We start from the raw sequence: 144179 nt of genomic DNA on the forward strand, positions 1-144179 counted from the left end.
CTGCAAATAAATTAGCTGTGGCTTTGCCTGTGCTCGGCCGTTGCCCATAAAGTTGACCGAATGTCTTTTTTTTACGCCTCCCATTCATTCTCTCGTTGACTGAACTTTAACGCAACTTTATTTGAGGCTGAAAGTCGAAGAGATTGCGCAGCTCTTGGCTGCATATTTAATGGCTTCATTGCTGCCCCTTTTTTTTTGGTGTAACCATAAACAAAATTTGTTAAATAGCTTATGGATATCATCGGCGAGATCTTAATTCTGATTTATGCTCATGCTGATGACAACGAGATATAATTTAGTTGCTGTATTTTTACAACATTTTAAATTCTGTGTGCATCTTTAAAAACAACACGCAACTTGTCAACTATTTGGCTAAATTGCTCGAAATGCGCCGAAAAATTGCTCAATTATTCTAACGAATTTAACGCATTTAATTGTGTAAATTTAGCCAGGCATGACATGAACGCCGTCTGGTCACCCTCCAAAATGGGCAGTTTACTCACTCACTCCTGATCTGGTTCAGAATCAGATTCAGATTCAGTTGCCGAACGATGTTGCGCTGGCCTGCTGGCTGGCTGGCTGGCTAACGGAACGTAACGTCATAATCACCCCGAAGCGCACGTAATTGGCCAATCAATTGTGTCATTGTTCGCATTTATAACGCGGCCTCCGCTTGGGCCAGCCGTGATTTATGCGCCTGTTGTGGGCGGATTGCAACAGCATGGATGTGTCTATGTGTATGTGCGAGTGTGTATGTGTAGTAGGCCTAACTGTGTGAAAAATAAAAATAAAAATGAAATAAGAATGCATGTCGCTTTAGATGCTTGTACAACACAGAAGTTTTTATGCAGTTGTGGGTTTGTTTCTTTCTTTCTTTCGACTGTAACTTTCAACAAATGCACAAAACGAATGACAACTTCCGTTTCCGCTGCGGTGAGAATGAGGGGCATGGGCAAAAGGGGGAAGCATCACTGCCTGCTGTCACAGCGAAAAATTACATGCCTTGCGCAAAAGTTTTGCCTCTTCATTATTCTAACATCAAGTCGAGCTGGAAGCGGCAAGTCGACACGAGTTGCGGCTTGCAATTTTTCTTCGGTTTCTCTTGACGCTGCACCCCGCACCCCTCTCTCTCTCTCTCCCCTTCTACTTTTCGCACAGTCAGACAAAAGAGTGTGAAACGAGGCAAAAAGTTCTTGGGACGCACATGCTGCCAGACTCAGTCTCAGTCTCATTCCCAGTCTTCGTCTCCAACTTCGACTCCAGTCAAAGTCTCAGGCTGACTGCCAAGGCGTGCCAAAAAATTATACGCTGCATTTTAATCACAATTCAAATTCTTCAGAATCATCGTCATTATTCCAACAGCCGTCGCGTGCGAATTGCGTCTCCTGCATGTGCAAAATGGAAAAATGCCACTTGAGCAAAACTTTTCCATTTCCCACTCTCGCTCCAAACCCACAAACGAATCCAATGTTGCTCTTGCTCCTCATTAACTTGGCGAGCTACAGTTGTTGGCAACAACAAATATAGAGTTTCTTTAGCTTTGCCATTGTCAGTATACCATTTTTTATACAGATCCACAGAGGATTACAAACACAGAGATCTAATTTTTAATTAAAGGTTTCCATTTTATACGATATTAAAAGTAGAAACATTAAATATAATACTCAAATTGAAATCAAACAAACTATAGATGTAAATTTATTTTAATCTATATATTTGAAGTAGTTCAATATACAAAAAATGTGCATAGGACTAACATAGCTTAGTATAATATATAAAAATATGATGTGGGCGAGACTTTCATAGATTGTTGCAGAACAAGTTTGTTCTTGATTTTTAACACTTCCGACCCCACAAATAAAAAAAGTAAATATTATTTTAGTATTTTGGTTTTTTATTTGGTATATTATTAATTAATAATACCGCACTGTTATTCCAGAACTAAATTATATTTCAGTATTTTGTTGGTATTTTATTTTGGTATATTTTCAATGAATAATACCGTACTATTACTATATGTAAAAATAGAACTAAATATAAATTTAGTATTTTTGCTATTTATATATACTGTTAATGAATAACATAACACCGCACTAATCATATAACTAAATATCATTTTTTGTTTTTTATTAATTTGGTATATTTTTAATGAAAAATACCACATTATTAGTATAACTATATACATAAAACTAACTTATGCTTACTTTCATATAAAGCTAAAAAATCGAGTCAATTAATATTACTTATACTACGAATACAAACCATATTCAATCCATTTTTTTCGGTAAACAATGAATTGCATCAATAGTAAAGCAATAAAGCCAGTTTTAACAATATTATTTCATTCACAATATTCCATGTGTAAAAGTTACGAATGAAATTGAGCAGACAATTGCGCGATTGTTCACGACTGGAGCAGCGCAAACATTTTTAATAGGCGTAAAATTACAACAGCAACATAAATGTGATGGAATACCATAAAATTTCAATTGGAACTGGGGATAAAAAGAAAAAACTGTTTTTTTTTTGTTGTGTTGCCACGATAATTACATGCTGCAATGTGAATTGCACTTGACCAATTTGATTCTTGAATTTGTATGATTTATTGAGGTGTGGCAAATGAGATTTTGTATAGTTTGACACATTGCCAATGCGATAAGCAGGGCCAATTCTCAAAAGTGGGAAAGGAAAAGTGGAAAATGAAACTGTCAAAAGTAAGCAAAATTCATTGACAGCTGCAATTGGAAAAAGTTTTAGTCCAGCCAAAGCAAAGGAAACCAAACCGAAACGAAAAGAAAGAAAAGTAAAAAAGCTGAGTGAGAGAGAGAGAGAGTGGGAGAGAAAGAGATGTGTTTCGATCGTATCGTGTGGCAATTAGCATTTTGTGGCAATTTCGCACAATAATTTAACGAGGCAGTCTGAACGGGGGACACAGCGGGACGAAGAAGCCACAAAAAAAGGAAGAGAGATGCCAGCAATTGTGTAAAAAGCAGGCAGGCGGCAGGCGGCAGGCAGCAAGACACGACGATGAGGAAAAAATTATTTGATTATCCTGCGGCCATGCGCTGTCACAATTTCGCAGACTGCCCGCCGAGCGTGGCCATGTCCTGTGTCCGTGTCCAGGTCCGTGTCTGCAGCTCTAGTCGCAAGTTGCACAGCAGCTCCTCCTCGTTGTAGCGGCAGCTACACGAAAACTGCCACATCAGCGAAAGTCTGTTAACTTCCGGTTTATGGTTGCAGCAGCTTATAGAGTCATTTCCGCTGCTTGCCCGTCTTGCCCATTCATTCGGCTCAGCCAACCAGCTGGCGGTGCCCGCAGACCATTCTATTAAATCATCATTTCATTTTGTGTTCACTTCTTCTTTTCGTTTTTTTTCCTGCTCGTTGCTAGCAAGGACCCAGGACAGAGAAGGACAGGGCAGTGCACTGCGCTTGCGGTAATTTTTTCCAAGTGCTTCCTTAGATTTATAATTAAGATTTGGTTAGCAGCAATAGCGGCTCTTTTTGAATTTATGTGCCAGCAAATGCCGTCTGACTGCCGTTGCCCCTGCCTCTACCGCTGATGCTGCGGCTACTGCAGCTGCCTCTTGAAAGGGGCAATTTATCATATTTCCAGCGAAGGTCCCCGCCACGTTGGCAACTGCGGCTGCAGTGAACAATCTGTTGGGCTAACTGTGAGGCGCTGCAATTTAATTACGCTGATAGATTTTTACCTGAAGAGGCTGCAGCACAACATTGCAGAAAACGTTATCTAAGTTTTTTTCAGGACTTGGGCTTCACAGCTTTATAAGAGGAGTGCTTTATAAGCACGACATGTTATACAGTAGATTCCGGTTATAGCGACTTTCAAGGGACCGACGATTTTACGTCGTTATACCCGGAAGACGCACTAACCGAAAGGAGCAAAACAAATTTTTGTTTTTTTTTATGGTTGTTCGTAATAGAGTCTTAAGATAAAATAAATTAATTTTTAAACAAAACAAAAAAAAAATTATAAATTTTATTTAATATCATCGTTTTTCCATAATAAATCGTATACTTGCATGTTTCTTAGCATAAGCTAAGGCGTCAGCTAAAACTAACAGAGAGTAGTGAGAATATAAGAACCTTCCTGTCGAACACAAGCAAGAGTGCCAATCACTGTTAAATACATACATTTCTAACAGAATCGTTTGATGCTTACATTTTTTTGCATTATTTCGCTGATTTTTTTTTTCGTCGCAATATCCGGTTGAATTCTGAAAAATTTCGTCGGTATAAGCGGTTAGTCGCTAAAAGCGGAGACGTTCTAAGCGGAGGCCCTTTCATATAAGTTTGTATGGGGACCAACCAAGCCATCGAGTTTTCGTAATAACCGGTCGGACACTATAAGCGGAGTCGTTATAACCGGATTCTACTGTATATGAATATGGTCAAAAATGTTTCATTGTTTCTTTTTTAAATAGTTTGATTATCATTTCCTATTATTTACGTGGCGGATCAGATCTTATTATTGGTTCAACTTAAAAGAAGATTCAACAAATACATACATGCATACTTCAAGTCATGTTTCTTTACTTCAAATTTTTAAATATGTTTTCATTAATTAAAAATGTTTTTTTTTTATATATATGTACTTACACTAATTCAAACAAAATTCAATGGTGTTAATAATAAAATGATCACTCAAATAGCTATGATGTACTTGAAATTATTTGTTAAAGTAAAAACGTTAACTTGATTCACTGCAAATCTTCTTTAACAATTCAGTGCCTGTTTTTTGCAAACTCTATATGCGGTTCAGGCTGCCAACTTATGTTTTTTAAATATACAAAATTTTATAGCTTTTTTGTGTTTTGCAACACTAAATTAATCGATAAGCATTTTCCATATTTTTAAAATAATAACTTACATTCTTTTGAAACAAAGTATAATTTCTGAAGTCTTTATAAATATTTATGTGTCTTGCGTAACTTTTATTCACTATGCTTTGTTTTCACAAATATGACAACTTATCTGTTAATTAAAATAAATTACCATTTAGTAGTATTTTTGGTGGCTTGCAACACCAAATTAATCGATAAGCATTTTCGATGTTTTCAAACTGATAACTGGTTGATAACTAAACTGATATTCTCTAGTCAGAAATATAGTACTATTTACCATTCCACACTTTTAATTGTATTACAATATTAAATTTTTATAGAGTATTTACTATTTAATCCAACAATGATATAACTTAATGAACTATTTTAAGGTCACGAATAATAGCAATATAATTATTTTACTTGATTTGCTGATTGTTGACAAAATTCACTCGTAATTCAGCGTTCAGTGTAAACAAGTTATGCGTCGGATTGTGACCGTATTACTAATTACAATAATGCTGTTCAATAATATACCAAGAGGCACCAGCCGTAGAGTGAGATTCATGAACCAAACATATAATTTAAATTTAGTTTAAATGAATTCTTTCGCAGGCTTTCAATACGTTACACTTTCGTAAAGTTTCAACCGACTTTGGACGCAAATATGCCTCGAATTATGCAGCGCGTATTAGCGAAGATAACAAGGCCATAAACATGACACTTGATTTGATAAGAGATTTAACTGTGGATCTCTGGCTTAAAGTGAATATTACACAGCGAGAAACAAAGAATCGTTACAAAAATATCTTTGCATATAATATGAACTTGTGCCAACTGATTGGCAAAGCTAAAGGCATAAATGTGTTTACAATTTGGTTGCAGAACATTTATAGATACACCAACATGCCCATGAGTTGCCCCATAGAAGAGGTGAGTCACAAAGTATTTAATTAGAATAATTCCTAATAGTATTCTCGTTTTGAAAGGGTCAATATTACTGGAGGGATCTGAGACCAGATAAGGATAGCATACCGGCTTTCATACTCACAGGACACTTTCGGATTGATGCGTTGTTCTACATGAAGGATTGGGACAACGATATGCTGACCAATACCACAATGTTTGTGTATATTAAAATGAAGTAAATGCTGATAAATGTTCAATTTGTCGCACATTAGATATTGAATGATTCAGAGAGCCCACAAATGTATCTATTTGATCGCCAACACAATTTTTCACTTCCAATTGAGAAAACCGTGGCACGTGCACTTCACATAAATAAATTAATGAGCTTCAAACCTGGCCATGGTTGAATTTGTTGCGCACGCGACGCACGCTCGTTACTCGGGACTGGGGATTGGGGATATTGACAAGAGTGCAGCATAAAAAACGTGGGACACGGACGAGTTGGACGGACAAGGACATGGACATGAACGTGGACACGCAACGGCGGACAAGTGCAGCTGTTCAGCTGTTGGCTGCGATTTATGCGAGTGGCAAACTAAGCGCAAAATAATTTAAACACTGACAATAACAGTTGGCCAAAGTATTTCCCTCGACAACTCGACAAGTTTGTCCGGCTCCCCTCTTCCCAATCTCCACCCCATCACCCCGTCATCACACTCGACACGTTCGCACGCGCTGCAAAGTATGCAACGTCTTCTCAGTGTTTTCTTCTAGTCTTTTTCTTTTCATCTCCTTTTCCTATTGCTATCATTGCACTTCCGCTGAAATCAAGGCAAAACCAAAGCGCAATTTCTTGTATTTTGTCGCCATCGACGAGCACAGTAGCACAGTGGACGGGGGAAGGGAATGAGGGGGGAAGACATGGAGCAGAGAGTCATTGAAAACAAACGCAGTGCATTACGGCGTTTTCGGGGGCGTCTCTTTGAGAGACAATACAACGTAATGCGGGGGGCGTGAGCGTCGTGTACTCAAGGAAATTGCCATCATTATAGTTGTCGTGCTTTGCGTTAAATAACGTTTAACGTTTGTTTGCCGTGAAATTGATTTACAATGGGAAAAGCAAGTGCTTTGGTTTCGCGCAAGTCAAACAACTTTGAAATATCTTTCTGTCAAGAATGGGCTGATTAACTTTTGCTTAAATTTTGAGTAACTCATAAATTTACCTAAATGTTAATATTAAAGTCATACATCCTAAATTATTTATATATTTTATTTTGTCGAATTGAAATACTCTCAAACAGTTTCGAAATTCGGTCAAGAATGGGCTGATTAGCCTTAGCTCAAATTCTGAGGAAATCATTAATTTACCTTAATTTACTAAATTTTCTTTGATAATAGCTTTTAAAGCTCCCAATATTAAATTTCTTTTGAAATAGTCAAAAATGCTTTTCTGTCAAGAATGAGGTGATAAACTTTTGCTTACATTTCGTGGAAATCATAAGTCTACTTAAATTTTAATATTGAAGTCTGGATGTACGATTTTTCTCCAATAATTTTTGCGTAGTAACCAAAATGAAATTTCTCTTGACGAATTGACAACTTTGATATACATTTTGTCAAGAATGGGATTTTTAACTTTAGCTTAATTTTTAATTTAAATCATAAATTAACCTTAATTTTAGTGTTGAAGTCTGGAACTACGACTTTGTAGGAGCCAATATTACATTTCTTTTGAAGAATCAAAATACTCTCAAACTGTTTTGAGATACATTTTTATCAAGAAAAGGCTGATTAACTTTTGACAAATGTTGAAGAAATTGTAAATTTAACTATAGTAAATTTAAACATTGAAGTCGTACATCCATGTATATATGTACATGTACGTAAACTCTGACATGGAAGTCGTACATCTCAAATACTTTGTATTGCCCAATATTGAATTGCCTTATTGGCGAATTGAATTACTCGTAAATTCCACATAAATCAAATTTTGATTCCATATCCGAGCATGGGCCAATTAAATGGCTCGGTAGGCATTGAACTAATTAAACAAAGCTTACCTGTCTTTCAGTCATTAGCACAAGTCAAGCGGGCAGCTCAAATGGCTTCAGGCGCTGCCAGGCGCAGGACTTGAGAGACTATAATTATACCAGCGGGAATCGAGGCAAATTGGCGAGCCCAGACAACCACATGCACACGCATAGCCTGGAGCAAAATCATTGGGAAAAATGTGTGAAAATTATGCCAGGACCTCCCGGGACGAGCAAAACAGGTGGAGGGCGGCAATTAGGAAGCGATAACGATAAAGAGCATACACAGACACAGCTGAGACACAAGTTGGAGGGCGGCAGACGGAAGTCGGCAGGCAGCAGTCGGAAGCAGAGACGACGACAGGTCAAATGCAGTTAAAGAAAGCGTCATTTGCTGCATGCGACAGCTGCCTTGCGTTAAAGGACATCGATGAGGATGCGACGACGATGAAGATGAAGATGATGATGATGACATCGAGGACATTGTAGCTAAATTGAATGTTCCATTTTCGATTTCATTGTACGCTTTTTCTCTCTTGACTGCAGCGCAGAATGTGCGCCATCGATAATCAACAGCATGCCACATGTTGCAAGCCATGTACAGGATATTATTATATCTCAAGAAGCTGCAAGCTTCATCCGTTTGCTCTGCCCTCTGCCCGAGTACGGCATAATATAAAATGTGCGCTATAATGAATATGTTGCACACTTGAAGGAAATGTCAACATCATCGCATCGATTATGCTTGAGCCGTTCGCTGATATGAACCTTTATTAAGTTTACAAAAGGTGAAGCAGAAGAAGTTGTTATTATTCTTCACCTGCTGTCTCAGTTTGATATAAGCGATTCCATTACAATAGAGAGCACACGGTCTTCGGTCTTGGTCTTATATTTGCCATAGAAGAAGTTGACGCGACTGCGATACTCCCCCGGGTAGAGAAACTGATGCATCATCGACGATCCCATGCGCCAGTTGTGCAGATAGTAATGACCCACCTCAACTGGACAGTTGGCCATGAAGTTGCCGTGGCTGGCCATGCTCTTGAACCAGCTCTTGAGCAGACCATCCTTCACAGTACTGACCATGGCACAGACATCGACGTGGCGACTAAAGATCGACTGATAGCTCTTGGCATTGGCCATGCGCAGCTGATAGTCGATGTGCACCTTGAAGCCACGCAGAATGGGCTTCAGCAATACCATGTCCATGCTTATGGATTTATTCACAATTGTGATAGAAAAACTCGTAAAGTAAGCCGGATTAAAAGTGTAGTTGCTGCCCACAAAGTCAACGCGTCGTTCCTGAAATGTATCTCATGGATTATGAATTCTTTGTTAAGACTCAAACAAACTTACTCCTTTACTAGGATTTATTCCAATTAATAGCAAAGTGAGAATAAATATAGCAAAAATCGAAACACTACGCAACTGCAACATTTTCACGCTTTAAGTGTCAAAATTAGAATGATCTCAGCTTGCCCAAATATGGTAATTTAGCTGAGCTCATTAATAACAAATCAATCCCACACACGTGGTTTGAGTCATAGTAATAATCATTTATTTCACTAAACTATACATTTGGTCAATCATTTATGGTGGCATCGGCACTACAGCTCATTATGAAGACCTCGTCTTTGGCCCTGTACCTGCCATAGAAATTGTAGGTCTCCAAGCGATACGCCCCAGTCGTTATGAATGGTGGCAGCAGATTATTGCCAAATTGCCAGTTGCGTATATAGTAATGGCTTGCATTTAACGGGCATTGTCGCAGAAAGTTGCCGTATTTGAGCAGATTACTATACCACTTCTTGAAGAGATTATTCTTGTAGACATTCACAATGTTGCACACATCAACTGTGGTGGAGAAAATACTCTGAAAACTCTTCGCATTGCTCACTCGCAATTGAAAGTCCAGACGAGCTCGCCAGCCCTTGAGCAGGGGTTTCTTCAGATACATGTCCAGAAAGACTTTGCCACTTTTGATTTGAAATGTAAAGTTGGTGAAGTAATCGCGATTAAAGTTACTCTCGCCTACTGTCATCACAATGCTTCGTTTCTGAATAACCGCAAACCGAACATTTGAAAGTCATTCAGCATTTTCATTTAAAGATAACTTACTGACTTCACTTTGTTGCCGGAGATGATCAGCAAAAAAACACAGAGCTGTAGTAAGCTCCACATTGAATCTCCCTTAAATAACTAACCTTAAAGTCTACGATGCGCTTGTTGATATATTCATAAATCATATTTTTATACAGCCAGACCGATTACATTAATCAAATATCGCATTCGGGCCTGACGATCATCTATCTAAATACGCAATTGAAAATGGTTTGTTTTTGTTATATTTATTCGCACAGTGTTCGATAAATTGGATTCAGTTAAAAATAAAATAAATTAAATATATCAAGTTATTAGAAATCGATCCAGTCTGATTTTATTTCTTATATAGCTATTTTAAGACTACAGTCTAGTTTTATTATCTTTCCTTAGTTGTGCAGTATGGCTTCCAAGGTGCATTCTAACAGAGGATTTTCGGATTTTCTTCTGTACTTTCCGTAGTAAAAACTGCCGCCAACGCGATAGTCACCCAAGTACAAAAATGAGGGCACAATATCACCATTAAATGTCCAGCCCTTTAAATAGTAATATCCGGGTTGAATGGGACAACTTCGGGCAAAGTTTCCCACCTTAAGCATGCTTAAAAACAAACGACGATAAAGTGTTTGCTGATTACCCTTGAGCATATTACAATAGTTCAGATCGTGCTGAAATAAGCTCTGGTACGTCTTGGATTTTGAGACACGAAATTCAAAGCTGAGATGTGCTTTTAGACCCATGACAAGTTGTCTCTCAAGAATCATATCCATTTGCAGTTGGTCATTGTTAACAAGCAGTGTAAAGTTGGAAAAGAATTCACGATTGTATCTGCAGTCTCCGTTCTTGAATATCATTTTATTTGCCTGTTAAAAAGAAATTAAAATTGATAAATGCATTTTTTAAGAAGCGAGGACATACCAAAATATCTGCTGCCAAATATAATATAACAAATGTTACCATTAGTTTGAGGTTGTTTGAAAACATTTGTGATGCTATTGGCGTCAACTTTTGAAGCAAATAATTTTAACAGTTTATCCTATTTTTCTAATATTCTAATTCAATTCAGTTGAATTATCTTTCGCGCTCAACGATGCGTTATGATAATTATTTTACAATTACGTTATTTTTAGGTTGTTTACAGTCTAATTGACCATTTAAAAAGTTCTGTAACATTAATAATTTGATGGAAATTATAAAAATGTAGTTAAAATTTGATAGATATCAATTCAGATACTCAAATTAGAAGTATTTATATTTTTGCGTTGTACTTTTAAACCTAACTTAATTGGTTTTTAACAATGCAAATATAGTTAGATCTAAAACAAAATCCTCATGTTTCGATTTGAGTTTGCCGAAGAAGAAGTGACCCTTCACACGGTAATCTCCAGCATACAAATAGTGAGGTACCAATTCTCCATCCAACTTCCAATTGCGTAGAAAATATTGACCCACAACAACTGGGCAATTGTACATGAAATTACCATGTTCTAGCATTGATTGAAACCAGGACTTAAATATATTGTTTTTCACTGCAGATACAACTCCGCAAGTATCAATGATGTGTGAGAAGACACTTTGATAATGCTTTGTTTTGCCCAGACTGATCGAGAAGTCGAGATGAACCTTAAAGCCACGTGTAAAGGGCTTTATGGTGGTCATTTCCAGGTTGAGCGTGTTGTTGATGATGTCAATGGTAAAGTTTTGAAAGTACTTGGGACTGAACTTACTTTCGCCAGATTGTATCAGTAGGCTGGACTTTTTTTTTGAGAATTAATATTTAAATAAGAATTTAACTGTAAATAATACTCACTGCTTCCGTTAGTGCCAGATTAGAGATGCAAAGCAGTGCTGCGATTTCCAGGCAGAACATTGACTTACAAATTATGAACAGTTTCATCTCGATGATTGTACTCAAGTGAACTTTACTGTAATAGTGGTGGATGATCGAGCTAGCGGGATGAACGAGATACTTGCAACTAATCGATTTTTAATTGATGTTCACAATAATATTTATGTGGTACTTATGTTATTTGTATATAAAGAGTAATTAAAACTTAATCCTTTTTGGGTGTCCAGTCAAATATGTGGGTCTCTATAAATATCTTCTTATCCATACGGAAATGAAAGAAACACTTTTGAATGAGCGAGAACGCCTTCTTACTAGGGGTCTTAGTTGCTTGGGTTGACAATCTGGTATATTTTGCACTTTATGTAGTAGAATGTAGTACTGTATCACACATACATAAAAAACCATTGGTATATTTTTAGTATTTTTACGGTATGTCAATTTAATGTACTTTAAAATTAATACCGCACGATTTTGCTCTTTTAAAAATGACTTGCGGATATCTCGCATTTGCAGTTTATTCTCATCTTAGTTTTTATTTAATTTTTCTCAAAATATGTAATATAAATACATATGTAATACAATATTCTATACAATTATGTTATATAAGAAATATTGAAACTATGTTTTATTTCGTGGTAGTTTTTTGCCCTATTCATTTATCTTGAAATATTGTATTATATCATCGCTTACTTAATATCCATGTCGAAAGCGCAAGCAATTAGCGTTTCTTGAATTTTGTTCTTATTCTTTATGTGAAGTATTTTGATAACCATGCGATATGAACCAATGAAGAAGATCGATGGAAGTTTGAGTTCACTACTCTTGTAATCTCTTAGATAATAATGATTTTCTAGAATGGGACACTTAGCTGCAAAATTGCCATATTTCCTGAGCGATGACATCCACTCCTTGAATATGTTAATCTTAAGACTGCCCAGAATGTGGCACATGTCAAGTGAATAATTATAAAAACTTTGATAGGATTTTGAATTATGCTTGCGTGAAAGGAATTCCATGTTAACAAAAATTCCAGAATATATCGAAGTATTGAGATCTACATCAAGATTAATATGCATCTTGTTCACAACGATGGAGAAGCTACGAATATATTTCGGATTGGGTGTTCCGCAAGTTGGTGGCTTGGAGATGAACGCTTTGTTCACCTGAATAAAAAAGATAATGAATTGACTAATATAATAATTAATATAATTTTTGAAATTTACCGTTGTAATAAAGTGAATCAGACACAAAATGATTAGCGCTTGTAATAAAGGTTTCATAATTCAAACTTTTAGCAGAGAATTTTATACACAAATGAAAAAGTCAAAAAAGTTTGTGAACCAACAAGACAATCCATATTTAAGTGACATAGTCCCTAATTACTCTCCAAATGTTTAGAGTAATTACATTAGCTCCCAATTTATAGATTATCTAAGTAATTATTTTCGTCTGTTGATATTCAGCATCTGCTGATGTTCAAAATTATTCACACGTGGTTACATAAATATATATAAACATAGATCAAGCTACTGCGGCACATAAAAATATAAATATATTTAATGAATTTTTCATACTTAAATGTAAAGTCACCATGTAATTATTTTAATCAATGAAGTATATATAAACAAGTTAGAAAGTTACAGTCGAGTGCTCCGAAGATATACTGCAAAATTACAAAAATATACCATCTGCTGTAATTGGTATATAAATAAAAATTTAAAACTTCTACCCCATGTGTAGCGGGTATAAAAAGTTGTTTCCTCATTTTATTTGTACCTCCACTTTACAGGCAAGAATCAAGTCTTTACCCTGATCTCGATGCTTATGCTGAACCATATTGATAAATATACGATAGAAGCCGGAGAACAAAAATGAAGGAATTGCAAGCTGGTTAATTTCATAGTCCTTCATGTAGTAATAGCTTGGCGGAACTGGGCAAGTTTTTCTAAAATTTCCATAAAACTGAAAAGTTGAAAACCATCTCTTGAACAAATTGTTCTTTTGATATGACAATAGATTACAGATGTCCAAAGAGTAATGATAATAGTTGCGATAGGTCGTTGAGCTGGGCATTCGAGAGTGAAAAATCATATTGATCCGTAGTCCCGCATGTAGAGGACTTATAAGATTCATTTCCAAATTCAATTTGGTTGTTTTCACATTCAAAGAGAAGTTATACAAGTAGTTGCGATTATATTCATCACAGGATGGCGTATTCAAAATGAGAACACTGGACATCTACAAAGAAATATCGATTATTTTAATTAACACTCGTTAATTGTTAATTATTTTTAATATTCGATAAATACCACGCTCGTAAGATGCAAGACAATTACATGAAATATTGCAAGATTCATTTGTAAATGTTTTGTGTTACTATTCAATAAGACAATCAATATTCTACTAAATAAAACTAACGTGTGCGAGTGGTTGAACATTTTGTTGGGCATTTGAAAAAATAATAATATATAATTACATATTTATGTCATTATTTTATAGATCATAAATGATTCTCTAACAAAGAATGTACAAATATTACTTAAATAAAACAATTGATAGTAAAAGCGTATTACAATTTGATTACATGCATTTTAAAATCTAGAAGGTTTCATTGAGGCTAAGATAAGTATCCAATATATTCATTTTTATGCAAATATATAATTATTTTAATAGTATTGCTTTTATCAGATAAGCCATCAAAGTATTTAAGTTGTTCAACGAAATGCAGTAATTAAATTCAACTGTGACAGCTCATTACAGATTGTGGCCTTTTTAGCTAAGTTGACTCAATATTGAAATCAGTGTTTCAAAGTTCGTCGCAATTCAAAATGAATATTGAGCAGTCAAATATTCAACTTTTTGCAATAATATTTGTATTGGCATTTCGTGAACTTTTAGCAGTAATATTTCAGTTATTTAAACGCCAAAGACATTAAGTTAATGAAAGATCACTTGTTTCAGAAAAATATGGAGATATTGAGCGATGAGTGTAACCATAATCCAAAACACTTTAATAAATTCAATTTATCGATAGTCGACAGCAGAGTTTATGCCGAGATGGACACCAAAAGCAAAATAATGCAGGGATTTAAGATCTATTTTGACGTTGAGCTGCGCTTACAAAATGCTAAGAAATACAACAGTATCTTCAGCTATAATATGGATATATGTCGATCGCTTTTATCACTTCGAAATACGGTTTACAAAAGATGGGTTGCTAGTATTTTGAGTTATGGAAACTTTTCGGACAAGTGTCCAGTTCTTCCTGGATATTACTATCTAAAGGAATTTCGACTGGAGGACGACCTAATTCCCGGCTTCATGTTTTCCGGTGATTATCGCATTCAGTTGAAAGGTTTCTATGGTCGCTTCAAGATAAATTCCGCTGACATGTTTATGCACTGCATATTTATTGTAAGACTTGGTTAATAAAGTAATTATTTTATATGTATGTATATATGGCTGGAAATATAAGAAATTTGTTTCTATAAATAAATATAGATCAATTATTTTTTCTGCTAATATTCCTAATATAGTTTTCTTTTTGAAACGTAATTGCCTCCGAATTATCTAAAAATAGCTTGGACAAATTTACCAGTGACGAGGCAAATATTTTAAAAATTGCATTGATATATCCACTTAAAATGTAATTATCAAACAAAGACTATAAAGCTACCAGTTTCACATTATTATTCAATTTGATCTAAGCCGCTAGCTAAGTCATGAGGTTCAAGCTGAGTTTCGCATTTATATTATTATTGGCCTTAAGAGCAATTAGCAAAAAGGTAGTTGACATTGCAAATTTTACTACAATATAATTGTTATCCGTATGACTTACAGACCACAATCCGCTTTTTGGGAGTGAATGTAACTGTGAATCCTGCCTACATTGATCAATGTACTATGGTTATTCTACCTGATGAACAAAGTCTGGCTATTGACCTTATTTTGGGTCGTAATCTAGATCCGAATATTCGAAGTTATATCAGCTTCAGTGGCAATCGTCAGAGTCGCAAGAATGTAACACCAAACTTGGAATTTGATTTGCCCATTTGCGAAATTATTAACAATGGAATGAATTCCAAAAGCCAAATGATAACCAATACCTTCAAGAACCTCTTCAAACAGGGCAACCTTCCACCCAAGTGTCCCTTTCTAGCGGTGAGCTCAAATGAACAATTCAGTAAAGAGTTTAAGATTAAATATTTTCTTTTTAAGGGTAACTATACATGGCAAAGCTTTAGACCCCGCAGGGAGCATATGCCTAACTTTTTGATGGGAGGCGTCTTTCGCATTGTGGTTCGATTTTACTCAAACCATGATATGCCCAATGTCCATTCGCGAAATGACTTTGTGGAAAAGGGAGGCAAAGTTCATATACACACGACGAACATGTTGTTTACACTGAAATAAGTGCAGGTGTATTTAAAAGTCAAAACCTGTTACCAATGCAATAAAATTTAATCGGATTTTCGCCACGCCCTCTTCTGACCCCGAAAATGCATGGAAATCGAATAACAAGTTTCGAATAAAATATTTGGTTGCGATAGAATTAAAATTGAAGAAATTATATAAGAAATATTTTTCTTACTACGGGTCTTAGTTGCTTTGGCTGACAATCTGGTATATTATGCACTCTATACTACTCTTACTATTCAGCCATTCCAAATACTGCTTATGATAAATTTGCAGTATTATGCTGTATATTAATTTGGTATATTTTTGAATTAATACCATACTGTAAGTTTCCTAATTATTTTTAATTTACTTTCCATAAAACAATAGAAATCACACATCAGAGTGCAAATCAATTGATTTCGAGCATGTTAAGTATACGACAAATAGGTAGCAAGCATTAATGAATAAAATATCGATTCTAACCATTTCTGTACAACTAATTACGTTATTGTAATAACACTAAAGCTTGAAAAATATTCTTTCAAAGAGTGAGTCCAAAGTTTCAAAGTACCATATGATAAAGTCTGCCGAAGGCATTTTCATATTATCTTTCTTAAATATACTCCTTCTTTGAACAAATATATGATCATTAATTTATCTCACATGAATTGGATTAAACAACGCTGCGGAAAATTTTACGTGAAAAACTGATTTAATGTGGCAAAAATTATTTCGAACTCAAAATTGAGATATTTATATTGATTCATCCACTTAAATTGTAATTATCAACAAAGTCTATATATGTAGGTACACTTCCCCATTAATATTCAATTTCGTTTAGAACGTTAAATATACTGGCGAAGCCATGAGGTGCAAGTTAAGTTTTACATTAATATTAGTATTTGCCTTAAGAGTAATTTGCAAAAAAGGTAGTTGTAAATATAAATTTCCCAAAAGGGAAGAATAATTTGATATCCATTTATCTTACAGATGACTATTCGATTTTTGCAAATAAATGTAACCGCAAATCCAGTCTACATTGGGCATTGTTCCACGGTCATTAATCCAGATAGAGAAAGTTTGAATATAGACCTTATAGTGACTCGTGATCTAGACAAGAATATGCGAGGTGTGATCAGCTTCAGCGGTAATTTTCTGAGTCAAAAAAATGCAACACCTGATTTTCAATTCGATTTACCTATCTGCGATATAATTAACAATGGAATGAAGGCCAAAAGCCAAGTAATAACTAATTCGATTAAGAACATTTTCAAGCAAGGCAACCTACCAGCCAAGTGTCCCATTCAAGCGGTGAGCTCAATAAAACAATTTAGTTAATCAATTTAACTTCAATACTTTTTTTATTTAAGGGTAATTATACATGGCCTAGCTTGAGACCCCGTAAGGAACATATGCCTACTTTTACGCTGGGAGGCGTCATTCGTATATTAGTTCGATTATACACAAATCATGAAATGCCAGAAGTCTATTCGCGAAATGATTTTGTGGATAAAGCAGGCAAAGTTACTATACAAAAGACATTTCTTTCATTTACTCTGGTATAGGTACAAAAAGAAGAAAAAAGAAAATTGGGAATAAGTATTGAGAGGGAATTCAAATATTTGTTATTGCACATTTGAAAATAAATTGTGACTTAGAATTGGAATTTAATTAGGGTAATTGTGGACCTTTCAGCTGATTTCACTCGATAACAAAAGTGGTATTACAAAGACCATCTCAATTAAAAATAAATATTACGCAGTACACAAAAATGTTGTTTACAAAACTATTTTAAAATTTTGCTAGCTGTAGCTTTCTTACTTGTTATTGTTTTTGTTACAAAATCTTCTGAGTTATTGTACAAATTGTGCAGACAGATCTCTTAAAGTTATTAAAAAAAGGAAGCAAAACTCATTACTAAAATTTATATTTTTCGTATTTTTAATAAACCAAATATTGACATTATTATAAAAAATTAAAAGTCCAAGTGCTTCTATTCTTATTACCAAGAAAAATGTATCTTATTTTGAGTAGGTTTAGGAAAATATTTAAAAAAAAAAATTGTATTTAGAGCATGATTTAATAGCAAATGTTTTTGCATATTAATTTAATTTTAATTCTCATTAAAACAATAAATATTACACAAATTTAAACGCAAGTAAGCCCTCTTCAAACTTAAGACCAGCTGTGTAAATATCAATAGACAGCATGCACGTCAAGCTCAACAACTGCAATGCGAAATGCGGGCTTACGAATAATGGCTCTTGGCAGCGTGTTTGTTGTTGTCCATCACGAATTTCTCGCAAATATGCAGTAACAGCAGATCATGGGTAGAAAGCTCGCGAGAAAGCTTTTGAATGTAAGCTCTCTCAGAGCAGCGCCCTGCACCAAGAAAGCATTTGACATTATTAGCGTAACAACAGAAAAGAAGGCAAATTTGTATGGAAATATCGAAATTGAAAGAGCGAGATAGAGCGAGTGAGGTGAGCGAGCGAGCGATATGCTGAGAGCTTGCACAGTGAGCGAAAGCGCCGAACATGCCTCCAATTTTGGTCGTTTTGCGTGCAAATCGGGTTTTGCACCAAAGTGCAGTACTGCCATTTGACTGCCAGTGCTGCCATTTAGTTTAGCTGACGCCGCTAATAAGTGAGGCAAATGAGAACATTTTTTCTTAGTTGTTACAAGCATACATTCATACGATGGCACGTACGCAAGTGTACATATATGGAAAGTATTTTGTTAAATGCTCATTAGAGCTGCAGATATAAAAAGAAATAAACAGTATTAATATGTATTATTTGTAAAATTGATTACCTGAAACATTTTTAAGCCATTAATTTTACTGACGAAATAATTGAAAGTCAGGTCGAAACATTTGTGGAACATTCAAAATTGTGGGCACAATAAAAATACGCTATTAATCATTGTATTATTATTGCCTGTAGCATTTTGATATTGATCTAAGATTTTACGTTTTTGTTTCCATTTTGTCATTATTGAAGATTTTAGTCTCGATTTAATGGATTTTATTTGTGTACAACTAATTGGAATACAGGCTTTTGAGTGACGGGGCAGCAGGAAATGTACGTAACACGCATAAGGAGGCAGCTTCGACCCTAAAAAGTGTTTATATGTTATCATTGGTCAGCATCAACAGCCGAGACAATCTAGCCATGTCCGTCTGATTGAATGAGCACCTAGATCTCAGAGACTATAAGAGGTAGAGCTATACATTTTTTCGACATCACTTGTTATGTGTAGCTTTCTTAACATACTTGTAAAGTTGTTATTTATTCTCTAGGCTTTATGGACTATAACTTGTTCGTTCCAGCAATTTGCATTATATTTGAAAATTAACAAATCAATATAAGATCTCTGTGCACTTTCATAATGTTTCTGATACGTGAGATCGAACATCGATGAGCAACCAAATCATATTCGAGAATGCGAGTCGTTTCAATAGTTTGTTGTTTGTAGTATATATTCATAAATTTAAATATCTATATGACTAAGCACATTTTCCATGGAAAATTCACCAATTAAAAAAATTATTTCCAATTTCTTCATCTACTTAAATTGTAATTATCACCGCAGTCTATATATGTAGGTGCCAGTTTACTATTTTAATTCAATTTCGTTTCGTTTCGTGGTTAAGCCATGAGGTTCAAGTTAACTTTCACTATAATATTACTATTTGCTTTGAGAGCAATCAGCAAAAAGGTAATTGGCATTGCATTTTTACTACTGTAAGCTCTATTTTTAATTCAAGTATTCTATAGACCACAATTCAATTCTTGGGAGTGAATGTCACTGTAAATCCTGCCTACATTGATCAATGTACTATGGTTATTCAACCTGATAAAGAAAGCTTGGCTATTGACCTAATTTTGGGTCGTAATCTAGATCCGAATATTCGAAGTTACATCAGCTTCAGTGGAAATCTTCAAAGTCGCAAAGATTCAGCACCTGAGTTTAAATTTGACTTGCCCATTTGTCAAATCATCAACAACGGAATGAAGGCTAAAAGCCACATCATAACCAATTCGTTTAAGAACATCTTCAAACAGGGAAACTTACCAGCCAAGTGTCCTTTTCTAGCGGTAAGCTAAAGACGATAAGTAATCCAGTTTACAATTTTAGTTTAACTATTATCTTTTTAAGGGTAACTATACATGGCGTAACTTTAGACCCCGCCAGGAGCATATGCCTAATTTTGCGCTAGGAGGCGTCTTCCGCCTCGTAGTTCGATTTTACTCAAATCGAGATATGCCTAATATCCATTCGAGTGATGCCTTTGTGGAGAAGGGAGGCAAAGTTTATATACACACTACTAGCTTATCGTTTACACTGAAATAGGAACAGTTGTATTTAAAAATCAAATCTTGTTATAAAATACAATAAAATGTATAAATTTCCAGCAGCAGAAGATATTTAAAATTAACTTTTAATAAGACTATAAAACGTCAACCACGATTAAACATAATTGAACTATCCAATCTATCTCGATCATGTTAAGTATACAACCCAGTAGAAATCAAGAAATAATGATTGATTTAAATTATTTTCTTAACTATCGTTAACAATTAATAAAATTTAAAGTGATGTGGCTTAACTTTGGAATATTTTCTTTTATAAATTTATAACGATTTCAGCCGAAGTCTTTTCAACAACTTTTATTTTTATTCTAATTTTAATATATCCATTATATAAATAGACCTGCGGAAAATTCGCCAATCATATGAACAATCGATATAATCACAAATAAATGATTTCCACACAATATTTAGAATTTTTAGTTTATTCATCCAATTAAATTGCAATTATCAATTGAGTCTATATATGTAGGAACCAGTTAACTATTATAATTCAATTTCGTTTCTGGCGTTAAATATACTGGTTAAGTCATGAAGTGGAGATTGAGTTTCACACTAATATTATTATTTGCCTTGAGAGTCATTTGCAAAAAGGTAGTTGCCATTGAAGTTATTACTAGAGCGAATTTTAATTTTCCATTTACTATATATGTATATCTTACAGATGACAATTCGATTTTTGTCAATGAATTCATCTGCTAATCCAGAATACATGAAGTATTGTTCCATGGCTATTAAGCCCGATAGGGAAAGCGTGGATATGGATCTGATGGTGACTCGTGTCTTAGATAAGAATTTGCGAAGTTTTGTCAGCGTCAGCGGTCATCTCCGAAGTCAAAAAAATTCAACACCCGAGTTTCAATTCGATTTACCTATCTGCGACATAATCAACAACGGAATGAAGGCCAAAAATCGGATAATAACCAATTCGATTAGAAACCTCTTCAAGCAGGGAAACGTCCCAGCCAAGTGTCCCATTCAAGCGGTGAGCTCAATAAAACAATTCAGTAAATAATTTAAATTCAATACTTTTGTATTTTAGGGAAATTATTCATGGCGTGGCTTGAGACCACGCAAGGAACACATGCCTACTTTTACGCTGGGAGGCGTTTTCCGTATGCTAGTTCGATTTTACACAAAGCGTGATATCCACGATGTCCATTCGCGAAAAGAGTTTGTGGATAAAGCAGGCAAAGTTACCATACAAACTTCTGTTGTTTCATTTACCCTCGTATAAACCTATTAATAAATAGATATGAAACCATAGGATATCAGAGATTGTTATTAATGTATTGGATTAAAGCTTTCCAACGTTGTATAGTAGCACTTATCTATAAAAAAAAATATTTACAAGAAAAATGATGGATGAAATAAGTTAAAATAATATAATTAACATAATTACGGTTGGTTAGATAGTTTACGATATAAATTTATTCTAAATGACAGGGTTATAAAACCATATTTGAAATGTGAATTCAAGTCTCGATGTTTCACGCTTTTATTTAAACCAGCTACACATAGGGTAGAAGGAGACATCTCTTACCATATAAAGTACACATTGTTATATTTTTAGTATTTTGCGTTATATGAATTTGGTATATTTTAAATAAAATACCGTACTTTTTTGGTTTTATTTAAGATGTGTTCCCGGTATCTCAAGGTCGAGTACTCTCGACTGTAGTATTCTTGTTTTGTTTACTTGTGCACATGTATGTAATCAAGCATAGTCTGCACGTGAAATGATTTCAAAAGAGATAAGGATTGACATGGAAAACTTATTTGGTCTAAAATCAGACAATATTTAGAAATTTACATTGATTCATCCACTTAAATATCGATTATGACCAGAGACTATATATGTAGGTGCCACTTCGAGATTATTATTCAATTTTGTGTACGCCGCTAGATAAACTGGTTAAGCCATGAGTTGGAAGTTCAGTTTCACATTAATGTTATTATTTGCATTGAAAGCCATTTGCAAAAAGGTAATTGTGATTAAAGTTTTTACTAGAGCAAATTTAATTTGCGATTTATATATCTTACAGATGACCATTCGATTTTCGTCAATAAATTCAACTGCTAATCCAGAATACATGAAGTATTGTTCCATGGTTATTAAGCCCGATAGGGAAAGCGTAGATGTGGATCTGATGGTGACTCGTCTCTTAGATAAGAATATTCGAGGTTTTGCCAGCCTCAACGGTCATCTCCCAAATCAAAACAATTCCACACCTAAATTTCAATTCGATTTACCAATCTGCGATATAATTAACAATGGCATCAAGGCCAAAAATCAGATAATAACCAATTCGATAAGAAGTTTCTTCAAACAGGGCACACTTCCTGCCAAGTGTCCCATTCAAGCGGTGAGCTCAGAAAAATAATTTAGTAAATCATTTCAAATTAAATATTTTTATATTTAAGGGTAATTATACATGGCGTAGCTTCAGACCTCGCCAGGAACATATGCCTGATTTTACGTTGGGAGGCGTTTTCCGTATATTGATTAAATTTTATATAAAGCATGATATGCCTGATGTCCATTCACGAAAAGAGTTTGTGGATAAGGCAGGCAAAGTTACCATGCAAAAGGCAGTTATTTCATTTACACTCGTATAAGCCTATTATTAAATAGTCTTCAGAGATTGTTATTAATATAATGGATTGCAGCTTTCATACGTTGTATAGTAAAACTTATCTATAAAAATAAGTATTTAAAAAAAAAAAGATTTATGAAAAAAGTTAAAATGATATGATATGTAATATGTAAAAATTATAAATGACAAAATCTTATTTGAAATGTGAATTCAAGACTCGATGTTTTCAACGCTTTTAATTAAACCAGCTACACAGAGGGTAGAAGGGTATTATAAATTTGTTCCTCCAGGAAATGTATGTAACAGTCTGAAGGAGACATCTCTTACCCTATAAAGTATAAACATACATATATTTTGGTATATTTTTAGTATTTTGTGGTATATTAATTGGGTACATTTTATAATTAATAGCGTACTTTTTTGTATTTATTTAAGATGTGTCCCCGGTATCTCAAAGTCGAGCACTCTCGACTGAAATATTCTTGTTTTGTTTACTTGTGCACATGTATGTAATCAAGCATATTTTGCACAAAAGAGATTTGGAAAAATTGCGAATGACATGCAAAATTTATTTGGTCTAAAATCAGACAATATTTAGAAATTCACATTGATTCATCCACTTAAATATCGATTATCACCAGAGACTATATATGTAGGTGCCACTTCGAGATTATTATTCAATTTTGTGTACGCCGCTAGATAAACTGGTTAAGCCATGAGTTGGAAGTTGAGTTTCTCATTAATATTATTATTTGCATTGAAAGCCATTTGCAAAAAGGTAATTGTGATTGAAGTTTTTAAAAGATCAAACTATAATTTATTATTCATATATCTTCCAGATGACAGTTCGATTTTTGACAATGAATGTAACTGTTAATCCAGAATACATGAAGTATTGTTCCATGGTTATTAAACCCGATAGGGAAAGCTTGGATATGAACCTCACAGTGACTCGTGATCTAGATCAGAACTTGCGAAGTTTTGTGAGCCTCAGCGGTCATTTTCGAAGTCAAAAAAATGCAACACCTGAGTTTCAATTCGATTTACCCCTCTGCGATATAATTAACAATGGAATGAAGGCCAAAAATCAGATAGTGACCAATTCGATTAGGAACTTCTTCAAACAGGGCACGCTTCCTGCCAAGTGTCCCTTTAAAGCGGTGAGGTCAAGAAAATAATTTAGTATATCATTTAAAATGAAATATTTTTTTATTTAAGGGTAATTATACATGGCGAAGCTTGAGACCTCGTAAGGAGCAAATGCCTGATTTTACGTTGGGAGGCGTTTTCCGTATTTTAGTTCAATTTTACACAAAGCATGATATGCCTGATGTCCATTCACGAAAAGAGTTTGTGGATAAGACAGGCAAAGTTACCATGCAAAAGGGAGTTATGTCATTTACACTCGTATAGATTGAAGTGTAAATAAATATTTGTGAAAAAGAAATATAAAGAGAGGCCTTGGATGTCGGAGGCAGTTTAATAAATTATCGCAAAGAAAAGACAAAAAACATACATAACTATTAAATGGGAGTCGGAATATTTACTAGTGAATTGCGCATTGTGATTATGCTAAAATTGAAATAAACATTGCACATTTGTCATCGATTTTAGTACTTTAATTGTGCGACAACCTAATCTGACATGGCAAGTAAGTAAAGTGACAGCATTTATTTGCACAAACTGGTTGACTTGGCTCACAACAACTCAGCGCATCGCATCGCATCGCATCGCTCATCCAAAATGCAGTCAATGTGCCTTTTGTTTATTTGGCGCAGAACGTGGAGCGCGGAACGTGGATTTCGCATCTCGTATTTATGTACACGAACTGCACTGCGGAGAACAATTGCACGTAATTCTGCTTACGCCGTAACATTGCAACAATGCGCGCGGACCTCGCTTTCGTCGTATTTGTTTGAATGCTTCTCTTTTTGCATTTGTTTTTCTTTCTTTTTATTCTCCACTGTGGTTGCGGTAGTCTAATGGCCAGACAGACTGACAGTCAGACGTAACTAGTGAGGCAGTTGGGCAGACTGTCTGTGGCATGACAAGCGACCTCTGCCCTTAATCAGAATCACAATCGTTGCCGTAAAACTAAGGCGCAATTTTCAATTGTTCCCACTGAGTTGCATCGACATTGACGTAGACGCTTTTGCCTCGCCGATGACTCGCTCTCGGTCTCGGTCTCTAACCAAAAAAAAAGCGAGGAAAAGAAAATGTCTTTGCTTGGTTTTTTTTTTTTGCTGTCTCTCTGCTTTGCTTTCACTCTACTATGTCTGTGTGCCTATGTGAAATGCATTTATTTACATAGGCCCGGTGGTTGACTGTCTGCCTGACTTTTGATTTAAAGCTCTGAGCTCCTAACTCAATTCCCTTTCGACTTTGCAGCTGTCAGCTCGCCAGGTGCTTACTCGTGTGTGCACGTGTGTCTTATTTTGCCTTAGACATACTCATATATAGTAGATATATACGTATATTTGCAGATGCATTTACGTGCTCCTGCCGTCCATGGACTGTTCGTGTGTGTTTGTGCTGTGTAAATAGGCACACAGGTTGCAGTTTGCAGAGTCCGTGACCATCATTATAGTAGGCAGCAGTCCGGGCATAGACTGGGCTTATGTGACTTTTGTTTCTTGAAGCTGCAAATACATATAGTATGGTTTGGGAATGTGCTGCAAGAGAGAGTCAAAGTTGTAAGCTTTCTGCTCTAATAACGTGATTTAACTTAGAACCTTTTGGCTTTCAATGATTCAGGCTTAAAAATAAACAGAGAGTGTGTGCAAAGGCATTAAAGGATTCTAAATTTGTAGAAGTTCTAAAGTTCTTCCTCTTAAATTTCACTTCATTTATTATTGAAAAGACTTAAGTATATTCCGTATAAAATAAATAAGATTAAAATACATTTAACAATAATTTAGACAGTGAAGCGTTGAGAAAGTTTAACTCCATACATTTTTTTAAATGCTCATCCATTTATGGACAACTGTGGAATACAAAATGAAGTTGGTCTCGAAGTATACATTGATTGCCCTCTCGAATGCCGAGTCAACAATTTTAACCACATTTTTGATTTACACAGAATACTATAGATAGATTGTCATTTCTATGTGAAGGCAATACAATTTTTTTTGTGTTTGTGACTTTTTGTGGCACTCCAATTTAAACAGCAATCAAAAGTGCAACGGAGGAAAACGTTTTCACACTTGGCACTCTGGCAATGAAGAAATATTTTGCTGGCAAACATGCTGACCCCAAAATAAACAAGAGGAATGCAATCCCAGCCAGTCGGAGCACTCGTGCGCGCCAAAAGAAGACATCATCATAATGCCTCCAGAGTGTTGGCCATAGTGCGAGTCGTAGTTGTAGTAGAGAGTTTGTCGCCTCGTAATCAGAGCTGTGAGAGGCAGGCGCAGCAGATGCCTCAAAAAATATGCAATGCGAAAAATCAACACAGCAAAAGACGACAACAGCGACGAAGAAGAAGAAGATGACGATGATGACGATGAGGATGAAGACTATGACGATGTCGACCTCAATTACCCTCGTTTTGCAATGTGAAAAGAGCTGCAGGAGCACAAAACAAGAAAAAAGAATCAGTGCAAATTTACAGGCGTTGGCATGAAAATTTGTCACCTAGCCTGAGCAGGCAACAAAGCGAATGGCACAGAGCAAACACCTACTGTGTGTGTGTGTGTGTGTGTGCGTGTAATTGAGCCTACAGATATGCAACGATTGCAGTTTGCTGATGTTGCTGTTGCTGTAATCGACACTTGGGCGGCGCCCATCGGGGGCAAACACAGTTGCCTTTAATGCCAAAGCTGCGTTTGCGCGCTCTTCCTCGGCTCCTCGTCGGTTACCTTCGACACATTGAATGCATTTGTAGGGGCAAAGAATGCACAGAGCTCGTCGGCTGACTGGAAATATGCAAAGCTCTGATTGGACGACGCAACATGTGCTCATAAAGTTTGCATGAATATTGCTGATTGGCTGAGCTGGGCTTAAGGGCAGCTTCCAATGCGCATGCGGTGAGAGAGCGGCGAAATGAAAGAGAGCGAGTGCGAAACAGTAACAGAGAGGGAGAGAGAGAGAGCCAGAGCCAGAGCGAGAGCGAGAGTGTGTTGTTGTGATTTGCTCAGCAAATAGTAGGAGCTCTTTTACAGGCGCCCTGCGTTACGCTACATTTTGTTTGTCTTCTTTTTTTTGCTACTATTTGCACCCGTTGTCTGGCTGGCTGGCTGAATGGCTGTCTGAAGCTGTGCTTCTGTGTGTATGTGTGTGTGTGTGTGTGTGTCTGTCGGTGATTAAAGCTTAGCGCGTGGTGAAAAATGGTTGGGGAATCGATGCTCGATGCTAACGTGGTGGTGGTTATTACTGTCTTTATATTCATGAATGTGCTTGTGAGTGTGTGTACTAATTGCACTGGAATATCGTCGCACTCAGTTATGCAGGTGTCTGTGTTTGCATTTGCTGCTCAAATGTTGACATAGATGTCATTTCAATTTGTATCAATGGGACAAATTGTCCTACGACTTCAATTTTCTATTAATACAATTGTCTTTAAATACATAAGTAAATCAATAAGGCTAAAATTTGTATAATCTAGTCATTATCTTTTATGTGCATTTATTATATCTATATTTTATGGAGTTTAATCGTATTTACAATGAGGTTTTATATTCAATTATTGTTGCTCTACTCCAAGTATTCATATTCATCCTCGCATTTCATCCCCAAATTGTTTCTCTTGGCTTCAGATTTTTTTGGAGACTTTGCTATCTCGCTCTTCAGCTAAGAATTCGCTCTCTCAGCGTTACTGTAAAATGTCTACAAAAATACATGTTGACATCCAGAGCTTTCTACACTGTAAATATTTGTAAATACTCTGGAAAAAAGACAGAAATAAATATAATAATATATGAAATTCAAATTATATTATATTTGTTATTAAAAAAAATCTTGGTTCTTTTTCTGCAAACTAATTAAGGTGTCAAAGTTAATACAATTTCTCTAAAGAAATTAAAAATATAAAAATCATAATACTTTTCCTTTAATTTAATAAATGAGTCAAGGTTAACACAATTTTTATTAAGAAATATAACAATTTAGCAAACCAATTTAGACCAGCAAAAACTTTAAGCCATTTTGTTCAGTGCATTCAGTGCGGCATAGTGAAAGCTCTGAAGCAAACTGCTGATAGGTTACTGTGGAAGTAGAGAAAGTTTTGTAGGGATGTTTGTACTTGTTGCCGTTACTGGTTGAGAGTTTGTATTTGCGGCGAATTCCAACAGGCAACATGTTCGAGCTTGTCTCTTTAGGACAATAAAATAAAACTGAATTTGTATTTTTTACTGTTGTGAATCTTATGAACACAAATAAAACTTCGAATTCTAAGCATTTGAAAATATAATCAATTAATGAAATATGTATTTTATTTGAGAGTATAGAAATTTGGTTGTTTGCTACATGTTGCGTCTGCGAATGCAACACATCTTCATTATTGGTCCAGACGGAGTCGCCCGGTTGCAATCGTCGTGTCGTTAGCTCGTCGTTATTTGCCGAGATTTGCACTTGGCCAAAAATAGTAAGGACAAGCCCAAAGAGGTTGTTGCTGTTGTTGGTAACAAAAGTCGTTGTCTGCTCTGCTATCGTTCATTTGCCGGCAACTCGTGTTCGTTGTTGCTTCTCGTGGCATGTGGCTCGTGTCTCATTTCTCGTGTTTGTGGACCGACATCGACATCCTGTTCGTTGTGTAGCTTTCGTGTGACAAAGGCGACGAGCTCGTGCATTGTGCTAGGTTCGTGTTCGTTGCACATTCGACACAGGCAATGCCAAGCAGCAGATTTTTTCGGAATGCGTTAAGGATCAGTTTTACGCGAAATACGGTTACGAAAGGTTGCTAACGACAAAGAGCCGGCGTCTAAGCAAACATTTCCCTGTCTCTATCAGTGTATTCAGTGCATCAGTGTGTGTGAGTGTGTGTGCGTGAGTGTGTGTTTCGCGTTTCTTAAAACTTTAAATAAAATACTTCAACTTGCGTGCTATCTCTCATTAACTGATAGTGAGAAATTTCGAAGAGTAATGAGCAATTACTCGAATTGTATTTTGAAATGCTAATTGGACACAGAGAACTGACCTACGACAATGCACTTGGAACGGTATTGACAATGTAACTGACCTATGTCAAGTATATACTCTAGCTGCAAGGACCTGCAGGACAATACGCAATTGAATTAAGAAACATTTGCAAACATTTTTAGGCGTTTTTGAACAAACCATTTACAGAGAAGAGACAGTTTTGTGCGAAGTAATAATAATTGAAACGATAAAAGAGACTGGCTTTGAAAATTTTGGAAAATTTAGCATAATATTGAATAAAAACTAACCTTAAAGTAGCAAAGATATAAACTGTAGTCGGCAATAGGTAACCCAATAGAATTAGACGCCAATTATTAGTTTAAAGTACCATATCATTTGCATTTCAAGAACACGATTAAAACTCCTTTGACAAAGGCTATTTAAAGAAACGCTCAAATTCTCTCAAATCGCTCGCTTAAATATTAAGGTTGTGAATTAATACTAAATGGTAATAAGGAAAGTGGACATATAATACTACAAAGCTAAGATCACTCTGCACATATTCAATAATCAGTTATGCTTCCTCAATTAATTTAAGTAAAACTAGCCTATACCTTAGATCTAGACGTTTGACAACTACGACTACATTACAATATTTTCATATCAATACTTAAATATCGATATCGAAGTAACTTTAATAGCTCTTAAGGTTTTGGTCATATAAAGTGCGTTAGAAATACAAATTTAAATACATGTCTATCAAATAATCTGAAATCAAATAATTTAATCTCTAAGTGTTTACAAAGTGCAAAGATATTGAAAACAAATACTAAACGAGAGTCAACAAAAATATCAAAGATATTGTGCTGAATGGTAAGAATTATAAATTTAATAATAGTCTTAAGTATTTTTTCAATAATTATTGTATTATTTTACCACTAATTTTAAAGCTTATTTGAAGCTTTAAATACTAGTTGAAAAAATTCAAAATAAAGTAGAGCTTCAACAGTTCCGCGGCTCTTTTGTGCTATTGATTTTGTGGCAGACTCTTTGACACTTCAGTTTCAATTAAAATTTTTGGGCAATATTGTTGTTGCTCTGAAGTGCGACGTCAGCAAATTTTGCTGCCTTGCGACAGTTGCTAAACAAACGCCAATCTCAGCAATTTCAAAGCCGACTGCACTGCAACTACGTTGAGCATTCACTCAATACTCAGTCCTCTCAATGTAAGTGAAACAATTTTCCGGGCCATATAAGTGATTTTTGCATTGATCTGCCTAAATCGTGAACGTACTGCAAATGTCTATGCATCTATGTGTGTGTGTGTGTGAGTGTGTGAGTGTGTGTGTATGGGACTTTTCATTCAAGTGTGGCTGTTGTCTGTGTGAAATGAATTGCATAAATGTGCAAGCTGTTCAAGTGATTTCGAGTGAAACGGATGAGTCTCAGACTGAAACTGAATGAGATGCATTTTCCCTTGTCGTATTATGTTGCATACTTTGCTGCGTCATTAATTCAATTGATGGGCTTGAAGACGTTTATTAAACTGACAAAGCTTGGAGTAGTTTTCATTTGGAATCATTTGATCAACAAATCGAATAATTCTCAAAGTAATGCAGCCAATAAACAAGTGCTGAATTTCTTTTTAATTAGACTGCTGAACTCATAAATCGACAATAAATTTATGAGTATTCCGCACTTGAGCTGATCTTAAATAAATCAAATGAAAGATGTGAAGGCAATTATTAAGGCTAAAATGTTACAAGAGAATGAGAGAATACAAACTGGGGGAACTGAGTTGAGAAAATAATCAAAACATTTCATTAAAATCAACGTTGAAGAGGGAGACCCGAAACCAGATGAACGAGCAAACAAGGAAAGGAAAACAAAAGAGACGACGACTCAACGAAATGTTGACTAAAAGCGTAAAAATACATATAGCCCTCAATAGTGTATAAAATGAAAATTGTACAACATGCAGCAGCAGCAGCAACAACAACTTGACAACAATAACAACGAGAACAACGAGCGGCCAGATACAAATAAATATGCAGTCAAAGGCAATCAAAGTCTGTCCAGCTGCAGCTCAGTCCAGCCGCAGTTGTCGATATTTGATTTGAAAACATTTCAAAAAAAGCGACGAAAATGAATTTTTTTTTGTTCAGTTTTGAATGCTTGCAACATTGACTCAGCATCCCAACAAAATAAACAACGCTAGCAGAGGCTCACAATTACAATTCGTGTACACATTTTGACAATTTTTTTTTGTTTTCTGTTGTTTTGTTTTTTTTGGTTCGACCGAAACTCTATTATTTCCTTTTTGCGTTTCGCGTGGCAAAAAATTACAGACAGTTCGTCACTTGATGTTTTAATTTGAAGACTGCACTTTGTGATTTTGGGCATGCATTGTTCAACAACCCACCAAAAATCTCAGTTCGATACATGAAAACTAAAATCTAGTTTGTCTACAATTTAATTCAATACCGCTGTGAAAAATGTGGCTAGAAGAAATTAAATTTAGGAAAATCATTTAATATTAATGTATTGAAGATTTTATGAATATCGTTTATTTGGTTTAATTTGTCTACGTGAGATCTTTAAAAGAAAGCAATAGCAAAAAAGTGTGCTTAAATATGATAATACGTATACGCAACAAGATCCCTTCAATATATTACGTATACGAGATAAGCTTCGTACGATGTGACAATAGATATACGCAACAAGACAGTTTAAGAATAATATTACGAATACGCAACTTTACCCCTTTAATATTATATTACGTATACGCAAAAAACGCTTAAAGTTGATATTAAGAATACGCAAAAAAGTGCTTCAATTTGATATTAAGTATATGCAACAAGAGCGCTTAAAAATAACATTGCGTATACGCAATGAGACCCCGTCAATATAATATTACGTATACTAGATAAGTTCTCTACAATATACGCAACAAAAGAGCGTATGAATGATATTACGAATACGCAAAAAACGTGATAAAGAATGATATTACGTATACGCACATGACCCTAATCGTAACGTACAGCAGTATCTTGCAATTGTTGATTGAATTAATAGAACATTACAAATTGTCATAAATTGCAAACACTTAGGATCTTTTTATTTATTGAAATTCATTTACTACCCGACTTTACATAGGGAAATCCATTTATTTTTTCAATTAAAATGTTTTTATGCGATAAAAACGAATACATAGGCTTGAATTTTACACCAATTAGCAGACCATATTTGAAAACCAGGATAAAGCATACGGCGATGAAACACAAAATTTTTATTTTAGTTATTTTGTAAACACTAACTTAACTCAAACATAACGTAAATAATGTCAACTTTGTAATTTAGTTCTTCAAGTAACTGGCTATATTTTGTTAATCTATTAAAGGTTATTAAGTTAAGCGCTAAAATAGCTTTATGTCGTTTTCTGTTACACTTTAAAATACTAACACATGAAAAAGAAGGGCATCAAATTTTATTTAAAGCTTTATAAAACGTAACTAACTGTTAGTTAGGGTCTGTCAAATTAAGAAAAAAATGGAGAATTGCTACATATTGTAAGTACAAAACGTTGTTGGATTTCAATGGTCTGGGTTTTCTCTGTCATTTCGGTTCGTTGGAGTTGTCGTCCCTCTTTAATGGGCGGGGTAAAGAAGGCTCTGTGCGGAAATCGTTTAAGCGTCTGCAGCCGTATAAAGTTTAATGAGCCGCAATTAATCGTACATGACAACACTATAAAAACGTTTACGAAAAATTATATTCTTTTTTCTTTCTCCGTTTGTCTTTTTTTTTTTTTGTTCGCTTGTGTTTTTGCCATTTGCAATTTGTGTGATGCTTCTCCCGGTATTTGGGATTGTTGTAATTGCTGGTGTCTTTGTGTGGCAAAGTCTGTTGGGTGCCACTGTTGTTGTAATTGAGTGTGACTGAATAGAGTAGAGAATTTGCCAGACCTTCTGACAGAAGGTGGGATATTATGCAGAAGGTCTTATATTAGGCTTGTCCAATGACAAGGGATGTAAGTAGTTATCTATAATCTATTGTTTCTGATCACAACATTTATTTAATTTGTCATCGGGCGAATGCAATTGCTTTTCCTAATTAACAATTTAAATAAATCGCGTAACGTTTGTAACGAAATGTTGCAAAGTGAATGCAATTTAATTGGAAATTTAATTGCTTTTGTGGTCGGAATGTGCAACGAGCAGCCTCTTCTATCTCTGTTCCCTTTTCACCTGAACAGGAAAATATATATATTTTTTCTCTTTTTTTTGCCATTCATTTATGTTTGTCGGGCTCTTAATTTAGACGTGTCATCCATTGAAATTTGTCACTGGCCGCTGCAACGTTTGGCTTTGTTGTTTTAATTATTTGCGGTTATATTTATTTAAATATTTACCAATTCAATTAGGGTTCGAGGTTTTTTATGCATGTGTATAGACGGTCATGTCGTGTAATTTATTATTTAATTGACGGGCTATTGGCAACATTTTTGATGACTTTAATTGACTTTAATGACGGTGATCCCACTGCGCTGATGATATGATTTCATTTCAATCAATTTATTGTCATATCTAACGAAAAGTATCTGCAGACATCTCTGCAAGATCTAAGCAAGAGTTCAGACGACGAATAAGACGAGAGAGCAATAAGTTAACTGAAAAGCAAGCAGACAGTCAAGATATTTTTTGTTTTCTTCATTTTTATCATGAAGTTGCTTTTGGCTGGCTGCGTGCCAATTATAAAAGTGATTTTGCTGTAAGCTACACGTCCCAGGCAGACATAAGACCCCAACACACACACGCACACACACATTCGTAAGGCACACACTTCCGTCAACGGGAAGTCATAAGACGTATGAACTTGTCGACAGTGCCAAAGCCAAAGCCATCGACCATCGCCAACGCCAAAGTCGAAGTGAAAGACGAAGTCGCTGACGTTTTGTATGTTTGGTTTGGGCCAAAAAATGCGATAAATTGAATGACTGACGATTCCGTAAATACTTTTCAGACATCATAGAGAAAGAGACTCTTCTCCCTGCGTGTGTGTGTGTGTTTGTGTGTGTGTTTGGGGACTCTTCAGTATCGGCAAATCGCTTGGATCAATTTCAACGACAAATTGCGCGTGGTTAGATTTTTCTTTTTTGCTACTCGTTGACGTTGTCATGCAGTTGGAGTTGAATGTATTTTTCGCCCCACTGACAAGGTGAGAATGGAAGTCAGGCAAAAGTAAAGTTGCAAAATTCGTGACAGGATTATGTGAAGCTTAACGCTGCAATCGAGTTGCATTTGCAATTGTTTTTGGCCAGAAAGTCTGAAACTCTCATGAAACTCTCTTGAACTATTCCAACTAATTTTCGCCACACACATTTCAATTAAGGCAAATCCATTGCATTTATCCGCTTTTCGTGCATTATCCATGACGTAAGCAATACACTAATTTAAATGCATAAAAACTTGCTCAAGCGTTGATTGTGTTTGCCCAAAGTCTCGTTTCATAATTTTTGCGCAAATTGCGGTTTTTCAGTTTTTCGGTAACGCCAACAACAGCAACACCAACAACGGAAATCGAGAGCCGCCAAAAGCTTTGGCAACTAATAAAAATGAGCGCAATGCACATGTGTAAAAATTTACACCACGTCCAAACGGGCAGCAAGAGGCCTGTGGGAATGCTGTCCATGGGAGTTGATATAGAATGGATGGGGATTGGCTGGGGAATGGATAGGGAATGGATGAGTCTGGCCCCAAAGCGACGGGCAAATGTTGCGCCAATTCGTTAGCCTCAGACGGGATGATAGGAGGTGAAGAGAGAGACGGAGAAGGAGGCATTTTGGTGGCCATTTTGTTGCCAATTCGACATATTTCAATCACGTAAATTTATTACGTAAACATTTGCTTTGCTTTTTGCACACAATTACGACAGCCAACTGCAGGAGGCAGTGCCACAGAGTGAATGTCGGTGGAGGTGCAGCATAGGTTTCTCTACTTTCTCTCAAACTACCCGCTAGGAAGCAACATCGACAACAGCACAAATTTCAATTTCAATCTTTTTACTCGACACCCCCCCCTTTTTGCTATGGCTTTCACTGCATACACATGGACGGACGGACTGCGGGCTCATCGCTTGGCTTCGCCGAGCTGCTGCCTTTTACTCTCCCGTAATATTCATAATGGATTTACCAATATGGTGAGCAATTTTTATTAATGCAGCTCAGCATGAAGTTAGGGGCTGGGGGCGGGTTTAAAAAGCGAGTGGTCAGTCATTTTTCTGCCGATTCCATTCTGCTTTGCTACTTCTTTCCCTCCAGCATTTGTACGGAATGTGTGTGTGTGTGTGTTTGTTTGCCCTTTTTGACTATTTGGCCCAGCGGGTCATATGGGCTTTTGGCTTTTTGATCTTTAAATGTTTGTACAACGCTTTGATGTTCACATGCTGACCTGAAAAGTGCAGCAGCTGCCACTTCTTTTTTTCACATTGCTGAGGTTTCATTTTATGATTTTGTTCTTAAAAATACTTTGTAACAAAATCGTTGAAAATTATAACCGTAAATTAGAGACAGCTCCGTTTTATATTAATGTGTTCAGCAACATTTCATTGTTAATTAAAATATTCATCAAGTTTCATCAGCAATCATCATTTATGAGCTCTCTAATGATCAATTGATGGCGCTAAACTTTGCCTCTGGCAATTGATAAGATATTTTGTGGTGGTGTGAGTAAAGTGTTTTTGAAATTGAGTGGATTTCTCGCTTGTTGACAGGCGAACTTCATAATAATCATTGTTGAGGCAAAGACGACAGCGATAACGAGATAATAAGTCACTTCTGACGCGTCTGGAATAAACACCTGCCCAAGAAGGAAAACAGCTAGCGAGCTGTCTGTGAATATTTTTAAAGGGAAAACTGGTGAATGAAAATTCTTGGCTGGCCTTATGATTTGCATAATTATTTCGTTGACTTAAAGAATTTAATTAAAACACTCGCACAACATTGAGTGATGGAACTCCAAGTGCATCGCTCAAGCGAGGCGAAATATTTGTGAAAATAAAAAGTTTTTGGCACTTAAAGTTACTGCAAAATAAAACTATAAAAATAAGCAGGCTTTTACACACCATAGAAAACTTCGCGCAAAAGAGGAGCTAGAGTCAAGTGTAGTGGGAGTTGCCAGTCGACAGTCGAAAGTCGGGAGTCGGTAGTCGACAGTCGGCAGTCGAGAGTCAAGAGCGACGTCGCTGTTCGCAAGGCATATGAACATACAAAATATTCCCTACAAAGGAGTTGATTACACAAAGGAAAATTACGACGAATCATTTCCGCTGCTTGGCTGCTTACACGACCAGTGCTGCTCTGAGACCTGCCAGAAGAAGCAGGAGAAGTTGTGGGAGGCGAGGCGACTGGGCTTGGTAAACGGCTGAAAAAACAAAGCGCTACACACGAGACAGCAACAGGGGAAGGGAGGAACGAGGTGGGACGATTGTGGCGTTTGGCTAAAAATCACAAGTGAGATACCAGAAAAAAAGACCAGCCCAGATTCTTCCCATTTCGTTTTTGTTTTGTTTTTCTGCACGAAAACTACTAACGAGCAACAAACGACGCGGGCATTGCATACTTTTAGGCGTTAAATGTGCGAGCACCAAACAATTGTTGAAACTTTAAAGCCCACACACCGCACAGTGGCGCAACATTAAGTGTGACCAAATGGTAAAATAAGAATTTGGAAATTTGAGAAGTTATTTCTTTTTATGATAAAACAACATTCTTGACAAGTAATGAAAAATCGTAAATTATCCAAATTTATTGTGGCGTTCAAATTGTTTTTTATTTCTTAAATTATCAAAAAAACATTTATATAAATATAAAATAATTCATTTATAATTAAATATAATACACTTTTAAAATGCACATTAGGGAAATTTAAACTCTGCAAGGAATATTCAGAATAACAGAATTAATTATTTGTTATATAAATATATTGAGGTGATTATCGTTATAATTAGAAAGTATTAATCTTGTAACTCTATGATTATTAAAGTATATCAAGAAGTAAAGCAAATAATTAAATATGCTAGCTATGGCTTTATAAAAGTTGGTTTAAGTGCACTACTAATTATTGTAGGTTTTTTCCTCTTTGTATTATTTTTATTTATTATTTTGAAGTGATGACTCACAAGCTTTTCAAGCCTGACTTTTGGCATATATTTTTTGGATAAGTCAGCTCTGCAAGTTTGACAAATTTTGGGTCACATAAATTATATTTAATTGAAATTCTTTCGAGGCGCGCAACGAAAAAATTAGCAAGCATACGCCAAAACAGACAGCAACAGACACACACACACATACTATAGAATGAGAACTTTTGTAACGGGGGCTGCTCATAAATCGCTGGTGTCAGGACATTAGCATAGGCTAAAGCGACAAACCCGTGCCACACTCCGTTCGCAACTCAACAGGAGCAACAGCAGCAGGAGAAGAGAACGCGACGCGGACTTGTAAACGTCAACGATCGTCTAATGTTTCCATGCGTCATAAATTTCATTGAAAAGCGCTTCCGTTGCGCCATTTTGTGCCGGTGGGCAGGTTGAGGTCGTCTTCTGGGGGTCGGGTTGAGTTCACTCAGGTCTACAACTACGACTACAACGACGACTGCGAGTCTCGACTGCGGGTCTTAACTGTGGCTCTCTACCTGGCTGCCTTGGTGCTCGGTTAGCTGCTACAAAATGCATAAGGGAAATGAATTGCTTTACGGCCACCGCAGTCCCAGACGATGGGCTCCGTTTAAGAAATGTGCAACTGTAAATCAACACCCACACCCCTAACACTAATACTCACATACACACACGTAAACTGAGTGAAATAGTTGTGGGGGCGGCCATTTTGTAGGCGTTTATAAGCTGTCGAAAGTAGTTAAGCGTTTTTCATAATTTATTTATGGACGATGTTGAATCACATTTAAGCATGTTTCATTTTAAGTGCGCAGTTTATGGCCTCGGCCATAAAGAGGAATTAAGTAGTTGTATTAGCAGCAAGGCATGTGGGTGTCTATCTATATCTACTTTTTGCACTTTGTAGGTTATGCAAATTGGGATTGCCACAGTGGAGAGAGTTTACAGCTGGGTCAGGGATAATATAGCATAACAGAGCTTGAAGTGTGTTGAACTCCTTTGGGTCTCTCGACTCTCGCTGCTTAATTGCCACAATGGTAAACTTCATTTACAATTAGTGCCCATGTACGGAAGAAGCACTTACTCAGCCATTGGTAAACGTTTATCCGCAACTTTTTGGTTACTAACACGATTATAGCATTTACTAAAATAAAACTTCAATGCCGCAAAACTTATTTACTGCACTCGGGGAAAACTATGAGAAAGTGCAAAGCAGAGAAAACTTATTCCTCTTGTAATTGAGGTTGTTAATGAAATAATTTCTTATAACGGGCAAAAGTTTTCTTTTTGGGGGGAGAAACTAGGAAAGTGAAACTCGGCATTTCAGCTCGTTTCAGTTTACAGTTTGATTATTTGGCATAGATTTTATTTACCTGCTTTCAACTGGCAACTTCTTGACTTGTATTTGCCACATTTACTCGTAAAAATCCAGCCAACGCTTTGTGCATTGCTTCATTATGCGCAACTCGTTTTATTTGACTTCGCTTCAAGAGCAAAAACAAAAACAAAAAAAAAGAACAATTTCTGTAGCAATGTTTCTGTGTTGTGCCTTGTTGCCTTGTGCCTTGTCCTGGGATTGCACTTAACTTGTGTTTTATTGCCTCACAGTCTTCCAGTGTCCATTCACACTCATCAAAAGGGGCGAAAGCGCCCAAAAGTCCTTCGCCATTCTCATTGCTATTGTGCGCTTTGTTTAATGTTATGTAAACTTTTGCCTTGGCTACTTTTTGCCAGTTTGGTTTTTCGGGGCCCCAGCTTTGTGCATTTCTTGGCCGCCTCTTCAGCTTGTGTACGAGTATTTCTATCTATTCAACCATTAATTTGCCTGTGTTTCTGTTCTGTGGCCCTTCGTTATGCTTTGTTGTGTTTGCATTTCCACGGTTCCGTACTTAAAGCTGCTTAAAGCAGCCAGCAAATTGACTCAACAGGAGTCTGGGCGAACCAACAAAAAGTAGAAAAAAATCATAGCATACTCTTAGGCGCAGCAAGTTTCATGTCACGATTTACGCGATTTGCCTGCTTCTCGCTCATCCCTTGGCATCTATTACGTTCTGCTATGCTGACAAATTTCGTGGTCTGCTGACTTTCCGAGCTTCATGATTGATGACTTTTCAATATAGACTGTGATTTTTATGTGCCACAACGTGTGCCCAAATGTAAATATTGGGCGCAGCCCTCCTCTCCCCACCTCCCCCAATGCTGAGGGTTGCTTGCTTATCGCAGGGGCAGGGATAGCCCCCGTTTTGGAAATCAACTTAAGCACTCAATTCTGGATTACATGCGTTTTATTTATGATTTTCCATGCTGGCTGGTATTACAAAATGTTTTCCCTCGGTTTCATTTTTATTGTCATTTCGATTTTAGTTGTTGTTCTTGTTGTTGTTGTTGCTATCGCTGCTATTGGGAATATTGCTGGGAGGGAGTTTTATTCACCGACTGCTGTTGCCTTCGATTTCAGAGCAACAACTTTTCCTTTTTGCTGTCCAATTTCAGCTCGACAATTTTTGTACAATTTTTGCCTTAACTTTCCAGCTTTCAAACTTTTCAATGTGCAACTTTTTTACCAACTGGCAACATTTAATTGCTCAGAAAAATATTTTCAAAAAAAAAGAGAAGAGCAAAAAATGTGAAAATATTGTCAATTGTTGTATTTTATTATGTTGCCAGTGCTTAGACTGCACTTTCAGGGTTTTGGAGCGAACACTTCAACGATTTTGCAGTATTTCATATTTTGTTGTCACACAACTTGAGTTTAAGAACTTTTGCTCACTTACTTACTTGTATTAACAGCAATATTAAATAGAGAGGAAAATCGACTACACATGGCTTAAATCAGTTTCGGTTATCATGGGATCACTTCATTTGAAAAGAGTTAATTACATTAATTTACAATTTCATTTGAATTGCGATAAGTGCATAATTAAATGTGGCAGTTTAATTGTGCTTTAAGTGCTTAATTACATATTCCCACAAGTGATCACTTTAAATTCATAAGCATGACACTCGTTTAACTAAACGTTTTACCCCCCACATTTGAGCCACATTTTTTTAACGACCAAAAGCACGAAATCCGTTACGGAAAAAACTGGCACGACCTTTGGAATGTGTGCTGTGCATGTGAGGCGTAGCATATAATTAAAGAATCAGTTGAAATTAGAGGGCTCTAAAGCGAGAGCTCTTAAAGCGCAAACAGAACGCGGACGAGACAGAATAAGGCAACAGTTGCAATAGCTCTGACCACGTCTGGACAGTGGACTAAAGAAGACTAAAGAGAGTGCATTGTGGGCGCTTTGTGTTTAGAATGATTCATTCTTTTGCTTTGCTTTGCTTTGCCTGGCCTGCCGATTGCTGATTCTGCTCTGCGCGCTGCTTTCGTCTTGCTCTGGACTGATGTTTGTTGTTCGCTTGCTGCACTTAATGTAATTAATTTTAATTAAAATCCAGCATAATGGCACGGACCGAACACATAAAAAATTGTTACAGTAATGAGCAAGTTACAACCTCTCCTTCTTCCTCCCCTCAACACTCCTTTCGCTTCGCATATCTTTTCGCGCCTGCAGATGCGAAGGCAACACAAAAAAAAGTGTAGCTTGCTTTTCAGCGCCGCTGTCCACGGATTAAGCGCAAATAGACAGCACAGACGAGCCACAGGCAAACGCATACGCCTCCCACTTTCATACACATTTATAGGAATGATAGCTTTCTATATGTATCTGTGTGCGTGTGCTCACTTGTGTGCATTTGTGTGCTTGCCTGTTTGTTTAGCTGCTGGCCCGTAAATTTACGTTACAACTAGAATGAAGCGTTTGGTAAACATTTTAAAGTTGCCAGTTTAAATTATGTTGCAGTTGCTGCACTGCTGAAACAGTTGCTCAGCTTCTGCAAGCGTGAGCAGAGGAGTGAGTGAAGGGAGCGGAAGCTGAAGCAGAATAAGAGTGGGAATGGGGAGGCTGAACTTCTCGAAAGGCACTTTCGTTGAGAGCGCATGTGTAAATTGTTCGACAAATACAGATATGCCATAATACAAATGTATGGTAAACACATTTGTAGTGTTCAGATTCAAGTGAATATGAAGACATATTTATAAACATTCGTTTAATTGGCTACTTAAATATACAAAAACTAATTCAAATTCATTTTTCTTTACCAATTTACGATTATTAGTATTAATATTTAATTAACATTAATGTATTACAGTAATTAATAGTTCTTAAAAGTGCGATCTATCAATGATTTGAGTATGTGAAGATTACAAAAATTATATCGTAATAATATTATTGTTTTGAAGTAGCACATTTAAGTGAGATATAAAAATAAATGTTAAGTGTAGTATATAAAGCATATAAACTTTATTTATTTCTAAATAAAGTGGATTTAGCTTAAATTTTGCTTAACATTTTCCCAATGATTTAATATGATTTTAAATTATTGATTAAACTTGCATTTTAGTTAACTGCTGTGTGAAAAAATGAAACAAATTCTTTTTTTAATGAGCAGTCTCTTGATGAATGAATAGCGAAAGTTTATTGTTAATAAAAGACTCCCATTTTTTTAATGCAGAATAATAAATAAAACAAAATTTTATATTATAAGTTAAAAAAAAAAAAATGTTTAATAAATAAATCACAAAAATATTATTTTCAATTCAATACAATGAAAATGTAATTTTGATGTAGGATTTATGTAGACTTGTATTTAATTTCACAAATTATATAATTTTTATATCTTTTTATCTTTGTGGTCTTCTTTTTTCAATAAATGAATTACGGAAATATAATCTAAAATTTCAAAATTCAATTTAAAGTGCACTTTGTATAGAGTTGCATAGCACTTTAATGTGGAACAATGCGCGACAAATCCTTTTCACTTTTTTACACAATTTACGGCTTGGCAAACTGATTACGACGGCTTCAGCTGCATGACAGACAGACAATAGAAGCACACACGAACTGAGTCACTCACTCAGCTACCATTTTTCGCCCCATAGAGGTATTGACAATGAGTGTTGCACCTACGCCTGAATCGAGGTTAGAGTTCTACTCTTTGACTGCATTTGCTGCCTCTGCCTTTGCCGCTGTTTTAGCCGGCAGCAGAGTTGCACTTTTTTGTGCTATAAACAAATAAAATGTTCTTGCTCCTCCAGCATTTTTGCATACACTCCTAGACGCGTTGCACATTTGCCTCCCACACGCCGATTCACGCGCTGTTGCACAAAGCAAAGTCGGCATTTGTCTGCTGCGAAGGCTTTCAACTTGGTTGCTGCGAACGTAATGCGAGCAGTCAAATGAATGGAAAAAATGCAGCACGTGTTTGAGTGAACTTCAACAATTCACAGTTCAAGCTTGAATTTGAATTTTTACTTAAAAAGAAGAAAACTGTTGAAGCTTAGCTACTTGGCCTTGCAAATAAGTAGTTAACTTATCTGAAAACACAAACAAAGTCAACGCTGAGTGCTGATTATGCCAATAAGGATAATGCTGTCAATGCGATTTGCTTAACCCCAAACACAAAGCACAACATTTTTAAATTTTTATGACACAAGCATCGTGTGCAGAGGAGCTGCGACCTCAGCATCAAGTGAAACTTCAACACAGTCGATGACGACGCCTAATCACATGCAAAACTCACGCAGGAAGAGTGCACGAAGGATGCAAAACGAAACAGAACAGAACAGAACAGAACAGAGCACAAACACCAAACGTCAGCTGAAACTGACAGAGTCACTGTGGCAGTGGCAAGTGGCAAGTGCCACACAGTGGCTGTGCCAGTGGCAGTGGCAGCCGACTGCAGTTTTTGTGGCGCTTGACAAAAGTCAAGAGCCTGGAGGACAAGGGCAGACTGGCCTGGCACTGTCGAAAGGCGTCAGAGGCGATGGCGGCAGCATAACATTAATTAAGTTTGTAACGACAAATGCCAACACGACAGAGACGTAAACACACACACATACCAGCACACCAACACACACTAACACACACACACATCGTCACACATAAATCAGACAGGCAAAACGCATACAAATGCAGAACGACAGCTCAAAGGATGTTTTGGACCGTGACAAGATGCAAAGTGTGTGTGTGTGTGTGTGTGTATGCGACGGGGGGAGCAATGGCAATGGGTGCTGCCAGTTTGATGAGCCTCGGTGGCTCCGCTTCAATGTCATGACGATGTTAATTTTATAAACTCTTCAGCTTTTGCATCGCTCACAACGCAAAACTCGCAGCTTCCAGCGCTGCCAGTTAATGCAGCAAAATGAGCTAAAAACAACTAAAACTTTATTCTACACTCGTGGATAGTAAAATTGTGGAAACAATATACAGACAGACGCAAAACTATATAACATTTTTTTTTTTGTATATTCCTTCTGTTAAGTTAATAGTATATGATGCGGCAATTTGACTCTTTTTGAGGTTGTTTTGTTAAAAATTCTATGTATGTTTAAAAAGCATATTAATCATAATAAAAATAATTCTAAGAGAAATTCAAGTTGTTGATTATTCTTTGTTTTGCGTGTGCCAAAGTAGCGCAGCCGAATTTATATTTTTATATAATGGACAGCTGTTAAAAGTATTATTTTAAAACTGTGTCATCAATCATTAAAAGATTGTAGATTAAGCAATAAATAGAGTTTGGGTCTCTCGCATCAATAGTGTGTTAGACTTTTCATGGAATGTGTTGTTCACAGCTGACATTCTTCTAATTTTCAATTTTCTTTGGTATCCGGAATATATTTGTTTTCAATGTATTTACACTTCATGTGAGTAGACAGACATAATTTCTTTTACGTGGAATGTACAGACAAAAAAGTTTTCTCCCGATACTCAAAGGATCTGGTATATTTTGTACTATATGGTATATATTAATTTGGTATAATATCAATAATACCGCATTGTTTTGCTTTAATTATAAACAGATAGCCATATACAAAATATACCCTTTAGTATATTTGTAGTATTTTTGCGGAATATTAATTTTGTATATACAGTGTTTTATTTTTTTGCTTACCTTAAGAAACTAAATACATTTCGTTAACAAGTTCATACATAACATAAATCAAGCATTTAATCTATTGTTTGGTTTAAATTGTTGCAAGTGCCATATAAAAGTAGTTAGCCTTAGCTGGCGAATCTCATTCATTTATGAACTCTTTTGAGATCATAACAACTTAATTTGCAGCAATATCTGTAAGCTTCCGACTTTCACTTGGATAACCAGGTAATTTTACTAATTTGTTAATGCCAACTGCTTTAGCTTAGTGCTCAGCAGTTACGTATTTTCCGAGCTCTTGAGTGTGCGTCTTGATTGTTTGCCCGCCTCGCAGTGCTCGCCCGACTGCGTGCCTGTTGTTTGTTATTTGACTTAATTTAATGAAAATGTTGCAACCTGCAATTTACAAAACTAATGCCAACAAAACTTGAGATTGTTTACACTAGACACGCCCTTGTCCTTTGCGTTTGCGTTTCCCGAAGCAGAAGCAGAAGCAGCAGCTTGAGCTTGAGTTTCCTCTCTTAGTTTTGATGCGGGCTCACTTTTAAGTACACATGAAAATCCCCCAGCTCATCCCCTTGGCTGGGAAGTTAAACAAATGAATGAAATCCAAGAGGTTTTTGCGCTGAAGTTGCTAAAAAAGAAAGCGGTAAAGTGGCAAAAGATTGCAGTAAGACGATGATGATGTGATGAGTATTTGCTTTTAGAAAGCATAATAAAATATTATATAAACAAACATAAACATTCTTAATAAATGTATTTCATCATATTTTTTCTTTCATTTGCAGATATCATTGTGCATTTTATAGTCGATAATCGAATGACCGAAACTTATTTGAAATGATGAGTTATCAGAAGGGTAAGTAGGCAGTCTCAAATTATGGTAAATAACTCACCTTAACTCACTGTGCATGACGTTTAGCAAATTGGCTTAAAGAGAGGGAAAACTACAGGTCACCCACAAATCATACAAATCAACTGAGGCCGAACGATATCCATCAATAGGCAAAGAAATTCAAAATTAGTTGGCCCTTCGTTTTTTGTTGTTGTTGTCGGATCCCAATCAATTTATAAACGTCGGCAACATTTGCTCTGACTCTTGCACAGTTTATCTGCCTCTCCGTTGGCAATACAATTTACAGTAAATCAAGTAGAAGTGAAATTTACGCGGGTCATTCTCAAACAATTTGCTAGAGCATTAACGAACGAGACTACAAAAGATAAAATGCGTTCAAGCATTAAAAAAGAAGTTGCCCCAAAGACGATACAGATACCAATTCGACTCGACTTGCTGTACATCCTGTAATCCACATAATGTTTGAATGGGCGACACACAAAAGAAACTGCTGCATACTTTTGGGGGGACGAATGGTTACACATACGACCCGTTTGCCTAATGAGCTCGCATGAATCGGCGATTTGTTACTGCCGTTCGCCTAGCCTAGCCTAGCTGGACCTGCCAACTAGTTTCGAATAAAATTGCCGCCATTTTGCGATGCGTTCGGCCGGTCGGTGGCTTATGCAGCATCGCATCGTTCAATTAACTTGCGCGACAATCCAATCAAAAGTGTATTAAAGGCCCCGCTTACAGCCGGCGCAACGAGCCCATTTCGAGCGCTTGTCGATAACAGCAATTACATAAATGTTTTTATGGACGTCGCTGCGTGGGCGCGGTGCGGCGGTTCCCGACTATATCGCAAAGTGCCAACAATGCCGACGACGACGACGACAATCGGCTGACCAAATGCGCTTTAATGGCCTCGCCAACAGCTGCAGCTGCTGCTGCTGCTGATGCAGCGAAAGGGTTTTATTTTTTCACATGGGGCTTTGCAATTAAGGCATAAATTCAAATTAACATGCATAGGCAATGTTGCTGGCAATGGCGAGGAGCCATACTGAGTGTATTGAATGGCTCAATTAACAATTCGTGCATTGAAGACTCTTTTGTAAATAGCTTATTGTTATCATATTTCAATAAATACGGATTATCGGCAGCCACTCGAGGCATTGTTGTTGTTACTGTGGCTGCACATTATTTACTTTCGAAAAGTTTTCCAATTCTATTAAAATTAAGCTGAATACTTGCTGGACTAATGACAATAAGCTGGCGAAACTTCTACCCAAACATTCCGATATAAATAATGCTAAATAAATTAAGGCGCATAGCAAAACAATCATTAGACTTTGTTGGGCCAAAGGCCAATTTCGATTAGAGAACCGCACCCTTGCATTTCCATTTGGCAAAAACAAAAGTAAAACTAACTTTTACTTACTCATTCATAAAGCAAATGAGCAGTGAATCGATAAAGAGTGTAAGAGAGAAGGGAGAGAAATAGATCGAACATGTCTAGGCTGAAGACGCACGTATGAGATTTCTTATTTACGATAAGGAGACACACAAAAAATAGCAAAATGGCAAAAATAAGAAAAACGAAAATTGCAGACAAATGCTTCAGTTCGGCCCGCTCTTCCATCGTGCTTTTGCCACCCTTGGCACCGCCAAGAGCAACCTGCTCATTGCCCCAGCCACACTTGGTAGCTAGTCAGGCAGCAAAAAGGCAGACAACGGGACAACACTCACACAAAACAAGAGACAGTAAAAAGGTCAAATATTGAATTGTGCGTAATTTACGATAAAAAGGGGAAAATTGGAAAAGTTTCAGGCCCAAAAACAAATCGTATGTGAGGGGGGGAGTGAAGGAAGAGCATCTCTTTTGTCGTTCCCTTATTTATGTAGTTCGTGTCGAGAGGGCAACGCACGTGTGCAGCGAACCTTGAGGAAGAAGTTCAGGCTTGAGGCATCGGGAACCGACGTAAATAAAAATTCTGATTGCCTGAGTTTAGGCGCAGCAAATGTGATTGTGTGTGTGTGGGGGGTGTGTGTGTGTGTGTGTGTGTGTATCGGCTGAAGCAATTGAGGCGTTTTTATTAAATATTACAAGTAGCCGAATAAATAAGATGGGCACATAAGTTGTTGCCTAGGATTCTACACGTACAACGATAAAGCGCAAATCGCTTAAGGAAGCATAAATATTCCTACTCCGAATGGATTTACGACTCGACCGCTTATCAAGTTAAAAATATATAGCTGATAGCATTAGATAATTACAATTTTTTTTTAAATAATTAAGCGCTATATGAAGTTTTGAAAGTCTTAAGGTATATTTAAAAATAAATATACTTAAGAATGTAAAAAAGTGTACAAACAGATTTGTCTTTTCCATTTATACAGCTTAGCTTAGGGGAAAAAGCAACATAATGCACCATTTGTATTATGTATCTGTGAGCAGATAAAGCCTGCGCTTTAAAAATTTGTCAACTCTCATCGTGCAAATAAAATGTATCAAAAAGATATGTGAGTCGACCTCCAATAATGTGAAAATGTATAGCTATAATCTTTAGGTAATTCAAAATTTTGATAATAAACTACTTACATAAAAGTCTTTATTTAAAAATGTAAAGCTGACATCTTCAGCTAATTACTCATTTAGAAAGATAGCAGAAGTATTTAACTGTGGCGAATTTTAGTGCAAAGTTTCACTTTAAAAGGACAAAAACAAAGTGTTCTTCACTCTCTCCCATTCAGTCTATAAAATGTATGCATTAAAATGGCTGTCGCTGCTGCATACAAAATCAGTGCATGACAACGACCTCAACACGTCTAGTACATGCTGCCAATGGCCCTAACCACTTACTGAGCAGAGACACCATAGGCTGCGACTACTGTGGCTGTGCTGTGCGCCCAATTGTATGCAACGGCTTTTGTGTCAAATTTTTATGCCATGCATAGCACGCAAACGTGTGCGAGAAAACGTAGACCCAAAACTACAGACACGCTGCAACAGCAACAACAACAACAGCAACATCATCTGTGGCTTGGGTAGTAAATTGAAAGACCGAAGAAGACAACAACTGTAGACAGAGCAGAGCAGAGCTGAGAGGAAAGTGAAGTAGACGAGCAAACTGATTCAATTAAATCAGTCCAATTGAAGCGACTGACTAACGAAATGTGTATGTGTGTGTGTGTGAGTGTGTGTGTTGCCCTGTGCATGGAATATTTAAGCTGCCTGCTGAGGTCCGGCCACAGCAACACATTTACTGTCACACCCCCCAGTTGTTGGTGTTTAAATTTAAGCTTAAAGGCATCCGCTTTGCCCCTTCTTCGTCTCTCTTCTCTGGTTGTGTTGGGTGAGTTTTGCAGGGTCGGTCATTAAGCAACACAACTTCATTATCGGTCCGCGACTCTCGCTCGCTCTCGCCTGACCAAATGTTGTCCCGAAAAAGTTGTCGCCTGTCGCATTTTATACAAATAACTGCACATTTTGTTTGCGCAACACTTGCGAAACATTTTTTAATGTCTCGACACTTTTTGCCACATGTTGAAATCAGCGAACCGACCAGCAACTGCAACAGCAACAGCAACAGCAGCAGAAACAACAGCGTAGCGAATGCGACTTCTGTCCCGTATCGTATTAATATCTCAATTTATAGCAATTTATAAAAATATGAAAAACGCCGATAGGCTTCAAAAATGCTGCACAGAGGGCAACCGGCAACAACAGAGCGATGCAAATAATATTTAAATGCATGCATTTTTTTTTTGCGTTGTTGTTGTTGTTGTCGACTGTTTTTCGACATTTGCATCGGCCAAACGAAGCCAATGGAATTGCCACTGGGAATCCCAGCGATATCATTTTAAAGCCGATTTGACAAGCGAATCTTGTTGACTTTAAACCTGGCGTATTTTTATAACATAAGTATTTATGTTTATGTTTTAAATTTCAATAGCAACAGCAAAATGCTGGACTATCTGATATGCCAGACAGAAAAAAAAGTATACTTTTAACTGGTCTCTAACTTATTTGTTTGATGATTAAATCATGGTTTTTGCTGTTTAATTTTTTAACCATTGCGATCCCACTGTGCGGCGGTGGCGTTTCGCCTTCTGTCGAGACAAGGCAAAAGTTTTTGAGCATCGAGCATTTTCTGTGTGAAAATCACTCAAAATTGTGTTTAACTAAGCGTAAAAATTATAAGCAAATTAATTTGCGAAATCACAGCAACAGCAACAGCACAAGCACAAGCACAACAACAATAGTTAGCTGGGCGGTTGCAGCACAAAACTTTTATGAAACAATCAGGCAAGCAGCCGACACTCCGGTTAGTTCCGTTGGGAACCTTCCGCTTTCCGCCTGCCGACTTGCTCCTTTGCTTCCTCCTGGCCAGAACAACTGACGCGGCGCCTGCCAAAGCCAACCAAACGAAGCGTTACGCCAGCGGGAAGGACGATAGAGGAGGGTGATGGGGGGTGAGAAAATAACCGACAATTTATCTGCATAAAAGCGCAGTGTGCAACTTTGACGTAGCCTTCATGGGATTGATGGGTGGCCCAAACTTTGTTGGCATTTACTGAAAATTTAAAGCACTCGTTACCGTTCACAGAGAAGCGTCTTTGCAATTAAAGTTGCCATAATAAAACTCAATTTGTATGCCAGTAACTTGCTCTCTCAATACCGTGTTTTTGAAAAATATAATATAATAAATTTTCAAAAATGTAGCAGCTGAATAAGTTTGATTATTGATCAAATGTGAAAAATAAATAAATAATATATCGGGAAGTTTAGGTAATGTAAGAATTGTATTTTTAAGATATTGGTATGATTTCAAGGGCTTGATGATAGTAATATCCAATTCGAAGAATATTTTGGCATTTAATTTTATATTGGTAAATCTTATTGTTTGTTTTAAGACAAATTTGATTAATTAGATTTTGTTCTCTTAGGTAGCACAACGCTTAAGTTGTGCATCTTGTTTCACAAAGGCTGGGACTGTCTCTCTCCTTAATAAAAATTATATATTATATATGCACAGTCATATATATGTATATGTATATATACAATTATATAGAGCAGTGTCTTTGCAATTAAAGTTGACATAATGATTCTTACATTTTGAATAAATGTAAATAGTGGGTGTTATTCTTAAACTACACCAAATTTATATATACTATATTATATACATACATGAGGAAATGCAAAAATATATATACTCAACACATTTAAATTTTTCTAGCAGTAATTAATTGCTTACGTATCACAATCAATATTTTACGAATGTGTTCACTTAATGTTATTGAACAACAATTGGCCAATTACAATTAAAACTTAGAAACAACATTTTACAAAGAAGAATAAATGAATTCACTGGCTTCATCCCCGCTTTGCCGCACTTTTGATTGTCATCATTAATTTGCATGCATAACAAAAGGCGCAGAAAGGAGACTGCTGTTGAAAAGGGTCGGTCAGCTTAAGGCCACAGAGTAGAAGGAGTCTGAGGAGGGGTTAATGGACTTCCCCAAAATGCTCTTTAATTGTTGGGAAAACTCTTGAAATGATTCAAGGAAAACTCTGCTACTTTTCCGCAATTGTTGTTTTTCAATTTCCAAAAATAAACACGAAATCACGAAGCGCTTTTCCTTTGCCACATGTGGCATCAACCCAGTCGAAAGTTATCTACGAATTGCCCGAGGCCAAAAAGCAAAAATGTTAAAATTTATGCCATGATTCAAAGCAGGCAAGCTGATTAGATGCGAGTTGAACGTCGCACCATTTGCATTTATAAATTGTTGCCTTAAACATCTGAATTATTTGACAGGGCCAAAGAGGGCGTGCCACACTCGGTTGCACGCTGGGTGTCGGCATTGTCTGCGTTTAATTATGGACACAAATAAATGTCTTTCGTTTTGGGTTGTGTGGTCTGTCAGACTTTTAATGAGCTGCCAAACGAGGAGGGAGTACATATCAGAAGCTAGTTCGATGAGGCTGCAAAGGATTGCTTGTCTGCCACTTGGACTTGTGACGCCCCAATAATTAAACTCAATTAATGACCAAGTGACCAGTCAACTGCACATCAAAGTTGTTGCAATGCAACGGAAATCAAAGCGACAGCCGATAAGACTTCAACTAAAGACTCATTCAGTCAGTGAGTCAGTCGCTAACAACTTCATTTGTCTTTGTTAAGTCCTGCGACAAACTGCGTTTCGGGATTTCCCCCCCCCCAGAATTTCCCCCCGTTATCTTTCAGGGCTGCCACCGAGCTGAACCACATGCTGTGTGGTGCTTATCTTGACAGCAAACATTTACAAAAATAAGCAGCTGGCAGCATTGCGACGAGGAAACACGTCTTTATCGCACCCAACACACAACAATTTCCAATTTTCCCTTTGCTTCACTTACGGCTTACTCCAACTTCGACTTCGACTCTGACTCCGAGGATGACTCCCCCCAAGTAGCGCATCTTTCTTTTTAAATACTCGAGAGGTAGATTAATCATTGCCCTGCTCGACTTTTGCCCCTTCATTGAGGTTACCTGCCTTGCCTGCTCTTCGCAACTTCGCCCAAATCCAATTATAATTGCGCTTATCAAAAATAAGTTTTCGATACTTTTTCCCTGTTGTCGGGAGTTTGCCACTCAATGGAGTGTCTGTCCTCTGTGGCACCGTCGCTGCCAATTTCGCCAATATGGCAATTTAATCCACACAATCAGTTTAAGGCATCGTCATTTATCTTTTGGGGAGCCTTGCTTCTTTTCCTTTTTTGTATTATTTTTTGGTATGTGGTTCTAATGCTTTGTTCGGGATTTCCTTTCCATCGCTGTCAATTACCTCAAGTTTAATTGAAGGTGAAATTGCGCAAAAAGAAACTGAAGTTTCCTGTGGTCATGCGGGAGTGCATGTAACTCGATATCTTCACATAAGACTGGATTAGCTAAGATCCTAAACAGTTGCGAAGTGTGCCGGAGATAATGAAGAAGTTGCACAAAGTTAGTGTCAAACAGAAAACCTGTGGAGTTGCTTCTTTTCACTACTATCAACATTTGCATGCAAAATACGTAGTTGAGATCATCCAACTGCGACTCGTGTTGGCCATTTCAGTAGCTAAGTATAATTGGCCTTTTCCCCCTGCCCATCTGATGCTTGATGGCGAGCAGTTCAATGAGAAGAGCCCTGGTTTAATTACACTTAAAATATACATCCGGACCAGCACTCCGATTGTGAAATAAATGAGGCGACTTTTGAGGGCTCGCACTTTTCATTTCATTTTAGGCAAATAATAAATTTTCTCTTGAAATTCATTTCATTAAACATTTTCCATGAGCTACGACACAAGGACACAAAGGCAGGCAGCAGGGCAACACTTGTGGGAGAGGGGGAAGCGTGTGGCAGGTCTGCCTTGCCCCGGAAATCTTTTGTTTATGCTTCGCTCCGGTCGCTCGCCCCTCCTCTCCTCACCACCCCCCAACCAACGACTCGATCCCGGACTCGGCCAAATTAAGCAAGCTGACAATTTTCGCTCTAAACTGTATAACAACTTAATGAGCCTGCATAACTTTGCGACAACAGAGTCGAGAGCAAAAGCCTGTCTCTCATTTTTCCGGGGAAAGAATGACTGATAAAAAAAAAAATGCTCGTAAACTTGGCCCGAAGGCATCGCAGCTCGACGACGACGACGACGACGACGCCGACAACGACAACGAGGACGGTAAAAGTCATTATTCAGTGTACTAGAAACTGACTGCATTCCCCTCCTGCCACACTCGACGTTACACTGCGTGCTAAAAATAATCAACTTTTCCAGGACTGTCACACGTTGCCAGTTGCCACCGCCTGGTGGCAAGTTTCGCGCAAAGTTTCATGCCCGGCGTGGAAACAACTTCCGCTTTGGCAGAAGCTACAACTGAAACTGGAACTGGAGCTGGAGAAGGAGCTGGAGCAGTTGCCTCTGGCCCATTTTGGGTCGCATATGGCCATGTCCTGACTATGTCCTGGCCATGCTCCCTTACAAATGACGCATTAATGAAGTGATTTCGCCTTCGTCGTGGGGTTTGAGTTTTGTAGATTTTCTTTCTTTTCTTTTTTTGCCATCTCCAGCTCTCGCGTCAATTCCATACCCCCCTTCCCCGCCTCATGCGACAGCGCTCATTAACTTCCGTTTGAGGACGCAATCCAGCCGAAAACCAAACCTGTGAGCTCTGAGCTGTTTGTTGCTTTATGCAAATGTTTTTCTTGTTATTATTGCTCGCGCTGTGGCTTCTGTTATTGTCTCCCTCCACTTCCCCCGCACTTCGGTTGTTGTTTTTGGTTTTATAGAAAAACACGCAAAGTAAACAAACTTTTGGCTCTCAGTGCTGCTTATACGCCTTACACGACAACGACGACGGCGACGTCGAGAGATTGCCAGCTTCCCGGCTTGTTTGTACATATTTTAATTACGCGTCTCTGATTGGAGCAACATTTAAGCGAGGGCGAACTCGGGAAAGCGTGGAAAGCGGGTGCATGAGAGGAAAGCGTTGACATTTGCGCCCAGCTGTCGTCAGTCCGCAATTTTCGGTTGTTCCAAGTGGTTGCCCAGCATTCACATTGCCATTTCCATTTCCATTTCCCCGAAAGGGTGTTTTTGCTCTCCCACATATTTAATTTTTATTTTCAAGTGTATTTGTTTTGTTTGAATAATATTTGAATATTTATTCATCTTAAGTGGTTCTTTGCAGTCTTCTTACGACTATGCCTTATTTGACTATATTTTTTTTTTGTCTATATTTATAGTTCTTTATTTAAAGAGAACTTTTCCATTCCTCTTACATTACAGAAACTTCTATATTTTGTATTTCCGTATTTTATATTTTAATAATATTTGTTTTTATATAGTATTGCCAATACATAATCTTGTTTTAAGACTAAAATGTACAAACATTTTCAATTACAAATAGTTTAAAAATAATTTCTAGACTTTTTTTTATTATTATTTTCATTAAACACCTAAAGCAATCGAGTTTTAGTTTCTTTGGCTCACATTCTGATACATTTTGGTATATTTAAAATTTAGTACCACATCGATATACCAAATATAAGCTTTGGTATATTTTAGCATATGTGTGGTATATTTTTGGTATATTTGTAGAATTTTATTAAAAACGGATAGCGGGTATCTTAAAGTCGAGCTCACTCGACTATAGCTTTCGTACTTTTTCATAATTGGCTGTTCTTTTATATTTCCAATCACCATAAACAAATTCTATATTCAGTTAAAGAGAACTACTACTATTTATATAAATATCCGTAGAAACTTCAGAACTTGTTCTTCTAGCATTTTTATGAATCTCCGTAGTTACTTTAGTTGCGACACTTGCTGTCAGGAAATTAACATTTATGGCTCACAAGAATGTGGCAAACAATCCAATAAATAAATTCGTGTTTCTTCAGTCGAATAAGCAGTCCAATAAACAATGTTCAATAAACAATACTCACGCATGTGTTCATGCAAATGGATGTGGAGAATATGAAGTCGAGAAGCGAAAGTCTGAGGCAGCTGACGCTGGCAAAAGTGTGCTAAAGTTTTTGTATTGAATTTCATTCATATTTTTTTGGCAGCTGCAAAATGAGAATCAACATTGGCAACATGTTGACTTGACAGACGGGGGGAAAGTGACTGGGACATTTCCAAGCAATTGACACCCTTTTTCAATCTGACACTTGAAGCTGAAAGTCAACCCTCAACGAGTGCCTAGTTTATAAGGGTAATTTCAATAAAAAAAAAAATTTAGTAGAGCTCCAGTCCCCCAATGTCGAGAATTTTTGCATAGCGCGAAATCTGATTATATTTTTTTGTATTTCATTTTCTTTTTTTTGTTGAGTGATGATGGTATTTTTCTATGTTGGTTAGGGTTGGTTGTTGTTTTTTTTTTATAGCTCACACTTTTGCAATCAATAAATCGATGTGAAAAGTCATTAACATAAATTTCAGCAACAGACAATTAACAATCGACCTCCAATCATCATCAACAATTGGCATAATCCACTCAACGTCAACACGACTCGTTCGTAAATTGCCTCGTTTTAAATTGTAAATAAATTTTGATGGCATTAAATGTTATTAAGTCAGCACACATAGCACACACACTCATATATTGTATATAAGCCTGCAACATGCACTATAATGCCATCAGCGCTGTTAATTGTGCGCTTAATTAAATTTTCATGCAGGTGTAATAAATGATTTTCGCCCCGTTGTCTAATTAGATTTCCGCTTTTTATGACTTCTCACATGCCAATGCATCGTGTTAAATGCCTAAGGTCATAATTATAGACGACTGATTGAACAATTAAAAGACTGCACAAGTTGTAGTAATAATAATAATAATTATTTTGTTGACTTTAAATTACAATAAAGACTTTTAATTTATATTCCACATACAGAGTTCACACCTAATCCCAATTGTGCATCTGTCCTGGAGTGGGCAACAACTTTCTCTTCTGCTGAGCCTTCGTATCCTTTTTCTCTTCTTGTTTGGAATCTTTTGAAGGAGCTGCTGGCTTCTTGACTTCTGCTTTTGGTGGTGGTCCAGCTTCCTTGCAATCTCCTGGCGCTTTCTTCGCTGCTTCGGCAGCAGCTTTGGCTGCCTCGGCTGCTTCTTTGGCTGCTTTGGCTGCCTCTGCCGCTGCTTTGGCTGCCTCTTGCCGTTTCTTCTGCTCAACGAGATCGATGGGCGGCCTCACCATGCATCTGGCATCCCTTGCGTAATACGGATCATTGGAGAGACGAGATTGTGATTCTTCGAAGGGCTTGTGAGGCGGCAGAGTGCGTGGACTCAAAGTGTCCGCATGTCGATGACTTGTCACATGTTTCCTCCCAAGTAGAAAATCGCGTAAGAGTTGCAAAAACGGAGAAACGTCGCGGTGTTTAGGTGGCATTATCTGACTAAACTAAAAGATTTCAATTGATACACAATACTATATATATTCACTAAACAAAGTGTAAAACGTAAAAAGAACACAAATTTTGTTTATAAATTGTAACTAGAAGCTAATATGTCTGTTGACTGAATGCCTACTTCTCATTTATCCATTCGTTTGTTTCGCAACTGTTGCTGCGTTTTCGCATTTCTCCTTCCATAAAAAGCGTTTTTGGCAATTCAATAAGCGTCAATCGCATGACGGATTCAACTGTCAATCAATTGCGTAAGAAATCTGCAAGCTGCGTCAATGAATTTCAATAATGCCACAGGAAAGAGGCCACGAATTCAGCAGGAAATGTGTGAAGTGGAAGGGAGTTCAACTGCCAACTTGACCAGAAATGACGAGATATTTATAATGAAATCTTTCGGCAAAACAGAGACATTTGCCAGAAGTCACTCCGATTGGAATTAATAAAAACACTCGAATTTCCGATGCCAATCAGAGAGTGCAAAATGAAGACCCCACCGACAGTTGCACGCGTTGGGCTTTGCTGTACTTTCTGTACTTTGTATTCCACATTGTACACTTTGTCTTTGACGCCCTCGCATTGCCTAAGCTGTCACTTTGACAGCCTCATGGCCGGAAGTCTGGCATTTCAGGCAGTCAGCGAGCCGAAGACGAACGTGTGAGATGTTTATCATATGGCGAGTGATCCTTGGCAGCTTGGAACGCTGCTCACATTTCATCAGATAAGCAGCTTGTCGAGATTTACGAAATCGAGCTGATTATGTCTTTGTGATTGGCGAACGACAGCGCACAACCGGCACTGAATGGCAATGGGAATACGAATCCAAAGGGAGTGGGAACAGGTCGCGTGTCAAAGGGTGGCCCAGCTCAGAGCAGCTCTGTTTGAGACACAAGTTGCCTGTTTACCTTTTGGCTTTTGAATAGGCCTCGAGGCTGTATAATGAGAGAGAACGGGGATATGCTCAGTGCTTAGCTCATGTTCTACAAGCTGCATTGGCTATGGGAAATGCATAAATCAGCTTGACTCCTCTCAATTTGATTCTAATTTACGGCACACTTTGCTCCCCCTCCATGCGTTGCAGATAAGCTCAGCTAAATATCAGGTTAACAACGTTTTTCCAAACGGAAATTGATTTCCATGAGAAAAAAAACTGGTTTTCATAAAAAATTTGCAAAGCAACTGCAATTGAAAAGACACCCTGCAATTACTTTCATTTTTGTGTTTTACGCACTTACTACGAACTATAGATGGCGCCACAAGCTGCTAAAACGTTTGGAAATTTTTTAGTGTTGCTTATTAGTCAAAGGTTATTTGATTTAAGGCGAAAAAAAGAGAATAATACAATATTGAAAATATTAAACTTAAGCTGAATTATTAATTTTCACTAAATAAGCTCAATAACCCAATTAAAACTAAATTCTATATATCAGTTGTCAAAACAAAATTTCAATATTCAACATTTCGAGAGAGTTATTTCATTTTAATTGATTTTACCTTGAATTTGTTCTTCCAATCATTAATTACACTAAAATTAATATATTACAAAGCACTAAATAAATACACCAAAAATTTGGATTGCTTTTAACCCAATAAATTTTGAAGTTAATTGAAATTGTTATTTATTTTAAGCACTTATTTTATGAAACTTCATACTTTTAGTTCATAATATTAAAACTTCTTAAATTAAAACTACTTGTTTATTAAATGTAAAAATTTCTTAGTTAAATCAACAAGTCAATACAATTTAAAGAATTTTTAAATGACTATATACATATTTGATTTTTAATCCTTAATTTTAAATTTTAACATTTTATTTTGTAATATTGAAATATGCAAAATGTCAAATTTAAACGTGGCTAACAGTACATAATTAAACTAATAAATAATTTAAATTGTTTATAAAACAGTTTTCAAAAACATAACATATTTTTTTTCATTTATTTTACTGTAATTATTAATTATAAAATGAAATGAAACAGTGAATAATTACAAAAAATGGTGTTAATGTAACTGGATAGTTCATACCACATAAAGTTCAAACATAACTTGAAATATGATAATTATTGGTGTCAAATTAATTCGAAAAGAAACACTACAAAACTTTTCCCCTTGAAATTGAATACGAAATCAGTTTGTTGTGTTATTGAAAACTATTACTCAAGGCTGGCGCAACGTGCATCGTGTTGCAACCGTTGAGGGAAAGTGCGTGGTAACGAATGCGGAAAACTAATTGATATCATTTTTTATAGAGAACGAGCCGGAAAATGTCCTCGACGGGGTTGCCATTGAGCTGCGATACTGAAAACCGAACTGATTTCCGTTATTCTTGTGTTTTTGTATATTGTGGAAAACTGCACGCACGAAGTGGAAAAAACCTTAAAAATGCCATTTAATGCGCCCCCTTGCCTAGGCCACACATTTCTTTTTTGAGGGGTGGTTGCGGAGTGATGTTGATGGTGGTGAAGCTATTGGTGGTAGCACATATGCGGTTGATGTGTTCTCGCCTTCTGATTGAACTAATTGACACATGTGCCAAAGGAGCAGTGCCTGAAATCGAAATCGATTTGGGAATTTGGCATACGAGACGTAGATTGAAAAGATGTTGTGGCTTTAACTTTTGGCCAAAGTTCAAGCAGAGCTTCTCACTTTCTCGATATTTTCTAACGATTTCCCACTTTGTGTGCAGCTTGTGTAATACGATATGTCAACAGTGTCGGAAGGTTGCAGCACAATTTAAAGAAGAAGCAAAAGAACTTTTTTGGCGAAAAGTAAAAGTAGCGAAGGTCAACATCATCAAAATGTCTGGCTAAACTTGTACATACACACATGCCTTATGCCACTTGCCACACGCTGTATGCCACATCCTAGTGGATACCCCGAGGCCATTCAAGGACCACGCCAGGCCAGGCGAAAAGAAGGAACTGTTGTTGGTCTTCGTCTTGTAGTGAAAATGATAATGTTAAAGTTTTACAACTTAAGTCGTCAAAGTCAAACACACTCTAGGGAAATTACAAACACATTCGTGACAAGGATGTGAGGATGCTGCTGCCCCTGTCCTTGCCTTCTGTTTTGGTTACCCCCCACTATAAGGTCAAGAACTGAGGGTGGCGACTCAGCTCACCATTGTCTTTGCTGTGCTCTGTGATGAAACACACTCGTCCAAAAAAGTTTTACCTGCTCAAATCTTAAGCTCTCTCGACTCGGTTTTGTTTGCACAGCGAGTGTAGTTGTTACGTTCGTTGGCTTTGTACTCTTTTATGCTTTTACAGCGCTTCAGGGTGGTATTAGTGTAAAGCTCGCCCAGGCGCCACTTTGGGTGTCTTAACTTTGAGATACAACAACAATCGCTTGTACTGCTTACCCATTAGCATAAATAAACGCGCTAAGTACGCCCCATAAAGGTGTAAATGCTTGATATTATTAGCCATGCCAGAGCTGAGCGAGGAGGACTCTCCACTGGCTAAGACGAGTCCAAGGAACTTCAGGGGGAAGAAAACCGCCAACGGCCTCAGCCAGGGGACTTTTGCTAGCGCTAAAATTTTATGCTGCTTCAACACATAAAATTTGCTCTCAAGTATTTCATAAAATTTTGTTGCGCATCACAAAATGAGTTGCATGCCCCAGCATACGAGACTCGACTTTTGTTTTGTTGTCTCATCAAATGAAATTTTATTAAATGACTGCCAAGTTTGATACTTAACTTGCTAGAAATTAGCTGACCGTTGTTTGCTGTCCCCACTTAAAGAGTGCACACAAAATGTGTCAGCTTAAAGACATCAACTGCAGTTTATTTAAATTACTTCAAAGGCGAAAGCAGACAGCGCTAGTAAATTTACGCTAGGTTATAAATTAATTTATAGTCTATGCCTTTAATAAATAAATAAATATATACTTTAAGCAAGATAGCTATATATTACTCAAAGAGTTAATTTATTATATTGAATAACATTTAAAAACAATTATTCAACAAAATTTTTACATATAAACTAAACAAAATGTGAGTTTATTGTACAGCTGTATTTCCTTGAAATAGATATACTTACGTATAATATTATCAATGCATCTTCAAAACCCAATTTAGTTATAGCAGTTTTAAATATTTCAAAAATAGTATTAGTTTTGGGTAATTTAATATAATACTTTGTCACATATGAATATAATAAAATGTGTGAACATTGAAATAGCAATGTATATACATTTTATAAATTTTGGAAATTGCGAACATGCTCCCAAATTTTAAACAGTTAATAAAGCGTAAATATTATATAAAATAATTTAAACTGAAAATTAAATTTGTACAAATAAACTCAAAAAAATAAATAACATGCATATATAAAAATTTATTTGAAGAGTAACATTTTTATGTTTAAAAGTTGTTAATAAAGAATTAAACACAAATTCAATATAAAACAATTTCAGCTACTTTCAAGAAAACCATAAATTTCATTTTTACAAAGAAACTAAACAAAATACAAGTTCGTATTCTCAATTTATTTAAAGCATGCAAATGTTATAGTTGTAAATGGTAACTAGTGAATAAAATCAATTTCAATTCAAAAAATGGAAATTCAATAGACTATAATATTCAGTAAACGTAGACAATTTAAAGAGCAGACGTTTGGCATAAAGTTTCAGTGCAGACACGGCCATAAACACTGCAGGTGCCTACAGACAAATAGATAGCCAAGAAAAAGAGGAGCTAAAATAATACCCTCATTAAAATGCGCAAACGTTCTGTTTATGCATTGAAATTGCGTTTCGAGTTTTGTGGCCCCCTTCTTTGAATGAAGTGAAGCTTCATTCATGTTTGGTGCTAAATGCAGAGGAACCTTTATTCATTTGATGCCCACGTTTATTGTTTTCCAAGTCATTTTCAGCATCTTATCAATTTGACTCAGAGGCACAAGCACCAGCTGCTTCAGCTCCAACTCCAACTCCAACTCGAGCACCATCTCTTGGTTCTCCTCATTCCAGATCTCGTTTTGGTCGTGGCAATAAAAGAGTAAGCATTGTTTCCGTTCGCCTGTCATTGATAATGAAGACACCAGCAACATTGTCTTTGGGGAACGCCAACCGCCACCCGCCTCCCGCCTCCGCCTCCCGCCTCCGCCTCTTCAACACTTCAACTCGCTTCCGTGGAACGTGACTCTCTTATCAATGCGACTTACTTATTTTCTGAAGGCAGCTTCTTCTTCTTCTCCTCCTCCTCCTTCGAGTTCTCCGTTTGGTGTTCCTATCGCAGCGGCAATTAAAATTTGTAGCTATTGGTAAATGCTGGCAACAATGGGAAAGCTGCGACTTGAGTTGAATTCGATTTCATTTCGTTTGCGCATCGTTTGCAAATCATTTCACAATTGCCCAGAATGGGCATGTCTTGAGGGCAACTACTTCCTCCCCTCCACTATATCTCCATCTGACTTTCCCCCCACAAGCTTCCTCTGTCACTCCCCCCTTAACAAATGGCGGCCTCATTTTTCACAGTGACAGCGCAATGGGCGTTAATTGCGGGGGTTTGCTTCAGGTTGAGATAAGCGCGCGTGATTTTTCTACGAATTTTGCGCCCAGCGGGCACAAAAGCACTTCTTTTGGGTTTGCATTCGTTGGTTTTTTTCGTTTGTGGGGTGTGTTCTTAGAGTTTTTGAATTGTGAGAGCACGAGTTGCACAAGGCACAATTCATACTTTATTTTCTTCTTGCACCATTCAAATGAGTTGTTTCCATTTTTAGGGGCGTAGCTTGTCGCTGCCATAGCTGCGATAAGAGCTCTACGGGCAGGAGGTCAAAGTCTATATTTTTTGAATTGGCAAAACGTGCGGCAAATGGCTTAATTACAACTGAAGAGTCAACTTTGATCTTGACTTTTATAAGCACAAAACTCAAGCCCTTTTTCCTGGGGTCGATATCTCAAATTAAAGATGGTACAACATGCAGCATCAAATGAACATCCAATTTCCCAACTGCAACTCTAGCTTGGGATACTCTCATTGTGGGGGAACTTTAATTACATAGCTCTAGAGAGACTAGCCATGATGAACTTGTCATCCAGTTGCTACGGTTTAGATGCTAAAATAAACAAGACTTTCGATTAAATTAGTAAAAGCGAACTGTTTTATAGTAACAAAGGCTAATTTATGACATTTAGATTTGTGATACAAAATAGTATTAATAATAATAAATAATGTAAAACTTTTTAATAAATATATTTGGGCATTACAAAATGTACCATAACAAATTAATTTTATATAAGCGATAGAGTTGATTTATTTTGTATAAATTTCAGAAATATTCAAATATTCGTTACTATAAAAATTAAAGGTGGTTGCTCTTTTGCATTTTAAGTTTTAAGTCTACTGATTCCTCTTTAATTTTTTAAAGCTGTTTTCCAATAACGTATTATTTAGCTATAATACTTTTCAACACAATTTAAACTTTCAACTTTACTTTCCTTTAATTTTAGCACTTGCTACTTTTGGTCATGTTATAAATTTGATACATTTCAAATCAATTTCTATTGCAAAACTTTAATATTATAAGCTTTAACTTAATAGTTTGACATCTATTTCAAATATTAACTGTATATAGTTCATTGTTTAATCTAGGCTAGCTTCTGTTGTACCGTCTATCTGAAGTACACATCTTGTTTTCCATAGATTGATCTGTTACGTTAGTTGTCGCACAGTTGTTTTGTGTTTTGGTCTTTGTAACCTGACAGCCTTGTCTTCGCACACATTTGTGGGCGTTCAAATGGGTCGCCCACCTGTATTTAAATGCGCATATTTCACAGCAAACATGACTTGACAACATGCCTGGCTTTTTCGCATGGTCTAAAATATGTAAACAAATAGTTTTGGCAATTGCCAAGTGGGGCATGTGGAGGCCACAGCCACAGCAGTCATTCTATACAGAGGTCGGGTCAGAGAGGAGCCCTGCCACAGCCAAACGACTGTGCTGCATGTTGTGGCAAGTGTGCGAGTGTGTGTCAATGTGTGTGTATGTTTTGTGTGTGGCTGTGCAACAGCAACAACTTTTACAACATGCGACCAACGAACCAGACGACTCGACTCGACTCAACTCGACTTGGTTGGCTAAATAAACGAGGCCTTAAATCGAACTTTGTACACGGCTTTTGCTCGCTTCTGGATTGTTCTCGGACTGAGAGAGAGAGGGGCTAGGGCTAGGGCTAGGGATGGCTGCCTCTGGTTGCCGTCTCGTTTGAGGTTAACATAATTTAAGCTGCCACCCAGGCGGCTCTAACGATGCAGCCTGCAGCGTTGCGAGGTTGGCTAACTGCCTGGCCATTTAACATGTTGCCAACATGCGTGGCAATTTTGCAAATTATAAATTTTCCACCTGCGCAATGTGCTGGGACGTATGTTAGACTTGGGAGTCTTGGGTATGCAACGCCCACATAACTGTTGTTTAAACTTTTAAGCGCACACGCTTCCTGCAAGTACAACAAGTAACAACGACAACTATCCGACAATTGATCGTTGTTTCCGGGTTTGTTGCTCGACTCGATTCGACTCGACTGGCAGCTGAAATTAAGTCGACACCGAGACAAACACAACGCAACATGCAGATAGTTTTGCAGACTAGAACACCTACAATCTAGTACAACATAACATAGAACAACAACAACAAGCTGCAAGCTGCTTCCTGAAACATGGCCTCAGCAAATAAACGAAGTAGAGCTGCCTTTTATTCATAGTCTTCACATTGTTGGCAATACTTTCTGCGTGTACAACACGGCGTATGACGCATGTTGCGGACAAAGTTATTGTACGAGCAAGTTCAGGAGAAAAAGATGTTTCAAGGAATGTTAGACATTGTTTTTGCAGTTTGTAGAAAATGAAATGAAATCTTTTCAAAAAGGTTTTATCGCACACACATAAACCAATTTGCACATACGATATTTATTTAAATGTTCAATTTGAAATAAATTTAGTGAGCACATCAGGTCCATCAATTTTTGTGCAAGCGGAGTAAGAGAGGAAAGAGCAGAGGCAGAGAGAAATTTGCATGAAACAAAAACGGATAGCGGCAGCAATTTGCGTAAGAGCAAATTAAATATTGTAACTGTAAAATAAATCTGATATGCAATATATTGAAGCCAAAGTGCAAAGGACAACAGAAAGCAGAAGGGAGCAGACAACTCGACAACCGGACAGCAGGACGACAGGACAACAGAGCAATCGAAACGAGCATGCTTCCGACTGCAACGGACTGCATAAACAAGACTGCAGAAAAATATAAACAATATGCAAAGCATGCTGAAGACGTGCCAGCTGAGTGAGACTGAGAGACCTGAGGCGACTGCAACGAATGTCAAGTATACGCACTGTGTGTGCTGTTGTTGTTTCTGCTCTGCTTTTCTCTGCTCTGCTATTGTTACGAAACTTTGCATACAACAACAACAACAACAGCAACAAGGAGCAATCGGAATTGGTAACAAGGTCAACATTTTGAAGGCATGTTGCCATCAATTTAACATCAAATGCCCATAAATCTCTGACAGCACATAAAACATGTTGCGTGTTTTTCATAAAAGATGCTAAATAAATATTTAATATATACATAAACGATGCAGACAGACAGCAAGACAAGCTTGCCCTCTAGTCAAAGACATAAATATATATTGAATTCAATTGCGAGCCAATAAAAAATGCGAAACAAACTTCTGACTTTATGTCTCAATTGCGACATTAATTTGCATTAAATAAACGCCAAACGATGAAGGCAAAATTAGAGCAGAACGTCCTCCTCCCTTCGCACTTTGATTGACGTTGCATCAATATCAATCAAAAGTCAACAGTGGTGCTTTATAGTCGACATATTCGTATATATTTTGCATTTAAAAGCATTTCTCTGCTTCGACTTTTAAGTGATTCTTCTTTTGATTGTTTGTCTTTCAGTTTGCCTTCTGTTTGCCATAGTCGCGACGCGGCGCAGAGACAAACGCAACAGAGAGTCACATCCCCGCCGACCAAAGTTAAAATATTGAGTATTGAGAATGGAATTCATTAAAAATATATCGAAACAACATTCAAATGTTTCAGAGTACAGAGGGTACTGGGTGCAAAGCCAGACAGATGGTAGCTGAAATTTAACGACTGCGTTGATATTTTAATGGTTGTGGTGGAATTGCATTTGATACAAATTTTATTAACACACGGATTCACATTATAACTTATTTCTATTATGCAATATTATAGCAGTCAACAAGTATCATATGTATTAGCATTTCAAATGAATTGTGAAATGCATTTTGAGCTTGATACAAAATTGCTAACAAAATGAGTAGTTGCTTAGTTTTTTCTAAATAATTATCAGATTTTCAAGTTAAAATATTTTATTTCTGTGATATTTTTATACCCGCTACCCATAGGGTAGAAGGGTATTATAACTTTGTGCCGGCAGGAAATGTATGTAACAGGTAGAACGAGGCATCTCCGACCCTATAAAGTATATATATTCTTGATCAGCGTCAACAGCCGAGACGATCTAGCCATGTCCGTCTGTCTGTCTGTCCGTCTGTCCGTCTGTGTGTCTGTCCGTCCGTCCGTATGAACACCTAGATCTCAGAGACTATAAGAGATAGAGCTATAATTTGTTTTCGACAACATTTGTTATATTTGCACGCAGATCAAGTTTGTTTCATATTTTTGCCACGCCCCCTTCCGCCCCCGCAAATCAAAAAAAATCGAATAACTAGCGTAATTTTAAAGCTAGAGTTACGAATTTTGGTATATACAATAATTACTATAGTAGTTATGATTCCTGAAAATTTAGTTGCGATCAGATAAAAATTGTCGAGGTTATTAAAGAAATACTTTTGTATGGGCAAAAACGCCTACTTACTGGGGGTCTTAGTTACTTTGTCTGACAATCTATTGTGCCGTCTATGGTATATTTTGAATAGAGTACTATATCGATATATCACATATACCATTTGGTATATTTTTTAGTATTTTTGTGGTATATTTGGTATATTTTGAGAAATATACCGCAAAATATATTGCTTTTATTCAAAATGGGTAGCGGGTATCTCACAGTCGAGTACACTCGACTGTAGCTTTCTTACTTGTTTAAATATAGTACTATATCAAAACAGCGTTCGGCAAACTTTAAGGTAAATTTGTAGTATATTAATTTGGTATATTTGAAATATTAGTGTGGTACATTAATTTAGTATATTTTAAGAATAATACCGCACTATTCTGCTTTCATTAAAAATCGGTTGTGGGTATCTCTCACTTCATTTTGGTATATTAATTTGGTATATTTGAAATATTAGTGTGGTACATTAATTTAGTATATTTTATGAATAATACCGCAATATTCTGCTTTCATTAATTTTTTTTTTGTTAAATATGAAATATAGTAATAAATAATAGTAATCTATTAATTAATTGAAAACATATTAATTGTTTAGTATGTTTTAATAATATAATGTAACTTTTCATTTAGTATTTTATTCAGTATATTAAATCATTTTTGTTTGATTTTGTTTGATAAAACACTTTGCTATAATATACCAATTAGTTGTCCCATTTAAAACTGTATAAGTGTGTTTTTCTATAGCACTATCGCCATTTAAATCCATTTACCGAGCTCTGACCAAACATTTTTGCGGATCTTTCAGCAATCCGCACACTTAAAATATTTACGCAATCAAAATTAATGCAACTGTCATGTTCTGCTGCTTTCTACTCTTCTCTCCCTTCTGTTTCTCTGTGAATGTATTTAGCGTTAAATGCAAATACACTTTAGAATTGCAGCCAACCACAGCAACCCCTTCGCACTCTCTCTATCTCTCTGTCTCTATCTCTCTCAGTTGTTGTTGCTCTCAGCTAGTATTCCCGGTTACAATTCCGGGGACTGATGCATGTTTAAATTTAAACAGTAAAACCAAACTCATTACCAACAACAAGCGAGTATGTGTGTCCTGTACTCGTCGTCGTTCTCCTCGTTGTCAAATTACCAAAATGTCCTTTTGCGCAATTTTGTGGACATTGGAAATCGCTTTGATTGAACCGCATGCTTCCATGCGGACAACAACAAGATCGGAGCCGAGGGGAGACTACACTACAATGGCCGCACATAAAACAAACAGGCCACGTCCTGGCAGTGTCCTGGCCACATCCACATCCACACGGACAACACAACGAAATCCACTTGCAATTGCAGCTGTAAATGCGGCTCGCTGCACTTACACGCATCCCCAGCTTCAGTTCAGTTCAGTTCGATGTGCAAATTGTCCATGCGGATGCAATGCAATGCGATGCGGATTGAGTATTGGGGATTGAGCATCGGTTTTATGTCGCTTGCGACTGAATGGAGACGCATTTTACTGCCCTGCTAATCTCTGAGCGATTTCAATGCGTGTGTTCGTTGCACACAAGTAAAAGCGAAAGCAAATTTTCGGCTCGGGGGGCGAAGATGAGGAGCGTTTGTCAGTCGTGGTCCCGGTCCGGCGAGTTGACTTTGAAAATCAATTAACAACATCAAACAGACACTGTGCACGCTGACGTAGACAGCTGTCGAAGTGGTAAGAGAAGAGAGGAGAAGGGGGAACAAACCCACTCGGCAAGTGTGTAAATTGCAACTGTAAATCAAATATGACAACGCAGGCGAATGCAAAATTTGCATGTGTGTCAGTCACATTAATTGTCCGCGCCATCGCATCTCAGTCGCAGTCGCAGTCGCTATGAAAGGGGGCGTATTTTATTGTTGTGTTAATGAGTGTGCACAGCACATTCGCCGTGGGCTCAGTCTCTGGCTCAGCCCAGTTGGTCAGTTGCCGCTTGCCGAATGCCCGGAGCGAGGCATTCGTGTGGCACGAGGTTATCTCTCTATGGGCAATGCAATTTGCTGATGTGACACAAAAATATGTTGCCATAAGGCGCGTGTGCTGCACAATTTTAATTAATTATATATAAAAGTCGGCAAAATAATGGACATTAATTGGATATTAATTGCATAAATGATGAATAGTAGTTGCCCAATGATATTTGCCTTAAATATTAAAGTCCTTAAATTCACTTTCTCTCTCTTACTTCAGTTGTCTTAACATTAACTTAAGACGCTGTCTGTCTGTCTGTTTGACATTTTGCGGTCAATGTCCACCCGTTGAGCGGAAAAACGTTGTAGAACTTTTCTAATTAAACGGACAGCAAGTTTATTCAAACAACTTAATCAACTTGCAAACACACAAAGAGCATAAAAACGGCACACAAACACACAACAAGAGAGACACAAAACTCAAGAGTAATAAAATTATTTACCCAAACGCAGACTGCACAAAATGCGAAAAATGCATGGAAATTTATGATCACGTAGCTGACATAAAATAAGCTGGATTTCTCCTCCTGCTTCTCCTTCTATCTCCAACTTCTTCTTCATTTTGCATGCAGTTCGCAGCTAGCATGACGTGATAATTTACTTAACGGCCTATAGACTTCTCGCCAACCCCGATGATTGTGTTTGGGCCATAAAACTACTCAACTCCTTGCTTCAATCAGAGACACTTTACAAGGCGGGAAACATCAGAGTTTATGATGTCTAGGCGATTTGTAGACATTCGCTGGATGGAGTTAGATTCGCTAGTTCAGCGACAATTTTAATGGGCAATTTATGGGTACGATTCATGAAGGAGATGAACTGATATATTTTTGGGGGTTTTGTAATTGGCAGCATTATAGTAAATGCTGTCAAATCTATGCAGCTAATTTGATTAGACTTTAATGAGGCATGCTTGAACTTTGATGTCGAGCAAAAAAGAAATGTGTGTCTGACAAAACATTGTCTGCGCTTAGCTGTAGCTATCTCTTCCCCCAGTCGCTTATCGGAGCGACTGTTTATGTGCTAAGCTCTTTTTCTATCTATCTCTCGACTTGGGGGCCATCCCGACATGTCTGCGGTATGTGGAATAGCAGCATTTTCCCATAAGACCTCGTTGAAATCTTTTCTGTCCGGCTAGACACCATTTAGACTGCGGGGCCAAAAAGGCCACAAAGACAGAGAATAGAGAGAAAGAGAACTTCAGTCTGTTTTGCGGTGATAACTGAGAATTAATTAAACGCCGACGCGAATTAAATTAAAATAAAACCGCAAAGACGCAGACTTAAAGACTATCACGAGCTATTAATAATGGCATAAGAGACTGATACGAGTTCCCCCGATAGCTCTACACGCTATTTTTTGGCTGAACTTTAAAAGCCAAGTCAACAGTTCAACTGTTCCCTTTTAGCCATACCGATTTCATGGTTCTCTGGCTCTTCGTCGGTTTTTTCCCTCCTCTCACGTTTGACGTCTGTTTCCGCTGCTGTTTTTTGCATTCACTGCAAAAGGCATAACAATAAATGGCAGCCCAACCAACACACAATACAAAAGCAAGCCGAAGGCTGGCAAAGCGAAACAACAACAATTGCAACAAAATGCAACTCTGGCTGCGACTTTCCACTTCCGGCTGCACTAAAAGTTTAAATTCATTTCCGCTCTGGCTTAGATTTTTGCGAGAAAAAAATTAATTAGAAGTTGCACAAACACGCGAAGGTCTTGTGCTGTAGTTATCTTTTGAGTTCGATGCCAAAAGGATTTGTTTGTTTTCACTTCGCTTTGCTCTCCACTTTTGCGCTGACCCTTTCGACTTTTATTTCCTGCCATTTATGTGCAATCTTGGCTAAGGATATTTGCTCCATTTCGCAGACTGTGCGACAATTTAATAGACACTCAAAAAAAGAGAGAATGGTTGCTAAAGAATGACAAATGACTGCAGTTGTATGTTTCCAATAGGAGGTGAAATGGGTTCACTTGTCACGTAATTAGTTGTAAATAATTGAGATAAAAACACTTGATAGTTTACATTGCAAAACAAGATACGAGAGACAAATATTCCATGTACAGTTGACAAAGATTAATTGCTAAACCTGAATTGAAAATTTGCTAAAAACTGTTTACTGATATTGTCATTACTTTATTCTCATTTCAGGCCTGAAAGATCCAAATTTGGATAGGCATACGAATAAAGGTAAGTCTTTAATAAACAAGTCAGAAAGATAAAGTCGAGTGTGGTCGGCTGTGAGATACCCGCTCTCTTTTTTCTTTTAAACCATATTCGAAAATATACCATAATCTATATTTGGTATATCGCTACTTAATTTGAATAAAAGCCTATTCTAAAAATATACTCGAAAAGTATTAAAATATACCGAATACTAAATTTGGTATATCGCAACTAATTTTTTAATAAAAACGTGGTCTAAAAATATACCCAATTTAATATACTGAAAATACTACTATACACCGAAGGCTATTTTTTGGTATATATACATTCTAAAAATACCATAGAGTACAATATATATATATATATATAGTTTCAAAATTCCGCTTGTTATTCGATTTTTATCAATGGGCGCGGGTGAAAGTGAGCGTGAAATAAATTATATCTCTATCTCTTATAGTATCTCATATCTAGGACAGACGGACAGAGAGACAGACGGACATGCCTATATCGTCTCGACTTTTGACCCTGATCATGTTATAATACCCTTCTACCTTATGAGTAACGGGTATAAATATAGGCGAAATGTAGTTTGTTCGCTTTATTGCATTTTGGGAACGAGAACAATGCGAATCGAAAAATTAATTAAAATCCCACTTAAATATAAATTGTGTAAATAATTACAAACCAAAATTTGTTGCTCAGCAAGAGAAGTCAAAGGGCGCCACAAGACGAACCCAAAAGCCGCTCACACACACACACACACACACACACACACACACACACACACACACACACACACACACTGTTACCACAATAACTATAAATTCCGAGGCCCCCATCGTCAACCGCCATGGTTGGATGGGAAAACCAAAGACACAGGGAGAAAGCGAGAAGACAGCAAGCAGCCTCTTTAAAACGCAATCAAGCTGAAAATTAATTAAAATTTTAAGCGGGATATGAAAATAATGTGCAGCCGAAAGAAATTACACACAGACACCAAAAAGCAGGACCATCGCACCTCAACTAAACTCTTCGGCATTCCCCATCCCAAAGTTGTGTTTAATTTAAAACTCACTTGTTACATTTTTAGACGCTGACTTCGACATTTCTCCTCAGTTGAAGTGCCAGTTGCTTGGCTGCCGTCGCAGTTGGTAGTCGTCTCGATTTCATTAAAAATGTTTTTATGCTCACATTATCCTTTTACTTTAGCGTCGACTTCACAACTTCGTCTCCCTCCCTCCCTTTCTCAAACCATTTCTCTCCAGCTCTCGCTGTTTTAGTGAGCAATTTAATTTGACTATGAAACGCTTGCCGCATCCTTGACACTTTCGCTTTTTCCACTTCTCTTTGCACCCCCTTTTGCAGGTATTTCCTGAGTCGTGCTTACCCCTTTTGCCATTGGCTTGTTTTAAGCAGCTTAAGCTTGTCGTTGACGTCCTTGTTGTTGTTGTTGTTGCTGTTGCCGTTAAAGGGCTCATAATTTCATGCTCGTCGCACACGCTTCCCTTTCCCCCTCCCCTAGCATCCCTTTGCTTGTGCTGCACCTGTGCCAGCCACTCGTTGGTGGCCTTTAACTGAAGAGTTCCCACTGTGCTCCAAGTGTGTGTGTGTGTGAGTAGTATGTTTGTGTGCGTGCAGCCACAATTTTCACCAACATTTTCGCTTCTTTTGGCTTTGAGTCGCCCGATTCAGACAGAGAAGACATCACTTCAAATCCAATAAACTTAAGTGCGCTGCCACTGTGACGATGACGATGACGATGAAGCTGACGCTGACGCTGACGGTGGCCTCGTTCTGGCCCCATTTCTGGTCTGGCTTATACCACTTGGCCAACGTTTTGGTTTGCTCTGCGTTCGCTTAAGTTATTTTTACAGATGCATGACTGTTCTAGTTCCAGCTTAAACTTGATTATTGCACGAAGTGCTTGTGTGTCTCATTTATTTATTTAACTGAAGATTAAATTTTAGTAAATTAGAAAGGTAAAGCTGAGACACTTTTGCTAGAGAATACATTTTAAAGTATTTTACAGTATGACATATTGCGTTCAAAAGTGCACATTATTAATTGATAATATAAATTATATAAATAGGAATACATACGTAAGAGCCTTACAATTTTCCTTTCATTTCATTAATATTAATATAAAGCACATTATCCTTCCTACAAATACAGAACTGTATATTTAAATACAAAATAAAGTACATTTTGCAACAATAATCCGCTTCAAAGCTTCTTTAATTTTAGGATACTCGTATTATGTTATTATATGTTTATTAATTCTTCAACAAATAATCTGTGATTCTAATTTTTAATAACAATACGTGTTTTCTGCCTATAATCTGTAAACTACAAAAATTTTTATTTATATTTTAAAATATCTGTTGAATGCACTCTTACTTAAAGTTTAAACACTTTTTGTATAAATTATTTATTACTGAGTATAAAGGATATACATTTTACGACATATCATTCACCACAAGTAATAACTATTTTCGTCAAATTAATTTTAACTTTTGCAATAACTATTCACTTACCATTTCATATTTTTATTTCTATATATACGTATCTTTCGATTTGCTTTGTCTAGTTTTACTGGGAGCTGAAAAAACGATACGCTTTGCATGTTGTTTGACTATTAAAATGATGGACATTAGCATTTGCTTTCTACTCGCATTCGCAGTTATGGCTTTTTAAATGGATTGGCTTCTCTGTCGAGCTAATGTGATGAATGACTGCCAGACTTGCAAAAAAAGAAATCCACAGAAGAAAAAAATGGATAGACTTGTAATTATTCTAAAGTAACTTCAGGTCCTTGGCCAGACTTCAATTGCAATTCATGCCGTAGGCAAAAAAAAAACAGAAAAAAGAGAAACTCATCACATGTTTATGCTTCATATGGAGCACTTTAATCTCATAAATCAAATGACAACAACAACAACAACAAGTAGATGGAGGCAGCAACAGGATAAGAAGAAGTCTGCCAGGCAGCCATCCACATACATACATACATATTATAACATAACATTTAACATATTTCACTTAGGCAAGCATTTAATCCCACAACTTGTCTGCGTCCTCTGTTCGTGCTGCTGCGGCGTCAACAATCTCATTTCCTAGCAAAAGTTTTATTTTTATTTCTTATTACACCTTATCAAATAATGAATATCAAATGTAATGCTTATCATTTATTTGCCAAGGCGAAACCGAAATGTATTTCGATGCTGCACCTGCTGCCTGCTGCCTGGTGGCAAACATATTATAATATTTACTTAATTTTCATTTCTAATTTTTTTCTCTTTGCTTGGCATGAGGCATATGAAATTGCTACCAAACCGAAGGAAAGACCTTGGCCATGGATAAAGAGAGAGACTACGAAAAAAATGCTGCATAATAAGCGAAGCTCATTGCGATATTTGTTGTGGCCAAAAGTCAAGTGGAGAATGGGATTGGAGGATGGAGGGTGTTTGGAATGAAAGTGGATGAGAATGGTGTGTGTGTGTGTGTATTGGGGGCTGTCATTTCTTGCAGGTGGCTTAAGCTGGCGTCTAAAGCGATAAGCGAGAGTATTTGAATTTTTAATAAAATGAAATGCGAATCCCTCCAAGTTGGGTTCACCCACACTTTGATTCATTTGCCACTTGTGCAGACGCAGCCACAAAAAAAAAGAACGCGAAGGAAAGAAAGAAAATTATTCAAATTCGGTTTTGTAGTCGCCGCCATTTTCCTGTCACTGGCTGTGAAAACTCACAGCTTTTGCCGCCTCACTCTCCACCGCGGCACATTTCAGCTAATCTTTTGGTCAGCCAACAACACTGACACCCGCCTCGACCACGACACCCTTACCCCCTCCTCCCCCATCCCTTGCTGCTGTCTGTCGCCTTGTTGTCTATTCGCTTTTTGAAATTCCAATTTGAATGCTTCGTGGTCTGTTCCTGCTCCCTTCTCGAATCCCTACAATTCGGTGGATTCCACCCAATATTATTTTATTCATGCCATTCGTACGTATTTGTCTTTTTCGCACTGTTGCCATCGCCATTGCCATCGTCGTTGTCGTTTTCTTTATTGTACTTGAAAAATCGTAATTAGAATTGGTAATGTATTCAAATTGACTTTCATTTCCGTTCGTTTGTTTTGTTCGTTCGTTTTGTTCTTCATCAAGATTTTGCGCTTTTCACGCTATGACTGGCAGACCAAAAATCTCTCTTTTAAATTTCCTGGTCGATAAGTGAGAAATGATATTATCATTGTTGAACTGATAATCGCCAATGGGCTGCAGATGAGGAATTACCTCATTTCATTTGTTTCCAAATAAATATTGAATCTGTCAGTCGACAAAAAAAAAGAAAAGATCTACAGCTGGAATTACACATAATACCAAGAGTAACTATCAGATACTTTTGCTACCATATTTCAAAATCATTGTTTGCACACAGCCAAGGAAGGAAAAGTTTTGTCGAACCCAAAAAAAATGGGAACTGAACGTGCGGCGGCATTGAAAATAGACAAAACCCAAAAGAATGGCAAAAAAAAAGCAAAGGGAAAAGAAAGAAAAATCGGCGGCAAGAAACTGAAACTTTTACAGGCGAAACCGTAAAGAATTCAACTAATAAAAATCAGGCACTCAAGTGCGAAAAAATCGCGAAAAGCATCATCAAATAATGTGCCACTCAAGCCGAATGCCAAGCGTGGCCAGCCTCAGTCTCCCTTCCGCTCCCCTCTTTGATCCACCCACGCAAAGACAAATAGAAAACAAAAGTAAAAAGTAAGTTGAAATAGAACTATGCTACGCGCAGTTTGGTGAAAAGTTGCGGCGCCAACCCGGAACCCCGAAAATAATACAAAATTGCCAAGGAATGCAACCACACCACGCCCACTTACCGCCCGCCCACTTGACTATACGTCATCGAGAGCCCAACTTCGATGGGTTAGCCAAAGCACGGTGTCTCCATTTTTCCGAGGAGTAGTGAGCACGGATGCGTTAGCCACATATTTCCGCTGCCACGAAGCGTGCTAGGTATTTTCCTCAGTTAGTTCGAGCGTGTGTGCGTAACGGAAAAGCAATTTTCCTTTGTGTCGTGCCCAGGTTTCATCTACAGCTTCAGCTCGGATTGTTTTCGTCGTCTACGATTTTTGTTTGGGTTTTCCGTGAGAGTTTTTCCTACGCGCTGCATTCAGCTGGCAAATTTGTTGCAGCAGAAATAAACACTTTATTAAATGCATTGGAATAAACGCATCCAAACGAACGAGTTTCTTCCGCCCTTCTCTTCCCCCTGTCCCTTCTTCAGCTCCTTTCTATTTGTCTTCTTCGAGCCATTCACTATTTACTCACATGTGTGGATAAGCTGCAGGGATAAAAAAAACTTGGCGAGTCCTTACTACTTACTATATCGCAAAGTGAATTTGGTGCTAAGCTCAAGTAAAAGATTCTCTTTCTTGTCTGAGCTACAAACTTTATTGAAAGTGAGAGAAACACATTTTATTTGTATTACTTTAAATCTTTTATAACTGTAAATAATATCATTTTAAGAAGTTATGAATTATTTTTTCTTTTTATTTATAGTAATACATTTTTTTGTAGAAGAAGATTAAATTATTTTATAAAAATGTTCCTAAGAATATTTTTATGTTTTGCAATTAAAAAAAATGTCATATAATTGACATCAAAATTCTTATGTTAATTATATTTTATTTACCTTATTTCTTTTATATCCGTATTTTAGCTTTGCTTTTATGGCAAGTTGCTGCAGTCGGGTTTAAGTTGCTTTGATTCATAATCAGGTATATTTTGATTGATATACCAAATATTGTCTTTGGTATTTTTTAGTATTTTAAGCATTATTGAAATTTTTATCATTTTAACAAAACTTTACTTTATTATTATTATATATTACTTAAATAACCATTTAATCAATTTCTAAATATGAAATTTAAAGTATTATTTTGAAGTTGCTTTTCGAATTTTCGAAATTCATTTGATATTTCCAAGAGGTGTTGGAGTAGCTGGGCCTGTGGCTCAATTTACTCATCGATGAGTATACAAATTATGATTTAAGTATTTATTTACTTTTTGCATTTGCCCCCAATCCAGGACAACAACCTCTCTGATCCCCACACACACACGCACACACACATGCAGATACACAAATACGTTCACACGTATAATCGAAGGCAGGAATCAAATTATGCTAGAATTGAGATTGATTTTTTATTCAATTTTAATGCGACAAACGAAGGCAGATAAACAGACACCGACACCAACAGCGACAGCGACAGCAGAATCAACTCAGATGCTGGCTCACACATGTGTCCTGATACCTGCTCCTTGCACTCTTCACTCTGCGCTCTCTCTGGCCCGTGGGTGCTTGGCCCGTTGGCGATAGATTCGTTGGTTCCTGGCCCACATATTCGCCTCTTACAGGGTGCTTCAAATCACAGCCAAACACGTGGCCATGGCCTCTGCTCTGCTCTCACCGAACATCGCTGGCTGGGGAGAAATTATAACAACGATGGGACACGAGGGAGTGCCACTGGATTAGGTCGTTGCTGGCTGTCGTTGTCGCTCCCGTTGTCGTGGTCCTTATGGGAAACTTTTTGAATATTACAACATAAATCGATTAGCTTCCAGCAATCTGCATCGCATGTGTGTGTGTTTGTCTTCTCTTCATATGAGTGTATTTGTGTGTGTGTGTGTTGTCACTGATTGACACTTGAAGCAACATTTTTTGCTCTCCACTTTTTGCTGTCGTCCATTGATATGCGTCTGCCACTTGACTTGACTCCAGCCAACGTTGGCACACAGCATTCATCTCCAGCTCCAGCTCCAGCTTTGACTTTAGCTTCGCTTCGATATGGTCTCTTTGGCTCTTTGGCTGCGCTGTGGTGGCGGCTCATCAATGGCTCTTCATCATCATCGAGGCAAATTGGCTTTCAGTCCTGGCCCTTTAGCTATCGGCGTGTGTATGCATTATTATATGTACTATAGAGATGACGACCTCGATTTCTAGCATAAATTGAAAGGAAATTAAACATTGAAGAAGATGAAAATGTGCTGCCGGGGAAATTGTCGTGTGATAATTGTTTTATATCTCCGGCTATGCACAAATTGAATGTTAATTGATAATGTGGGTCAAGCAGCAACAGCAGCAACTTCTCTCTTCTCTGGGGAACAGTTCTTTAATCAGTGCGGCAAACATTTGCGTATATATTTGCTCAGCAGCTTATCTTATTTCTGGTTGGTAACGAAATTACATTGCAATTTACAACATTTCACAACGCTCTCTAATCAATCGCAAGCCCAAATCCCAATACCCAGAGAGGCCTTCAAGGAGCAAAGGCAGTCAACAAATGGAAGCTAAGCAAATACGTGAGACTCACATGCGCCCAAAGGCCTTAACCTCATACAAACTGCAATTAGCGCACACAAAGCGCAAACAAGACTGAAATTTTGAAGAGTAACAACATCGATTTAGGGATGAAATCAACCTCCTCGCTCTCTCCCCTCTCTTATCCAACGCAACGACAACTGTAATTTTACACAAATTAAAAGCAGTGCGACGCGAATTCAGAATCAGCAACGAAAATCGAAAGGTGAACTCTCTCTCGCATATCCTTGCTGGGCTAGACAGACAAATAAGGGGTCTAACATGACAGATATCGGCGGTGCAGAGAACGGGGCTATCAATTGTCTTGGCAACAGACGGCAGCCCAAAATCCCATTGTGCAATATTTCAGTCAAAAATGTTGTTCGCTTTAAGCAAAGCAGAAGCCACATAGTTCATTCAGCAACAGCTTTGTAGTCCAATTAAATGCGCTGAAGGGTTCAATCCAAAGAAGATCTCCATTGTAATATCTTCCCCTCGTTCTTCTGTTCTAATTGTTCGACAGTTTTCTCTTTTTTTTTTGTGAACTACCTGAGCTGTGAATTGAGTTTCATGCTCCGCTGGCCAGCAATTTGTTGTCGCAGCAGTTAGCTTTGACTTCATTTCCATTTTCCTTTCTATGGCCATTGCCATTTCCATTTGTGTTTCCATTTCATTCTGTTTTTTTTTTTACTTTAAGCTTTGCTTTAACTGTTCATTTACTTTCGTCGACATTTGTTGAGCCTCATCATGACAAAGTCTTTTCGCTTCACTTTTGTTCTAGCTTTTGCCAACCACACGCGTGGGAAACTTTCTAAACATGTCAAGTTCTCATCAGCAGCATCCTCAGTGTCCTCGTTTATCCTTGTGCTGGTTGTAATTATCACGCTAATGAATCAAGTGTACTCGCTTGTAACTAATTGATATGAGAAAGCGACATGGCTTTTTATTGTGCCAGAGTTTCGGAGAGGGTGGCAGCTGGCAGTTAGATAAGCAAACCAAGGCCACAAATAAACTCTTGATGCTGCACTTTTCCGGCACTCCACACGTGTGTGGTAGTTTTCCATGGTTTTTCCACTGCTAATTTGCATGAGAACTTTGCAGTTTTTCCATGTCAACAACTTCCATATTTGTGCAGCTAATCAGCAACACAACAAAATTAAACCAAAAAATGAACAAAAATAAAACCCAAAATCCAATCCAATCAAAAAGTATTCAAAGGGGATCAAAGAGGGTGGAAAATCCAAAATAAAAATAAAGCGAAACTTCATTAGAAATTGTGTTTAGCGCCTTGTGACATTTTCATGGCAATTGTCTTTAACTTTTTACGCGTGTAAACTTTGCCTAAATGAATTTTGCACAATTCCATCGTCCATAACTTTCTTTCTTATTTTTTTGGGGGGCATTTTACTTTTATTTCTGCTGCTTCTCTTTTTTTTTTGGCATATGGCCCAAGGGAGTTGAAAGCTTGTTAAGCGACTTTCATTCAGGTGACGACGACGATGATGATGATGATGATAAGTGGTATGCCCGGTGATGATGACTACAACAACAGAAGCAACTCCCTGGAGTATTTTGTCAGTAATAAATGTGATTGTTTTCGCCAAAAGGCAAACGCACTCCTCGAGCATTATTTATATTTATGTTATTTAGCATAAACAACTTTGCTTAAATTGCACAAACTTTGCATAAGCCTCCAGCCACACTGAACAGCGGCAATCAATTTCAATTTTAAGCCCTTTACAGGGGAAAGACAACGACAACGTTTTTAATTAATCGTCGGATTACCAGGAGCTGCCCAACTGTCCTTTCGCCAGCGGTTTATGCTGTACCCTTCAGCTGCTTCTTTTTTTGTCTGGTTGTTGTTGTTGTTCGTTTTTCATTATCTCTGCGATTTATTCTATTTTTGCGACTCAACTAAACGAGCGACAAATTGTCGAGCGAACGAGAGTCCTCTGCGCTGATGATGAACTTTTATTGTCGCTGCCCGCTGTCGCGTTTAATCCTTCCACGCTTTGTGTCATCATCGATGCCGGCGCACACTTCTGACGGATTTACCACGACCACGGCATCAGTAGTTGTTGGGCATTGTCCAATCATGCCATATGGTCCAAGAAGCACTCCACACACAGTCATGGCAACACGTTGCCTGTGGCACAAACGAACAAAAAAACAAAGAGAAAACTGCATTTTGGCTCGACTTGTGGTTGGCCATATTAGTGCAACGTTGAAAATCTGTTTTGAAAGCCAATAAATCTGAATTATTGGCCTGCTGCCAGATGTTATCTCTATCGCAGTCTCTTCTGCTTCCTAACTATCGAGTATATTTCTTCCTCGGAATGATTAAGTGCTTGTATTGCGAATCACAATTGAATGCAGATGAACGAATGACTTGCGATTCGACATGCCTAAGCCCAACTTAGTGGAGCTGTCAATATTATGACACCCATTGAACTCCAGGCTGTTTGCTAATCATCAAACATCCATCGCTGTCCATCGCTCCCTTGAGCCCGTTGGCCATTAGACTGCCCCAATTATCAGGAAAGTCCATCAAGCAATTGCCCAAAAGCTGAAAGCGAGAGAGTCATAAATTACAGAAGGTGCTAAAAGCCACACGCATATAAAAATTGTTAAAAATAATGACACATTTCCCAGGACAACTCCATTGGGTCATCAGCGGAATCTGCACATAAAAACCAAAAGGATGAGATGGGATTGGAAATGGAATTTTGTTGGGGGTTGTCCACTCATAACGTTGAGGAACATCACCATCATCATCAGCTCTCGTTAGAGGCTCAAATCTGCGCTGTGGGCGATGTTATTGTAACAATCGACACCCGACGCGTTAAACACACACGAAATGATTGCCAGGCAGCAGCACTGCAGCGGCAGCTGAGAGGGAAAAGCGGAGAAAAGCAAGGGAAAAGCGGACTGGGCATTTGCCCGTGGCGTTTCGGTTTTGACCACAGCCATTGCTCACCGGGGTGTTGACAATTCAAACGCAATAATTGCGACTACAGCTCGACGGGATCGAGGGAAAAAAGGTACAAACTACGGGGAGGAGGAGGAAGAAGAGGCGGAAGGTGTGGAAGGACGCGTGTGCCTCGCCTTTGGCTCGTTATTTCGTGTTTGACACAATGTCAACTTTGTAATAAGTTTTGCTTTCGCTCGCTGCGCATACAGCGAAATAGTATTCACATGGCATAAAAAAAAAACGTCGAAGTAAAACATTCACATTGCAGCTCGCTTTCGCTTTGATCTCTTCTCCCCGGTTTAGGGTAGTTTTTGCACCCCTGAAGCTGATGCTGCGACAGTCGCGACGCACTTTTAATGAACCCTCCACACTTCTTGCTGCCGATTTCTGATCCTATTGCCATTGTGGCCATTGTTCTCGCACTCTCTCTCCTGTTCGCATTCATCATTTGCCTTTGAATGCGCTCGCTTTTTGTCTGCTGTTTATTATTAGCCTGGCAAACACATCCGTCCGTCTGTCCGTACGTCCGTCTCTCTGTCCGTCTGTGCCTACCATTGTTGGGCATTGCTCAATGTTGGTTTAATGAGTTGAATATGTCAAATGTCACCCCGTGTACGACACTCATTGTTGCTTTTTGCTTCTTGACTGCCGATTCAAATGTAGTCATTAGCATTCAAAAATTACGCAAAACATTTGAAACTGAAATCAAGAATGTTTCAATTTAAAGCAAAACATTTTTATGACTGGTTTGAGACTGTTGCTTGAGTGTTTTCTAATCCCTGCTATCTATGCGTGATAAAGTCATACGGTGCATTAGCATTGGGATGGATACTTGAACAGATGTCTTCACATTTCAAATTCACAAAACTAAAAGCAAAATGCAAGCCCAGAGAAAGAGAGAGACAAAGAGGATTCCCCGGGTTGGCCAACACCTTAGTGTGTTTTGTCACCCTCTGGACTGAAATTCGCACAGCTGAACGATGTTAATTCCTCCTGCAACGACGAATGCAAAAACGGCTTAGAGGTGAAGTTTCGCCAAAGTTTCGTCGCGTCTCTAATGCATGTTGGCATTTACATAATTCCCTTGACGCGGTAGAAGGAGAAGGAAGCACTTGACTCGAGGCAAACAGTCAGAACCGAAAACAACACAAGCAAAATCAAAACCGAAACCAAAACCAAAACAGAAGCCGGAATTAGAAGCAGCCCAGCAGAGGCAAATATCAATTACAATCACGCAATCTATATATAAAGGCAGGGAATACTTTGGATCAGGGACAATGGCCAGCAAGTGAGAGTGAAAGAGAGCGAGCGAGAGAGAGGGAGAGAGAGCACAACAAGCAAATTAATTGAAATCAATGCAAATGTCGGCTAACCCTCAAGGGTTGTGTGCCTCGGTTTCGTTCTGGTTTTTCAATTTCTATAGGCAATCGCATTTGTCAGCGGCTTAAGTCCGTTTCCCTCTCACTCTCTCTCTCTCCCCCCCTCGGAAGTCACCTCATCACCACTGCGCTGCGTCACCATGGGCCCATTGTTGTCAAACATGTCAAAGCAATCGCAAACATTTGGGCTGCTTTTAATTTATCAATGCAAGTTTACTCAATTCTCTTACTTTTCTTTTTTTCGCGTTGATCTATGGATTCCATTTCGCGGTTTGCTGAGCACATGCAACATCAACAGCAGCGCGAAGATAACGCGTCGATAAGCAACAACAGTGTCCTCGTGCTCGCAATTCATCTGCCGCTACTCTCCGCTTGTGTGATAAGTAACTCATTTGGTTGCCCGGCGGCTCGACGGGTTCCAATCCCGAAATATGTCCTTATGTTGTCTCGTTGTTGTTTTTGAATTCGCGGTGGCTTCTGTGGGTTGTGCAACGCATCTTCCCCCGCAGGGAAACAGCCGAGGACACTCTTCAACATATGCCAACAAAATTGTCCCATTGAAATTGGATGAACGGGTGAAATAAACCTCGTTAATAAGACTTGATTAATATGGTGCCATTTACATTGAATGGATGACAATTTCGAATGGCCTCAGCGCACTAATCTGTTTTCTTACGCACTTTTGAAGTAGTCGCTTTATTTTCAAGGTGGAAAATACCGGGATAAAAGACTTCATATTTGAATGTATTCTTGAATCGCACAAATTTGACATCCTCTTAAAAGTAGCGTGGAATAATAATCATTGGAAAATTTAAAATGTATATTAAACGTTTAGCTATTCGGATTAATATATTAATCAATTTCCTTGAAGTGATTATTTTTGAGAAATTAAAAGAAATTTAAATAAAAAAACTAAAATTGTAATCTACAAATAGTTTTTAAATTCAGCTTTTCATTAAAATAATTTTCTCTATTTTTAAGCCGTTTTTGGATTTTCTTCTCTATAAATAATTTTTCAAATAATTAGAAAATATTAAGAAAAAGGTTTTTTCAAAATTGTGTGAAACATTTAGTTTCTCCGACAAAACATTATTGAATACGTTTTCCTTGAAGTGACTATTATATCGTCTATTTGATGAATTTAAAAGTCGTCTAATCTTATGAAGTAAATACTTTTAAATTCAGTATTAAATTTTCACAAAAAAAAGTTATATTAAGTAATAATTTAAAATGTTTAAAACGAAATGATTTAACATTAAACTATTCCGAAAAATATTATAATTATTATTAAATTTGCTTCTATTTTCTTTCAAGCATTAATCATGGTAATTTTAAAAGAAATGAGTTAAAATTTCTCGTCAAATAATATAAAAGAAATATTTTTAAATTGAAAAGTCTCTTCCGGAATATTAAAGCTACTTTTAGTATTTTTATTGGAAGCAATGACATTACTATTACATTATTTGTTATTTAAATTGATCACGGTTTTAAACAACTGCGCATCAATCTACAGCATTGATTGCCCTTTCATCAGCTCAATTTGCTTATCGACTTTTGTTGTGCTCTCTCTCCTTTTTGAGGGATCTTTAAAGGTCAGTTATGGCTCAATACAAGCCAATTTCCGGCACATCAGAGGCCGTAAAAACGTTTGGCAACACGCGTCGCGGTTTAAAAACCAATGTCAATAAATTTTCACTAGAGCGAATTTATTGGAAGCTCGTCCCCAGCCTTAATGGGGAAGAGAACGAAAGAGATGGAGGCTTTATGACAGCGCCGCAGGCATGATTCTTAACCCGTTGACGACGCGGAAATTGGCGACGCGTCTGAATGTCAATAAAGCGGACGCATTTTGTTGGAAACGCTTTTTAAGTATAGGCCACAGCCAAAGGAAAGGAAATCTGGCCAGAAATTGTGGGCGAGCAGAGCATGTATGTATGTATGTGGGAGGTGGAATAAGTCTGGCAATTGCCAAGTGAGGCGCGCATCGTTTGGCGACAAAATGATGACATCAAATCGCATAATTTGAGCGCCAGACGAGCCATGAGCTCGGAGTAACCCCAAAAGGTTTTGCCAACAACAGCAACAACAACGGGGAAGAAGTTTATCGAAGTGAAAGTGGAGGAAGCACAATTCAAATTGCCTGATTTAGTAGTCGCTTGGGGCGCAACGATTCAACATAGATAGAGCATAAAGCATGCTCCAAGGATGCCGAAACACACTTTGCCACATGTGCCTAGGGGCAGCATCAACTAGCAACAACAACAACAACAGCAACAACAACGAAATAAATATAAAAATGCTCGGCAATAAAATTTGCGTAAATAGTCCAATTTGCATTGAATGTTGCCTTATTTATGTGACTTTCTTTTCGGTCTTTTGGGGAAGGCAACAAAAATGAATCACACTTTTTGGCCATTGTTACGCTTTTCAATTTCTATTGTTGTTGACGTTGTTATTCGCCGTTAGTTGGGGAAGTGTAAATTTGCCAAATTTTGTTAAAAGCAAAACAAAATAAAAATAGCTCTCTGGGACTAAAATGGTTATGGAAATGGGCAAACATTTTTTTCCCATCTTCGCGTTGTTCTCTTTTTGCAAATCAAATGGCAACTATTTATACCTATTTAGAAGGGTATCATAGTTTTGTGATGCAGCAAATTAATGAAGTTTTCGAAAATGTTTTCCACGCCCACCTCAAAATCAAAATCAAAAAAATCTAATAATTTTGAAGATTTTTGGTACATACAATAATAACAACATTATTTATGATTCCTGAAAATTAGTTTGCGATTAGATGAAAGTTATATAAATTATTAAAGAAATAATTTTATATTGAATATTTTTTAATTTTTTAATGCAGTACTATACCAATATACCAAATACGGCTTTGGTATATTTTAGTGTTTTTGCGGTACCGCATATATTTTAAGAATAATACCTCATAGTTTTTCCTTTATTTCAAATGGGTAGCGGGTATCTCATAGTCTGGTACACTCGACTGTTGTCCTCTTACTTATTTTATTATGGAACGTGGCCACGGCTAATCAAATCGAAGACTTAAAGAGCGAACCCGGAAATTATGCCATTGTTATTGCTCATCGTCAACTTTGCGCAGACGAAAGTGCTTGAAAAGTTTGCATGCTCCTTAACGAATGGTGAATGTAATCAAGCCTGGCAATTAACAATCGATGCTTAAAGCGCTGCCAATTAACAATTAACAATTAAGCTTCAACCCAAAAAAAAGTTGGCGGAAAGTTTTTCCCAACTTTTTGAGCGTGATTCTCAATAAATAAATGCGCTTATTAATTTACAATTTACCCACAATGTATGCATGTGAAATGCAAATGAAGGGAAAGCCATATATTTATTTTCTGTTTTTTTTTGGGTCACGCATATCAGTTGTCGAGGCCAATCAATCGATTGATACAGAAATTCCATTGGCATCATTAAATCACATGCTAAAGTATTTGAATTTCACACGCACCGAAAACACAAATTGTAGAATATTAAAGCAATTATAGACACTTGATGTCAAAGTGTGTGCATTGATACAGTTTTGGTTTTTTATTAGATATTTAAATTGTTGTAATTAAATGTGATTAATTCGGCTGTCTAATTGCTCAGCGAACGTTGCGCGTTGCGTGCTTCGATCGAGGACATTCCACAAATTGTTCTCATGTGTGTGTGTGTGTGTGGGTGTGTGTGTTAACTGAGTTATTAGCTCGTTATCTTTCACACTTAATATTTACACAGTTGGCTGCTGAATTGCGGCACAACATCACAACAGCTAGTCAACCAGCAAAAGGAGAGTAAAAAAAGCGAACAGAGCAAAGCAGCGCAGCGTTCGTTGTCAATGCCAGAGAATAGCTTGCTTAAAATTCAAACAATGTGTTGATGCCTTCACACCAACAAAACATGCATAATTAATATGCAAAAGAAGCAACAGCAGCAACAGCAGCAGCCAGAGAAAGGAACAACTTTTTGGCCGAGCTGGAAAATTGAAAGGGTTAGCATACTTTTTCGGGGGAGCAAGGGGAAGGCATTAGACGACATTTGGCAGCTCTGCCACAGCTTCATTATTACAGCTTCCGCGTCAACATCATTTCCGCAAACACACACACACACACACACATACATTGAAACACACAAACAGTTGCCATTATTGTTGTTATTGGCATGCATAATTCATATGTGAAAAGCAACAATAGGTGGCAAAGCAAACGAAGCAAAAACATAACCTCAAACCACGTAAATGCCACTGAAAATGCTTTAATTGGGGTTCACACAATCCCCCCCCTCTCTCTCTCCTTCGTCCCTTTGCGCACTCCTTCAACACATTTGCATATTTCAATGCATGCAATTAGGCGTGCGGAGGATGAAGGCAACTCGAACTGAAACTCAGACGCGGGGAAAGAAGATGTAGCGACATGTTAGAAAAGTTCAATTTTTTGTTTAAACTTTTCTTCTGACTTTTTCATTCTTTGTCTTCTTCTTGCAGCAAAATCACGCCATTTTACGGTGAATGGTTTGAGTGCTAATAACACGCTTCAGCAGCAGCAATATAACCTGCAACAGCAGCAGCAGCAGCTGCAGTCGGCGACTGACACACGCAACATCTACAACAATCCCTACAATCCACAGCAACAACAACAACAACAACAGTCACAACAACAGCAACAACAACAACGTTCCGCACACCTCTTTAAGGCGCTGGCTGCATCTGCTGCTGTCGGCGGCAACAACAGCTTGAGTCATCCTTACGACTTCTCGAGCTCATCCTCATCATCGAACGCGAACAACGAGCAACAAGGATCCTCGTCCTCGGAGGCGGACAATGCGTTTCTAACTCATAATAACGGTAAGTCAACACAACATATGTATTTCAAAAAAACCATTTTTGATTATAAATGAGAATAAATTAAGGAATTGCGTATGGCAAAATATTATATATAATAATCGTGTAGGGAGGGAAAATAAAAAAAGTAAGAAAACACTCACGATTGTCAGATACTTGCTACATTTTAAATAAAAGCCAAACAAAACAAGTAAAATACATTAAAGGCTACATTTAGTATATTTTATGGTACTGCATAAAAAATATACCATAGAGGACTCAATATACCAGATTGAAACAGATAAATAACATGTTGGAAAATGTAATTTTGTTTCGCTATCAAACAATTCACTTTAATGCGGTTTTCACTTTTTATTGAACCATTTAAAATTGCCATCGAACAATCTTTCACATATAAGTTTAGTCTTGCAATATCGTGTTTAGTTTTAAATATTGACAATTATAAAGTGCCAAATTAAAATCAAATCAAACGTCTTTGAAGTAAAATCAAAAGGTATTTACAAATATATTTTAAAAAGTGTAATTATTCCTTAGTTTTTACTAATGAGTATATAATATTAAAGAATCCGCTTTAAATTCTTGAAAAAAGGGAATCTGTCTTTATCATTAAAATTAAATATCATTAAAATAGAACAAATCGGAAAAGTATAGAACTTGAGAGAAGTATATTATTTAATTCGAAAAGATTTCATAGAGTAATCAAAGCTCATTTATCGCACTTTATTATGTGCGCTCATTATTTGCCGGAAGTGCAACCGAGACCGAAGCGAGTCGAGTCGAATCCCCAGTCGCAAATTGAATTAAAAACTGAAGCAATTAGAAGAAAACAAACAAAAAAAACACAACTTCCGAGACCGTAAGTAATATTTCCTCTCTTGAATAATTTTTGCCTCTGGTGGCACAACAAATCACAAAAAGAAAAACGAACTTGCTCACCTGCCTTGTTCCTGGCTCAGGTTGTCTTGGCCAGCTTGCCATAATTTGCACGCAATTTGCATTTCAAGTGGCCAATCCCGAGTCCAAGCCCAAGCCCATCCCAGTTTCCACTCAATGCTCAAGTTGGCCAGTAGCCTTTCCCTTACCATAACTTGGCTTAACTTGGCGCTGCCTTCTAATTACAGCACAAAAAGGTGCTCATAGCTCAGTCTCAGTCTCAGTTGCTTCCTCCAACTTCGACTTTGACTCCTTCTCAATCGCAGTCTGAGTCTCTCTCATAGTTTCCGTCTGAGCTGCAGTCTTAGTTCCAGGCTGGAAAACTTGGCACCCACAGAGCTGGCAATAAGTGAAATTTATGTGAGTGTTCATAATTTGTTAAAGCAAAACGTCTGCAGGACACCAGAAGACAGAAGAGAGTCGTGTAAAGTCATGCTACAAATTACAGAGCCAAAGGTAGGGAACGCTGTGAGATTTATTTAGCTGAGTGAAATAATCAACGAAATGATTGCAGTTGAGAAAATCTTCTTAGAGCGAATATCTTTTTCACTGATCTGCAAGTTTGCTGGCAGTATTTTATGTGTGCTCAGAAGCTGCAACATTATCAACAAATCATTGCCGCAGTAGCTGGCAAACGGGCAAAACTATAAAATGTGGCAAAGTGCAATTGCCGCACAGGACAATGGCAGCTGAAGCAGCAGCAGACGCAGACGCAGACTGCGACTCCAGCTCAGACTGAGGGCAAGCACGCCGTCAGTTATGCAATAAAAATCATTAAAAAATATAAAAATGAAAGCGGCAAGTTAACAAGGCGGTTTGCTTTGCCGTCTCCGGCTCGATGCTGATGAAGCCATGGAAAAAATTGAAAATCTTTGTTGAGAATGGCAGGCAGCAGGCAGCAACGATGCGTCGTCGTTGGGTAACAAGAAACTAAACGAGCGCCCAGCGCCATAAACTTAAATCACGATTAAAAGTGTGATTATCCTTGTGGCGCTACAAATCGCCGCTGCAGCTGACAGAGAGCAGACGATGGCCCAGGCCAGGACAACATCGTCCTGTCGGCTCTTGTAGCTCTTGTTGTGCTGTGCTGTTGTGCTGCTGTTTGTTGTTGCAGTTGTCTGATTTTATATCTTTACAACCAGGCGCGGCTGTTGTGGATGAGTAGTCAAACCCAGACTCAGACCCAGACCCGGAGTCAAACCCAGACTGAGTCCGAGTCCTTGCCGCTGTTGCCTTTGTTGTTTCGCATCTCTTCTCTGCTGTAATGTTTTGTTTTGCTTTGCTTTGGCTTGAGAAGACAGCAACCACACACAAACACACACTTACAAGATGTCGAAGTATCAACAGCTAACTATGAGATACATATATGTTTATGTATATAGAAGTCTATGCATATACGAGATAGTTGGTGCTGAGAGTGAAAGATACTTGAATTTAAAGTTCAACTTAAAGCGAAGTCAAGCAGTCATCTAATGCATGTAAAGCGGAAGTAAATTCGCAAATAAAACTGAAATTAAATCCTGCATTATTAGCACTCGCATTTGAAATTAGTGAAAATCAATGCAGAGCTTCCTGCATACAGCTGTCCGAAATGTCCATCAATTGTTTAGCCCAAGCCGGTAAGCTTAACCCTTTGCTCTTGTTCTAAGCTGTCGATTGTGCTGCAGATTTTTGCCAATTTTACAAAACCGAAACGTCGAAGGACGATTGGCGTCTCCTGCCTCGATTTCAGTGCAAATACAAACAGAACAAATGCAAATAAACAAGGCGTAGAAAGCCTATAAACAAAGGAGCATTCGAGGGTGGACACACAACACAGCACAACACAGCACAGCAGAGCACACAGAGGAGGACTCTGAACCCGATTCTGCCATTCTGTCGGTCGGCTTATCACAATTGACCCATCACACGAGCCAATGGCTCTTTCTCCCTTTGGTCCCCCACCCAACTGTTTGTCTGTCTGGGTTTAACCCGCCCCATGGCCAGACCAAAGTGAACAATTGACTCTCGTATTTCAGTGATGAACTTAACTTATGTCAAAATATGCGATAAGTAATCCTTTTCGGCTTCGACAGTCCACTTCCTGTGTCCCGTCCAGTCGACCATTCGCTTCATTCCTTTCGCCGTTCGCCGTTCGACTTTCGACCCATTTAGAGACAGTGTAAATATTTTGTTTCTAGTGATAATTTCGTTCGTCGGGGGTTTGTTGTTGATGGCATTGCCATTATTGTACATTTTGTACATTTGTCACGAAATCTAAAACAAAAACTCTGTTTACGTTTCCTTCGTGAATCTTGTGCCCCTAATGAATTGTGACAGCAACGCAACTCTTGACGGGCATCAAGGGTCAAAGTGGTCAAGGCATCTTTTATTTGTTCTTCATTTGTCGGGAATTCACGAGATTTCTTTTTGTTTTCATAATGAAAACTTGGCTCATTTTGCGAACACTTGAAGAAATATTTAAGTTTTTAAAAATCTAAAACCATTGAAAAAAAATTATTTAAAAAAGCTGTAGAATTTTTTAATGAAAAACAAATAAAACGATTTTGAAATTCAGAAAAAGATGGCTCAGAATTTTAATTAACTTACATTTTTAAAGTGAAGATGGAATATAACTTTAAAACTTAATTCAATACGTAAAAATTGTTTCTGAAGTTCTTTAAATGAAGTAAATTAAAATGAAATGAAAATATTTTTCCGGTATACTCCCAATTTTTCTATGTGTACTCCAGTTGTCATTGTGCAACACTTTCCGCTCTTCATACCCTCCACCCATTAAGGAAGAGAGACAGATCTATCTTCTATTTGCCCCCAATTTTATCGGCTATCGACTATCAGTGCCGTCATGCCATCAACGTAACGCAGCCCTAAAGGTTTGAATGACACCCCAGTTCGCAGACTGAGATTCTCAATTAGGATAATCTTCGAATGACTACGCAAACAGTAGTCAAAAATTGGCAAAATTCGAAAATTCGCTGCGGACGTTTCGGTCAATGCATTGGACACAACGCGATGAGAGAAAGTCATCCGAGTTCCGAGTTTCGAGTTCCGTGTTCCTTCCTCGCCAGGGATCCCAATAACTGTTTATTTTGGCTTGTAACTGTTTGTTGTTGTTGTTGTTATTGTTGTTGTTGCTGTTATGCTGCTCGTATTTGTAGAGGCATTGCAAATTTCGGTGTCTCCTGCTTTTTCCGGCACATAAAATTTTCCGTATTGTCAGATGAAATGCGTCTCCTGGGGGCGGCCTGGACGATTGGGCGGGTATTTGTATTAAGGTCGTGGACTCTTGAAGGGGGGAGGAGAAAGAACGGGTCGACTGCCCTCCATTATATGCACATAAAAATAAATTCCAAGACTTTATTATGCCCATGTACTTGTCATTGTCGAAGTCGATGTGTGTGCAATGGACTGTGCTTTCAAGAGGGGGGAAAAACGAAACCCGCCTGCAATTGCAATTGTGATTGCTGGCAGAAGAGGGATCGTTTTGCATTCGTATGTTTGTTTTTGTAGAACAGTGTAGAGAGACTCGACTTGTGTTTAATTTTTTGCAAAAATGTGTTCAATTGAATAACATGCGATTGCTTCATTGGGTTCCATTGGTGCACGAGTTTTATTTACGGATTATTGAAGCAGTTGTGCTTTACTTTAACTTTAATTGAGTTACTCTCTTCTTGTCTGACCTCAACTGCTCTCTCTTTCCCTTATTCAGTCGTGTGTGTCAACAGAATTTGCTGAAGCAAAGCCGCCGCCCACACGAAGCAAACAAAAACTCAGTCACTTATCGGAGACGCAAACAAAATGACAGTTTGATGCACCGAAAAAACTTGCAATTGGCCCCGAAATTGAGAGCCGCCTTTCAGACGCTTTGGCATCTAAGCCAAAGTAAATGACGCCAACTCGGCGCTCGGCACTCGGCAAAAGTTTTGCCGTGCAAAAAATACAAGTTGTGCTTATTGATAAACTCAGTCACTTTAAATTGTCCATTTGCAACTGTAATTCCATAATGTGAAGTGAAGTGAGCCACCAGACACAAAAGAGGCAGCAATCTCATCTTGAAATTCACATGAATACATTCTCGGCTCTTAAGCATCTCTGAAGCACTTGAGCATGCCTTTTGGCCACTGTCAAGTGGCAAACTGTGGTCAGGCCATTATAACTTATAAGTCGGTCTACCCACTATACTTTCTACCCACACTCTTCACTCTTCACTCCCCACTCTGTCGCTCAAGTGGCGGAGGCGGTTTTGGTAAATTTTTAGTCATGCCATTTTCCAAATGAAATTCAAACTGACATCGTATCAATTTAAATCAAATGAAGTGCACTTTTTGACTCTGTCGCACATTCTTTATTCTACTCTCTCTCTCACTCTTTCAACCGTTCGACTCGACTGCACACTAGATTTGGGCTAAAAGTTCAGGACAGGCCGGAAAGCAATCGAGCGTATCCTTTAAGTGCTATGCCGAAAGTGGCATAAACTTTAGCATAGTTTTTAGTAGTTTTTGCTGTTGTCGTTAGGCTGCAGTTGACATAGTTTTGCTGAGCAGAAAACCCAGCACGTGCGAATGCCACGTGAAAATGGAGTTAAAGTTCCGGGTTGAGCTGCAGCTCATTACGTGGCCAGCAGCACAAATGATGTGACAAGTTGTTGACCAAATTAGAATTTTGTTCTAGAAATGCGCACAAAAGTATGCAACACGGCATCACGACGACCATCAAGGACTCGCCGGGTTCTACCTCATCTCCTCACCACCTCACCTGACCAATTTACGACTCCCAACTCCCGAGAAAACGATGCCAGCAATTTAATGAGCTGCCATTTATATAAAAAGGAGCAAAGTGGCCAAAGGTAGCCAAATATTTAGCTCCCTCTCTCTGTGTGTGTGTGTGTGTGTTAGAGACAGAGTACAAACACCTAAGGGTACTCGGGAAACGAGTCGAGTGTGAGTGCGAGTGAAAGTGTGGGTGGAGGAGGAGAGTATTCACATGCGAGGATGCGAGTCCGTGATTCATGCAATTCGCACAGCAGCTGGCCATAAAAATGGCTTAAAATGATCATCATAAACGTTGAGTGAGCAAATATTGCAATAAAAGTAAATGACTGAAGGACGTCGTAAAATATTTATACGTGATGCTCACACACACACATACACCGAGAGTCTCACATGGTGATGGAGTCTCATGAATATCATAAAAAAAACGAAGAGAAAAGAAACCAAACAGAGCGAGAGCTGCAAAATTAAGGCAACAATTGAGCAAGTCGAGCAAAAAAGTGCTAAGCATGCAGAAAAATATGCGATGGCAAAACAAAAAGTCGCGTCGACTTTTGACCTAATGATGAAGTATTTTTTTTACGAAACAGGTGAGCAAATTGATGCCAACTAACTGTGAGTATGTTATTCACTCTCCACTATTTATAGTGCCCATATTATGGCACAAAGTTTGTTATAAACTCAATTTTATGATAGTTGCAATCAACCCATACCAAAGCTTCTCAGTTAGTTGTGCAAAAGCTGAGCCATAAAAGCCGTGAAAGCATCGGGTGCCATAAAACTGTTTACAGCGTTTGGGCGCCTAAAAGTAGGCAACGACAACAAACAATGCCAACGGAAAGTGCATTCAAATTGAAAAATCAGCAAATTTTAATATGCTTGCGACCCTTCAGTTTTAGATTCAAGTTATAGAAGCGATAAAAATGTTTAGTCGAATATTTTTGTCACCATTTCTCGGTTAGTTGTCTTTAAACTAGATTGTAACTGATTGAAATTCCATCGCTCGTTTTACAGTCATGCCGTTAAGCTCACCATCCTCACCATGTTATTGAAACTGACTTTATATTTGCTACCCCTATTCGAGAGTGGGGTGACGCTGCTTCTCTTACGCTCTCTTACTGTTGCTACCCCTCCAAGGATGTTAACTGTGCAGAAGTTTCGTCAAGTTCTCGCTTTCCCCTGCTGCTTCAGGGGTAGTTAGATAATGTTAAATAACATTACAGTGCTCGCAGGGGCTTCTTTATAACATGTATTTTAAACTAACAGCATGTTAGCTTGCTCTGTTAGCAACTAAGTTGTTTGCTTGAATATAAATGTATACAAAATGCTAATACAAATGATGTCAACCAACTTAAAAGTTAATATAGTGTTTGATGTTATAAAATGTTTGTATTTTATTTATATTGTTTAGCTTTCTCATGCTTGCTTAAAACTCACCGCAACTGTTATTTAACAGAAAGAGCTTAGCAGTAATTGTACATAAAGCTTTATTAACAGAGCTTTGGCATAGCTTTTACCCATTATAAGAGCCTGGGTAGGGGAAGTTGCCCCTAAATGTGCTTTTGACATCAAGCTTTGCGAAAGCTTTTCGCCCCTAAAAGCCAACTGCAAGTTACAGCTGCCGACGAAGGCGCTTACAAAGGTTGTTGCTTATTAAACGCGGCTCACAGCGACGTCGACGTCGGCGTCGGCGTCGACAGCGACAGCGACGCATTTAAGCAGCCAGAGATACGATGAGAATGGATTGTTCGGGCTGCATAGTTTGAGGTCCATTGCGCTGCTATTTTGGCTTTTTGCATAACTTTTATTGTGTACGACAGGCGGCAGCCAAACACAGCTGGCGAATTTCGGTTTTGCGAGCGCACGAAAGAGAGAGAGAGGGAGAGAGAGAGAGAGAGCGCCTTGCGGAAGTGAATGCTCAGAGCTCTGCTTCGGTCGCAGTTGCTGTCGCTGCCAGCGTCGAGTTGTTGCTCATCTCCGAGTGTGCTGCTATCTGTGTGCATGTATGTATAAGTATGTGTGTGTGTGTGTGAGTGTGTAAGTGTGGAACAGCAACTCGTGGAGCAGTGACGATGAAGCTGATGCTGAAATGCGGCCGGTAGTCGCATCGTCGCATCAGGCTAACGCCGCCATAACGCAACGCATTCAATGTGGCAAGCGCAACAATGAGCTGCTGCTGCTCCAGCAATCGCTACTGCTATAGCTGCTGCTCTTCGTCATCACCATCGCCATCGTCGTTGTCGTCGGCGTCAGCGTCGTCGTCGTTGCCCGCGTCGTTGTCCGTGTCGTTGTCGTCGCCCGTTGTCGTAGTCGACATTCTGTCGTGTCGTGTGTATGCAATTTTGCATTAATTTTTGTTGCTGCGACCGAAAACTTAACTGCAGTTTAGCGTACATTTTCAAACGACGTGCTTCGAAATGCCGTTCAAATGGCCAATTGTAAAAGTGAAGCTGTGAACATCAAGTATACGCCGCTTGTGTTTTGTCCGTGAACAATTTTCGCAGTGCCATCATCGAGTGTAGACAAAAACATTATTCCATTTGGCGCCAAAAAAGCAGCAGTGCAACCATTTTCAAGTGCCACCCCTCTCCCCTCTCTCTTCTATTCACAAAGCGTGAGTGTGTGTCTGCATATGTGTGTGTGTTTGTGAGCGACGACCGTAACAAGTTGGCAAACATAGTGCGAGCAGAGAAAAGGCAATTTTTAAGCACACAACAAAAATTTGAGGCCTCCCTTTGTAGCTTATTAGTTGCCCACTTAAACATATGTGTGTGTGTGTGTGTCGCGACATTAAAGTGAGCTTTTGACCAACGTTGCGTATGCGTGATATTAAAGCTGCTTCACTGAAGCTGCTTCCTTTGCCATCACATGCGTATTAAAACCTTTAATATTCTCACTCAATGAATAGACAATAAAGCCTTTGGCTAAACTGTAAAGCAACTGAATCAACAGCATGCCAGCGATTAGCAAAGTGTAAAGCAAATCAAGCAAACGCAGCCACAGTTTGATTTAAGCTGTAAATAAGTTTGTGTGTGTGTGGATGAGAGTGTGTGCGAATGTGTGCGTCTGCAATCAGCAGCAAACTATATCCGGCATTCTACATATCTGCATCCGTATAACTGGCGCTTATCCGCTTGAATGTGTCGCTTGGCGCACTTAATAAACATCACTTTCAATAATAATATAAGCAGCCGCAGGCGGGCCATAAATTTTCGGTTGAGCACTGGCTCACTGACAGCTGCCCGCTTTCTGCTTTCCACTTTCCGCTTTCCCTTTGCCGCTTGCCGCTTGCCGCTCTGATAATTCGCGGGCAAATAAGGCAAACTCTTGAAACTGAAACTAAACAGCGAACAACTTTGGCAAATAGCCGACAGCAGCATTTGCGAACATGAGCGAACATATCCAAAATTTAAATTAACAAGCAAACAGACAAATAAACATACAAACATACGTCGCGCGTACAAATAAATAAACAAAGCACGAAAGCGAACAAATAAACAAAACAGCGCCCAACGCCCAATTTCTGTGTCTGCAATAGAAATTTCGAATTGTGTGTGTGTGTATTGATCAATAATTTTCGGCAAATAGGAAAGTAAAAAACGCAAACTGAACTAAATAGAAAAACAGTTAACTGAACAATAAATATAAAAATTTGATAAACACTGCGATTACAACAAGACTCGATTGTATGCTGCAACTAAATGTACAATGAAATTGATTGTCCAAGAGGTAAGTGAAACGATTGATAGATTGATCAATTGATTATTTGGAAATCTACACAAATTAAAGTTACATAGCTAATCCACTCGAGATGTGAATACCTCACTTGTTGCATAAATGCATGGCCCTTGAATATAAAGTGGCCACATCAAATGGGCCAACATCGAATGCCTTGTCTGGAGAGACTCGTTAAGGCATTGAGCGAAGGCTTTTAACGCATTTGCTACACCACAAAATGAATGCAGCAGCTGTGTGTGTGTGTATGTGTGTGTGTGCTGAACATCGCATCGCCTGCTGAGTTACATATTAAAAGAAAATACAAGAAAATGCCGGCAAATATTTCATCAATAATGCACACAGACGAATGTAGATAGAGAAAAACCAGAAAACCAAAGCATGCCACCAGCCATTGGGAGTGTCAGTCAGTCAATCAGTTAGTCAGCCGACTCCAGCTTCAAGTTGCAAAATGCTTACACAACACACTCGTGAAACCATGCAGCAAATGGCCAAGAGGACGCCCCTGATAATCATATTACACATACGACCCGTTATATTCACGTAGCCAACGAAGACCTCTTATATAACATTCAATTCATAGGTTTCTTGGCCTCAACTGTGCCCACGACGGCTTCCATTTTGCAGTCTGCAATTTACATATTTTCATCTATTGTTTGCAAATGCTTTTCACACTGAAACTTTAGCTAGTTTGTTGTGCTGAGTTGAGGGTATTAACAGTTGTCTGCTTAGTGACAATGAGACCTACTATAAATGCCTTTCTTGTTAAATTATTGAAACATCAAGCACTATTATCATACTTTCGGGCTAAAAGTATTCAATTGCAAAGCTTTCATTATGCAAAATGCATTGACGTTTGAATACAATTAGATATGCAAATTTTGATTTCAATGTTGTGACTCGCATTTATGCCCACACATCAGAGAATGTTTTGAAATTGCTATCAATAGTTTTGAATTATTGATTCATTTGAATATTTAATAGAGAATATTTTTAACTTGCAATCATTAGTTTTAAATGATATATTTCAATGTTTAAAATATAATATTTTGAATTTGCTATCAATAATTTTGAATTATACATTTTATATTTCATAGAGATCTTGAATATATTTTTTAGTATTTCATAGAAAATATTTTTAAATGATATATTTCAATATTTTACAGAGAATATTTAGAATTTACTGTTATTAGACCTAAATTATAGCAAGCAATGTTTTTTATTTATACATTATAATATTTCATATTCGATTTTGTACATCAATATAATTTTTAATATTTTGATTTGTGTTTTATAGGTTATCTTATCCGATTTTTATTCTCTTGTGTCGAGAATGTTTTTTTTCTTTATACAGCAAACTTTATTTATGATTATTTTACTGAAATATCTCAGTACTATATGTTATGTGTGCAGTAAACTTCAAACATTTCAAATTTCATTATAAAAGTTCTTGACCTTAAATATTAACATATTTTCAAACTATTTACGAAATATATCAATATTATAAATTGACAGTTTTTTATATTTACGTGTTCAAATTCTTAACGTATAAGGATTAAAAGTTGATTAACCATTAAAGACTTTTGGGATTATATATATTAAGTTCTTCCTCTAAACAATAACAGATTGAAGTGTTATTCGTAATAAAGTAAACCTAAGAATTCAAAGAGTATTGTCAATTCTTTCAAATGAATTTCAATACTCGTTCATATGGGAAGAGACTCGGCTCAGTTGTGCTTGTAAATGCTTTGAATTCAATAATAAACGTTGCATAGCTTGCAAGCTAGCCTAGGAACGGTGTCTCTTGGAATTTTTCAATTTTATTTATGTATTTGCTTATTTACACACACCCACACACATAAAAACACACATCCACACACAGACAGAGGCACCTACTTGAATACACATATGCAGATGCAAGACATTTGTTGTGCTGCTGTTTTGCCTTTACTTGATTCGCTTTACATAACACATACATACATATACATATATATTTATGTATGTATGTATTTACACATTCACTCACATATATGTATGTATGCATAAATAGATGTATTCATACGCACGCCTAGTGCCAGGACAGTCAGTAAGGACTAAGGATACAGGATACAAGGGCAGGAACTCAAACAGGAACCACATGCGATTTGCATAGGGAAAAATATCATCAAGGCGCTGGCGGTTAGTTGTGTGTGTGTGTGTTTGGTGTGTGTGTGTGGGTGTGTGGTAAGTACGAATGAGATGTTGCGCTAGTGATTGTCTCTTCTTGTTGCTCGATTCGCCTTTCTTTTGTTTGCTGCTTGCACTCTGCTTGCTGCTGCTGCTGCTGAATGGTTGCCCAACAACAATATTAAATGAAAAGCCAACGCAAATGTGCTTTGTGTGCGTATGTGTTCACTCACACATACACACACATACTCTTAAATATACATTTGAATTCCGTTTCAAGTTAGCGGCAACTGCGCAACAAAAATAAGCCAACAAAATGTTGAGCGATGCCCGCGGAAAGCGAATCAGGGAAAGGGATATACATAGGGGGGTGAAAGGGAAACGCGGCTGCAGCTTGGAAATTATTTTTAAAGGTAAGAAAAATATGTAAAAATTTATCCTTTCGCACTCGAATGTGTGTGTGTGTGCGCGTGTGAGTGAAGAAAACGAAACGAGAAATAAAAATTGAAAAGCTGGCAACACATAGCTGGGAAACCAAAGAGAGGGCGGAGGCCAAAGATGCTTACAAAAGGCGCCGTGGAAATAAAATAAAAATGTTAAAATAAAAAGCAGCGATGGCAGCATCTGCCGCCAGCAAAAGGATTTGCATGCGTCTCAGTCTGCGTGTGTGTGTGTGCGTATGTGAGACGAGAGTGTTAGTGTGTGTGTGAACCTCCATTTGCCTTTTTTGCCAGAGCGGGACACACGGCACTCGGCACTCGGCACTCGGCGGCGCTGGCGACTCTCCCCGGGGAACTATTGTTCTTATTGTTGCCTTGGATATTTTCTACGCTGTTAAGTTGACGCAAAAGGATCTCCGGATCTGCCTGCAGTCTGTCGGTGTGTGTGCGAGTGTGAGTGTGTGGAAAGGTACTAAGTCGGAACAAAGCTCAAAATTATGCAACATATTTTTTATTTTATTTCCGTTTCTCGGGCTGTTTTCTTCTTGCCTTCTTCATCCTTTTGCCTCCTTTCCGTTTCCCTTCTTCCCCTTTACATATTTATTGCGTATTAAAGGAGAGAAGCTGAAGTGCTGAGGCATTTGCTTGAGGTTTGCCCTGCCAACGCGCATAATTAAATTACGTATTTTTCTTTGAGATGGAATTGAACTGATTATGAAAAAAAAGGGAATGCGATTCCATTTGCCATTTGTCTGCTACTTATTTTGCATATGAATACACATATCTATTTATATTATTATGTGAATGAGTTGCACACTCATAATAATTAAAGAGAAATTATACATAATATCGTTTCTATGCAACACAAAATACTTTTCAGCTTAATGGGTAAATATAACATAATATTAAAAACAAAAAAACACAATTAAGCATTTTTATATAAATGGAACAAATAAAGTGATATATTCATATAAATTCAGCATCAATATTGATTTTATAAATATAATAAGTACACTAAAAGTATATAGATATAAACATATTTTCATATGTTTTAAAACTACATTGGCATCTCATTTATTATGCATTTCTATGCAAAAGTTTAGTCAAATACTTCACATTTCGAATTACTTTTCTTTAGTTCTCCCAACGTACGACCGAAAATTGCTCAATTATGTAGCTAAAACGGAAATGTCCAAAAATTTAATTAAAATTGCCAAACTTAATTTTGCTGCACACAACAAACAAAAAATGCAACAGCAACAGCAACAAGAGTGAGAGCAAGAGAAGCGTAAAATATCTAAATATTCTCAGCCACACACAACAACACGGAGAGAGAACAGCAAAAAGCTAAATCTCCTCAAATTTTCCAATGCTACACAGAGAATTTAGGGTGGGGGAGAGGTAGTCGAAAACTTTAGTTTCAGACTATACATTGCGTTTTCAAATGAATTTAATTCAATGTCCTTTCAGTCATTCGTACAATGGACACAACGGCACACGTTGCTCTGCTCTGACATTGTCCTGCATTTGGTTGCTTCCCAAGGTGGAACTTTCAATGCGAATCCATTCAAGCAGCAGCCTCATTCTCAGTCTTCGACTCTGACTCGGTCTCTGACTTTGGCTTGCTTTTTTGGGGCAACTTTCAATGCGCTGTTGAAAGAGTGAAAGGGAACCTAGAACTGAGAACCGAGAACCGAGAAGTTCTCGATGTATGCAAATTGTTGGCGCCAAAGAAATGACCAAAAGCAAAACTTTTCGACACTTAATGAATTGCCGGAGGAGGCCACGTCAAAGCAACTGGCAACTACTCACAACTAGGATTGCTTGATTGGCTGTGCCGGTGGCCAAAGAGTAACCGTGGCGTATACTTAATATGCAAGCACGTGTTTACTTTGACATAGTTCTAATTGGGCAACCCAAAAAAAAAATATTACTAAGACATAAATTTAGCTATGCTCTTTCTAAAACAATTTAGCTTCAAAGTTATTTAATAATAATTTCCTTTATTGATCTCTCTGACCAACTTATATAATAATAGTCATCTGTCAGATTCTTTTGAGAGCGCAAAAGTTACAACAACCCAATCAAGTTGTTCGCAATCAAGTTCGTACAATGAGCAAAACTAACAAAATGTCTTAGGGCGCATTGTCGTTTTCGGGTCCTGTGTCTCGATGTAAGGCAATAAAAGACAAAGCGTCGAGCTCGAGTTGCCAAGTAGCTTAGCATAAAAGAACCGAACTTGGCATTCGTTCCAAGTCGTTCTTCGTTCGCCTTCGACTCACTTGGCATATGGTCATGCATATTAACAACCTATTTTTATAATACCAAGACATTCTCCTGCCTCTAAAATACGCCCGACTAACTGACCAGAACGGCTTCTTTGCTCTGAATGCCCACCGCCCCATTAGCATGCGATGGGTCTGTCTATTAAGGATGGGTGGCGAGGCGAGGCGAGGCGAGGCGAGGCGAGAGGAAGGAATCTTAGCAACTGGCACTCATGACTTACTCAAATGCACATTGGCAGGCGTTGTCAAAGGCAGTTCCAAATCGGAAATGGGCTGTGCTCGTCGTCACCCTCGCCTCGCTTCGACTCGAATCGTTTCCACTGACATTTTGGGCCATTTACTTAAACTTCGAAGTCGAAGAACTGTATGTAGAAGTGGCCTGGCCAGGCATTTAAATTCAATCGTCGCATTTTTTATGCGTTTCCTTTTCCTTTTTAATTTGCTTGTTTCATTTCTTCTACATCCTTCCCTCGCCTTGCTTCTCTGTCTTCTCCCTCTTTTTTCGGCCATGTCCTTGACGTCCATATCCTTCTCATGTATGACTAACATGTTATTTTTTGCTCTGCTTTGACTTCCGTTTCACTCGCATCCAAAGTGAATGTGTCTGTATGTGTGTGTGTGTGTGGATATGCTGTCTATGTCCTGCGGATGTAATAATTGTCAGCAGCACTTTGCGTAGTTTAAACGCAGCCCACGCAAAAATAGTCAGCAAAGCAGGAAATGCTAAAGTGAATTTTATGCAGCACGAAGCTCTTTTACTCTCTTCTTTCCCCTTTCCTCTTTGCACCATATGCAAATCGATTGTCCAATTGAATTTTAAGTGTTTTTTGATACTTTTTACTGCAAAGTGTTTCACAGCTTAGGGCGTGTTGGCATATGAAATGTAATTGGCCAGCCCTAACTCGTCTGGGCTATTCATGATTTATATTATCAATATTCAAGCACTTCCAAGTTGCAAATCTCGGTTCGTGTGACTCAAATACTCTCAATAGACTTTTTCAATGAATTTCGAATATTCTTGTCACAAGTTTATAATAAATTTTATATGTTGGAGAAAACTGCAGCAGTTAGGTTTAACTAATTGTGCTCTTGGATTTGTCAATCCTTAACGCATTTAAAGTGCACATCGTTATAATTTTTAACTTCTTATCAAGTAGATATCTAAATAAAGTGTTATTACTCACTATAATCTAAATTCGATACTGTTCATATTGTAAATAAATAAATGAAGTGATTCTTAATTCAAAAATCTTTGATTTATTATTATTATTGTTATTTAGTTCAACTACAAATTGTATGAGGCTAGTAGTGTAATTAATAAACTTCAGTTTTAGATATATTAATATTGGAGCAAGTAAGAAAGCTAAAGTCGAGTGTGCTCGAGAATACATTAATCGCATTTTGAACAAAAGCAAAACAGTTTCGTACTAAAAATATACCAAAGACCATATTTTGTGTATCGATGAAGTACATTTAAAATATATTAGATTGTCAGCCAAAGCATTTAATACCCGATGGAGGTGGGTGTATTTTGCCGTACGGATGTACCTTTTGGTACTACCCTACAGGTAGCGGGTATAAGAACTACTAAATAATATGTTAAACTACATGTAATAAATTGTCAACATTATATAGCTAAGCTAATTCAGCTCTAAATGCTAAATACACGGCAAGTTTTTATTTTCTTAAAATAATGCTAAAGTAGCTTTACTTTCTCTCTCTATCCTACTGAGCTTCAATTAAATCACAAATAGGCAGCAGCGACGCTGCAGCATCATACATCGAATTACCGGCTGGCAATTACGGAACACACACCACACTCATGTCAGATACACACGCACACACGCACACCCATATATAAGTATAGCAACAAATGAGCGCATTTAAAAACATTAACGCGCCGCGCGACGGCTGCAACAAAAGGGCCACAAGGGCGACTGACAGGACAGTTGAAGGAAGAGCAGTAATAAAAATGCAAGCAGGGAGTGAGAACGAGAAAGAGGAGAGAAGAAAGAGAGGGGAGAAAGGGAGATAAAAATTGCGCAACATGACAGCAAAATGCATATTATGCATAATTAACTGTTTATGCGAATGAGTGACAAGCGAAAGGACGTGGACTCGGCGCCGAAGCAGCAACAACAAGAGAAGAGTGGGCAAAGGACGAGCTAAGGGGGAAGGAAGCCTCTGACAATGCTGATGATGATTATCATGATAATGATAATGACAAGCAGTGTCATGATGACATTCGCTGAAAGTGAAACAATGCAAACGCTGCCCTGGTCTCTGGCTGGCTGCTGGCTCTCGTCCTGATTGTACTTTCCTGTTGGGTTTCTGCTAATTTAGACGTTGACTGCTGCTCCTACAACTTCTTCTCCTGTTCTTACTCCTGCTCCTGCTGTCGCTGTGGCTTTTAATAATTCACACCCCCAAAGCCAAGCGAGGCGAAGAAAAAATGGGTTAAAAAGGAAAGCCCAATGAAAATTGTGTATGAGGGTCGCAGGATCAGGCAGGAGGCGTCGTGCTTTGCCTGCTGCTTCTGCTGCTGCTGCCTTTGTCATTTGGCCGACGTCGCTTTCACTCTGCACACTGTCAATTTGACATGTTTACCATGTGTCTGGGCCTAGGCATGTGCCACTGTCTCTCAGCCTCTGTCCTCTGTCTCCGTCTCTGTGCTCTGATCTCATATAACAAAAGGCTTGTTAGAGGAAAAAACCATAGCATACAATCCCGGGCAGGCTGACGAGACACATTTAGTCATTGGGTTTCAGAGAGAGAGAGACCGAGAGCCGACCAAAACTTTTTAGACTGTTCTGATATTTTTGTGGTTTTTTCTCTTTTTTTTGTTTTTCAAAAAGTTGCTCCTCGCCGCATCGAGACGTACCAACAACAACAACAACAACAAGAGTAGTAAACCAAACACTGATACACATGTATCCAAAGTCTCCCCCCTGTCCCTTCACCCTATTTGAATATGTGTGCGTGTGTTTAGTTGTGTGTGCATGCGTGTCTGGACCATGTTTGATGACACGACAGCAGTCATCATTGTCTTTGTTGGCAGAATGCGACTTAATAGGTTGCTGACTTTGATAAGCCAGAGCGGACAGAATAGCTCAACATCACTCGAGGCCCTTGAATTTTATAGCGCTATAGAACACCAAGAATTTCTTTTTATTCACTCCAATTCTGCGAGTAACTGATTTTTGATTGACTAAGAAATATAATGTTTCAACAAACTATGAATATCTTTAGCTTATTATATGCGAAATCCCTAAATCGGATTATGAAATACTAAAGTATACCTAAGGCTATGTTTGGTATTTCGATATAATACAATATTTAGAATACTATATAGTTAAAAATATACCATATAGTTCGTTTTTCTCATATAAAGATTTCCGTACAAAGATTCTTTCAACAATTAAAAAAATGTCAACATATTGAATCCTAAGAATATGGATAATATTATATATACAAAAAAGATTGAACAGTATTTCCGTGATTAATAATAAACAAAAACAGTATACAAAGAATACGTAGTTAATATTGCAATTAAATTGCATTTTATTTACATTTAATTGAAATAAAGAAGGTGTTAAGATTAGAAGATGTATGAATGAGGCACCCATGACACTTCTTTCTCAAAATTAGCGATCCATAATTGAGTGAACAAGTAACAAGGCAATGGTAAATTGTGCAGAACTGCAGTAAACTATTCAATTGCAGTCATGTGCAAATATTTCATTACTCAGAAAGCAGCAGGAGATACAAATCACACACACACACACACTCGAATTTGTATATATTATACAAGGTGTGCAGTCAGATATTATATGTATGCATATTGTGAGATACGCAACCGCAGCAAATTAATTAATAACGCACTCAACAATGACAATTTTCCGCATGGAAAAACTACAAAACGTTGACTTAATAACAACAACAGCAGCAGTCACGGACCGCAGCAAAACAAAGACACCGAAATGAACAAAAGTCAAAATAGACAAGCAGCAACAACAACAAACAACAACAATAAAATGAGAGAAAAATACTGCAATTCCATTTGATAATGATCAGCAGCAGCTGCCTGCCTGCCTGTTCGGTAATGATGCGGGTCGAGTTGATGTTTTTATAGCGTTTTCCAATGTGCGGCAATATGGCGAAATGTTTTTCCATTGATCAACATAATTATGAATGTGGCGCCACCTTTCGGCCAAACTCCGTAACATGTGTCTCTCGTTTCCTGTCTGTGACTGTCAGTCATTCAGTCACATGTTATTTTTCGCCATTTTTGGTTGACTTGTCACTGCGTTTTGGATGTTTTATTGCTGTAGATGTGTACTATGTTTATGTCTCACAGGTTCTAAACTCTCAACCCCAACCACAGCTACTGTTGTTGGGCTTTTGTTGTCGCTGATGCTGATGCTGATTATGATTTTGTTGTATGGCAGCAGCATCTGTGTACACGCATTTTTTTTTTGTGTGTTGCCATTGTTGCCAAACAGCAATGTGATTTCACTCGCGTCTTTCTTCTTGTGAATTTGTGCGTGTGACTCGCCTCACTCACTACTCGATGCTTAGAAGGGAGACTCACATATTCATGCGAATTGCATTGTCTGTGTTGAGTGTAAATGCGACACATTGAAACGTTGCATACTTACGGGGGCTGCGATTTGACGTATGTGTGTTTCAAGGCAGCTGGTGCTCGCGATTCTTGTTGAATGCGATTTAAAGCTACCCGATCTGCAAATATTATTAGTTTTCGGAATTATTTTATTTAAATTATTGTTTTTTTTTATTAAAATTTATTACATTTAATAGACTAAATGAAAAAGTGGCTTTATTATTAAATGTATTATATTTCTTAGACCAAATGAATCACTGATAAATTGGAGTTTTATTAATCTAAATTACTCATTTGGAATAATAAATTGTACTGTTATACTTGTGAGCAATAATTTAAAATAAATTCTTGTTGAAGGTCATTTTAAACTAGTTTGAAAAAAAGATTTTATTTCAGTTATTACTTTATTTTGAGTAACAAATTTTTCATAATTTTCACTTTTAGTAGAAGAAATTATTAATATTTAATTTTACTTTCTTATGTATTATTTCTATGCTTATCTTACCAATGCAATCTTTTTTACTTTCAACGTTTATTAATACAAAATTATTCATCAACATTAATAGACGCATATTTTCAATAGAATTGCTATCTTTGTGAGCATCAATTTCAATTTACTTCCCAATGCAGTAAAAGCATCTCTCTGCATTGCAAATCCTTGATACAGTTGCCTGGCTTTTAATCAAAGGGCCTTAAAGCTCTTGGAAACTTCAAAAGCGGTTTTTCTTTGGCCAGCGTCAGCAGAGCCAGAGCCTCTTGTCTTGCATCTCTCATCTCATCGCTCAGCTCTCGTTTCTCATTGCTAGTCTCTCTCTTTTCACGTTTTTGTCTTGGCAGCTTGAGCAACGAACGCTATCTTTGGAGTTACAGCTGCCGTTTTCAACTGTTGGCTGCAATTTTAATTTAATTTGAAAGTGCTTAAAACGCGCCTTTCTCTTGCAGTTTCTTCTCAAAAATACCATTGCACTTGCCATGTGTGTGTGTGTGTGTGTGTGGTGTGTGTGTGAATGTGGATAAATTCCTCTTTGTGGTTAGGCTGAGCTGGCTAACAGGAGAGGCTTTGTCTCTTCCCTTTGCATTTGCCGCCTGTCCAAAAACTGTTTACAACAGAGAAAAAAAACTGAGCTGAGCTGAGCTGAGCAGACAAATAAAAAGGCATCTGGCGACTTTGTTGCATTTGTAAGCAGAGCTGGCAACGTTTGTGCATAAATGATATGACTGGAATACTTCTCTTCATGTATGTGTGTGTGAGGCGGCAGAAGCTTTCATTGTATTTGCCACACGTTGCGCATACGTCGCGTTGTCAGAGACCCAAAGCAATGCAACGTAGAAAAAACGCAAGAAACGTTGGCAATGAGTAGATTAGTTCTCAGTTACCATGTTTTTAGTCAGATATAAGAATAATATTCATGATTATAATTTATTATCTAATCGTGTTGACACCAAAATTAAAATAATGTATTACAGTACATAACATTATTTATTACATATTATGTATTATATTTCTTGCCTTAGATGCTGTTGAATTTTTGTTGAATCTTAGTTACAATTTATAAATACGACAGTCTCTTACCTCTTTTTTTATACGATTCGACTAGAACTAGAACCTAAGATCACACAGCACCACAATGATTTGCAGCATCTATACTTACTATGCTAACAGAATCACTTCCAGATATTATTGCCATATTCAAATTTTAAAGAAAGGTAATTCCATTCATTAAAGATATTTTTAATCTAAAAACAATACTTAAAATCTCAAAACGATTATTGAAGGACAAAATCTTGTTCTAAGATGCTTTTAACCTAAAAATATCGTTCGAAGTTTTTTTAAGACTGAAAAAGACTTAGTCTACTTTTAATCAAGTTTATTTTCTCTCTGTGTAGTTCTACCATTTTTAAAGATTCAATTCCTTTAAAATGAGAAAAATCATCTGATCGTGTTGCTTTAGTTTATCCCATATTCTAGCAATCCTCGTCATTTTAGGATACAGGGTATCAAAACAAAAATCAACGCACACAAAGCAAACATGCACAATTATACTACGTGGTGTGTGTGCGAGTGTGCGTGTGTGCCAGCCGGCTGGCCGGTTGGCGAACCTGGCTGCCTGCGAGTGTTGCCAAGCAGCATTGTGATGTTTTGGCTGGCACGCTATCAGAGCACACAAGTCCAATGTCAAATATGCAACTTCATGCCGTCTCTCGACTCTCGCCGTTGGCAAACAAGACAATGAAAATGCTTGTCGACTGGCATCGCAGTTGCAGTTGGCGTTGGCATTAAAAAATAAAATAAATACACCGCACACACTCTCACTGGCTCTCAACGCAACGCAACTTTGCTCTGCTCTGTTCAGCTCAGCTCGACTGCGTCATTTTGTCATTCAGCCAAAATGCGAGTGAACGCGAAGTTTGTTGCCGCGGTCCCCGGCGAACTTAGCCGCCACATGGCAGGAATACAATTGCTTTTATGAAATTAAATTACGACACACATATTTAAACACTCCCAGAGGTTGAGTGCAGACACAGCTTCTCTATGAAAGCCACTGTATGAATGTATGAATGCGAGAGAGGCACGCAGAGCATCGACTGAAGTCAACAATAAAACTGCACATTTGATGGCAGAGCCTTCACAATTGAAAGCCAAGCGGAAGTTGTGTCCTTCACAAATATTGTCGAGTGGATAAGAAAGTCTTCTTCTATTTTTGTTTGTTGTTGATGGAGCTATATAAATATAACATATATTACATTTCTACTTTAAGAAATGATAATAATATTTGTATAGTTATATTTTATTATAGTTTAATTTAAATTAAGATTTTTGAAGATCATCTGATTGTAAAGATAAGCAAACACAGATTTACAAGCAATCTGATCAGATTGTATTCATTCATTCTCCAATATACCAAATTTCTCTTTTTCGATATTTATAATATTTTTTTAGTATTTGCATCTTTTTAATTAATACCCCACTTTGTTTACAATATAGTATGTAATGTCTTTAATATTTTTTGAATTATCATGTTCGGTATATTTTAAAATTAATACTGCACTTAGGTATTTTAAATATTTTTGTGGTACATTAATATGTTTCATTATGAAAAAGACCTTTGCTTCTTCATACTCGTTTAATTATAAATAAAACCCACTTGGTTAAGTATTCCATTTAATAATGACACATCAATTATTGACAGATACTCATATACAGATTTAAGAAACCACAATGTCATTTATTATTTACCAGCATTTGAGTGCCAAATAATAAAGTATTATTTAAAAATTTGCATATTAAAACAATCAATGGGAAAATGAAAGTAACGCATTTGTGTGAGGAAGTCAATAGAAAACGCAGCTAAGGTAAATTAAAAATCTCATTTAAATTAATCCTCAGCATGGGACAGTAGTCCCAGTTGTAGCACTGGGCTAACAACTCCCTCTCCCTCTCCATCTTTCTCTTTCTCTCTCTCTCCGTTTCGCTCTTTCTCTAAGCTCCCCTCCAGCTTGTTGTCGTTGTCATCGTCATCAGCGCATTACAAACAATTCCACTTTAGGCACGCAGCCACAGCAGCTTGTGGTTACACGGCTTCTGCACATTACGAGTGATGGGCGTGGCATTTACTCCCACACAAACACACACACACACACTCACCTAGTAGTCGGACTGTCTGTGTGTGAGCTTAAGTCTTGTTTAGCAATTTGGAATTTTTAAATCCCATTAAATTTGCAATCAGCATTTGATTTGTTTGTTAAGGACTTGGACTCAAACTCGGACTGCTGCTGCTTCTGCTGCTGTGATTGTGCTTTAGAAATTTGTGCTTTGCTGCTGGAAACACGTTCCACATATTGACCAGACAATTGCCATTCAATGATTCAATAGTTTAATTTCCAATTTCCATGAGCATAAACAAATATCCTTTTAGACAGACAGACAGACAGACTAGCATCTCCAGCGGCAGCAGCAGCACCAACAATTACAGCTTTCTATTTAGTTTAGTTATTAAATATATCCATTTCTGCTTTACCAAATTATGCCTCTGCATATTGCCATGAGTTGGAGTTGATGCCACAAAGTCTATCATCAAACACGTGGGCATCTGTATCTGCATCTGCCATTGTATCTGCATCTGCATCTGCATCTGTGTATTTGCATGTGTAATTAAACAAAAGTTGATAATGTGTTGATTCGAATTTAAAGTATTTATGCAATTTGCGTCTATGCTTGTTGTGTGTGTATGATGTTTTCCTTTCACTTTACAATTGCTAATTGCAATTATTTAATTACATTTACAGTTGCAATAAAGCATACTCATATTACGATTTGGGGAGACTTCGAACATTTGGCACGTCTTTAATAACGAAATGAGACAAGAAAATCTCGTGCAGCATTTCCAATTTAACCGACATTCCTGACAGATAAGTCATTGCAAGATTGTTTGACTTGGCTAACTAGCTTTGACGCTAACAAATGGTTCAATTGACTAAAATGTTAATTGAATTCCACAAATCTGCTTTCATTCAACGTCAGCAGGTTTTATGAAATGATAAACTACTCGTAAACCAACACGTTTCGTATTATTAAAATGAGAATCAGCTTTTATCTTGTTAATGATCATTAAGTTATTATGTGTTAATTAGGGTATATTCACTTAATGTAAATCAAGGAAGACATTTTAGCTGATTAATGATCGTTTAGTACTTGTAATTGTGATTCCACATTAAGCTAATTTAAGTTGCTCTGACTTCTCTAGACATTTTATGACAGTACTTGAATGATAATAAATTTAATAGTAATGACGAGTGAACTAAATATATAATTATTTGGTTAAGTATATTTACTAAATTAAGACAGAAATATAAAAAATAATAGCTATAAAAAAATTACTAGACTAGCTTGTTATACTGAATACTTTAATTAAGTTGTTTAAGCAATTGAACACATTTTATATACAATTATAACAAGTAAGAAAGCCACTGTTCAATATGTTATAGCGAAGCAGTGCAGTCTTATTCTTAAAATATATCGAATAATATACCAGAAAATACTAAAATATACCAATATTCTGTATATCGAAGAAGTAGAGCATTCAAAATTGAAGTTTATTTAGCTTTGATTAATATTTATGGTATTATTCTTAACTTAACATTATAGCGTATACGCCTAGTCGACCAAGCGGCTGCCTCGGTCAGAAATCATTCAATATTCTCAGCGAGTGGCAAGCACGCAATCAGTTCAACTTTTAGGGATGCCAACCACGAATTCTCCAACTGCATTGTATTGTAATTCAAAACCTCTTACACAGGTCAACTGACAACAGTTGGCACCGACCAGCAACAGCAGCAGTTGCAACAACAACAACAACAACAACAACTACAACAATACAAATACAATGCAATTTCGAAATGCCAGGAAGAAAATAGTTTAAGTGCAAAATTTTACGCTTTATCGAATTACCCGCGGGTGCTTTAACTTACTCCAGAAGTTTTCGGGGTGCAAAAGTTTTACTGCACACTCATTGCACAGAGAGTCAAGTGGGCGGACGTTGCACAATTTATGATTGTAAGGTGTTGCAATGGAAACTAAATGCAGTTGTTTTTTTTTCTTACCTTCGAGTGCAATTTTGTTATATTTTCTGACTGTCAGCCAAGCCATTTGTTAAGTGAGTTAGCACAGCTAATCGAAGATGCATTGCGAAATTGTTTAAGAGTTTTGCGAATTGTTTTCTTGTCGGCCAGGTGCCAGGTATAACTCTTGCCTTGACCTCAATCCCAGTTAGCCAATGACCAGGTTCAACAATTTTTTCCCCATTCAACTGTTGTTCTTGTTATTGCCCTCTTTTTGTTGTATGGCCATTCGCTGAAGGCAGAACAATTTAACCCCGTACACAGCATACGCTACAACATCGGATTCGGAACAATAAAAAAATAATTTATAACAAAGCGGCCGTAAAATGGGCAAAAGAGAGCGAGCAACTAAAATTGCCCCAAAATGCTAAAGCAAGATTTATGCAAATCGGAAGTAAACATTAATCAAAATATTTTTGTTGTTCCCTGCACAACTCCCCCACAAAACAGTTGTGTGTGTGTGTGTTCTCTCTTTCCGTGTTGTGTATGCGGCTGGCAGGCATACAAAAAGTATGAAGGAAAAAAGAAACGTGGCAAACTTTGCGGCGCCATGCGAAAAGATTGCACGCTTATGATTGCGGGTCAGAGATACCCCAAATAGAATCGCCGGAATGAGCGGAAACGAAAGCCGCTGCTACTGCCAAAAAGAAAACTCTATGAAAGCGAAAGAACACAACCAAAAAAAAAGAAGCGAAAACTTTTCCCTGCAGTTTCTTTTTTTTGCTAGTAGTTGTTGCTTGAACTTCATAAATTACAACTTCATATGTCAAAAATGGACACGCAGCGAGACTTTCTTTGCTTTTTGTCATTTATATGGAAACGTCAAATCAGCAAAACGTGTTTTGCCTCCTTTTTTTTTGTTGTATTTTGCCTTTTGCCAAGTTGCAATACCGACAGCATAACTCAAGCGACAATTAGTCATCGTTTAGTGATAAATTGTCATTTTGAGTAATTTTCCCCTAGTAAACTGCATTTGGGAATTTCACCAGCAAATGTGACAAGAATATTATTTTCTTTATTTAAACATAGTACAAAACTCTTTAGAACTGAATTTGAATCTGTGTAATTAACTGCAACACGATGCTGGAGTCGGATCTCGACCCGAACGTTTAGTTATCGACAGTCTAGTGAATTCTTCGGCTGTTGTTGGATGAATGCCAACAGTATTCAGCAAGGTTTTTACTGTCAGTCCCGATTTAAGTGCGGCAGCGAAGCCCTGAATCACCTCGCCTGCAACGGGGCCCAAATAATGTAAGCCAAGTATCTTCTGATCACCAGTGACTTCAGCCACAGCTTTCAAATAACAATGGCGCACACTCTTCTGGGGTATAAAGAACTCTGTGGGTTTGTAATACCCGTGGAAAACCTCAATGTTCTCCGCTCCACGCGATTCAATGGCCATTTCCTCGGACATTCCCACGCAAGCGTACTCAAGAGGTGTAAATACTGTGGTTGCCACATCCGTGTAGTCCATCAGCTGCGTGGAGCCGGCAAAGAGTCGTCGAGCCAGCAGACGACCTGAGAGAATGGCAACTGGCGTGAGTTCAGGTCTGCCATAGATAATATCACCCACGGCATAAATATGCGGCACATTTGTGGCCTCCGTGTGATCGACAACGATCTTGTCATTCTTGGTAGCTACGCCCGCTGCCTGCAGATTGAGATCATCGATGAGTCCCTTGCGACCAATGGCCCACAAGACGGTGTCATAGACATCGCTGCCTTCTTGTTCGGTGGCTGTATTGAGATGCTTCACCAACAGACAGCCATTGGGCATTCGCTCCACGGCCGTGGGAATTGAAGTGTCCACAAAGCGAATGCCACGCTCTGACATCATGGCGGCGACCAGCTCGGACATTTGGCGATCAAAGCCACGTAACACAATCGAACGCACCATGACCGTGGGCTCATAGCCGAGGCCTTTAAGGAAGCAGGCACACTCCAGTCCCACATAGCCGGCACCCACGACTAAAGTACGTCCCGGTTCCTTCTCGTAGCTGAAAATGTCATCACTGGTAATGCCAAACTCTGTGGCTCCTGGTATCGAGGGATAACGAGGTCTTCCTCCGACAGCGACCACAACATGCTCTGCTGTGAGTTGTCTGCGTTCGCCTTGCTTCGTTTTGTAGTTGATGGTGTGGGCATCGACAAAGCTGCCCATTGAATTCACATACTCCACTTTCTTATCCCGCAAATCGACACGCGTCACCCAATTCACAGACTTGATGTGATTCTGCACCGATTTGATCAGTTTTTTCCAATCGGGTTTGATATTCTGTGCATTCACATTCCAGCCATAGGCAACAGCCTCGTGCACCGCCTCACCCAGTAGACAGGCCTGATGCATCAGCTTCTTTGGTATGCAACCCACATTGACACAGGTTCCTCCAATGCCCCAAGTGGTACCCACAGGCGTGGGCTTCACATAGTCGAAGCAAAGTACTCTGGCTCCATATTCCACAGCTTCTTTGGCGCAGGCCAAGCCACCAGAGCCACCGCCCAGCACAACCAGATCGTAGTCGTACTTCGGCTTGGTCACGCTGCTCGTGGAGCGCACGAGAAATTTGCAATTTGACAGAGCTGATGACTTCCTGAGCAACTTGAGGTGCAACATGATAGAGACTTTTGTTTATTATTGGTAATTTTGATAAAAAGCACTTGTTTTCAAAAGTTGAGCACTGCCAACTCGATTGACATTACTGAAAAGAAGTTGCCAGAGTGTAAGCTGGCGCTGCCAACTCAATACAAAGGAAGAAGTACTCGATATGTTGCCATTTGATGATTTTTATTTGTTTATCGAAATATCGATAAATGATAGCGCTGGTTCCTGTTGGGAACTAGGAGTGAATGCAATGAACGCTGTTTTCCCGTTGCAAATAAATCCAAATTATAGGGAGTCTCTAATGCTAATGTATATACAAAATATCTGTAGGTGGTTTAGCTATGCTTAAGAAGTATATTACAAATTATTTTTTTTAATGACATTTCAAAATTTTTGTTGGATTTTCAATATTAAACATTATAAAATGAAGTTTACATGTACAATAAATTTTCCATTTTTATTTGTTGTGTATTTTTATTCAAATTTGCTTATAAACATTGATTAGCTTTGCAATAAAATAAAGTTTCGCTTATAACACTATTTCGCGAAGTCTGGCAACCTCGTAAATTGTGAAATAGCATTCATTGGTTATAATCAGTTGATAGTAATATAGACTTGTATTATATTTTTTGAAGTGAATTATATAGGCGAATCTTTTCTCTCGAGTGTAAATACATAAAAAAAAAATATATATTAAATTAAAACTTAAAACTTCAAACCTTAAAGTAACCCATTTAATCATTAAGCATACAAATTTGACAGCAAAAGCCATGATCAGCAAGAATAAAAGCAAAAAAGTAGTCCGACAACGCACACTTTGAAATCTTGAATTAATATTCAAGCAATAACATCACTGACTGTTGGCCATATCTCACCTGCTCTTGGCCAAATTTGCAGCGATAACTTGCGACGCACCAGTGACCCAATTGGAGACCTCTTCCTCAACCCCAACCCAATCTACGTTCAACCCAAGTACGCCCATCAATTTTGCTCCAGTTACCGAATTACTCGACGACTTTCGAAGCTTGTACCGGTGTCCTTTGCAATACCAGCATCCCAAATTTTATATGTGTATGTTTGTGTGTGGGTGCGTGTGTTTCCGTCAGTCAACATTGTACGCTTTCAATTGCAAAATGATTTATTTGGCCAGAGTTTTTATAGGCCAGGCCAAATGTGTGTGTGATGCAAAAGGGAAAAGTAGCCAGCTAGCTAGCTGTTTAATGCGTATACTATGTCGAGTGCCAGAATATTTCAGTTATTGGTCATTTTACTTCAATAGTTTTTTTTTTGCACTTCTAGCAAATTCAAGGCAAATGGAGAAATCCCATCCCCCCGCCAATCCTCCCGCATGCCAGTCATGCTTAAATGTATGTATTTATTGGTTGGGGAGAAAACCTTTTGCCGTATACAAATCCAGTAAAATGGTGAAATGTCAGTTCCAATGATTTATGTTTCACCATGGACCATTTGGAATTTTTGGCAGGCCGTTCGTTGCGCCCTTCTGCCCCCCTTTGCTTCCCTTTGCCCGCAGCCTCCACAAATCGAGTAAATGGCGCTATGGTCTGTTGCCTGCCTGCATCCTTGCTGCCAGTGCTGTCCATGGTTATCCTAATTTCTAATCTAATATTTTTGCGTACCAAGAAGCACACTCGCACACACACACAAGCACACACCGAAGAAAAAAAAGTGGAAAGAAAACGAGCATTGGGAAATTCTTGGCCATGTCCGATGTCTACTTTCGGTATGATTTACTTTTGCGGTTTGTTTTTGGTGCGTTTAACCGCAAATATTTAATGGTTTTATTTCCGAGCCCTTTGCAGCCCTCAGCTGCGATTCATTTGTATATGTCGAGCGTCCTGTTTCTCTGTGTTTTCTGTTTCGTATTTTTTGGCATATTTATTAGTTGAACCAAACGACCTAGAATTTGTACTAGTGTCGTATTGTGTAGTGCAGTGTAGTGAAGTGTAGTAGAGTGTGTGGCCAAGGTTAAAACCTAAGCCTGTGAGTGATTTGTGTGTTGTGTGCCGAGTCGACCCAGTTAAGTGGACAAACATTAATTCAAATGAAGCTCATCGCCTATTGGCCCATCTTCAATCGTTTTTCACTTCCATTTCCTTTTTATGCTGCTTCATTTTCTCTTTTGCACTGACAGTGAACGATTTGCGTTGCAGTTTTAAAGCTCGATAAAAGAAATTCAAGTAGAAGCCGTTGACAACAATGAGGAAGCAAATGATTAAAGCACACTTTAAGCGATTTTCATGACTTTTCCACAGCGCATAAATTAGCTGCAGTTGGAATGAAAGTATTCTTTGATATATGAAAATATTCCAGGTGAGAATAAAGCCCAACAGCCAGCCCATTACACGGTTCTAAAAGGGAGAGATTATAGTAAATATGTCAAAAATAAACCAAAAAAATACTTAAATATGCTGAAGGATATAATTGGTATATCGATAATGTACTATATTAAAAATATAGGTAACAAAATATACCAAATTGTCAAAAAGAATAAATGGGATAGGAGATGCCTCATCCTCTTATAAAACCCTTCTACACTATGTTATAGGTATAAAAAAGTGAGTTCACCTGTAAGAAAGTTGGCAACAGCAAAAGCGCATTGATCGCACTAAAGGCGTTCAACATCAAATCGGAGAAGACTCTGTGTTCGGCAAGTTGGTTGACCCCTTTCTTAGCGGCATCATCTAGTAATTTATTGTCGTGAAATTTATTGTTTAATAAATGTTTTATTATATCACTTACCACTGCCAATGCGATAGATATTTTGTATCACGTGAACGAGCCACAAATTAAATATTAAAAGATTTAATGCAGCAAAATTGATCATTTTTTTTTATCAAGAACTAACTTTCAATGCCTACTCACGAAATTACTTTTATAAATTCTAATATTTGCACAATTTAATGTATTTTAATATGTTTTCATATCTCTTTTTCAGGTAAGTGGCAGCCAAATGCAAATTACATGAAATTCGTAAGTACTCGAAGTTCGCATCATTTGACTTACACAAAGAGATTATTTCAGAGAAATTGTGTATTTGCATAATCTAAAAGCAAAGCAAAACAAAGCAAAAGCTGAGCAGACAGACTTACTCAGACCAGCCTTTGGTGTTGAGCCAGACAAATTTAAATAAACGAATTAATAGCAAAAATTTTACAACAATGATTATTGCCAATAGCAACACACAGGACTTTCAACTTTCATTATGAATTGTGAATGTCTCCGTCTCCATTCTTCGGATTGGATTGTATAGGCCTGTAATGTAATGTGCTGACAATCGTTGGATTGCAGGCCTTTCACAGCAACAAAGCGCAACTTGGGCTATCTAGATAATTTTCAACTTTAAAATGACCAGACGTTGGTCCAAGTGGGGCAAGATGACTTGGAGCCTGAGCTGCTGAGCTGAGCCTAGGCAACGGGCAAGAATGAAGAACGCAGAATTACGGCTCCCAACTTTTGCCAAAGCTGTAAAAATGCAAAAGTTTGCCCAATAAACATTAGGCATAACTTTGTTGGCAAAACTTTTCGCGACTCACCTTACATTTTTATGGTTCTCGTAGCCCCATTGAAATGTCCCCACACTCTCTCCCCCCTAAGGAGTCTGGAGTAGGCATAAAAGAAATGCTCCAATTTTGTTGTTGTTGTGTTTTTTTTGTGTTTTTCCTTTTTTTATGCTACCTGCCAAGCGACAAGTTTATCAAATGTTTTACAGCGACTTTTCCTTCGTCATTTCTATGCTTTTTTTTCGTTGTTGGGCAAAACAAATGAAGTTCAATTTGTGTGACGGTAGGTTTTCCATTATGGAAAACATGAAAAACTTATCATTTCTTGAGTGTTGCGTGTTTTCTGTTGCCAAGCACTTCATTTCTTCTGAAAAACTCAACTCTGAAAACGAAGAGAACGAATCACTGTTTCGAGTGCTGTTTAAATGTTAAATACGTTATGCCAAAAACTCCCAAATGGACAAATAATTCATCAAATATTAATTAAATTTGCGCCTAATTAGTTTGATTCACAGCCCTAGACAGATGAGCAAAAGCGTGAGGCGGGGAAACATCAAAAAGGTGTTGGCTCCTGGCTGGCGGCGATGCCTAATAAAAGTTAAACAAAGGTCAAGGCGAGCAACAAATGCCTAATTAACGCCTTAATGAGCGACAGCTTTGCTCGCAGCAAGGAACTTGCAAAGAGTTCAGGCTAAAAGTCAAATAATAAGTTATCGAAATCTGAATTTTAAAGTGCAAGCTTTCTCTTCAATTCATTTGTCATAAAAGCAAATTGAAGTAAATTCAAATTGGGCAATTGCAAAAATACCAATCGAATAGTTATTCCGACTCACACTCTTATCTGCAAAAAATATTGAAAGGAATTTTAGTTGAGCAAAAAGGAAAAGGGATTGCAGCAATTATATAAATTGTTGTCGATGTGCCAGGTGAATGCAGCATTTTTAGTTCTGATGTTGTTTTTGTTTTTGTTCCTTGGCCTCGCAAATTTTCATTTTGTATACAAATATTTAATTTAGTTTATTGAAGTATTTGTTGTTTGACTTGTTTGCCATTAGTTTATGCATGTGGTACACGTGTGTGGTTTGTGCGGCTCGAAAAACTCTCTCCACAGACTCACAACTTCTTGACCGAAATTCTCCTCAAAAGTATTCCCCCCCAAAGAGAAGGGGATGGGTGAAACGACTCTGGTTTTGTTTGTTAAGGCATTTCTTGCCTTGGAACTATTAGTATTACTTTGTTGATTCTCACCACTTGGCTACAAAATTTTATTAATTAATTTCCAAATGCCATTTTCCCTTTTCCTTCTCTTTTCGGCTTTTGCCATAAAAAGTCAATTAGTTTTTAGGGCTACAAAGTTAGTTAAACACGAGTTCTGTCTGTGCGTGTATGTGTGTGTGTGTGTTTAGTATTTGTTGACTCAACCATATCTTCATATTTTATTACTTATGGCTCTGAAATAGATTGAGGCTGGCACATTGCACAGGGGCAACTATGGGATATTTATAATTGATTTTTTATGACTCTAAAATTGTTTGTGCACTGCATTTTATTAATTATTTTTATACCCGATATCCATAGGGTAGAAGGGTATTATAAAGTTGAGTCTCTATGAAATGTATGTAACTATGTAACCCCTTAAAACAATATATTTCGTGTGTCTCTCTTTCGGTCCGTATAAACATCTAGATCTCAGAGACTATAAGAGATACAGATCTAATTTCATTCGACAGCATGTGTTACATTTGGCTGCCGATTAAGTTTGCTTTAAATGTTTTCCCAATTTCGCCTCAGAAAATTGATAAAATGCCAATAACAAGCGTAATTTTGAAGCTTGAATTTTTGTTCAGACAATAATAACTATAGTGTAATAGAAAATCGCCTTTTTACCATAGGAATAAGATGCTTTGACTGACAATCTGATATCTTTTTTGTACTCTATGGTATATCTTGATTATAACACTATATAAATATACTAATTATACAATATTCGGTATATTTTTAGTATTCTAGTATATCCATTTGGTATATTTTTTGCTTTTATTTAAAATGGGTTGCGGTATCTCACAGTCGAGCGCACTTTACTATAGCTTTCTCCCTTGTTTTCAGAATGGCCTTTGGGCAACAATTTTATGTTAGGTTTTGGGTCAAAAATAAATTTACTAATATACAATTTAAGCCTTTAAAGTGCCAATTCGTTGAACTCAAAGCCACAGCATTGGTTAGCTATTTTATGAGACAGGACATTCTGTGCTCGAGTTTCGACTTTCATAATTGTTACCCGAAAATATGCTCAATATTACCCCATAAACCGCTTTTATTCAGCATATTTTTCAGTTATGAGCCACAATTAAAACCAGAGCAGCCAAGCAGAATTTTCTACAACAACGTTTTATATTCCGCAATCATGCATACGACATGTTAGCCGGCATGCGGTGTATGTGTGTCTGTCTCTGTACGTGTGCGTGTGCATGTGTGGGGACTTGTGTGGTAAAGTGCGAATTACAACACTTTCAGCTGGGTGTTTGCTTTCGGAATGGAAAACTGCACAAAGTTAGAGAAACGCACGATTGTCTCGAGCTAATCGAATCCCTGCATGAATCCCAAATGAATTTGCATTTGAATCGAAGTGCGTGTGTATGCTTGTGAGATTTTGGAAGGTTGGCATTGCCTAATCTGAGGCTACAATATGCATTTTTGGGTGGCCAAAATGCAACACAAAATTGAAATCTAATCAAGCTGAAAAGCCGTACAATGCGTTTAATTGCTCGCAGCTGACCGAAAGAGGCTCAGCACTGGGAATTTTCCGTTCGTTTTGGGTTGAAAGGATTCCTTTCAATCAAGTGCAATTATCTGCACAAACCCGAATAGAAATCCGGTTACGTCTTTTTATTGCATATTGCAGGGACACTCGAACACGTTCACAGACCGTTTAACATCCTCTACTCAATCGGCTTAAAGTTGCAAATTGCATTTGCAAAATATATATTTGCAGTTATTTGCTATTGTTTGTAATTAACAACATTAAATGGTCTAATTAATCAACAAATCAGTGTTTAATTGTGGGCAGCATTTTCAATTTACTGCTAAGCGGCTTTAAGTGCTGAATCTACTTTAACACAACGTTAACACAATGCTTCAAGTTGTAAAGTTTTATTGCATAAATCTAGTCGAGAAAAGATTTTACATGTTTTCATCACAAAAACCTGTGAAAGTTTTCCATGTTTCCACACACTAGAGTTGGGAGAACAAAAGAGAGACTATTTGAGACTGTGCAGGTAAAAGTTCAAATGCTTTTTGCATGTTACTGTGGTTTTCCAACTGCTGTTAAGTATGGCTCCCTTTACTCGTTGTTGGGAAGATGTGCAGTCGACTACAGAATTGTATAGAAATGATGACTGCATATCAGTTGAATAAGCCAATTTTAGAGCAGAGCATCCCACAATCAGCGTACGATTTTTCTCTCTAAGCTTATCCTATTCATTAGATTAACTCTCCACTCGTCCATCCTGCTTTTAAGCAGCTCTAGAATCAATTTAAAGTTGCCTTAGAGTTTTTGCCATTTCAGCATTTTGCTGATGGGTCGCAGCAAAATAATAATAAATCTTATTAAATGCACAAAATTTGCTTTAAGATCCATAAACGAATTTTGAGCATCGCCGTAAAGTCCCAAAGAAAAGGGCTTAACTGCCACACACACACATGCACACACACATACACATGGAGAAGGATGTGAGGACACACGCACACATGGCATGTGAAATACATGTACAATAAATCTAAGCCGATTTAATAAAAGGCATTAAAAAATATCTATTTTTCAAATGAAAAATATTAAATCGGCACGAAGTCAGCAGGAAAAAGGCCAACAGCATCCTTGCTCGCAAAAGGACACACACACATAGACACGCACACTCAACTTGATTGGAAAAGTGGCTCTCAGTGCTGGCTGGCTATTAAAAAGTAAGACGAAGATGAAGACGAAGCCTATAAACGATAGATAAGTAGAGCACCCAAAATGAACACTCAATACCGAGAGTATGAACTGAAGCCACGTCCCTACATCAAACGGGCCAAAAAAAGGAAGACAACAACAACAACAACTCGGACTACACACACGCATGATTAAAAAGTCCGAGTCGGGTTCAAGGGCTGGGGTTAAGGCTGGGTCCGGTTGGCTTGGGCTACCTTTCAAGTTGAGTAAATGAGCATTCAAGCGTTTCAGATTATCAATATGCATGCCTATTGGCAAGGGAAACTGAACTGGGAAAGTGGAAGGGAAAGGGAATGAGATGAGCTATAGCCGATTGACCAAATTGTACTTAAGTTCAACTGGAGAAACTGACCGAACAGATATGTAATATTGGGGGATAGCCACAGCTTTGGAAGGGGAGATTGTGAATGTGTGGCAACTGAGACGTCGAGACTTCGTCTGCCAAATGAAGCGTTTTCTCGCTCAAGTTGTTCCTCCTTCCACCTTCAGCCAAGAATAAGAGGAAGTCGCGGAAATACGTTTGATTGCAAAACGCAATAACGCTTGTCTGTCTCCCAACTTGTCTGAGTGTCTGACTCTCTCTCTGTCTCTCTGTCTGTCTCTCTTTTCTGACGTCGTTCTGCCACACTGGCAAAGCCATCTAGAAGACACTGTTCAATCATTGCAACAACAGCCTCAGCTTGAGTCACACTCTCATTCTCTTTCTCTGATACAGCTCATAATTGAGATACTTTTGTTGCTGTTGCTGCTGCTGCTGCTGGCGGCAATGCGAACCATGTCAGCGGGATGTGGATGTTCGCTTGGCTGCACTAATGCGCGCCACATGCAAAATGCTTAAGAACTCAATTAAGTGATGAAGGGCGACGTCAATTGCGCCAAACTAGCAGCACACAAAATGCACAACAACAGAAGCAACACAACTTGGGAGCATTCACAACAGAAACGCATCCAGCTATGTGCTTGTGACAGCTCCTGCTGAAGGATCTGTTGAGGCACAAGCAAGAGTTGTGTAATATAATTAGTTGGCTGGCAATGCTTGCCAATGCACAGCTAATTGAGATGTGTATTTAATATTTATAATCACCAATGCTTAGCACTCATTACGACTGCGTGACCACAAAATTCATTCTGCGAATTAAAGGAATTCTTTTAGTTTAGAAATTATTAAATCATTGATTAGTCTGACAATATTTGATGGGCAGTTTAAATTAAGTACACTAGGTGCTATAATCTTTGAGATTTATATGTTATAAAATACTTCACTATCCATATTGTGTCATCAATACCTCTAAAAATATAAAGGATTTTTTGGAGTAAATATATTTGGAAATGCTATATGTACATTTAAAAGTGAATAAACCTTAAAAATTAAAAAATAAATATGAAAATATATATCAATTTTAAAATTCATAAAATACAAATTTTATTCAAAAACATTAGATATAATTAAAATAAAAATTAACGTATTTGTACAATACTGACAGCAAAGACAGTGTAATATTTAAAAATGTAAAGAGAAAGAAAAATAAACATGTAGGAAAGCTACCCATTTTCAATAACCATATTCTAAAATTATATCCAAAATTATAATTCAAAAATACTAAAATATACCGAAGGTTATATTCGGTATATGGATTTCCCGTAAAAAAAGATACAACTCAAATACATGTGTAAACTGGAAAATAATTTTAATTGGGTTAGATATTCATTAAAATTATAATCAATAAACAATTATGATATCAAATTGGTGTAGTTAAATTTTAGAACATCTTTAATAGGACAGTCAATAAATTTTGAGGCCCAGAGGCCGATAAACGCGATATGTTTGCACAGTTTGGCTTATCGCAATTTATCTTAATTTCAATGATCAATCTAAGATGACAGCTGTAAGCTATATTTATTGCATATCAAGATGTAGTAGTTGATTGCTGAAAATAGGTGAAGGCGATAGGAAATGAATTGTTAGTGAAGCTGTTAACTGCAAAGGAATTCAGCATGTGTAATTTATGGCAATTAAATGTTGGCACGTAATTTGCATATTTCTCACTTTGTGCTAAACATTCTTGCAATTTGACATCATTTCATAACATTTGGCAATGTCTCGACCTCGTTTTCGACCACAAGCATACGCACACACTCACTCACCTCATATAAAAACATGCCGGTCACTAATTATGATTGATGCACTTTAAAATTGTTGGCAAATTATTATTGCCAAAAGGCAAAAGAGGAGCGACGCCCAACGCGATTCCTGTTTCCCTCCCCCACGCTTAACTCAATTAGTCAACCTGGCCAGGCAACAATTTTCTGCTGCTGCTGTCGTTGCTGTTGCTGCTGTTGCTGCTGCTGCTGACGTTGACGTTACCGACGCCGACGCGTCGGTCCTTCATGCTTTCGTCCGGGCCAACTGTTGCAACGAAATTACCACAAAGTTTTCTGTTTGCTGCATAATTAAAAAGTTTGAAAAGCTTTTGCCGAAACCAGGCAACAGTCAACCTACAGTTGCAGCTGCCTCCCCGCACTCCCTTTCCGTTCCCTCCTCTTGGCTAGCTTGTGGGTCCTTCGGCTGCTTCTGGTGCCTGCTGCCCGACAAGCTATTATAAACCAGCGGTTATGCGGTGGTTGCAGTTTTTGCATGATTGACAACCCAACAACCCGTAGCAAGTCAGGAGAAAGCAGCTCCTACTGCTGCTTCATAGTCGTACCCACAATAAAAAAGCTAGCCAAGGACATGCCAACGCATGTGCTTTTGCCTTTTGTATGCCACATACTACAACTATGTTTATGCGAATGCATGCCAACAACACAATTTCCATATTTTTTTGTGCACAACCGCGCGAGTCCTTGCACTATAGCACACAAAATATTTATATTTTTGCATCCAATGAGTTTTTGATAATTAATTTTTGCTGCCAAATGAGAGCACATGCTCCGTTAAAGTGCAATTAGAGCATTCCACACACAAATACGGGTCAAGGCCTGCTTGCAACTAATTGCAGATTAAAGACATTTGCCAAAGTCTTTAAAAATGCGCTTGTTCAACTATTTTTTTGTGCAGTGCTCGGATTGCGCAACACTGACTAAAACACGCGGGTGGCAAACTCATTAGGGCTTTTGCTTTTGTATGAAAAGTTCTGCAACTATTTATGCTGGTTGCCCCAATTTGTTGTTGTTGTTGTTGTCCTGGACATGTGTGCAGCAAAAAAACCGCAAGTGTCAACTTACATGAATCGTGGTGTATGAGAGGAGAGAGGGGGAGGAGTCTAATGCGAGGTGTGTCAGCCACCTGGCTCATTAATCATTAAAAACAGACAAACAAACAAACAAAGAAGCAAGCAACAAACACAAGTGGAGCGCAATTTGTTTTATCGTCAGTCCAGCTGCTTTCCCACTTCCTCTGCTTCCCCTCTTCTGTCTATCTCGCTCTCCTGTCCCTGTCCCAAACACGTGTCTCTTCTAACGCGTTCTGCACTGATTTTCCCCTCACACACACACTCACGCACAATCATGTTTCACAGTCACACCAACACACACACGCACACCAACGCACACCGACCTGACCGCATGACATTCAACAATTAAAATAATTACGCAAATCTCTCATAGGATTTGTCTCACTTTGGCGTGAGCTTGTTCACTTTTCTGAACACACGCCACACTCACATCACATCGGCATATCAACTGATTTAACTAGTTTGTGCTCTGAATTTATTTATTTATTTAAAGGTTAGCTATAATTAAAATTAATACTAACGCTATTGGTAAAGCAATAGCAGCGAAGGCCTTCAGCTTAGTGCTCTGAATGAACCAGTGAAAGCTTTATATAAAATATACATTTTATATATATTTAATACAGTCTCAATATAATGAAAACTATTTTAATTTGGTCTTCAAAATGTAGAAAACAAAATGTGGCCGATACAAATATTGTTTTAAAGGCAATATATAAATTCTTAATAGTGTAAATGGAATGGTTATATTATTATTAGCATTGTTCTTACTGGTAAAAATTGTATTAAACAGACCTAAAACCTAAAACTTTTAAAACCAAACCGGTGCTCGAAAAAAAAAATATATATTTTGAATTTTACATATAAGGTTGGCAAAAAAGTTTTGCGGTATTTGTATTGAATTTTCAATTGTTCATAAAATTGGGTTTTGTTCGATGACGAGTTCCCAACGAGATTCCAACTTCATAATGCCCCTCTTATAGAAGCTCGCTTTTCTATTGGCAAAAAACTCGGAGAGCCAATTTTATTATATTATTATTATATGTTACAGCTAATCTTCTTAATTAAGATTAAATTTAGACGCTTTATAATAAGATATAATTTCCTCTTTAAAAGTCAGATAACTAATTATGAATCAAGCAGATATTGTTTTAAAATAAGCAAATATAAATTCTAAGAGAGATTAGTGGTATAGCTATATTATTATTAGTACCATTATTATTGGATAGTTATATTACAGCAAAGTATTATATTAGTTTTATACGTTTTAATAGTTTTGTCACTCATTGTCAGATCACAAAACTCACTAACTTCAGAGGGATGCAAATGGAACACACTCTAATATCTTTAAACTCGATGTCAACTTCGATGTATCATTTTTCAATGTTTATATATTGTGGTTTTTTCTATAAAATTCCCTCACTTTGCAACAATTGTTAATGGTAAAAATGTATGTACAGTTATCAAAACTAAAAATTTTTGTATGGGCACCTACCTAAATATTATATTAAAGTTAAGTTTGTTCTTTGTTCAGTCGTAAATTGTCATTATGTGTCATATTCAAAGTGGAAATTGTATTATAGCTAAGATTATACAACATAATTGAGCGGATTTAACATAGAAATCAATGACTTATGCTCTTAGTGTAATTAATCAAAGGTACCATATTAATTAAATAATGATTTATTTTAAAATGATTACTTACAAAATTATATAAAGCCCTCATAAATTTAAATTTGTTACCTACTCAAATATGTTAACTATGATTTTTAAATTAATTATTTGTAAATTGCAGAGCATTAGTTATATAATATAATCTTATTTATTTTTCGCAATTTTTATGGTATTTAATGTCACCTGATTCCTTTACCCTTTTTACTTCCCCTATTGCTCACTCTATCTTTGATATAAAACCTTTTTTGTATTCCTTTCCCTCTCTCCTTCTCTATCACTAATAACGTTTGTTACATTTGGTTGTTTGATTGCCTGATGCCCGACTGTCTGCATAACGTGTGTCTGTGTGTGTTTGTGTGTGCCTTGTTGTGTCTATGTGTGGTTTACAAATTGGTTGTGCGAATGTATAAACGTATGCTCTGGAAATTAATTAAACTTTTAATTGACACGCCATTTATTTGGTCATTGCCCCCATAACCTCATCTCTTTATCACTCTCACTCTTTATTTAGATATTTTTTAAAGCATTTGTGTGATTGATGCAATTTATTAAATTTATATTAATTAAGCCATTAAAATTTAATTCGTTTCAAGTTGCAATTTATTGGCATTAGATGTCGAAAGTATTTAAACTAATTTAATTTGGCAAAATATTTACAGAAAGAGCACTTTACTTTTTAATATAATTATCAGCGTCAATTAACGTCCGAAAATAATGACATAATATTTGAATATTAAATTTAATATGAAAAACGATGGTTTACTAATAATGCTGCAGTAATGCTAACGGAAAAGATATTAATAAATTCAATACGTTAAGGCACTAAATTTTAGAATATTCAAGCAGATAAATCTCCTTTATTTAAAATAAGTTGATTTAGTATTTGAAATACAGCAGGTGCTTGTAATCTTTGTTGGAATATTATATCATAAATTATGCGTCTATTATATAATATTATAACTAGAAGTGTTAATATAATATATATACATAATGCTTTGGTTCGGCTATATTAACTATAAAAGAGTTTGTCTTGAATAGAAATTGATTTATATACCAAATATAACTCTCGGTATATTATAGTATTTTTGCAGTAAAATATACTGAATAAATTACATTATTTAAGATTAATACCGCACTGTTTTGAACACCATTGCATAGTAATACATTGATATACCAAACTTTGGTACAATATAGTATTTAGAAGAGTATTAATTTGGTATATTTTGGGAATAATACCGCATTGTAATGCAGACTCGATCACACTTGACTACTGCTTTCGTACTTGTTGTTTTTAAGCGCAAGTTGATTTAGTATATGGAATACAACAGGTGCTTGAAATGTGTGTTGGAATAATATAAATCATGAGACTATTGGGCTATAAACAGAAGATTTGTCAATAAATAATTAGTTTAGCTAAGCTATCTATGTAACAAAATAAACTTTTCAGTGATAATAACATCGATATACCAAATATGGCCTTCGGTTTATTTTTGCATTTTGTAGTATATTAACTTAATATATTTAAAGAATAATACGGCACTGTTTTGTACACTTGACTGTACATCTTTTCCCTGTTTTTATTAAGCACAAGTTGATTTAGTATATGGAATACAACAGGTGCTTGCAATGTGTGTTGGAATAATATAAATCATGCGTATATTACGCTATAAATAGAAGAGTTAACATGATATAATTCTTTGGTTTAGCTCTGTTATCTCTGCAATAAAAGAGCTTGTCCTGAATATCTTATTCGCTGGCTAGCTCAAATTAATCTGGTGAGTCCAAGCCACTTTTTTACTAAAAGCCAAAGGATTAACTTGACTCCCAGAGTTGTGCATGTACTTTCGAAGGGGATATGTTAGCGAAGAGCAATTGCGGGGTCTATGTCTGTGGGTATTATTTGCCTAGGCAACCTGCAAAATGCCTGATAATGGATTATTCCATGCCATAAATGTAAATGCAGAACAGTGCGCATTTCTCTTCGTGTTGCACTCTCGCTCTCACCACTAAGCACCCATCAGACCATCCAGCTAGCCAAAGAGCCCAACAACCAAGCCAAGCAATCTAGCAACGGCTGCACCAACACCAACAGTAATAGCAACAGCTATGCGCGATGACGCCATTTTGTTGCAACAGTGGCAACAGTTATGGCCGCCATGAAAAAACAAAGAGCAATGCAAAAAAGCAGTCACAAAAAGGGATAGACGCAATGCGAGGCAAGGAAACTGAAAGTAGCGGCAGCTTTTTATGGCCACAGTAAAGTTGCAACAACAACGAAGGCAGCAGCAACAGCAACAGCGGCAATGGCAGCGGCTACGGCAACTACAGTCAACAAAGACGCGTAAATTATTTTAGATTTACATTTCTGCATTTCATTTATGCAGCGCACCCACTTGGCCCCTCCCTCTTCTTCTTCTTGCCTGCCTGCCTGCCCCAGATGGCGCAGGACTCTACGGCGGTGTCTGCCGTTTGCCGCCGGAGGCGTTAAGCAAGACGGCGTCGGCACATAATTTATGCAATTTTTATGATTATTCATTATGAGTACGGATGCGCAGCGCCCAAGGCACCATGGGTGTTGTAGGCAAATAGTTTGTCAAAAAAAAGGGAATACAATTTTAAGATTATTTTGATCACTATTTCAATAAGAAATGCCTTTGAATAAATCATTTTATTTTATTTCTTAGATTAGAGTTTTACAAATTACTTTGCCATATCTTACCATTACATTTATTTAGTATTACATTTAATTTTGCATTGAAATCATTATTTTATTTTTAACTATCATATATCTAAAAATGCAATAGTTTTTTAAATAGTTTTTTAAAATATTATTCAGTTATAAATCAAGTTTTGCATTGAATAAATCATTCAATTAGAACAAATACTTAATTCAAAGTTTTTATTGTTTTTTTATACTGTAATTTTTTTACATAAATAACAATCAACTAGAACTAAATAATTTAGCATTAAATTTAATTGCACATTGAATAAATCATTTTATTTAAACTGGAATACAATTCTGCGTTGCTCCTTCCCTAAATAACAATCAAGTTTGAATAAATCATTTAGTCTTTTGCATTGAATAAATCATTAAATCACTTAATTCAGCCTAGCTTTTATAGTTTATATTCAAATTTCTTACCTAAATAACAATTAACTTTGAATAAAATGTTTAGTATTAAAGCTAATTTAGCAAATTCTTATTTCCATCCACTGTGCAGCACAGTTTTTTGTATTTTTTTTTGCTTCGACTGTCATGTCCGCACCGCATTTGTTTCATATTTTATGCATCTTCTTTGGCACAGCGGATATGCAACAAAACGTTTGTTGAGCAAAAAATGCAACAAAAATTATAACAGTTGATAGAATGGGGAATTTCGCAATTTTTTTCATTCTTAGAAATGCGAAGCAAACAAAAAACGAGACCGACAAACGTCGCTCATATATTTTTCAAGTAATTAGCATTAATTTTGCCAACTGATAATTCTCGCGGCTTATGGCAACCATTGCAGCGAGACGTCTCCTCTCCACCTTTTGCGCTCACGTGCTGGCCAACGTTGGCTTTGGGTTTGGGTTGGGTTTGAGAATGGGGCTGTTGGGAGCTCCTTCTTCCTGGACCTGGGACTTGGGCATTGAGCTGGGGCTTGTTGCTCTTGTGGTGGCTGGGCTTTATCGCCTGCTGCCTGCCTGGCTGCGGCATTTGCAAGTTGTTGATTGTGTTATGGCCAAAGTTAATAAAGTCATTTGCATCTTGCATTAAGTGACTCCAGTGCTGAATGCCAGTTAACTGTGTATGAGCATAAGTTAGACAGACGCTTTAATTAGCTCTCAAGTTGGCATGTGGGTCACCGAGATATATATAACTTGGCTAATGCTAATGCCTTTTAATGATGAAATATGAACAGAGAAAGCGAGAGAGACAGAGAGAGAGAGAGAAAGAGAGAGGTTAGAGTATGAGATCAACTTATTATCAGCAAAAGCAGCAAGGAGAATAAAAACTAATCCTCAAAATTAATTACGCAACTTTAGCAACAACAAAAAAACGTAAAGAATAAGAGAAGAGTAAAATCACATAAAGCGATTTCGACTTGAAACTGGCAACCCCAATTTCAAGACGTCTTTCCTTTTTTTTTGTTGGCAATTTGGGGAAAATAAAATACATTTTTAGTGCAGCACAAGAAAACGTCAATCTAATTGAAATTCTAGACAAAATCTTCCGCAAATTACCTTCATTGACAAAAATCTCTAATCCCACGATGCGAAACCTGAAGACAAACTCAAGAGCAGCCACCCCATTCCGGTGGCAAGCAACCCTCAAGCCAAGCCAAGCCAAGACAAGACACTGACAAAAAGCAAAGCAACAAAAAAAAAATAGCAAAGCAGAGAATCGACTTTTCCTCGATAAGTTATTGTTTGAAAAAGGGTCATGGGAATGAAGGAGTGAAGGAGTAAAGGAGATTGGCAAGCAGGAAACATACTTGAAATGAAGCGCAGTGCAAAAGCAGCTGCAGCCATAGCAAAACCAAAGCACCAGGAAACGGAAGTGCAGCGATGGCAACGCTTGCATTGTGTGGGTATATATTTCTCTCTCTCTCTCTGTATGTATGTGTGTGTGTGTTTGTATCACAATTGGGATGCAGGTGGAGAAGATGCTGCTGACAACGCGTCGTCTTCATATGCCAGGCAGGCAGCCAAAAAAAAGTACTAAGAGAAAAGAAAACAAAAGCAACGAAAAAAAATAGGTAAATACTTTGCGGTCGTCGTTGTCGACGTTTTCGCTGTGACTTTGTCGCCATTACGCTGAGTACATTGGCCGCAGCCACGCCCCTTTGGGGCAACTCCTTTGGGTCTGACTGCATTTTTCATAGTTGCAACTCTGGCTGCTGTTGATGCTGTTGCTGCTGCTTTAGCGATTTAATTTAATCAACTGAAAGCGCATTTGCAGCTTTCCTAACCGCACATACACAAAGCAACACACACACACCCATCCACCTAGACACACACCCACACACACACACAGAGGAGTCTTGCATTTGCCTCCTTGTGCAGCTCAAATGACTTCGTTTCGGGGCATCGCTGTCATTCAACTCGCTGCGGATTGTGGCAGCTTACCCATCTCTCTACCACCCCTTCTCCAACCCCCGTTCAGAGACCGTTGTGAACTTAATATCTCTTCATTTTGATCTTCAACGCATTGATTCCGTCGATGCTGCCTTCTTTTTCCTTATCTTTTTTGTTGTGTTCTGTTGCTCTTTATTGCAACTGTTCTAGCAATGCGTATACGCAATGTGAGCTTTGGATCAGCAATGCAAATGAAAGCAACTCAATGCTTAAAGCATTTCTTTGTGCCAAAATATTGTTTTTCGAATGCATTTTCAAGTGCTATATATTACATATTACGTTGTTGTTTGAATTATAAGAGCATTTTTAAAACCACAATATTGCATCGATACTTTTAAAATGAGGAGTGTTGAGCGCCTAACATTCCGTTAAATATTAATCATTTGAAATGATTTAAAATGTTATATACAAATGCATTTGGACATGAAACAACTAACGTAATGCCACGGTCCCCGTTTTTAAATCCGATTGAGAACTTAGAAGGGAGATGAATAGTCGAAAAATCCTTCTCCCCGCAACTTTGGCTAGTTATGCAGGAAGCTTGGAGCCAAATTCCCCGCAAACGTTGCGAGGATTTGGTGGCCTCCATGCCACGTAGGTGTGAGGCTGTAATAGCCAACAAGGCTACACAACAAAATATTTGGTTGTAATCAGATTCTAAATTAGTAGGATTAAGTTATTTAACATATAAGCTCTTTTGAACTTTATTATATTTTTTTTTTAACACTGCTATTTCAGTAAACTTCATATGCTCTAAAATATTGAATAACCCAAAATTAAAAATTGTTGATTTATTTAAAAATAAATACATTAGGCTGTTATAATTAAATTTTGCCTTGAAGTTATATATTTATTAATTTTAAACGTGTTGGTCGTAGGCACTGCTATTTCAATGAGCACAGCTGTGTGAAATCACTATATAGTTTATATAGTTTTTCGATAATATAAATTCGAATAGAAAATTAAAGACAATTTTAGTCAAACTTTGTTATGAAAAAGGACTTTCAACTAAAGAGAACGCGAGTTCCCTCTTATTCCTCCTTCAAAGTACCCACTACAAAACGAGGCTTGAGCTTGAGGCCTCCGCACACAGTTTGTTGGCAGCTTAATCAACATGAAAACAGCAAAAGCCGCAACAACAAGAACTGTGACACATGCAACACCCGACGCAATACTCAAGCTTAACGCGTGCCCCCGCAGCGAGCACAGCAGCAATGATTATCCTTCTCTTCCATCTTCACCCTCTCTCCTTTGCTGCCTTTCTATGCTAGTTGGCTGTGCAGGTGATGATGGTAATGAGCCTTTCCCAAATCACCAGACACGCAAGAAAAAAGGCAGCCAAAAACCAAAGAGCAACACTTAAAAGCTGCAGAGAAATTTCGCTTGAGCCTGCTTGAAAGCTGAGATGAAGGCAAAAGCAAATGAGGAATAAAATGTGTGCATTAAGAATTCTTGTAAGTTGAGAGAGAGATAACGAGAGAGAGAGAGAGGGAGAGAGATAGTCCAACAGTTGGCCTCAGGCTATAGAATGTGGGTGAGCACAGACACTTCTCATAGCTTCGCTCTTCTCACTGTTATCCCCATGGATTTATAATTTGCCGTTGCTTCTGCTGTTGTCGCTGTTGCTGTTGTTTATTCCTGTGGCTTGAAGTTTCGCTTCAAATTTTTTTCTTTGCTACTGCGCTGATTGTACATACATATCCACGTATATAAAATTCTCATTTGTAACCGCGCGTGAAATTTACACGCATTTTGAAGTCTAATTTGACATTAATTCAATACCCTCAGGATAGTACGCATTACGCTCTGCTCTAGCGCTGCTGCTGTGTGCGTGTCTATAGTGTGTCTACAACTGTGTGTGAGTGTGTGTGTGTGAGTCTACTCATGTATGTATGAGTGGTTGAATGTGTGGTTGAGTGGTTCAGAGTTTTGTTTGCTCTCGGGCGTCGACGAGCTTGCTGCGTCGTGTTCAAGTTTCGCAACTAGAGGCAACTTTATTGTATATTCACCACGCGGAATTTGAAATGTAAAACGTTGCGGAATTACGCAAATCATTCGCATATGAGTGTGTCTGTCTATTCATTTACCCCACTCACATGTGAATATGAGTTACATGATGCAAGTGTTTAACTCTGTGAACCGCAATTAATCAATTACAACAATTAATTTCGTTTATATGCAACATTTACAAATAGGTCAAAGATTTAATTAAGTGAAAGTTTAACCGTTGCATCTATTTGCAATTTTTTTTGGTTTTCCATTAACATATTTCATTACAAATTTGATGTTTTACAACATTTTAGCTATAGTATTTATGATAATAGGATAAATATTGAATAAGTTATTTAAGAAATACTTTTGTATGGCAAACAACGTCCACTGCAATTGGCAATGTGGTATATTTAGCACTTTATAGTATATTTTGAATGTATGTATAATTTATCATTTAATTGATATTCCAAATATTTGTATCTTTAATTAACATGCTATGTAATGATATAAGCACACAGTTAAACGTTTTTAGGAATTTAATTTACATTTGCAAAAATGGAATGCTTTAGCAAATTGAACATACAACACGAGAAAGTCGATTTGTGGCCCTTGGCTCTTGGCAAAAAGTCAAGTTAATATTTGTCAAACACATGTTTTCCTTTGAGTGCAAAAAGTTATTATGGTGGAGCTAATGCAGCAACTTTTAAGTCATTGACATTCAGCTCAGTAGCCAAAAGGAAACCCGGTGCCAATTAAACTCAATTCGTTTCGCGACAGATTTCGAATTTACTTTTATAGCAATTTTTTTTTCGTTTGTCAATGGTTTGTTTTTTAATTTTTATTCTATATTCTTTTTTAGTTCGTTTCGTTTTAGTTCGTTTCGTTGCGGTGCGGTTCACACAACCATAACCAAATTTATTTAAAAACTTGAAACTCGACTAAAATTTGCACAAATGCTGCCAATTTTGGCCAAACATCAAACCGAACTTGAACAGGACTAAGAGGAGGAGGGGAAAAAAGAGGAAGAAATTGGAAAAAATAGAAGAAGCAGATGCCAAACAATGAAGCTCAGTTTGGTCAAAGGCAAATACCACTGATTGTGACAATCAGCGTGACAATAAAATTGGCGCCCAGTTGCGGAGCTGGGAGTTGGGGATTCGGGATCCGGTTTTGGGATTTCTGGGATAGTCTGTGGGATGCGCTGGTGCCTGCTAAACGATGGCAACAGCTGGCACAGTAGCTTTGGCAATCAGAGAAAAACGAAAGAAAATCACAGAGACAGTGGAAGCTTTAGCTTTAAACTTTTCACAATTTCCATGCCAACAAAATGCGATGAAGGAATTTTAAAATGCCGGCATGTCAACGGCAAATGCGGAGGCGCCAATGGGGGCGTGGCAACCGAAATGACAGGCTTGTGACACGCACAGACCAACTGTCACACCCGCTGTGCGTCTCACTCTGCACACACACACATGTGAGTGTCGGTGTCTCAGTGTGTGTTTGTATGGCTAACCCTTTGCCAAAGCCAAAACGTATTTTATAAAATCGTCATGGCAAAAAAAGGGGCAAAAAAGAAGCAAAGAAATCGAAAAGAAAAGAAAAGCAAAGCTAAAGGCACGCAATGATGATGCCACTCTTTTTGTCCCTTTTCTAATTTTACTCTGAACACTCGCCCGGTGGCATTGTTGCTGTTGTTGCTGTTGTTGTTGTTGCAGCAACTGTAACATTATCTAAGCTAACAAATTGTCAACACGTACAAATGTGTTCACTCAAACGTAAACGGGGTAATAACCATTTTTCGTAATAATTTTATGTCATAACAAATCTAGGTTATACTCGCACTCGCACTCGTACGTAAAGCGTTTTTTCTTCTATCTTTTATTCTTCTTCTTTGCTTCTTCTATTACATCTCGTATTCCACCTAAATACAAAGAGTTTGCTTGCCAAAAACCCAGCTGAATTTCGCGACAGTAAACGGGGCGAGAAAGTGTTTCTACCTTAACATATAAAGATGCTTGACAACTTAACTGCTTTAGCTAACTTGAATTTTATTTGTTATATTTCGATATAACCTGATTGATTGAAATTTTTAATTTTGTTTTTAATAATTTGAATACATTATATAATATATTTATGCAAGTAGAAAAAGTCAGATAGTTTTAACATATTTTTAAAGCATTTTAACTTCACATAATTTGAAGTTTCTTTTTTATATTTCCTTCACTTATGATGTTTGTAAATGTATTATGTATATGAGTACTATAAACATTTATCATAACTATTATACAGAAAGAAAAAATCTAGATTGAAAAGTAGATTATAAATCTTCATTCAAGATTTTTACGATCTTAAAACAAAATATCTTGAAATATGATTTTTAGATTAAATAGCATCTGAAATCAAGGTTTGTATGCTAAAAGATTGTATTTTTGTGAGTATTGAAAATGAATTTTTCATACTTTTTTCTAATTCATATTTTCTGTACACTCTTAAATCTCTTTAATTAATAAAAGAAATGGAAATTATTTATCTATTTCAATATGCTTCAATAAATTTTGTATAAATTGACGTACTTTTTCATAGTGTTGCAGTAAACACAAAAAAGTCAGTAAGTAAATAAATTATTTTCGTTGCAACTCTTTCAATTCTTCACTAAATGTTCGCAAAACTCGACAACCCTGTGTCCCAGTGAGACATGTGTTATGTTCATTGGCACAAATTGCTGACTTCCTTCAGGCTGCTGCTGCTGTTGCTGTTGCAGCGTTTGTTCTGGCAAAAAACTACAACAGCAGCAACACGTCGTCGTCAGCAGCAGGCTGCCGAAACAGTAGAGAAAGAGTCCACAGAGAGAGAGAGAGAAAGAGCGAGAGAGGGAGAGTGGGAGAACGGCGTGTCCTGAGACGCATAATGCGCCCGTTCAACTTAAGAAATAAACTAAAGTTGTCACGTAAGCGAAGTTTATGGCCAAAAAGCAAAAGAGACCAGAACAAACCAGACCAGAGATGCCAGCGATTTTACCCAGCAGTTGCACAGTGGAAACATCTCTCGTTGGACACGCGCCATGCCACCAAATCATCTGCAGAACTGTCCATCTCCCCTCTCACTCTCTCTATTACTGTTGCAAGCTCAGAATGCGTCTAACATTTAACTGCCTGACTGACTGCACACAACAGCAGCAGCTGGGAGCGTGGAGAGGGGAGCGGGCAGTGTTATGGGGGGCGGAAAGTCATGAGACTGGGGCGTGGCTTTGCCACTGATTGACCAAATGATAGACAGGCAACACAGACGGCACTTTTTAAGCAGCAGGGCAGCAGGCGAGGGGAATAGACAGTGCAGAGTGCTTACATCTTGCATTTTTGCCTTTGATTGCAACTTTCTTTTGCCCATTTAGCACGTCTTGACGTTCGTCGATGCCCATTCCAGCTCCTATAGCCCATTCCCATTGCCACGCCCCGCTGTCAGTTTGTTAAATATGTATGCAATTTGTATCCTTTACGATTCCCTTAAGCAATGCCACAGAAAGTGGGTCGAGCTGGCAAACGATGATCCGATGAAAACTTCATAATTTCCTAATTGTTTTTGTAGCAACATTTGGAAATGTTTTAAAATTGCACTCGGAAATAGCACTTTTTGAATTATATTTCAAAGATAACATATTTTTAAATGATCATTGTAAACGATGTTGCAAAATATACTAAAAGAGTTACTGCTGAACTAATTTAATTCATCTTTTATTAAATCTGAATAAATTTTTTTAAGATCTTCTCCAATCTCCGCAGTAAATGCTAGATTAGATTTTTAATTAATTTAATTTATTATATACTCGTATAACTATTTGCTTTCTTGAGGCTTTTATTAGTATGAGATAAAATTTTCGACAGCACTTGTTATGTTTGTAGAGATCAATTTTGTTTTAAATTTTTAAGAAATACATATATATTTTGAATGTAGTAGTATTTTGCGGTATATTTTAAAATTAATAGCGCAATGTTTTGCATATATTCAATGAGTATCTCCAGTCCAGCACACTCAAGAGAACGTTTATTACTTAATTTAAAATTAAAAAGTGACTTTTTGTTATAGATGATGGTGAATAAGTAAAACTTAAATATGTCTTGATTTGTAGAAACATATTTTGAATTCATGTTCTGCATTCTGCATTTATATTTAAAGCTTGTATTTATTCGATTTAAATATTTATTCAATAAATTAATAAAGTGTTAATATTGCGTTTCAAGACTTAAATAATTTGAAGCTCATTTCTGCAGCGTTGGCTTAAAAGGCTTTTTGCTGCTGTCGCATGATTGTCGCACATTATATTGCCTATTGTTGTCAAGGCCAATCATAATTGCACAACACTTTCTCATTAGCATCGAGGACATTTGCAAGGCCTGGCCAAGCCACATGGGATGGATGGCTTCTTCCCCCCTTTTCTCTTCATGCCTCCTCCAGCCATCACCCATCTCATTAGTGCTCGCAAATTTGTCAATGCAAATGGCGAAAACGTCGCCTAATTGGATTTTTGACAAGTGCCACGTTACGACATTACGGCTTTGACAGCCACCACTGTTGGCAAGAGGTGTGGAGAGGGGGGATTAAGACCAGGGGGCAGACTAAGCTTTTATGAATGTGATTTGCGATTGTGATTTGCCGAATGCGAATGCGCAATATTGCAAATTAATGACGAATATTAGCGCAACATTTCAAACTCAAAACACACGAAATTAACCAAAGTTAGTTTTACTAATTAAACGCGCATTCAATTACAATCTACAGCTGATTGGCAGCTCGTTTCGCAGTTGGCCCATGGGGAGCAGGTAGTGTAAATTGTCGTTTGTCAAAGACAAATTCGCTTGGCAGTTCACTAAAATTGACCGACAATTGTCCCTAGGGGTGTGCAGTCTTTATTTTTTATTTCAAGGATTTTATTCAAAGACGACATAAATAATGAAGGACGCTTTTCAATTGTTGGGCATTGTTTTCGCTTCGCTTCCCTTCGCTTAAAGTGGTCGATATCTTTAGCAAAGATTTGTGCAAATAATTTTGCAGTTCTTTGGCAAGTGTAACGCACACATTGACACAATATTTACCCATCAACACGTGGCTGTGTTTGGCTTTCGATTCGCTCCACAGTGCATCAAGTATACGCTCTTTGAGGGTGACTCGAATCGAATCGAAGCGAGAGCGAGAGCTAAAGAAATGTTTTGTCCTGATTATATTTACCCAGTGTGATATTAGCTAAACAATCAAACACGTGCGTGTGTGTGTTTCGAATTGACCGTTGGGGGAATAAATAAAGAATACCCTTTGAATAATCATAACAAAATATATATATAAAGTATATTGGTTACATATTTTCTGGGCTTCTGAACTCCAGATTATCATCGATGCCAACGAAATACGTTGGCAATATGCCGCGACCCTTGACATATGTCATGCCTCGATAGTCACATTCCAATCCGCAACGTCGCAGTATAACAGCCGATTCCTCAGTAACCTGTATGAAACCCGGCACACCCGTCGAGTCCATCCGGGATGCCATATTCACCGGATTGCCCCAGATGTCGTAATGCACCTGCGAAGCGCCCACCACGCCGGCCATGACCTCGCCACTCGAAATCCCAATACTCAGCTCGCCGGCAAACATTTTGTCCAAGGGAATCGATTTATACAGCTTATTGATGGTCCAAACTGTGCGCATCAGATCCAAGGCAAACAAGGTTATCACAAAAACAACTTCATCATTCGGATGAGAAGTCACTCCTTGAGTTCTGAGCGCAAATGATTCCATATGTTCTTTGGCTCGCGAGACTGTTGAACAAATTAATAGCAGTCAATTTCTATAACTGTAATGGAGCTTACCTTCTCGTCGTAGAGAGTTTGCCGTAGGACTTGCTTGACGATCTCTCCAGGAGATCTCAGTTTCGCTGAATGTAGTCTGAGATCTTTTCTCTCGTATATGCAAGCCACAGGCAGCCATATAAGTGCAGCCAACAATTTTGATTTTATCCACGAGGCATTCATTTTTATATTGCGATAACTAGCAACAAAAATATAGCTAAAATTTCTATAAACGGAATTCGAATTTTAAACTTACAACTGCATCGAATTCAAAGATAATCTCGTTGAGAAAACGTAACTTGGACATGTCCATTTCAAAGTTTTTGAGCGTAGCAAACATCACTGCAACCATCTTGTGGCTTTCGAAATACATTTCGTGTTTCTCCAGCGAAGTCAAATACAATTTAACTGCATTTAAATATCATTTAATAGTTGGATAGGCAATTTCTTAATGACTTACCAACATGAGTGGGCAGCAGATTGTGCAGCAATATAGTAATCGATTTGTTAGTGATGTGAGCATCTTGCTGCTTGTTCAGCAACTCCACTCGCCAGCTAAACATCAAAAGTAAATAAAATATTAAATTTGTATTTTCCCACTCACTTGTAGTTGATCTTGTTGTTAAACTCTACTTGACGCTCCATAAAGTAGAGACTCAACAATGTGATCGACACCAATAGACAATGACAGATTTCCGGATCAAATGTGGGATTCGTTGAGCTGCTATTGCGAAACAAATAATCGTATTGAAAGAATATTACAATCGCATAAATGGAAGCCTCTACAATGCCGACCACAATTTTCACGGTTAGCGGAATGCCAGTAAATATGAGTGTGACGCCAATGATGAGGCAAAGCATTTTGGTGAGCACCCAGGGCTGAAAGCAGACACTACTGCTCATCTCGTAAAGATAGAGTTTACTCTCAATATGAAGTACCACAAACTCGGTCGGATCGCAATCCATCTAAACAGAAATAAGAATAATGAATTGTACGATAAAGCATCAAATAATATCCCAAACTGCTTAAACTTACCAACACCAAGCCTATGATCAGAAAATACATCAAGATGATGAACATATAAATGCAGAGACGGGCAATGAGATTGCGTTGTATTTCATGAGAACAATAGAATATAAAGCAACTGTATTTAGAGTACCTGTGCATCTGTTTGTGATAACGCCAATGGCATAGCCATTTATACCACATGATGAAGACGACGACAGTCTGGAAGATGAAACTTAACGCATGCATCACATAGTTGACGCTATGCAATGTTTGATTATCCACAGACTGAACGTAGAATAGACTTATGTAAACCACCCAGGATAGAAGAATGCAATATTTGAACAAATGGTCTGGTTCTTGCATGAAATTGTACTCAAGCGTGGGATCGCGAAAGTTCAAGAAAACGAATCCAAGTAATGGACGTCTTCCATCGCCTTTGCGACTCAAAAATTTAAACATGGAGCTGGCATTGAAAGTAATTACTAAGCGGATATATATACTAACAGCTTAACTGCACCTACGATAAAATTCCCGCTGGCATCTCTGCAAATTCTTTACGCAATTCCTCGTGAACATCTAAATTTATTGGTTTGCTTTTGTCCTTAGGGGGCAGTACATAAAATGCCGTAGACATCTTACTAGTAGCTGGAGTATTCGTGATATCGGTAGCCGCAATTAGAAAAGTTTTAATGTTATGCTCTCGAAGATAAATATCATCTCGAGCCTGTTGAGTGGCCGGCAGTATCTCAAAGTTATGATCAACCATGAGCGACAGTGTTTTTTCACTAATATGCACGTGTCCTGGCACTCCCGTCGACTCCAGTTTATTGGCAATCACAACATCTTCGCCTACAATACACGGAATACATTCTCCCATACATAAATGTATAAGAAGGGCTTACCCCAAATATCGTACTGCAGCTTGGCAGAACCAATAACTCCAGCTAGAATACTGCCTGAGTGAACTCCAATGCGCATATCAATGTCCAAGTTGCGCGACTCTCTAAAAGGGAAAAAGAATTTAGAGAATATAGAGTAAAGTTTATAAACAAAATGTTCTTTGATAAAAGTTATGTAAGAAAACTTAAATTTGCGTTTGATTCCTTCTACTTAATTTCAAAAAAAACAGAGCTATGCAAAATTAATACCGCTTTTGATAAAATATACCAAAACATACTTAAATACAAATATAAAAATAAACATAACTATGCAAATGTTATATTCCTTACTTTAAAATATACCGAAAAAATACTTAAATACATATATAACAATAATGCACCGAAAAATACTAAAACAAACCAAACTCGCCATTTCAGTATATCGATATATCACATATACACTCTAAATATACAATAGAATACTAAACATTCGTGATTATCTAGATCTAACAGCTGGAGGACTCTATGGTATATTTTTAGTGCAATAGTATTTTAGTATTCTTTTAGTTTATATGAAGATATCCCCACTATGTAGGTTCAATAGGTCTTATGACCTGTGAGATCTTATTGTTCATAGGAATAAACAGACTAACAAACATTACTATTATCATTATTTCATTTGCCTGCTCTGTTTACATTTATATTTTCTGTGGATCCCCAGTTATAATAAACCTTCTACTCGGTACGCGCCTGGTATAGTAATTCTTAATATTTAGAGGAAATCTAAAAAGACGCATAATTACCTCACATCCCGAATGTGTGCAATCATGGCGTGCGCTAAATTGATGCAGCACTTGGCATGATCAGGATCGGGCACCGATAAACCAGCCACACAATAATAGCAGTCTCCCAAGAACTTGATGCGTTGCGCCCTGTAGAAAGAGGCGGCCACATCAAAGCTGGCATACAGATCGTGCAGGACAGTAACCAGCTCTTCCACCGACAGCGTTGTGGTCAAGTGAGTGTAGTTCACAACATCAGCATAGAGTATAGTCACATCCGGGTGCGTCTGAATGGCCATGATGCGTTCCTTGGTCTGCTGGTGGCGACTGCGCATTCCGTGTCGCCTGCCCGACAGCGCAATGCGACTGCGAATATCATCCTGGAAGGGTTGGGCTATTTGCGGTGGCAGAATGCTGTGGAGCAGCATCTTCTCTTGCTCGCGAGCACCCTTGAGCATAATGTCCTCGGTCATAAATTGATGGCGTTCGAGAAACGATGAACGTACAATGATATCGGTCATAAGGCGAAAGAACGTTCCCAGCAAATTGAACCAAATGTAATCGACCAAATCGATGGAAATATTAAGCAAATTGCTGATATGTGTGATCTCAACGTTATTGTAGAAGATCTCCTCGATGAAAAAGAACAAAATGTATATGCAACTTATGGAGCAGCCAAGCAATACCGGAGCCTTAACCGTAGGCATGGGCAAGAACATATAAATCACAAAGAGCACATAGGTGTCGTAGAGGAAATTGAGATCCCAAAAGTGGGCATAGTAATGAATGAAATGAATTGCCATATCTGCGATGTATTCTATTTAAGAATCCGACTGATATATATGATAACATTTTATACACACCAACTGAGACCAGTGTCAGGACGGCAATTATCGACGTTACGTATACGACCCATTTCTTATTAGCTTCCTTATAGTTGATGCTCAACACCAAAATAATGAACAGACTTGCTAACGCATAAAGTAACACATCGATAAAGATGAGTTCAATGTGCTTAAAGAGCATATTAGAGACATGTATAAAGTGTCATTTTAATAATAATTTACCATAGATGTCTTTATCAGCAATGTACAGAAGATAATTGTCATTGCCGAATGCAGCAATAGAAACACGGTGAGTGCATCGAGTCGAATGCGTCTCTCATACACAGCATATTCTTTATCCACGCCAACTTCCTCACAGCGTTTCTATACATGAAAATATGTGAGCAATTAGAAATGGGAAATGCAATCTTGATATTTGTGAGCTCTACCTTCAGGTTGCCTAGCTGCAGGTCTCGCTCATGGCTCCAGTTGATATGGCATCTTCTCCAATTTGTGTCAAACATTTTTGTCGAAAAATAAAAAATATATATTGTAAAATCGAGAAATGTTTTTGATGTGTCTGAATACTTTTGAGAATTACTTGTGAATGTGTTTGAAAATATCTAAGCAAATGTTTGCTACATATTGAATTGAAAAAAAAAGAATTTTCAAACTGTAAATAATGTTTGTTTATCTAACAATTACAAGTCTTAAATATTTTTTAATTTTTCTTTCAATTCATTCTTCATTTCAGGTAAGCGAACATTTCTAATGAGCGAACAATTACGGAAACATTTGCAGGTAAACCAAACCAGAAAATGAGTGGGAGGATGTTGTATGTGAAGGCTGAAATACATTTTTTATAATTAAATTCCAATTTGTGCTAATTTAACGTGTTTGTCTCACATTACGCAACGAAACACGCAGCTAGAGACAAATATTATTGCCAGCATAGAAGTGTAAAAGAGATAGAAGGAGAGAGCGTGGGAGAGAAGGAAATACAGCAGAGAGATATCTCGCGACTATGAAAACTAATTGAAACGCTTAGACAAAAGTTGGGAGCGACAAGCACTTAATGCATTTAATAGAAGTCTAAGTGTTGCCTTACCGTTAAATGGAGTTAAGGAGAAAGAGGGCGTCAAGGGCGGTGGAGGGAGGCGGAGGCGGAGGAGGAGACAACAGCGGCTGACGAAGGCAGCGAGAAGCAATTTAAATCTTACTAATTACTCGGGCGACAAATTACGCAGCAAGGCATCAGCCCGCCCCACAAACAAACACTAGCAGACACCCACCCACACAAACACACACATACATACACACGCACGTATTTATACAGATTTTTGCACTTAAAGCATAGAACAGGTGTCGCCTCTTCTCTCCTCTCCTCTCCTCCTTCGCGTTATTCACCTTACTATCTTCCCTGGGGCCTTGTCGCTAGAGTCGTCGACTATTTTGAAAAATTAAGTGTCATTTGGTTGTCTCTTGGGTT

General features: G+C 37.7%; 9 protein-coding genes across 13 annotated transcripts; 2 read left to right on the plus strand and 7 right to left on the minus strand.

The window, feature by feature from the left end:
• Window positions 1-5118: 5118 nt before the first annotated feature.
• Window positions 5119-6153, plus strand: LOC133843260 (uncharacterized). The gene is made up of 3 exons (XM_062276718.1): window positions 5119-5401; window positions 5460-5777; window positions 5834-6153. Exons 1-3 carry the CDS (start codon window positions 5327-5329, stop codon window positions 5990-5992), a joined length of 552 nt encoding a protein of 183 aa, XP_062132702.1. The 5' UTR covers window positions 5119-5326; the 3' UTR covers window positions 5993-6153.
• A 2377-nt stretch (window positions 6154-8530) lies between these two features.
• On the minus strand, window positions 8531-9128 carry LOC133845420 (uncharacterized). Its single transcript, XM_062279876.1, has one exon. It carries the CDS (start codon window positions 8990-8992, stop codon window positions 8612-8614), a length of 381 nt encoding a protein of 126 aa, XP_062135860.1. The 5' UTR covers window positions 8993-9128; the 3' UTR covers window positions 8531-8611.
• A 237-nt stretch (window positions 9129-9365) lies between these two features.
• On the minus strand, window positions 9366-9824 carry LOC133845958 (uncharacterized). The gene has a single exon (XM_062280643.1). It carries the CDS (start codon window positions 9822-9824, stop codon window positions 9366-9368), a length of 459 nt encoding a protein of 152 aa, XP_062136627.1.
• Window positions 9825-10272: 448 nt separating this feature from the next.
• LOC133845966 (uncharacterized) lies at window positions 10273-10812 on the minus strand. Its single transcript, XM_062280654.1, has one exon. It carries the CDS (start codon window positions 10735-10737, stop codon window positions 10273-10275), a length of 465 nt encoding a protein of 154 aa, XP_062136638.1. The 5' UTR covers window positions 10738-10812.
• Window positions 10813-11148: 336 nt separating this feature from the next.
• Window positions 11149-11753, minus strand: LOC133845976 (uncharacterized). Its single transcript, XM_062280675.1, has 2 exons — window positions 11694-11753; window positions 11149-11638 (listed from the first exon to the last, which is right to left on the minus strand). Exons 1-2 carry the CDS (start codon window positions 11751-11753, stop codon window positions 11165-11167), a joined length of 534 nt encoding a protein of 177 aa, XP_062136659.1. The 3' UTR covers window positions 11149-11164.
• A 17114-nt stretch (window positions 11754-28867) lies between these two features.
• LOC133845978 (probable serine/threonine-protein kinase dyrk1) lies at window positions 28868-90369 on the plus strand. The gene is made up of 5 exons (XM_062280677.1): window positions 28868-30048; window positions 45117-45187; window positions 70080-70118; window positions 86301-86660; window positions 90323-90369. The coding sequence occupies exons 2-5, from the start codon at window positions 45169-45171 to the stop codon at window positions 90367-90369; spliced, it is 465 nt and encodes a 154-aa protein (XP_062136661.1). The 5' UTR covers window positions 28868-30048; window positions 45117-45168.
• Window positions 90370-112218: 21849 nt separating this feature from the next.
• Window positions 112219-113909, minus strand: LOC133843219 (thioredoxin reductase 2, mitochondrial). The gene has a single exon (XM_062276659.1). The coding sequence runs from the start codon at window positions 113837-113839 to the stop codon at window positions 112292-112294; it is 1548 nt and encodes a 515-aa protein (XP_062132643.1). The 5' UTR covers window positions 113840-113909; the 3' UTR covers window positions 112219-112291.
• A 1614-nt stretch (window positions 113910-115523) lies between these two features.
• Window positions 115524-117576, minus strand: LOC133844482 (uncharacterized). 2 transcript variants are annotated; one of them, XM_062278500.1, is made up of 4 exons: window positions 117387-117576; window positions 116588-117310; window positions 116414-116529; window positions 115524-116196 (listed from the first exon to the last, which is right to left on the minus strand). In XM_062278500.1, exons 2-4 carry the CDS (start codon window positions 116670-116672, stop codon window positions 115918-115920), a joined length of 480 nt encoding a protein of 159 aa, XP_062134484.1. In that variant the 5' UTR covers window positions 116673-117310; window positions 117387-117576; the 3' UTR covers window positions 115524-115917. The 2 variants fall into 2 exon arrangements, with proteins under 2 accessions (XP_062134484.1, XP_062134483.1); XM_062278499.1 differs by having other exon boundaries at window positions 117382-117572.
• A 21067-nt stretch (window positions 117577-138643) lies between these two features.
• LOC133842833 (adenylyl cyclase X E-like) lies at window positions 138644-143301 on the minus strand. 4 transcript variants are annotated; one of them, XM_062276093.1, is made up of 12 exons: window positions 143140-143301; window positions 142934-143074; window positions 142730-142880; window positions 141888-142671; window positions 141109-141209; window positions 140728-141055; window positions 140234-140669; window positions 139802-140163; window positions 139658-139752; window positions 139454-139605; window positions 139219-139396; window positions 138680-139167 (listed from the first exon to the last, which is right to left on the minus strand). In XM_062276093.1, the coding sequence occupies exons 1-12, from the start codon at window positions 143212-143214 to the stop codon at window positions 138704-138706; spliced, it is 3267 nt and encodes a 1088-aa protein (XP_062132077.1). In that variant the 5' UTR covers window positions 143215-143301; the 3' UTR covers window positions 138680-138703. The 4 variants fall into 4 exon arrangements, with proteins under 4 accessions (XP_062132079.1, XP_062132077.1, XP_062132078.1 ...); XM_062276094.1 differs by lacking the exon at window positions 143140-143301 and having other exon boundaries at window positions 142730-142837; window positions 142934-143055; XM_062276095.1 differs by lacking the exons at window positions 141109-141209; window positions 141888-142671; window positions 142730-142880; window positions 142934-143074; window positions 143140-143301 and having other exon boundaries at window positions 138644-139167; window positions 140724-140916.
• Window positions 143302-144179: the final 878 nt, after the last annotated feature.

Source organism: Drosophila sulfurigaster, chromosome 3, assembly GCF_023558435.1.
Source record: "Drosophila sulfurigaster albostrigata strain 15112-1811.04 chromosome 3, ASM2355843v2, whole genome shotgun sequence".
In the NCBI taxonomy this organism is placed as follows: Eukaryota; Metazoa; Arthropoda; class Insecta; order Diptera; family Drosophilidae; genus Drosophila; species Drosophila sulfurigaster.

Coding starts and splice junctions, on each gene's coding strand:
- LOC133843260 (XM_062276718.1), top strand. CDS start 5,327: ATGCGTCGGATTGTGACCGTATTACTAATTACAATAATGCTGTTCAAT. Junction 5,402..5,459: donor CAAGAGGCACCAGCCGTAGA/GTGAGATTCATG, acceptor ATTCTTTCGCAG/GCTTTCAATACGTTACACTT. Junction 5,778..5,833: donor TGAGTTGCCCCATAGAAGAG/GTGAGTCACAAA, acceptor TCGTTTTGAAAG/GGTCAATATTACTGGAGGGA.
- LOC133845420 (XM_062279876.1), bottom strand. CDS start 8,992: ATGGACATGGTATTGCTGAAGCCCATTCTGCGTGGCTTCAAGGTGCAC.
- LOC133845958 (XM_062280643.1), bottom strand. CDS start 9,824: ATGACAGTAGGCGAGAGTAACTTTAATCGCGATTACTTCACCAACTTT.
- LOC133845966 (XM_062280654.1), bottom strand. CDS start 10,737: ATGATATTCAAGAACGGAGACTGCAGATACAATCGTGAATTCTTTTCC.
- LOC133845976 (XM_062280675.1), bottom strand. CDS start 11,753: ATGTTCTGCCTGGAAATCGCAGCACTGCTTTGCATCTCTAATCTGGCA. Junction 11,639..11,693: donor ATCTGGCACTAACGGAAGCA/GTGAGTATTATT, acceptor TCAAAAAAAAAG/TCCAGCCTACTGATACAATC.
- LOC133845978 (XM_062280677.1), top strand. Junction 70,119..86,300: donor GGATAGGCATACGAATAAAG/GTAAGTCTTTAA, acceptor TTCTTCTTGCAG/CAAAATCACGCCATTTTACG. Junction 86,661..90,322: donor GTTTCTAACTCATAATAACG/GTAAGTCAACAC, acceptor TGTGTACTCCAG/TTGTCATTGTGCAACACTTT.
- LOC133843219 (XM_062276659.1), bottom strand. CDS start 113,839: ATGTTGCACCTCAAGTTGCTCAGGAAGTCATCAGCTCTGTCAAATTGC.
- LOC133844482 (XM_062278500.1), bottom strand. CDS start 116,672: ATGATCAATTTTGCTGCATTAAATCTTTTAATATTTAATTTGTGGCTC. Junction 116,530..116,587: donor TATCTATCGCATTGGCAGTG/GTAAGTGATATA, acceptor ATAAATTACTAG/ATGATGCCGCTAAGAAAGGG. Junction 116,197..116,413: donor TGTTGCCAACTTTCTTACAG/GTGAACTCACTT, acceptor TCTCCCTTTTAG/AACCGTGTAATGGGCTGGCT.
- LOC133842833 (XM_062276093.1), bottom strand. CDS start 143,214: ATGTTTGACACAAATTGGAGAAGATGCCATATCAACTGGAGCCATGAG. Junction 143,075..143,139: donor TGCAGCTAGGCAACCTGAAG/GTAGAGCTCACA, acceptor TTTCATGTATAG/AAACGCTGTGAGGAAGTTGG. Junction 139,168..139,218: donor AAACTCTCTACGACGAGAAG/GTAAGCTCCATT, acceptor TTTGTTCAACAG/TCTCGCGAGCCAAAGAACAT.